The sequence below is a fragment of the Microcaecilia unicolor genome, chromosome 6 (genome assembly GCF_901765095.1).
Source record: "Microcaecilia unicolor chromosome 6, aMicUni1.1, whole genome shotgun sequence".
NCBI lineage: Eukaryota > Metazoa > Chordata > Amphibia > Gymnophiona > Siphonopidae > Microcaecilia > Microcaecilia unicolor.
The window spans coordinates 167,102,808-167,206,274 of NC_044036.1; the positions used below are offsets into that span (position 1 = coordinate 167,102,808).

Genomic DNA, 103,467 nt, shown 5'->3' on the forward strand with positions numbered 1-103,467 from the left:
CTACTAAGGGGTGTGTTTTTAGCTCACACTGAGACACTCATTATGGGTGCCTCAACATTTAGCGCCAGCCAGTGGCGTAGCCAAGGGTGTGCCAGGGTGGGCCCAGGCCCACCCACTTTAGGCTCAGGCCCACCCAGTAGCAGCACATCTATGATGTGGTTGGCAGGGATTGCCAAGCCCCACTAGCTGAAAACTCCCAACAACTGTTCCTCCTGCATACCTTGTAAATAGCAGCGACTGATACACCAGCCCCACCGCTAAAACGTTAGTGCATCTTAGTAAAAGACCACCTTAGTGGTGCTTAAATGGCAACTCCATTAATTGAGTAATAAGGCCAGTACCGGGTATACCTCTATGGTCTGTGCCCCGATCATAACTGGACAGATCTGGATGGGCTAGAGTGGGGCTTTGACAGCAACTCCAGTAGTCGGGGAATAAGGCCACACTGTCAGACAGACTTCTAGTCTGTTCCCCGAAAATGACAAAAAGAAAGATCAAGTATGCATGTGTGATATTGCATCATACCATATGCTATGAGTTTATTTTGTTTGGCAGACTGGACGAACCATCCAGGTTTGAATTAATAGACCACAACATATATTTATTTGAAGTCAAAGAACCTGAACCAAAAACATGCTGTCAACTGAAAATATGCAATACTATTGTAAGTTTTTATTTTGAAGTTGGAATCGGAGTTTGTACATTATTAATAAAAAAGGTATCATCTTATTTTCTTTTCCATGTTTTATTGTTTGATTTCTATTGATTACCTCTAAAAGTGGACTAACAAGGCTACCACACCTCTCTACATTATTACCGAGACTGACACAGAGTCCACAGCCCAGCCACGGGAGACCCCCCCCATGCCTGCCCCAAATTTAAAGAAGACAACAGTCTGCTGGGGGGGGGACACCTCTCTACATTATTACCAAGACTGACACAGAGTCCACAGCCCAGCCACAGGAGACCCCCCCCCCCCATGCCTGCCCCAAATTTAAAGAAGACAACAGTCTGCTGGGGGAGGGGTTGGAACCTCCTTCCAAAGTTCTGCCCTGGTCCTCGGCTTCTCTAACACAGCACTGGATTTAGAGACACTATTCACATTTTTCACATGCACCCTCTGAAGCTAATGCAGTTCCCCCCCCCCCCCCACAATATTCTTAGTTGTATTGGCCATCTGCATAATAGTCTCCACTCCCAAACCAAATCAAAAGTCTGCCAGTAAAATTCAAAACTCCTGTGTTTTTCTTCTTTCTTTCCAAATTTTATTACATCAGGGAAAAAAATAGTTTCTCCTGATATCATGTGACAGCAACAGCAGCGTGTGACAGTTTATGGCATGGACGTAACCGTGGGGGAGAGCAGGCTGCATACTGGCAGCTTAGTGACACAGAACCCCCCCCCCCCCTCCCATTTATTATCTGCTTGTTATTCATACCGTGTTTCCCCGAATATAAGACACTGCCTTATATTAATTTTTGCGCCCAAAAAGGCGCTAGGTCTTATTTTCAGGGGATGTCTTAATATTTCGGGGAAACACGGTTGGCCCGCCCACCTTCCCTCCGTCGCTCCTGCAACTACCGGTAACCCCCCACCCGAGGTCGCCCCCCCCCACCCGAGATGGCGACCCCACCCCCCTCCGTCGCTCAGAAACTAACCTGAACTTAAGCCTCCTTTCACTTTCCTTCCAGTTCGCAGGAGCAGCAGGGCAGGGCAGGCCTCTCCTTCCTTCCGAGCCCCACCCTCGCCTGACGTTACGTTACGTCAGGCGAGGGCGGGACACGGAAGGAAGGAGTGGCCTGCCCTCCTACTGCTGCTGCTTGCTGCGAACTGGAAGGAAAGTGAAAGGAGGCTTAAGTGCAGGTTAGTTTCGGAGTGACAGAGGGGGTTGGGGTCCGGCGACTTCGGGTGGGGGCGCCATCTCGGGTGGGGGGGGACGACCTCGGGTGGGGGGTTAGTTTCAGAACGACGGAGGGGGGCCCGGCGATCTCAGGGGGGGGGGGACCCTACTTACCGGGAAAAACAAAACTTTGCTAGGCCTTACTTTCGGGGGAGGCCTTATATTTTCTAAGGGCACCAAAAACCTCGGTAGGTCTTATTTTATGGGGATGCCCTATTTTCGGGGAAACACGGTAGTAACATAGTAGATGACGGCAGAAAAAGACCTGCACGGTCCATCCAGTCTGCCCAAGAAGATAAATTCATATGTGCTACTTTTTTATTTGTACTGTCCTCTTCAGGGCACAGACCGTATAAGTCTGGCCAGCCCTATCCCTGCCTCCCAACCACCAACCCTGCCTCCCACCACCAGCTCTGGCACAGACTGTATAAGTCTGCCCAGCACTATCCTCGCCTCCCAACTACCAGTCCCGCCTCCCACCACCAGCTCTGGTACAGACCGTATAAGTCTGCCCAGCACTATCCTTGCCTCCCACCACCGGCTCTGGCACAGACCGTATAAGTCTGCCCAGCACTATTCCCGCCGCCCAACCACCAGCCCCGGCACAGACCGTATAAGTCTGCCCAGCACTAGTCCCGCCTCCCAACCACCAGCCCCGGCACAGACCGCTTGTTATTCTACTATTATGTTTCATCATTATCATGCTGCCTAAGATCCTTCCGTTACACTAAATGTCTATTTTCTAATATATTTCCACCATCCATGTTGTACTGTAAGCCACATTGAGCCTGCAAAGAGGTGGGGAAATGTGGGATACAAATGCAATAAATAAATAAAAAATAAATTTGTGCCAGAGAGTCTGCTGTTGCTCAGTGCTCCTATAGCCCAGCTCCTACAGGTGACCGATTAGTTGCTCCCTCCAAGTCAAGGAAGTCCGGAAGAACTTGTTTTTGTTTGTTGTAGTTTTTGTTCGATGACAATGAGATTCTAACTCATAGGACCTTCTTTGTACACTGCCTTGGGCTTGGGAAGGCGATTTGTGTAAATAAATAAAACAAATATCTTGTGAAGCCTGAAAAGAATCCGGCACGCACAGGACTACAACGTGCTCCTACAGGTTTTCCCGCGTTTCTTTTGCTAACAGTTTGTGCAACCCCCCCAGACCTACATGCTCGATCCTCATGCTTCCCTGCTGAATAATTAAGGAAGGACATCACACAGCCCTTCTTCGTTCTCGCCGGGGTCCTACAGGCGCTCTGGAGACAGCTATGTGCGCGCGACACGCGCAGGCGCAGCGCAGGGCAGCTCAGACGGGCTCGGGCTGCCTGTAGACTTGTGTCTGCGATGTCGGTGGGCGCAGTTCCGCGTTGTCAGTTTTCGCAGGTGCGGAAACTCCACGTCAGTTTTAGCAGTGTCACTGTGAACTTCTCCCCACCTCCTTATCTCTTTGTCTGTGTTGCAAAATAACTCCCCCATCCCCCTCTTTGCTTTTGTATCGCGGTGGACGCGCTGATCCCTCCTCCGGAGCTGCCTATGCGCTGCTGCTGGAGCCGGGAGCGCGATCTACTACCGGCACAATGTCCTCCCTGTCTCCGGCTGCCCTGGACTCGGATGAGCTCTACGATTTCCTCTTCAAGATCGTTCTGATCGGAGATGCCGGCGTGGGCAAGACCTGCGTGGTGCAGCGCTTCAAGACGGGCATCTTCGTGGAGCGGCAGGGCAACACCATCGGGGTCGATTTTACCATGAAGACCCTGGAGATCCAGGGCAAACGAGTTAAGGTAAGCGCTTTGTGCCAAAAAGCAGGGGAAAAGTTTTTAAATTTTAAAGGGCTTTTGGTTGTGGACGATCTCCGCAAGCGAAACCTTGGGACTGAAAGTTGCCGGCAGTTTTGGAGCAAGCAAAGTGCTGACTGCTCTGACTCTTTAATTGCGGGAAGGTTGTTCTGGCTTGCGGTGACTGGCAGTTACAGTGTTACTGTTACAGCAGTTTGGACTGCAGCTGGCTTTCTACCGCAGCCTTGTGTTTTGCTCCCCTCCACCCCACTTTATGCAGTTTGGGATCATTGGATCTGATGGGGTGGGGGGGGGGAGGAGAAAGAAGGAGCAGAGAATAGCAAACAAAAACTGCCAACAAACTCTTTTTGGCACATACATCCCGGGGCAATAGGTGACGGCTGTTGGCAGAGTTCAGTTATCCGGCTGGAGTGTGTACTTAAAGCAGGAGGAGCGATTTAGCAAAAGGTGCGATTCCTCCCGGGCGCTGGGTTTTAATCTGTTACCAGACTGGGGTGGATAGACCAAGAAATACGTCGGAGTTGACTTTTGCTTTTCCGATGTGTGGGATTAGGAAAAATGAGTTTCGTGTCAATTTTTTTTTTAAGCAGCCCATGACTTCCCTGTTTTCATGATGGCAGTCAGATGAAGCAGTATAATTTGTGCAGGAAACGTGTAAAGGATATTCAAAAAAACCCCAGCTGATGTGAGGAGGGGCTGCACCTGTCAGGCGATTGTACGGCCACGTGATCCGAGTTTCCTGTTGCTCGGTTTCTGAGTCAATGGCTCAGTTCTGGAGTGTCTCTTTTAAAACAAGTTGCAGTGAATTGCTTCCCGGGAATAGGTTCAGTAGTGCTTATGCCCTGCCCCGGGTCTCGACGCAGGTGTTGCCACACGCTACTCTCTGGACTGCAGTGTGGTTGTTCCACGTGTCCTTGCAAGAGGAAGGAACTTTGTTTTGTTGTTTTTGTCTTAACAAGCAAACATTCATTAGGCTTTAAAATGGGTCTAAAACATTGATCTTTAAGTATCACATATTTATATGCTATTAGACCAGAAAGATGGAATATATCTACTAAATCAGACCATCTGCCCTTCCAAAACTTTTGAATACATATACAGTCGAATATAATACGCTTAGGAGTACCTTGTTGAGATTGACAAGACCAAGGTAAGTTGGAAATAGAAGCGTTAATCATATGTGACTTGAGAGGTGTCTATAAGGATCTATGAGTGAAGAAATACAGAGATTGTGTTATTGAGGAGGATCTGGAGCATTTAAATAAAGAACGCCATACCTGCTCCCAAGATTTGTTAGTGATAGATTAACCTCTTCCCAGCATTTGCGTAAGCCCACACATTTAGTAGGAAAGTTGTTTAAGATGAATTTGTATATATGGGATGCAAACATGTCCAGAGAATTGAAATTGCTTGGACATATTAATAATCTCAGGAGTATGGGACAACTTTTGTATTTGTAATTTACTCTTCCTCAACATTGTATTAAGCTGTAACCATTGATAAAAGTGAGTATCTTACAAAGAGAATTCAGCTTTCATAACTGAGAATGATTTCCAAGTGTGATTATTTACATCAATGAAATCATTGAGATCCCATATACCTATGCGTTGCCATTGTGATCAAGAGATTGCTTTTTATTAATTACAAATGTGGGATTATTCCATATAGGTATACATGTGGTGCTGTCCCGGGATACAATCGTGCTTATCAAAAGAGGATATTAATTTATGAGTAGTGTTAATGATGAGTGGAGGAGTGGCCTAGTGGTTAGGGTGGTGGACTTTGGTCCTGGGGAACTGAGGAACTGAGTTTGATTCCAGGCACAGGCAGCTCCTTGTGACTCTGGGCAAGTCACTTTAACCCTCCATTGCCCGCCGCATTGAGCCTGCCATGAGTGAGAGAGCGCGGGGTACAAATGTAGTAAAAATTAAAAAAAAAATTCAAGGCAATGCTTTTGGGAAGGTGCATGCCAATGAAATGAGAGTGTACCAGTGGATCTATAATAAATTGTTCAAAAATTAACCACCTAGGTAAAGAGGTAGTAGTGGAAGGAGAGATCCACTCAAAGCCCTGACGAATAATGAAGGCTTTATGATAAGAGATCAGGAAACCTTACCCCACCCTGCAATTTAGGATGCTTTACCTTACCTAAGGAGATTCTGGGTGTCCTAAGATCCCATAAAAAAATTAGCAGTTTTTCTAGCTTTTTATAAAAAGAGCTAGGAAAGATGAGAGGAATCATGCTTAAAATATATGTAATTTTATGTACTATCATCATCTTAATAGTGTCAAGCCTACCCCACTATGATAAACTGAGCAGAGACCAAGATGAGAGGGAACTTTCAACTTTAGCTATAATCTTATCAGAGTTAAGTTTAATAGTGGTAGGGAGGTCTGTATCAAAAAGAACGCCTAGATATTTGATAGAGGAGACTACTACCCACTTAAGGGGATAACCAGAAATGATAAAAGGAGTACAGGCATCATTTAGAGGCATTAGCTCAGTTTTATCCCAGTTGATTTTATATCCTGACAGCCTTGAAAATTGGGAGATTAGCTGAATAAGTGCCTCCATAGATGCCTGTAGTTTAGTGAGGTATAACATTATATTATCAGCATATGCTGAAAGCTTAACCTCATCCTGACCCATATGGACTCCAGTAATATCATTTGAGGTTCGAATAGCAGCCAAAAGAGGTTCTAAAGCCAGATTAAACAGTATAGGACGGTGATGGCGAACCTATGGCACGCGTGCCAGAGAGGGCACGCGCGCAGTCGCTGGTCCGCCCACTCTCCCAGCACCAGTTCGGCCTCCCTCCCGCCCTCCCTCCAACCAACCAAAGAAGCATCAGGCCGCCCGCCCGCCCAACTGTCCTCCCTCCCTCCTTCCCAGCACCAGGAACACCCCTCCTCCTCTGAAATTTAAAAAGTGTACCGTCCTACTCCTCGGGGTTAAGGCGGTGTGCGTCGGCAGCGGCAGCAAAACGCGTGTTCTGTGCGCGCCCTTTCTGTCTCTCAAGCTCTGGTCCCGCCTATGGGAACAAGGAAAGCAGAGCTTTGCCAAAATCATGACACTAACAGTATGGAAGGAATTATGACAGGTTAAGAACACTTGGTATGGCTCAGTCAGCATAGAGGCCAACTGAAACTGTTTTTTTTCCATTTTCAGCCAAAAGCTAAACTGTCTAAAAGCATGGCGGGAGGCGGAGCTAGTGTGGGAGAAGACACAGGAAGGGAGGAGGGCCGGGCTGGGGCTGCTAAAATTTGAGTTTTTTCGTGCCGGGGGGGGGGGGGGGGGGGGGGAAAGGCGACCTCTGGAGGGGGGGGGCCTTTGCCCCCTCCTGATTTTTTTTTTTTTTTTTTCCTTTTGGTGCTGAGGGAGAGGGGAGCAGCAGCGACCTGGGGCGTCAATAAAGGACGCCCCTGACGCGCGTTTTCGCCCCCCTAGTTATTTTTTTTAATGCATTTCACTTTTAAACTTGTAGCTGACAGCCCTAACCTTCTCCTGCTTTAGACTTAATCCTACCCACCCTACCCCTCTACCCACCCACCCCTAGAGTGACATGTCTTATATAACCTCCCTATCAACCCACTCATTACTTTACCTCACCCATTTCTATTCTTCTATCACCTTCTCCCACTACTCCAACCAGAGTTACACCTAATCACACTGACCACCCTTCAACATCTTCTGTCCTTCTGTGACTGTTCTCTTGTGCTTGACTGCTTAAATATTTTAAATTTAAATGCTTTACTTTTTGTCTATTAGATTGTAAGCTCTTTGAGCAGGGACTGTCTTTCTTCTGTGTTTGTACAGCGCTGCGTACACTTTGTAGCGCTCTAGAAATGTTAAATAGTAGTAGTAGTAGGTACAGACTTCTCGTTAGATTTCCTGCGTAAAGGCAAACGGAAAAAGTTAGTGCATCTCGTTTCAATGGGGTTTTTACACTAATTGCTCATCTCCATTCCGTTTTCATTAGCTGCTAGCTTCCTCGGTAAAAGCCCTTTGATGCATGCAACGGATCAAAATTTCCTCGTTGGAGGGTCATTAAGGGCTCATTAAGCTTTAGTGCATCTGCCTAGTTCTGTACCTTCTTTGCTTTTGGGAAAGGTTTGTTTGTTGATATCTTTTAAAGCGTTTTAATGTCTATCCTATCTTCCCTTGTGCCTTGCAAAAGTTTTCACACCCTTGTAGATTCTTCCCGCTCTATAAATACAATTCAGAGTACATTAAAGTAAAAGTTTGTTTCACTGATCTACACAACATACTCTATGCTTTCAAACTAAAAAAAACAAAAAAACAATTAGGGAAATATTCAAAAAGTACGCAATATGCATAATTATTTTTTTTGAATACTTCTGTAATTGTTCTTTCATATTGAAAGTGTAGAGTGTGTTGTTATCAACATCATTGCATCCCATAGTCCATATGGACTGTTAGAGACAGTGTGTTGTGTAGATCAGTGACAGAAACTATTGCATTTTGAATTTGTATTTTTTAGACTGCTGAATGTGGAAAATGTACAAAGGCATGAAGACTTTAGCAAGGCATTTTAGTTAACTGCCCTTAATGATACCTACCATTTATTATGAAAATGACTGGTCTTCAGCAGGGAATGTTGATGAGATACAACTGCAGTCCTGCGAAGTGAGGTCTTTTTCAGATGGGGACATTTTAAAATACATTGGCTTAGACAGTGAACTGGGATGAGCCATGGCCTGACCCAATATTTTGCCCAACACGGCTTCTGTAACTAACATAGTAACATAGTAGATGACGGCAGAAAAAGACCTGCACGGTCCATCCAGTCTACCCAACAAGATAAACTCACATGTGCTACTTTTTGTGTATACCTTACCTTGATTTGTACCTGTCCTTTTCCGGGCACAGACCGAATAAGTCTGCCCAGCACTATCCCCGCCTCCCAACCACCAGCCCTGCCTCCCACCACCGGTTCTGGCACAGACCGTATAAGTCTGCCCAGCACTATCCCCGCCTCCCAACCACCAGCCCTGCCTCCCACCACCAGCTCTGGCATAGACCGTATAAGTCTGCTCAGCACTATCCCCGCCTCCCAACCACCGGCTCTGGCACAGACCATATAAGTCTGCCCAGCACTATCCCCGCCTCCCAACCACCAGTCCCGCCTCCCACCACCGGCTCTGGCACAGACCGTATAAGTCTGCTCAGCACCATCCCCGCCTCCCGCCACCGGCTCTGCCACCCAATCTCGGCTAAGCTCCTTAGGATCCATTCCTTCTGAACAGGATTCCTTTATGTTTATCCCACGCATGTTTGAATTCCGTTAATGTTTTCGTTTCCAACTAGAGAGCTTGGGGGGAGGGCCAATTAGTTTGGCTCCTGATCAACATGGCAGTACAAAACCAAATGCATTTATGGCAGGGAGAATTAGTAGCAAAAGGGCAGCAGTTTGACACCATTTCAGCCTGTTGGATCATATGATCAGTGCTGTTCATTTGCACCTTCTGTTCACTTAATAGCTTGTGCCTGGTTCTCTTTGTTTTTTCCTTGTGTAACTAAAGTGGGGCTGACTGGAAGGACAAACCTGAGCAATTAAGCTACAGCTAGCTGACAAGACCATCTGCCCTTTGGTTCAGCAAAGTACACATGCAGAACATGACATTTTAATTTCGCCTCTTCCCCCCCCCCCCCCCCAATCTATTGCAAGGCCAGACACTAGCCTTGATTGTCCCTTGCCAGCTCTAGGAGGTACATAGAAGGCCAGATTTCAGCAGAGCAGAGGGAGCACCTTGGACAGGGAAGCGTACCTTACATGCCCAGTTTTTTCTTTGGCTGGCTTCTGAACAGGGATTAAGTTTAGCTCCAGTTGTGTGGCTTATGGACAAGGATTCTTGTTGAGGTCACTTGAAAATGATAAAGCTGTTGGAGGCAGCTGTTTTTTTCCAAACTATGATTTTTTTTTTTTTGGGGGGGGGGGGATTTTGCTCACACCTTTTTCAGTAGTAGCTCAAGGTGAGTTGCATTCAGGTACACTGGGTATTTCTCTGTCCCAGGAGGGCTCACAATCTAAGTTTGTACCTGAGGCAATGGAGGGTTAAGTGACTTGCCCAAGATCACAAGGAGCAGCAGTGGGATTTGAACCGGCCACTTCTGGGTTTCAAGACTGGTGCTCTAAGCACTAGGGCCACTCTTCTACTCCTATGATGAAACACAGAAAGCAAGAATCGTACATTTTGGTTTTATGCAGTGCATTTTTTCTAGCAAAAAAGGTTCTGGTACTCAAATGCCAGGCCACCCTTCAGGGTTGGGGTGATCACTGAGAGACCCACCCCACCATAAACAGGCCCCCTGCAATCAGTCACAAAGTCTATGACAAGACAGAATTGGTGTGTAGAACCTGAACCCTATCCTTATAACTTGGGTTGCTTGGGTCAATTTTAGCAGACAGCGGAAAAGGTGCCGGTACTCAGTACCTTCTCAAAAAAAGCCCTGGTTTTATGGTAAATTGTACAGGGCTTTCCCCAGTGTTTTGGTAAAACATAATGTGCCTTCCAACAGAGGGGTGCAGTTACTAACATGCTACTGTTAAAAGATGTGTTATTTTTACCACAGGCCCCATTTTATGCAGTGAAACCATTACTGATAACTGGGGTTAGTAGTAAAATAACGTATCTTAATGGTAGCCCTTGTTAGCAACTATGCCCCAGAGATGGTAGAGCTGTCTACACACACTGTGTGGTGTCACTCACCTGCATGTAAAGCTACTCTTAAACCAGTCTCCTACAGTGATATACATCTTACTGGTAAACCATCCTGCAGTATCACCTGTGGAGGGATGCATTTCATTTAACCAACCTGCTGTGCTAATGAATTTCTGGAGCTTGCCTTCCAGTGGAGAGGGTAGCTCTGTCCACACACTCTCATGTGCTTACTTGGTTTTGTTCATTCATTTATTTATTACTTAGGGGCCCTAATGCACAAGATATGATAAAAGCGTTTTGTGGTGAGTTCCACTTTTCCGCACGCTAACTGCATTATGGTGATGCTCTTCCATGCCCTGCCCGGTGCATGCTGGGATGCACTGGTGGGGGCTTAACTTCCATATAAGGGTTAAGCCCTGCCCAACGCATCCCATGATGCATCGGGCTTGGCAGAGCACCACCATTTTTAAGAGGCGCCCGAAGAGGAGAAAGGGAGTGTTAGTCCCTCCCTCCTCTGACTTAAAGGTTGGGGGGGGTGCTGAGAGCTAGCGGTCCCATTGGACCACCAGGTCTTTTTAGTGTTTGGGGGGGGGGAGGCTTAGGTTTCACAGGTCCAGGAGAAAATCCTGGACCTGTCAAACCTCTTCTGCTGTTTGGCTGGTCAGGGCTTTTTTTTTTTTTTGACTGCCTGGACATGTCAAAAAATCTTCTGCGGGAGGATTATGTCTTAGGCGCATGCCCAGGCACAATCCTCCCGCAGAAGTACCCCCTATGATCAGAGCTAATAGCGCACCTAAATTTGCGTGCTTTTAGCTCTGATCATAGGAGTGTTAATGCCCCAACCTGTTCCAACACTAATTTTAGATCGCTGTTTGGAGCAGCCCAGGGCTTCTGATCATCTGCACCTCAGTGAAGCTGCTCGCGTTATTAGCTGTAGATTATTAGAGAAATCTGCAGCCTCTCAACAATCTGTGTGTCATCCAAAGACAAAGAACATGACAGTACAATAGGCACAGATGAACTAAAGTAGAGCTGTTTACTGTAAGAGATGACGTAGGTTTAAAGAGAGCAAATCTGGGAGATAAGAGGTAGAAGCTGGAAGGCTGGGAATGGGATCATCTGCTAGAACATACAGCTGAGAGACATTTTACCTGCCCTGGCTGAAGTGAAGGATTTTCCTCAGCTTTTTCACACAACAGCCCCTATTCACTTCTCTCTCCCCCACCCCTTAAATACTCAGAACAGGAAGCGGACATTTCCAGAACCACATACACAAGCTTACTGAGACAGAACAGCTTATTCTCACAGTTGCAAATGAGGGCTGCTGTTTTAGAACTGTTTGAAGGTCAAAAGGTAGAATTCTTGATGTTTTCAAGGGCAGCGCTTCGTGTGCTGATGAAGGCTGTTTAGTGCCCTTGCTTACAAAGCATGGCTGGCTACCCATGTGCCATGAGATGGTCTGCATCAGTCATCATCCCTAATACCTTCAGTGGCAGCAAGGTCTATAGTAACAACCCAAAAATGCATTAAAGTTGGTCTGTGACCTGGCTGATGTGATAACAACATTTCCTCCTGAAAATCCCCCATCTCATTCATACCCATTTCGGCTCAATATTATCCTTTAGAGTGGAACTGTTAGCTGAAGGCTGCCCTCCCCCCTGCATTTTGAGACAGTCTATCTAGAGCGCAGCCGTTGCATTGGTAGGGGCACAAGAGGGTTTGACCACAACTTATATGTGATCCCTGGTGTATGTACACCCTGAGCTTGGTCTGTAGGTGTTACAATTGAGCAGTGACTGGGACTGCCTCATTCCTAGAAGCCATGATTAGGGCTGGTGTTAGGTATTTAGGGGCCCAGGGCACAAAGCAGGAAGGGAGCCCCTCAGCTCACCTGCAACCTATGCTTGGGGCATGGGAACCCTGGGCAGTTTCCTTGTTTGCCAACCCCCAACATAAGCCCTGGCTACAATCACCGCCTTCAGAGCACTTCCGGATCCTAACAATCTGAGGAGAAAATACCAGGACTGAAGTCAGATTTCCAGCAAAAGTGTGACAACTCCGATTGTACTTTGTAGGATTTGATGTCTGTACAGGAGCAGTTTACACTAATTTGTAACCAGTATAAAAACTCTTTGGCCTATCAAACATTGCTGAAGCTGACCTCATCTGCAGTTCTGTCACTTAATTTACGTCACGCTTGGTACCGAATGCTAACCAATGATTTTAGTTTGAAAACAGAGGTTGAAATTCTAGACAAATGTCTACCACAGTGACAAAACATCACCTTTAGAAAATCATAGTTCATCTTTAAACATGTTGCTCTGTGGGTAACCTTTAAATCAGTGAATGAGGCTGAGCACCTTGTGATGAGCAGGTACTTAAGACAGTCCTTAAGTACTGAGCAGGTCATATTTGCTCTGTGGGTAACCTTTAAATCAGAGAATGAGGCTGAGCACCTTGTGATGAGCAGGTACTTAAGACATTAAGTACTGAGCAGGTCATATTGTCCTTAAGTACTGCAGTAAAGAGGTGTCTGTACACACCATCAGGTTATGCAGGATTTTAATTACTGCTATCTTTCATAAGCCACAGTGCAGAGGTTATTTTTTATTTTATTTATTTAGATTTTGCTCATAATTTTTTCAGTAGTAGCTCAAGGTGAGTTACATTCAGGTACACTGGATCACAAGGAGCAGCAGTGGGATTTGAACCGGCCACCTCTGGATTGCAAGAGCGGTGCTCTAACCACTAGGCCACTCCTCCACTCAGCAACATTCCATGTAGAATCTTCAATATTTATTTAGATTTTGCTCATACCTTTTTCAGTAGCAGCTCAAGGTGAGTTACATTCAGGTAGTCTGGATATTTCTCTGTCCCAGGAGGGCTCACAATCTAAGTTTGTACCTGAGGCAATGGAGGGTTAAGTGACTTGCCCAAGATCACAAGGAGCAGCAGTGGGATTTGAACTGGCCACCTCTAGTTCTCTAACCACTAGGCCACTCCTCCACTCCAGAAGATTGGTTCTGTTTATAAGTACTCACAACTCTGAGCTGCATGTACTATTCTTCTCCATATGATCTTAACTCACCCATGTGCTGCTGACATTTGTCTTCTCTTAACTTTTTTTTTTTTTTTTTTATTTAACTGTAATTGTTTGCCTTTCCAAATTCCAGCATATTCCTCCTCCAAAGGGCTTAGAACTTAAGCTCATTTATTAACTTGTGTTACTGTTTTAATGTTTGGTGATACAAGAAGTGCATAATTACCGTAACAGGCCTCGCTGAGAAGAATGGCGCTTGCATTATTTAAGATGCATTAAATAGATTAGTAACTAAGGGGGTCTTTTACTAAGGCGCGCTGGCGTTTTTAGCATACGCTAAAAATAGGCGCATGCTAAAGATGCTAATGTATTCCTATAGACGTCTTTAGCGTTTAGCGCACACCTGTTTTTTTAAAAGCGCGCTAAAAACGCCAGTGCGCCAAAGTAAAAGACCCCTCTAAGGCTTCTAAGTTTCTACCTGGGATAGTGGAGAGTGAAGTGACTTCCCTAAGGTCACAAGGAGTGGCAATGGGATCTGAACTAGAGAGTTGCACGGGGACAGAAATCCAACCTGTCCCCACTGGAATCCAACCCGTCCCTGTAGGGAATCTAAATCATCCCCGCCCGTCCCCACAGGGAATCTTACCCATCCCCGCAAGAATTTAACCTGTCCTTGCCCACAAGAATTTAATGGTAGATTAAAAAAAAATCCTGTCAGCTCTCTCAGTCTCTGAGTTTGAGCCACAGCACTGTAGGCAAGGAAGGAACGGAAGTTGGAACACTCTGGTGCGCACATGTAAGACTTCTCTGATTCACTGGCACTGTGTGCTAAGAGATCACCACATGCATGCGCCAATAGGTCAGGTGACATCTGATGCTTGTGCCTATGTCAGAGCTGAGGTTTGCGCATCAGCCCAGGGAGCAGAGAGGATTAATAGTAATAGTAAATGACAGCAGATAAAAACCGGATAGGTCCATCCAGTCTGCCCAATAGTCACAATCTTTATCAATTCATGATTTAATCAACAATGAATGTGATATTATATACTTGATTATGGTCTTTCTATGGCATTTCTGGGACATAGACCATAGAAGTCCACCTGGCCCTATCCTTATGCTCCAATTGCTGGAGTTGCCCTCGAAGCCCACTCCAGCCTATTTATCTTCTACTACTACTATTTAGTATTTCTATAGCTCTACAAGGCGTATGCAGTGCTGCACAAACATAGAAGAAAGACAGTCCCTGCTCAAAGAGCTTACAATCTAATAGACAAAAAATAAAGTAAGCAAATCAAATCAATTCTCATTTGCTGGACACAGACCGTAAAAGTCTGTCCAGCACTGTCCTCATGTTCCAGCCACTAAAGTTACTGTCTAAGCCCTTTCCAGCCCATCCTAAACCAGATTGCCATATATGAGACACAGACCACACAGGACTCCCTATCGGCCCTAGTTCATCACAGCCAGAGTCACCATGTAAGTGTCACTCGACACATCCACACACATGCAGCCATTTAAGTTTAGGTTTTTTATAACTTCCATTTTCTAAATAGAGATCCTCTGTGTTCATCCCATGCCTTTTTGAATTTCGTCACCATTTGTATCTCTACCACCTCCTTAATGGAGGCTTTCCGCATCTGTGCTGTTAAAGCAAGGAGGAGGAGGAGACAGCACTCAAAGAACTTGGTACTCGGTAGGTGAGAGGCTGGCTCAAGTGCAGCATACACTTCCACGAGAACCCCACAGGAACTGCTTCCGTCCCCACGGGAACCTCACAGGAACTGCTTCCGTCCCTGCGGGTTCCTCGGGATTCCCGCGAACCCCGTTCCCGTGCAATTCTCTAATCTGAACCCTGGCCTCCCTAGTTCTTGGCCAGCCGCTCTAAAGACAGGGTTACTACTTAGCCTTTTGGTTAACCACGATGGCCTGTTACTTTAAAACAGAGTGGCCAATTCTGGCCTTCTGAGCCCACACCTAGCAGGTTTGCTGGATGTTGTTCAGTTAATTGCATAAAATGTATTTGCATACTATTGAGGTGATGAGCGTGGAACTCTGCCTCATGCATATTTATTAGATATTTAAAGCAATACATCAATTTATATTTCATAGCATCTAACATCCTGTGGTAGAAAACAAACAAATGTCCTGAAACCTGTTTGAGGCCTTTGAAGACCAGGGTTGCCCTGCTGTAAAATACTCAAACTTTAGTGCACTGAAGGGGTTCATGCAGTTCTGAGATCCTGAAGGCAGCTGTCAGTTTCACTTGGGCCATTTTATCAAACTTGCAGGTCATGCCTTGGAGTGTGCTATTGAATAGTGCTACAGCAGAGCCAGTGTAAAATGTCGCCTCACTCCCCCCCCTCCCGCTAAACTGGTGACGCTTTATTCATCTCTTCTACAAATGTACAAATGAGGTTTAAATGAAGGAGAGGGAGCTTACCTGTGGTTATGTGACTTACCGGGGTTGTGGATGTTTATTTTAGTTGCAGATCTGGGACACCGCAGGCCAGGAGAGATTCCGCACAATCACGCAGAGCTACTATCGGAGCGCCAACGGAGCCATCATAGCCTATGATATCAGTAAGAGAGAATCCTTCCAGTCCATTCCCCGCTGGATAGAAGATGTGAGGAAGTACGCCGGCTCCAGCATTGTCCAGCTGCTCATCGGTGAGTTCAGCAACTTACTTGTATGTTCTAGATTTTAGGCTGCCCTGCGTTTAAAAAAAAATCTAATTTTAAGCAGCTAAAAAAAAAAAAATTTGAAACGGTAGTGCAGTGAAAATTGGCAACTGCAGTAAATGCACATAAAAAAGAAGTCTTCATCTGTGCTGTGTCCAATCTTCCCAGCTTCCAGAATCTGCAGTAGGATAGACGCCTTGGAAAGTGTGGATAAAATGAGGTGAGAACAAGCAAAATTTGAATGGGCCAGAATTTGGCAGCTAAAATGTAATGATAAGAAAAGCTAGGCCATGCGTATTGGGCTGCAAAAACCCAAGAGAAGAGGTACAGTATAGGGGGTGAAGCACTTCTCTGGCAGATTCTCACCCTCCCCACTTCCTGCTTTTATTATGTAGACATTTAAAGAGGCAGGTGCCTGATTTGTTACACTTTTATGTGGTTAGTGTGTCTAAAACCTTGCCTGGTTGGTTTTCTTCACTAAGAAGGCTTTTTATCTTGCTTCTGTGCTGTTTTTGTATGCCCTGACTAGATTGTAAACTCCACAGTACAGGAGCTGTCTCTTACTCGTCTTTCGTTAGAGGTGGGCACAGGAAACTTTCTTATGCTCTGTTTATTGAATGTCTTCTTTTAAAAAAATTCATTTTGTTTAATTTCACTAAAATAGGGACCAAAACCCCCAATTTTAAAAACCACAACTCCCCCCCCCCCCCAAAAAAAAAGCCCCCCCTCCCCCCCCACACACACAATAACACAATAGAAACAGCTCTGTTGCTGCCACTAGAAATATTTTTAAAAAGCTCTTAAGCCCTTCCAATAATCCACATCCAAACCCTTTTCCTTTTGTTTACTCCCATCTGCTGTTGTTTTTGTGTGTGTGCACAAGCAATTGCCTGTCACACCTGCCCTACTGCACTTTCTCTAAATGGTGGTAGCAAGCCCTGAGGCTGGTGCCATTTCTACCTTGCAAGGAAGTAGCATGTGCTAAAAACTGGCTGCAGTGGGACAGGAACAACAGTGGATCTCAGCAGAAGGTGATAAGAGAGAATGTCTCAAAAGATTATCAGAGTGGGGAGAGGCTGCAGAGAGCTGCGAGATGGGAGAAAGCGGGCGATGATGAAAAGAATGGTGGATAAAAGTTTACCAAGCAAATCAAAACATGAATGACATTTGTTCATGTTTTTTTTTTCTTTTATTTCAGAAACAAACTGACAGCCCGTCCCTTGTAGGTGTACAGAACTATAGAAATGATTATTAGGAAATGGGACTTGATTTACCTCCTTTTTGTGGTTAGAATCAAAACGGTTTACATATTATTATATACAGGTACTTATTTTGTACCTGGGGCAATAGCGAGGTTAAGTGACTTGCCCAGAGATACAAGGAGCTGCAGCGGGAATGGAACACGGTTTTCCAGGTTCTCAGGCCGCTGCACTAACCATTAGGTTCTTCCGCTTGGTGGTTGGTAGTATGGAAGGTTAGAATATGACTAGCATTTGCTTTTATGAGACCCTGAGACAGGGCTGGCCCAGCCACTAGGTGGACCAAGCGAGTACCATTTTCTGTCCCCTTCCGCTCTGCTATTTTATGTGTATGTTTGTTTATTTGGCACTTGTTATAACACCTTTTAAGATAGAGATGATCAAAGCAGTTTACATGACCAAAATAAACAAATGAAAGGAACTGCAAATCTGAAACAGGAGAGAGGAAAAAGAATCAGATACACAGGAGTCATTCTGCTGCTGACACAGACCTGCAAGTCAAACTAACTTGGAAAGGCTTGAGTAAAAAAAAATGAGCCTTTAGTCCTGCTTTTAAATAAGTTCAGCGCGAAGGTGAAACAGGAGGAATTTCCAGAGAAAAGGGACTAAATAGAAAAAAGCAACTCTGTTGAGTCATGGCAAATTGTGCACAGATAGTCAGGCAGTGTTTGGGTCTGAGCAGCGACATATGCGGGGAAGTCAGTGATGCAAGCTAGAGGGGCTGGCCAGTGTGCTAAGATTAGAATCTTGAATTTAATCCAGTGTGCAAACAGGAAGCCAGTGGTGGTGATAGAAGAGACTGAGAGGACTAAGATGGTCAAAGCGTCCAGCATCGAGATATGAGTGTATGGATCCAGGCAGACATTGCAAACACTCAGAGTAGGACCTTTAGGCACAGGCCTGTACTCAAACTCTGCCGTGTCCCACTGTTCACACAACAGGAACTTCTGTATGGGGGAGAGGGCAGGAAACAGCAGTACTTGAGCACGGGCTTCTGTCTGAAAGAACCACGCCAGAGTTAAGTGTTTGTAATGTTGGGCCGGATCCAGTAATGGCGTAGAAGGCAGGAAAGAGGTTTTAGGGAGTGGACTAGGGACAGAAGGTGGGGAAAGAGAAAGTTTCTGAATGGGGTTAGGAAGTAGAAAAGGGAGATTCTAGCCACCTGGAGGGAGGGGGAGATGGGGAGTTGTTGGACCATGGGGGGAGGGGAGTGGGGAGGAGAAAGGGAGATGTTGGACTATGGGGGGAGGAGAAAGGGAGATGTTGGACTATGGGGGGAGGGGAGTGGGGAGGAGAAAGGAAGATGATGGACTATGGGGGGAGGGGAGTGGGGAGGAGAAAGGAAGATGATGGACTATGGGGGGGAGGGGAGTGGGGAGGAGAAAGGGAGATGTTGGACTTTCAGCAGCCCCAGGGGAGAGGAAAGGGCACATGGCTGAAGGTTTCCTTAAGGCATCAGATACCATTAGGCCAGCTCTTCCCGGAGGCCCATGCCTGTCTACAAGAAATGCTTGTTGGACCCTGAAGAGTAGGCTGCAATTTATTTTTTTGTTACATTTGTACCCCGCGCTTTCCCACTCATGGCAGGCTCAATGCGGCTTACATATTGTATACAGGTACTTATTTGCAATCCGTTAATAACTGGGTGAACCTTCAGATAAACCCTGACTTTCTTGCAGTGTTTTCAACCCTGAGTAACAAAAAGTCTATAGATCATTTCCATATGGATTTGTGTGAGGATTTAAGTAATAGTAGGGCTAGATTTACTAATATGTATTACAATGTTATTTACTGCTTAGGTCTCATTGTATGTAGTAGAACTTATTTACCAATAACACCCATTAATAGTTCCTGTTAGGAAAGCTGGCTGTCTTTTTTTTTTTTCTCTTAAGGTCAGCTTGCTTTATTGCCACTGTTCTCTTGGCAGCAAATCCTGACAAAAACAAAATTCTCTTTACAGCAGCGTTTCTCAGGCTTGTCCTGGAGTACTGCTTAGGCAGTCTGGTTTCCTGGAGATCCACAATTAATATGTGGGAGATTTGCAGGCACTGGGACCAGGCCCAACTTGTGAAACAGTCTTTGAACACAGGCTGCAGCTGACTGTTCAGATGGACATATTCTTAAGAACATAAGAATAGCCAGACTGGGTGATACCAGTGGTCCATCTAGCCCAGTATCCTGTTTCCAACAGTTGCCAATCCAGGTCACAAGTACCTGGCAAAAACCCAAATTCTTCTCTGTCTCTGCCCTTAGGGTAGTCAAAAGAAATTCCACTTGGAGTGGCAGCTCCACGAGGACCAGCAGTAATGACGCCAACAATCACCAGTACAGCAACCAGCACAAAATATATTAGCACATCAACCTAACGCAGCCGCGTTTCGGCATCTGCCTTCGTCACAAAGTATATGGCTATGATTCAACAGTCGTGCAGTGCACTGTGTTTTTGTGTAATAAGATTTATTACCCCTGATGCAAGCGGATGCCGAAATGTGGCCACGTAGGGTTGATGTGCTAATAAATTTTATCCTGGTTGCCTTATGGGGTGTTCGTTGGCATCTTTACTGCTGACTGTGTGGCCACTCCAGGTAGTATTTCTTTTGACCCTCTTTCACTGCCTCAGACATCTCTGCCATTAAGGCATCCAGCAATTCATAATCCACAATGCAATGTTCAGGGGATTGTTCTGGTTATGCAGGTACTCACCATCTGAACCATGCATGCTCTTCTTGGTATACTCTTAACTCCCCCACATTTATTTATTTATTTAGATTTTGCTCACACCTTTTTCAGTAGTAGCTCAAGGTGAGTTACATTCAGGTACACTGGATATTTCTCTGTCCCAGGAGGGCTGACAATCTAAGTTTGTACCTGAGGCAATGGAGGGGTTAAGTGACTTGCCCAAGATCACAAGGAGCAGCAGCGGGATTTGAACCAGCCACCTCTGGATTGCAAGACCGGTGCTCTAACCACTAGGCCAGAAGTTGTCTTCTGGAGGTATATCTTTTCTGCCACCACAGTCTCTCTCGCTCTCTCTTTCTCTCTCTCTCTTCCTTCCTTCCCTTTCAGTTCCCCTGTGAGACTGAAACTGAAAGAGTCACCTGCTAATAGACAAAACGACAGCAGACAAGGTCCTCAAGCCCCGGCTAGTTTGTTGTTCTTTATGCAGTGCCGATTCCCAAACCTGTCCACAGTTCAGTTTCAAGGATATCCGCAAGGAATTCGTATGTGAGTGATTTGCATATATTTAGCCTTTAGGGATTGCAAATATATCTCATGCACAGGGACTGAAAAATATGCTTGACAGCTGAACATCTGCAAGCAGCAGCAGTGTAGAGAATCCTCCCGCCCTCCCAGCCTAGAGGAGCTGAGCCATGGAGTACCACTGGGAGAGGAGAGCTTGAAAACTACCTGATCCAGGCATAGGGCCGTGTCAGGGTCAGAGCAATGGAAACAGGAGGAAGGTTGAAACAAGATCGAGAGATAGAAAAAGGGAGGGGAGAATGAGTAAAGGTTAGAGCTGGAAGACAATAGGAGTGGAGAAATACTGGAAGGAAAAAAAAAAAACATCTGAGGAAAGCAGTATACATAGGATGAATGGCAAAAGGGAAGCAATACAGAAAAAGAAAATAGAGGAGAGGAGACCGGTCTGTAAGTAAGGTGAAGAACTAAGAAAATGAGAAGGTAGAGAAGAAAGCATAGCATGAGGGTAATGGCATCCGTTGGAGGAGAGGAGAGAGGGAATCTGCAGGTGGACTGTTCCTGATAAACCAGATAGCAGGTGTCTCCTTCCCAGTGGCGTAGCCAAGGGTGGGCCTAGGCCCATCCACTTTGAGCTCAGATCCATCCAGTAGCAGCACACCTATGATGTGGCTGACAGGGATCCCCAAGCCCCACCAGCCGAAAACTCCCAACAACTGGCCCTCCAGCATATCTTTTAAATAGCAGATCTTCACCTGCAACAACTGATACTGCTTTCACCAGCCCACAGCTTTCCCTCTGATGTATTCCCGCCTATGCGGAAACAAGAATTTGTGTGTATTAGTTGCTGCTCACTGCCAGTGAAAATCTGCTATTTAAAAGATATGCGGGAGAGGGAGGGATATTTGAGAGACCCTATGGCATGCAGGTGAGAGAGGGAGAGACTAAATCACTTGTGGGCCCAGGCCCACCCAAAATTGGGTGTCTGGCTACAGTGGAGGAGTGGCCTAGTGGTTAGGGTGGTGGACTTTGGTCCTGGGGAACTGAGGAATTGAGTTTGATTCCCGGCACAGGCAGCTCCTTGTGACTCTGGCCAAGTCACTTAACCCTCCATTGTCCCATGTAAGCCGCATTGAGCCTGCCATGAGTGGGAAAGTGTGGGGTACAAATGTAATAACAACCCCTGCTCCTTCCACACACACTTCTCCATCGGCGCTATACCAATTGTTCCAGCCATGTTCTTACTTATTCCTCCCCAACAGTTTTGAGGCAGGTAGAGAGTGGAGTCTGAAGTCTCTGAAAAACAAACATCATAAGACAAGGGGTATCCAGGTTCAGTCCCCAATGGCAGCAAACATACCAGGCATTCAGGTCTAATGGATATACATGAGAGAGATTTACATTATAGCTGTTGTTCGGTAATGATTTAATTATGATTAATCAGGATGCTCTGGGTGGTGTAGGTGCTGCTCCAGGTTTAAAATGATGGCTGCAGCCTGTAGTGAGGTGGTTGGGGGGATGGTGTAGTGCAGGAGAGGTGAGACGCTGGTCATGGAAAGGGGAGTAGGGTGAGAAAGGGGAGGTGCTGATCACCCAGGGGGTGGGGACGGGGAAATGCTGGACTATGAGGGGGAAGTAGGGTGTTGAGCTGCCTGAGAAGGATGTAGATACACAGCTGAAGGTTTCCTTAGGGCATCAGCTACTCTTGGGCCTAGGGTGGAGTGAGGGCATTCTGTCCGACTATATGGGTAGATAGCGATATTCAGCCACTATCCAAAGTTGAGCACAGATCGTAATTAGCAAATGAACCATTAACTGAGGGTAATAACCAATTATTGGGATTAACTGTCAATAATTGGGATTTGCGTGTGCATCTGCCTGCGCATTATAACCCCAATAGCGTAGCGTGCAACTTGAAAGAGGGTGTGGCCAAGGGGGCAGGGGCGTTCTGAAAAGTTACACACAAGAGTTTTATAGAATAGTCCCATTTCTTGTCAGGAGTTGGGTGCCGTCATTTTCACCAGGTTTTCGGCACAGAAATTGGCTGTAAGCATTATTTATAGAATACTGTGCCACACTGATTATTTTCCGTGCCAATTTTTCTGCACCATTTATGGGATGCCTCCCTTTCCATATAGGTTATATTTAATTTAGGCGAGAAAAAAAAAAAGCTGCCCTAAATGAAACTGCTTAGCTGTACAGATTGTAGTGGAATGTCACCGCTATACGTTTAGCTCAGTGATCATATGGATTTTCAGTGCCACTGAACACACGTATAGCAGCGGTGAATATTTTATTTATTTGGATTTTGCCCACCGTGAAATATTTAAACCCCATGGTCAGTGAATTTATATTGCTCACCAGGCACACCTTCTCTCTCTGTGTACCTCTTCAGAAAGACAAACCTTCCCTATGAGACCCTCTGCTAAAAACATTGAACACAACTAGACCCAGGACTGAGCCACATCACTGCTAACCTCCCTTTCTTTGAAATAAACCATTTTTATGAGCTGGACTAACACTATATTGGGCCCTAGACAGATATACATTTGTGCCCCCTCCCCCCCTTACTGTAGAGCCCCACTTTTTTTTCTTGCATCCTCACTCACATTTGTTTTCCTTGTCGGGGGGATGGGGGGGATAAGGTCTTCATTCATTACCTCCTTCCCCTGCCCCCCCCCCACACATTTTCCCTCTCCAGAAGAAAAATGTAACAGGACAAAGCCTAGTTGTGGGTGTGGCAGGGTAAATGTCCTTGGCCTGAAAATCTCCCTTCACTTATGTGCATAAATACATTTGTGCAAATGAACTTCATTTCAGCCCACATTTTCAAAGGGAAGTTCCATTTATACGAGACAGTCCACAGCAGAGATGCTGAAATATATGCACACACATGTTCTTGAGTCACACACACATGCATCTGCATGCCCTCTCACTCTACACACACTCGCATGCACACACTGTCACGTTTCAGACAGACACACATTCTCTCTCCCCCTGGTGTTGGGACCGGAGTAAAGGGTCTGCAAGGTCTAATAATAACACCCCTACAACAGTGGCGTAGCCAGACTGCCAATTTTGGGTGGGCCTGAACCCAAAGTGGGTGGGCACAAAATTTTCTCTCAACCCCCCCCCCCCCCCCCCCAGCAAAATTTAGTCACACTCAGATGCATTTGTCACACAGGGTAAAGTGCTGCTTTTCAGTGCATCCGATTTCAGACAATTTATTTAATAGCCTAATCCTTTTCAGTGAGCTTTCAGAGGCCAAAACCTCCTGCCTCAGGTCAGTATAATGCTGTTATGGTATCCTCTCCTGACCTAAGGAAGGAAGTATTGGTCTCTGAAACTTTATTAACACAGGTACCATATTACTTTATCCTAAATTAAAAATAAAATTATTTTCTTTACCTTTGTTGTATGGCCATTTACTTTTTCTCATTGTGTTGCTCCCAGTCTCTAGATTCTGCTTTCCTTCGTTTTCCGCTTAACTCTTCTGCCAGGGTTTCCTGGCCATTTGTCATTTTTCTCTCCTTTTCTTTGCTTTCTTCAATATTTTTCTGCCTCTCTCTGTGTCCAGATTTAATTCATTCTTACTATCCATTCTTTAATTTCCTTCATCTACTTATGGCTTTTCATCTTTTTCTCACCCTTGTTCTCCCCATGCCCCTTCCTCTTATTCTCCAATCTTTCACTACTCCCCCTTTTCATGCAGCAGCTCTCCTCTTTCTCTCCCCATCCTTCCAGTGTCTCCCCTCTCTCTCCCCATCCTTCCAATAGTCTCCCCTCTTTCTTTCTGCATCCTTCCATCGTGTCACCTCTTTCTCCCTACCCTTCCATCCAGCGTCTTCCCTCTTTCTCTCCCCATCCTTCTACCCATCTACCCTCTCTCCTGATCCTTCCATCTAATGTCTCTCTCTCTCTCCTTCTAACCAGTGTCTATCTCTCTACCCTTTTCTGTTCAGTGTCCCTTCTCTCTCCACATCCTTCCAGTCTCTCCCCTTTTTCTCTGCATCCTTTCATCCATCTCCCCTCTTTCTCTCCCCATCCTTCCATCCAGTGTCTCTCTCCCCATTCATCTGTTTTCCCTCTTTCTCTGCCATCCTTCCATCTGTTTTCCCTCTTTCTCTGCCATCCTTCCCTCTTCTCTCTGCCATCCTTCCGTTTCCCTCTTTCTCTGCCATCCTCCCATCTGTTTTCCCTCTTTCTCTCCCCATCCTTCCGTTTTCCCTCTTTCTCTCCCATCCTTCCGTTTTCCCTCTTTCTCTGCCATCCTCCCATCTGTTTTCCCTCTTTCTCTCCCCAATCCTTCCGTTTTCCCTCTTTCTCTGCCATCCTCCCATCTGTTTTCCCTCTTTCTCTCCCCATCCTTCCGTTTTCCCTCTTTCTCTCCCCATCCTTCCGTTTTCCCTCTTTCTCTCCCCATCCTTCCGTTTTCCCTCTTTTCCTCTGCCATCCTCCCATCTGTTTCCCTCTTTCTCTCCCCATCCTTCCGTTTTCCCTCTTTTTCTGCCATCCTCCCATCTGTTTTCCCTCTTTCTCTCCCCATCCTTCCGTTTTCCCTCTTTTTCTGCCATCCTCCCATCTGTTTTCCCTCTTTCTCTCCCCATCCTTCCTTTTCCCTCTTTTTCTGCCATCCTCCCATCTGTTTTCCCTCTTTCTCTCCCCATCCTTCCATTTTCCCTCTTTCTCCCCATCCTGCCATCAATTTTCCCTTTCCCGATTCAGGCCCACCAACCCCAGCTCCCATTGCCGGCCACTGCTGCTTTTCCTGATGAGCAGCAGGGCCGGTGCTACAAAAAGAAGAAGCGCTCAGCTGACTGAGCTGAGCGCCAACGCTAACCCGACGAGAAAAAATGTTTTAAAAAAAACGCGGCACCGCAAGCAGCCTCGAAGCATTGGCTGCTGGCTCTGCAGGCTCCTCCTGTCTCTTACGTCACTGCCCCTGCTTCGCTCCAGGGTCAAGTGTTAATGATCATAGATGACCGAGTATATAAGTATTCAAGGAGAGAGAGTTAAGTGTTGTCCAGTTCTGGTAGTAGTTTTGATTGTGTTGGAGGGTTCAGGTGTTTAGGTTGGATCGTTCCGGTATGCCTTTGTGAACAGGTTGGTTTTTAGCAATTTCCAGAAGTTTGTTAGGTCGTGCGTTGTTTTCATGACATTTGGAAGTGCATTCCATATTTGTGTGCTTATGTAAGAGAAGCTGGATGCATATGTTGTTTTATATTTTAGTCCTTTGCAGCTGGGGTAGTGGAGATTTAGATATGTGCGTGCAGACCTTTTTGTGTTTCTGGTTGGTAGGTGTATAAGGTCTGCCATGTAGACTGGGGCTTCGCCGTGAGTGATTTTATGAACCAGGGTGCAGATTTTGAACGCAATTCGATCTTTGATTGGGAGCCAGTGTAGTTTTTCTCGCAAGGGCTTGACACTTTCGTATTTCGTTTTGCCAAATATGAGTCTGGCTGCGGTGTTTTGGGCAGTTTGGAGTTTCTTTATGATTTGCTCTTTGCATCCAGCATAAATTGCATTGCAGTAGTCTAGGTGACTCAGAACCATTGACTGTACCAGGCTACGGAATATTTCCCTCGGGAAGAAAGGTTTTACTCACTTAAGTTTCCACATTGAGTGAAACATTTTCTTTGTTGTATTTTTCGCTTGGCTCTCTGGCGTGAGATTTCGGTCAATTGTCACTCCAAGAATTTTCAGGCTGTCTGAAACAGGAAGGGTGTAATCTGGGGTGTTTATATGTGTGGGTTTTTTCGTGTTGTGTGGTGATGAGAGGATGAGGCAGTGTGTTTTTTCTGCGTTGAGTTTTAATTGAAATGTATCTGCCCATGAGTTCATGATTTGGAGGCTAAGTTTGATTTCTGTTAGGTCACGTTTAAAACGGGATGTATATCGTGACATCATCTGCGTAAATGTAGGGGTTGAGGCCTTGGTTGGATAAGGATTTGGCTAGTGGGGTCATCATTAGGTTGAAAAGGGTCGGTGATAGCGGTGAACCTTTAGTGGTCAGGGCACACCATCCCTCTTTTTGAGGGCCATAAATTTAGCCACTCTTAGCAAGCATTCTCACTGGCTTATTACCAAAAATATGAAACTAGAGTTTATGGTACACAAGCATGCGGGTAGCACGTTCATGGCCACCTGCTTAGAATAAAAGTTCTTGCGGGTGGCCAGGGTAGAGTTTTTAATATAAGCCAATTTGTCCCACTCCTCTTTTGTGCACAGAAGTACCTCACCCCTAAACTGTGCCACTCCCCCAGGTTTTTGTAGCCCAAATGTATGACCCCTGCATTTTGTAGCATTAAGTCTTAGCTGCCAAATTCCAGATAATTCTTCGAGCTAGGTCCCTCCTCATGTTATCCACACCATCGGGGATGTCTACCCTATTGTATACTTTGGTATCGTACACAAAGAAGCAAACCTTACCAGACAGCCCTTCTGCAATATCACTTAGCAAGTATGTTAAAATAACCAGTCCAAAAACCATACCACGCATACCAAGTTATGGAGCAGGAACTAGGCTGGTTATGGGTGAAGAATGGGCGTGTACCGCACACTGAGTCTGCTTCTCACTTTTGCATTTAGGACGAGATACTATATATCGCGCCGAAAAAAAAAATACACTAGGCATACTTTAAAATATAGTGAGAATACTTTAAAATATGCCTAAAATTCCACATGGTTTATAGAATAGGCCGAGCGCCTGTCCACATGACTAAATTTAAACTTTGTGTAAATGCTGACGCCTAAATTAGGCATGGACCGGGGTGTGTACTATCACAGCGCACATAGATTTGAGAAACGCCCACAACCTCATTCCACGCCCCCTTTTCAACTGTGCGACTTAGCATTTATGTGCATCACGTTGCAGAATACAAAAAGCAGTTGTGTGCGTAAATTCTAATTAATGCAAGTTGCTTGTTAATTGGCAATTATCAACGCTGATGGGCTTGTTAACTAATTAAGTTGCTTGTGCAAATCCAAAATATGACCTCGGATTTGCGCACACAATTTAAGTCGCGCTATTTAGAATGCAGGGGTTACCATCCCTTTAGTTGGAGGTGGTTAGTGCACACCCTGCCAAAATTGCAAATGTACATAATGCATAGAAAGAACTTTTCTGGGAGGTAACTGCTGGAGACAATCTGGGCCGGTCCTCAAAAGCTACCACACAGAGTTTTGTACTTGCCATCTACTATAATAAAACGCACCCTCAACATTCTGAGGACACTGACGTCACTGAAGTCACTCAGACTCCCAGAACGGTTCGTGGATTCATGGTGGTGAAGCCACCCCACAGACCCGTGCCCCGCCCTCGCGTCAAACGTCATGACGTTGAGGGCGGAAAAAAAAATTTCACTAAACAAACGGATCGCACCCACGCACGGGGAGGAGGAGTTGGGAAACACGCGGAGCGTGTTTCCCTACTCCTCCCCCTGCCGACCCACCCGCGGAAAGGGAAACCACCTCCAAAGCTCCGGAGTCCACAGTTCCGACATCCAACACCCCCCCCCCCGCACGCCAAACCTCAAAAACTAGAAGCCCCGCCCACATAATGGTAAATCCGCCCTGCCCCAACCCCCCCCCCCCCCCCCAAAGCTGCAGGTCAAAAGAAGGAGGTCCAACACCCCCCCGCAACAACCCCCTACTAAGCCACCCACCTTCGCGTTGCTTTGCCGGCGGGGGACCCGAAACCCCGCCAGCACAAGTCCTGTCTGCTGACTACGGCGTCATCTTTGGCGTTGCTAGCCTGTGCAGGCAGCCAGGGCTTCTGTGCGTCTGACGTCCTGCACGTGCAGGACGTCAGACGCACAGAACCCCGCCCTGCACAGGCTAGCAACGCCGAGGATCGCTGGAGGAGTCTGACTCACTCAGCACACACACAGGACTTCTGCTGGTGGGATTTTGGGTCCCCCGCCAGCAAACCTACGCGACGGTGAGTGCGATGGCCACGGTGGGTGGGATGGCGGCGGCCGAGTGCATCGCCGTGGGTGGGATGGCGGCGGGAGGGTGGGGGGCATCGCGCGGAGGAGGCACTTCATTACTACTTCTTCTTCTTCTTCTTCTTCTTCTTAAAAGCAGCAGCATCCATCCATCCATCCATCCATCCATCCATCCATCCTTCCTCCCTCCCTCCTTCCCCCCCCCCCCCCCAAAAAAAAAAAAAACTGAACCATACAACACACACACACACTCTCTCATCCTCATCTGGCACCGCTTCCTTACCCCCCCCCCCCCCCACACACTTACTCACTCTCATTTGGCCACACTTCCTCAAGGCCCCCCCCCCCCCCCCAACACACACACACTCTCATCTGCCAGCGCTTCCTGAAACCCCTGCCCCCCCCCCCCCCACACACTCACTCATCTGGCTGTGGTTCCTGACCCCCCCCCCCCCCACACACACACACACACACTCACTCTCATTTGGCCACACTTCCTCAACACCCCCCCCCCCCCCCAACACACACACACTCACTCTCTCTCTCATCTGGCAGCGCTTCCTGAAACCCCTGCCCCCCCCCCCACACACACTCACTCATCTGGCTGTGGTTCCTGACCCCCCCCCCCCCCACACACACACACACACACACTCACTCTCATTTGGCCACACTTCCTCAACGCCCCCCCCACCCCCCAACACACTCTCTCTCTCTCTCTCTCTCTCACATCTGGCAGCGCTTCCTGAAATCCCTGCCCCCCACATACACACTCACTCACTCATGTGGCAACCCCCTCCCCCACCACACACACACACACACTCAGTCTCTCATATCGCACCGCTTCCTGAACCCCCCCCCCCCCCCCCCACACACACCACATACTCTCGCCTCATCTGGCAGCGCTTCCTGAAGCCCCACCACCACACACACAAACACTCATGTGGAAACACTTGATAAACCGCCCCCCCCCCCCCCCCCCACACACACACCTCACTCACTCACTCATCATTCGCAGCACTTACAGACCCCCCCACATACCCCTCTTCTTCCAAGCTGAAACCCCCAACACACACCCCCCTCCAACACACACACACTCTTTCTCACTCTCATCTGCCAGCGCTTCCTGAACCCCCCTCCCCCCCACATACACTCTCTCTCATCTGCCAGCGCTTCCTGAAACCCCATACACACACACACAGACACTCACTCTCTCTCATCTGGCAGCGCTTCCTGAATCCCCCCCCCCCCCCCCCCCCCCCCCCCCCCCCCCCCCCCCCCCCCCCCCCCCCCCCCCCCCCCCCCCCCCCCCCCCCCCCCCCCCCCACACACACACACACACACACTCACTCATCTCGCAGCGCTTTTTGAAACCCCATACACACACACTCACTCTCTCTCTCATCTGCCAGCGCTTCTTGAACCCCCTGCCCTCCCCCCTTACACACACACTCAGTCATCTGGCATCGCTTCCTGAACCCCCCTCCCACACACACAATCTCTCACTCGCATCTGGTAGCGCTTCCTGAACCCCCCGCACCCCTCTTCTTCCAACCTGAACCCCCCCCCCCCCCAACACATCCCCCTCCAGCACACCAATTGCTTGGGTGCAGTGGCGGGAATCTCAGACACCACAGACAGAGGGGAGGGGGCCTGACACCAGAGAGATACAGGAAGGGAGGTATCTCTGTCACACACACACACTCTCTCTCACATACAATGTCTTTCTGACTCTCACTCTCACACACTCTGTCTCACACTGTATCACATTCACTCTCTATGTGTCACACAGTCACTCACACACTCGCTTGGTCTCATACACACTCTCACAGAGAATCTGTGTCTCACACACTCTCTCTCACACTGTGTCTCACATACGCACTTGCACACACTCTCATTGTCACACACACACTCACACCCAGACTCACTCTCTCTCACACACTCACACTCACACTTTCACTCTGTCTCTCACACAGTCACTCTCACATACACTCTCCCAAACATACGCACTCCAAGGAAAACCTTGCTAGCGCCCGTTTCATTTGTATCAGAAACGGGCCTTTTTTTACTAGTGTATCAATATTTGCAGTTAAGGCTCAGTAAGTGCAAAAATTTACCCCACTTGCTTAAACTGGCCCAGACTGTTCTTTAAAAAAAATGTTTTTCTACAAGCTTATTTGAAACACAGTTATGTGTATTGTACATTATACATAGTATTCTTAATTACTTGGAAAGTAGGACAGTGCCAGGCAGACTTCTACATTCTGTACCCCAAAATTGGTAGGGAGCAATAGAGATTTTAGAGTGCCAGAGTTTAATCATGAAGAGTGGAACTTGTACAGAATACCAGATAAACTCTGGCCTTGTTGGGCAGACTGGATGGACCATGCAGGTCTTTTCTTTATTTGCCGACATTTACTTTGTTATGTGATTATAACCATCCATCAATGAACTCTGGGCGCCATCTTATTCTTAGCTAAGGTGCAATGTAGCTGAATAATTCCATTCTCTTTCAATAGGAAACAAGTCAGACCTGTATGACTTGAGAGAGGTTCAATTGGAGGATGCACAGAAGATGGCTGAACACTACGATATCATGAACGCCATCGAGACCTCGGCAAAGGACTCCAGCAACGTGGAAGAAGCTTTTGTGAAGATGGCCACAGAACTCATGATGAGACACGGAGGCCCAGTTTTCAGTGAAAAATCCACAGATAATATAAAACTCAGCAGCAAAGACATTGTGACAGAAAACTGGGGGTGTGGGTGTTGATGGATGGATTTTATTCTGAGATTTTATTGGATTTTAGGAAGTACTAAAATTGTAGATCTCTCTTCTGATCTTAATTGCTAAATAGTACAATAGCAGTATGCTTACTTCCAGGGACGTTGAGCTAAACTTTGTAGTTCCCCCTCAAAAATAATTCTGAATTTATTTCTACACCATTCCAGTAATGTGAGACCAAGATGTCTCCGTGCACAACAGTTGGGACCCAAGCTCTGAGGGCGAGGTGCTTGAGATTTTTGAAACGGTGGAATTTAGCAATATCCACTCTTAATTTTTTTGTTGTTGTTGTTAAGATGTGAGCTTGGCAACTATTTCTACTGAATGTTATGTGTTCATTCAGCATCACCAGCATGAGCCAAAGCAAGAAGGTTTCAATGAGTTGGCCTTAAGCAACATGTTGAATAAACATGAGCTGCACCAGACATCTTCCTATGCTTGCCAGGTCAATCGATGTGCTGCCTTTCCAGTTAAGAAGGAGGAGCTCTAAACGCCCCCATTCTTTGAGTTCAATGTGTTTTTCTAGGTGGCCTTTGTACAAGAAATAACTTTTAGGTTTGTACTATGAATGACTTAAGTTCTGCTAGCTAAAATAAAATATTGCCTCATTACCAGTGAAAAGAGAAGCACAAGTCGATTTTACCAGACTGTACTAATTGGCCTGAATGATGGTTCTACGGACACCAAAGTAGAGTAGGTGAAATGTTCTCAAGCCCTAATAAGCATTTCATTTGCTTTCTGGTGCTCCCATAGCTGTCTGGCTCCGCTGTTTGCAACTTTTCAAAGGAGCTTTGTAACATTTTTGAGCACAACACCTTGGTTACTGAAGAGGGAGCTCCAACGCTGTGCAATCTGACTCTTGAATTCCTCAATAGCGTTGTACAGCGTGATGGGACATCTTCAGGGCTCGACATAGTTTATAGCTACATCTGGGGAGAAACATGGTATATTGTTAGTGCTTCTTGTAATTTTCCATCAGGTGTGTGTGGGAACACACATTACTATCATACATAAACATACCAATTTTGTAAGTTATGAATAACTAATATCTAGAGAATGCAAGAAGTTTGTAATTGAGGCCTGAATCAACAAAAAGATAATTCATGTTCCCAATCACAGAAAGATTATATATTTAAAAAAATATATGTACTCTGCATACTTCAAAACTATGTGCACCTTTAAAAAAAATTACATGAATGAATTTATGCTGTGTAAAATGTATGTATAGATTTGATACATAAATATTAATTTTTTTTAGTTTGTTTTAAAACAGTGATACATTAGCTTGAGTTGAAGCTGTGTGCCTCTGTTTGAACAGAAAGTCGTGGCAGCAGCAAATATTATACATACTGTATTACAGAAAGTGCCACAAGGCAAGAGCAAACATCAGATTTTTGCTTTAAAGGATTAAACGAACTTGAAAATAAAGGTATGGTCCCCTTTACACCTGGCACAAAAGAGACTACATTCCAGCATTGTGTCCGAGCTGTGAGAGGACCCATTCCTGTTTTTAAAAATGGGCATAAAATCTCTGTCTTGATATTTACTTACTGCACATTAAAAAAAAAAAAAAAAAAATCACACCTGGAATCCAAATTGCAATGTTTCAGTTTTAAAGCAAGGACTTGTAACAGAAGAGCTTGTGTTCCAAGCCTTGGATAGATGAAGTTCTAGTGTGTTCCACAGTTGCAAAAATTAGGAATTTAAAATTTGCTGCTGTTCATGTGCTTCCTTACTAACTGTGTCAAAAAGCAGGGTGAAGCTCTGGTGGCTGTACCTTGCTTGCTGGAGGTGCCTTATAACAAACTGGTCATTGGGAAGGATGAACAGAAGTGGAGACAAGGCAGGGAAGGCAAAGAGGGGCTTCTGTTTACTTGAACACAGCAGGTCTGTTGCTTTCTGTTTTAAAAGATAATATTTTTAATAAAGTGAACAAAGCTTTACAAATGGTTTGTGAAAATCAGGTTGTACTACAAGTTTTATGGTACATTTTTATTTGCTCTTTGCTTTTTTTATTCTTACGTCTGTGATGCAGATTAAAATGTATGTTTATGCATGTTATCGTATCATCAAGTCCTTTACTGTGGTATTTGCTTTCAAGCTAATCTTATATCTGAAGAGACTTGGCCTGAGAGCTAAGATTTTCTTCTTGGTGCAGGAGTCCTCTTCACTATAACAGCAGTGGGTTTTGTCAGTCACTGTTCAGGAAGCTAATTTGGTTTATCAAACTAGAAGTTGCAATAGGCCAGTGTAAGATAAGACATGAGCTGTTTTTTTTTTTCCATGCCTGTGTAATAGTATTTTGAAAAGTTGGGCATGAGCCACAATTTTTTGGAAACGTACAACAAATTGGCACAGCTTATCCACTAGAAACTAGGGAAACACAAACAGTGCTGTGCTAGAAAAAAAAATAGTAGAATCATAACACTGCCAGAATTGCAGAGGCTGCATATGACTAGTAGCGCTATAGAAAGGATAAGTATTGCCATACTGGGACAGACCAAAGGTCCATCAAGCCTAGCATCCTGTTTCCAACAGTGGCCAATCCAGGTCACAAATACCTGGCACGAGCCTAACAAAGTACAAAACATTCTATACTGCTTATCCCAGAAATAGTGTATTTTCCCCCAAGTCCGTTTAATGATGGTCTATGAACTTTTCCTTTAGGAAGCCGTCCAAACCTTTTTTAAACTCCGCTAAGCTAACCACCTTTACCAACTTGTAGCTTCATCGCATGCCCCCTAGTCCTAGTATTTTTGGAAAGCGTAAACAGACGATTCACATCTACCTGTTCAACTCCATTCATTTTATAGACCTCTATCATATCTCCCCTTAGCCGCCTTTTCTCCAAGCTGAAGAGCCCTAGCCGCTTTAGTCTTTCCTCATAGGGAAGTCGTCCCATCCCCTTTATCATTTTCATCGCCCTTCTCTATTATTCCACTCCTACAGTGATTTTCCATCCCACTCTCACAGTGATCTTCCAGCCCAACACAAAATTTGTGTTTTGCCCTGTAGGTGTCATCAGGAGCTGTCAGCCTGTGCATACAAAGTCATTACATTTAGTTATACAGTTATTAATTTACAATAGCACTATGTAGAAACCCAAGTGCACTCACCAGGTATCGAACAATTCACCACTCTTAGTGCGACATAGCTGAAAATCCCAACCCGTCTAACATTCCATTGCTTCACAGAGCACCTTTGCACATGCGTATTCACACAACAAACAATGTCCTGGTTTTATACAGATCCGAGCACCGGCATAGGCAATCACATTAACAACATTTTTGATGACCTTTTCCAGTTGCCTCTGCAAGAAGATTGTATCTAGTAGCAGACAAAAGTTCCCCCAAATTTCGAGCCCTCTTATACGCTATTTTAGGGGGGTCTTTAAATATAAGGTGTACAGATAGCGTCTTCCAATGCTTCATTAACGTTCTACGTAGAACCATTGATTGCTTAGAATATGGTAGAATACATGTCAAGCATTCGTCTTGTTCATCTGTCGAATCATATAATAGCCACTCCCTATGTGTATTCTTAGCCCGTTTTAAAGCTCTTTTTATAACTGATCTTGGGTATTTACATTGAGCAACCCACATGTCTCTAGATTCACCTGCTGTGACTAAAGGAAAGAAAATTATCAGGTAAGACATAATTTTTCATTACAGAAATTCAAACGTAACTGTTAGACTGCTTATGGACCCATGACATGAAAAATCTGCTGATGTCTACATTTTGGATCTGCTACTTTAGTCACAATTTCCCAGAGATGGTCACATTTATCTGAGTGTTGGGCTTGCATATTTCAGGATTACAGTGCATGGATCCTTCTCTCATTCTGCTGCTGTAATACTGTACTTTAAGCACCAGAGTGACAGTCTGAGCCTTAGATTTATCACCTGTTCCACTAGTTTTGTTATAATGACAGTACCTGATCCACAGTGGGGTGTGATAAATACTCTGGAAGGCCCAGTCCTCGTGAGGCTTCCAGATATGGAGTGCTAACTATGGTGCCCTTTTAGTAATGATGCAAGAAAGTAGGAAGGGACATAGGTCAACCAGGAATCAGTAGGACTCCAGATGTAGGTAAACAAAGAGTCTTTATTGCCAGAAGGTAGATACAATGGACTCACACAGTCCTGGGTTTTGGCAACAATATGCCTGCTTCAGGAGTCAAAGCATCTACATATTTAAAACTACATATCTAAAAAGCGTAGGGGATCCTTCCTTGTTGTTTGGGTGTTGGCCCTTTTAATGGAAGGCATTAAGTCCTACCGTGCACTTAGTGCATGAAAAAAAAAACAGGCAATTGCAAAACATGGTCAAGTATTTTGCCTAGAAGTATATGTTATGCTTGTACAAGAGATATGTTCATGAGCAGAGTCTGGGTGAAGGAATCATTTGCGTGCATTTACAGTTGCTTTCAAACAGGGACAATGTCTATGTCTTCAATCTAGGCACTAGTATTTTATAAAAGACACATATGTGCTTCTGTGTCTGTATGAAACAAGCACCTTCTTATAAAGTTACTCTCTTATTGTTGTGTATCATCAACCGTAGCTGACTCAATACCTATACCAGGGAGCCTCTGAATTGCATGCAAAAACTTAAGTACAAGCAATGAAAAGACAATCAGATGGGGCGCAAGAGGAGCGACCACTCCCCCAAACGGCCTTCAAATGGTACCGGTTCCTATTTTTCACATGGTCATGCCTATGCAGTCTATGAGCATGTGCGCACGCCTACACAGTCCACTGCTCCCCCCCTAATGTCACAACCTGGCTACACTTCTGATGGCAATGTGCTCAAACCATGTAACTGATGACTACATGCACTGCTCATTTACACTGGAGCAAGTGAGTCAAGTACTATCCTTATTGTCCAACAAGAGAGCTTAAAGAGGTGGCATTCATCCAGCAGTGGGCCTTAACTCATAGTAGGGGAATTAATGTGTGCTTAAATACTAAGCAGCCTATAGGTATAAAATGGGCTTCTTAGCATTTAGCACACGCTAAGGTCCAAACATGCTTGTGAAGGCCTTAACACTGCTTGATGAATTTCTCCTAAGTCACTACAGGCCAGATTCTATATCTGGTGCGGAAGAATAGTGCTAAACACGGATTTTTATAAATCTCACCTAAAGTTAGTAACGGTTTATAGAATACCCCCCCCCCCCCCCCCCAAAAAAAAAAAGTGATTAAAAATATTACTTGCCAGCCTCAGATGTTATACTCAGGTCTATTAGAATAGCACACGTCCTTGTAACCAAATTTTCGGAGTGACTATTTACACTAAAACCTGGTGAAAATGCCCACACCTAACTTAGGTACAGATCAGGCATCTTCTGTAACAGTTCACGTAATTTTTAGGAATGCTCACAACCCGCCTAGGCCCCTTTTGAAATCCGCACATTAGAATTTACACACACCACGTTACAGAATATGCTTAGAAAGTTGTTTATAAATTCTAATTAGTGCTGATAATTGCTTGTTATTGACCAATTAGCACCAATGGGCTTGTTAATCAATTAAGCTGTGCACACAATTTGGGCACAGTGCCAAATTTGTGCGTGCAAGTTTTGTCACAATATATAGCATCCAGGTGTGAAGAAACAGTGTTTTAAGCCTGTAAAATGTATTGGAGTGGAGGAGTAGCCTAGTGGTTAATGCAGTGGACTTTGATCCTGGGGAACTTAGTTTGATTCCCACTGCAGCTCCTTGTGACTCTTTCTACATGGAATGTTAATGTTGCTATTCCACTAGCAACATTCCATGTAGAAGCCTGCCCTTGCAGATCAGCAACGCGGCCGCGCAGGCTTCTGTTTGTGAGTCTGACATCCTACACGTATGTGCAGGATGTCAGACTCACAGAAACAGAAGCCTGTGCGGCTGCGTTGCTGATCTGCAAGGGCAGGCTTCTACATGGAATGTTGCTAGTGGAGGAGTAGCCTAGTGGTTAGTGCAGCGGACTTTGAACCTGGGGAACTGAGTTTGCTTCCCACTGCAACTCCTTGTGACTCTGGGCAACTCACAATCCTCCATTGCCCTGGTATCAAATAAGTACCTGAATCTATGTAAACCGCTTTGAATGTAGTTGCAAAAACCTCAGAAAGGCAGTATATCAAGTTCCATTTCCCTTTCCCTGCATTATGTTCTAAAGTGTATTTCTCCTATTTGGCCAGCAGGTGGTGGTTCTTTGCTGTAAAGCTGTTACAGAGAACCGAGTGGTTTTTTCTTTAGTTTAACACAAACAGTAAGCACAAAGCAGTATATATTTGAAATCTTGTTGACTAGGCTCTGATTGGCCTGACGTTTGAAATTACCCAGCAGTTGTTGCTGGCTGTTGCTTCAGTCTTAGGCCAAGAGGAAAAAGAGATAGATCTCTTTGCTGAGGCTTGGTGAAATATATGTCCTGACCTTCCCAGCACAGGCCCCCTTTTGCTGCAGTTTGGTAAATGGGGCCCTTAGAGCAGTATTGTTTTCCTAAATAAATAAAGGATGTGAAAAGCAGATGCCATTATCATGGCCGGTCCTAGGGTCTCTGGCGCCCCGCCCCCCCCCCCCCCCCCCGGCAGACTATGAGTTGGCACCCGCACGCCCCCCTCCTCCGGCACCCGCACGCTCCCACCCCCACATCATCTCCTTTCTCTCTTCTCCCACCCTGCCCCCATCCCCCACCATACTGTGCCGCCCTTGGTGCTTTAAATCTTTAATTTACCTCCGTTCCAGCAGCCGCATCATTTGAAAGCCTTGCCCCGTCTCTAGCCTTCCCTCCCTTCGTCAGTTCGTTCTGCAGTCCCGCCCTCAAGGAAATGATGTCAGAAGGCGGGACTGCGGAACGAACTCACGAAGGGAGGGAAGGCTAGAGACGGGGCAGGGCTTTCAAATGATGCAGCTGCTGGAACGGAGGTAATTTAAAGATTTAAAGCACCAAGGGCGACGCGGTATGGCGCCACAGCGGTGCCCTTGAAGGCAGGTGCCCCCCTACGGCGCTTACCGGGTTTGACTGGCCCTGGCCATTATAGTCTAAAATTTGAAGGATTTAACTTGATCCTGAAGAAATGCAGGAAGCTAAAAAAGGAAGCTGTGTTTGATCTACCTAAATTTTGTTTAAGAGAAAACAAAAAACATTAGTTGTTAAATGCAAGGGTTTGGACAATTAATTACCTTTTACACAAGGTCCATGGCAGTATGCCATGTTCCATTCACTTGTTTCTCTGTTATCAGATGGCCAAAAACTTATACCCTCACTTGAATTTTCACTGGTATTTTGGTTTTCCTACAATAAATTTTTGTGTCCAAAAATAACTGAGGAGACTATGAAGCTCATTTTGAAAGCACTTAAGACTTACAAAGTTCCATACTAACCTATGGAACTTTGTAAGTCTAAGTGTTTTGAAAATACACTTCCACGGGGCTCATTTTCCAAGCACATAGTCTTACAAAGTTCCATATGTTACTATCAGGCTCATTTTCTAAAAAGCTAGATGTCCAAAAAGTGACATGTCAGCATTTGGACATTTATCTCACAGAAATGTCCACATCAGTATTATCGAAACCTCTTTTTGGATGTCTTTCTCTGAAGTCCATTAGAAGGATGTCCAAATCTCAAGGAGACGTGTTCAAGGCAGGACTTGGGCATGCCTAACACATGGACGTCTTTCAGCAATAATGGAACAAAACAAAGATGTTCAAGCCTAAAACTTAGACCTTTTGAGCTAGACCTGTTTTTATATAGCAAATAGCTGCAGTGGGAATTGAACCCACTTCCCCAGGATCAAAGTCTGCTGCACTAACCACTCCACACAAGAGGTGTCCCAGTTGACCACTGGCGAGACTCAGGGATCACCTCCCCTTACTCCCCCAGTGGTCACTATCCCCCTCCCACCCCCCCCCCCCAAAAAAAAAAGTGATTAAAAATATTACTTGCCAGCCTCAGATGTTATACTCAGGTCTATTAGAATAGCATGCAGGTCCCTGGAGTAGTCTAGTAGTGGTGCAGTGCACTGCAGACAGGTGGGCCCAGGCTTCTACCTCCCCCTAATTGTTACACTTGTGGAGGAAACTGTGAGCCCTCCAAAACCCACTGTACCCACATATTGGTGCTCCCTTCACCTGTAAGGGCTACAGTAGTGCTGTACAGTTGGGGTGGGTTTTTTTTTGTGTGGGGGTGGGGGGGGGGGGGTGGGAGCTCAGCAGACAAGGTAAGGGAGCAATGGTGAGATGTGTACTTGGGAGCATTTTATAAAGTCCACTGCAGTACCCCCAAGGGTGCCCACAATTCTACCTGATGCCAAGCTTTCTATTTTTTGTTTAATAACATCTGAGCCTTGTGTCTATTGTTTATCATTAGATTTGGGCTTTGAATTCAGATCTATAGATGAAAAGGAGGTCTCATTACACATATCTAAATACCAAAGTGCTATTTTTCCATACTTCATAGCAAGAGTGTACATTCCCTAATTACCTATGCCAATGCAACTGAAGCTTTTACCTCCTCAGTGCATGTAAATGGTTTCATCCCTGTGTAGATTCTCTGATGCCATGTGAGGCTTTCTTTCCAACCAAAGCTTTTACCACACTCAGGTAAATGGTTTCAACCCTGTGTGTATGCTCTAGTGCATTGTGAGGTTTACCTTCCGACCAAAGCTTTTACCAGACTCTATACATGCAAATGGTTTCTCTCCCATGTGGACTTTCTGATGCACTTTGAGATTTACATTACAACCAAAGCTTTTACCACACTTAGAACATGTGAATGGTTTCACTTTATTGTGGATTTTCTTGTATTTTGTACGTTTTGCATTTGGAAGTATTTGTTTGAAAATGGACCAAAAACTAAAACATCCAAATCACAAAACATTTTCCCAAACAGCATTTTCAAATGGAAAAGAGACTTTTTCCCTGTTCTGATTTTGGACATTTTACAAAAAACATCCAAATTCAGACTTAGATGTCATATCCAAAAATGCCCCTTGTGCATTTGATTTGCCCAAGGTCACAAGGTGCAGCAATGGGAATTGAACCCATGTAGCCAGGATCAAAGCCCTTCACTAACCATTAAGCCACTTCTCTGTTTTGGACATCTTGCATTTGGATGTCTTTTATTAAAAAATGGACCAAAAAAAAAAAAGGACGTCCATAGTATTCTCGAACACAAAAGATAGACGTCCATCTTTTTTGAAAATGACCTCCTTTCCTGTTTGGAATGTGGACGTCTTTGTAAAATGTCCAAATTCTGATTTAGACGTTTCTTCCAAAAATGTCCATGTAACTTTGTATGTCTATGTGCTTTGAAAATGCACCTCTATGTAGATTACAATCAAACTCAAAAGCAAATATATATCAGGAAATGAAACCACCACACGACTGTATGAAAGAACTACTGCAGCAGCTCTGTGATGACAGCTCTTCCTGTTTGCTTCAATATACAATTCTGAAGGTATTAAACCTATTTCACAGTATGGAACATATCCAAATAAGCTTGTGGGTAAAATACATTTTAAATGTGTGGCATTGAAAATTGCTGAATAAATAAAAGCAATCATCCTTGCTTGTTCAATTGGTAATACCTATGTCTTCATATATTTGCATGAAGCCTATAGATTGATGAAAAAAAAGTCTATGGACTTTTCAGTTTCCAAGGAAAGGTGCAGGTATACATTCACTTTTTTTTCCTTTCAAAATAATTTTGCATTTTCAGAACTATGTGCATTGCTGCCTGTCCTCCTCAACCTAACCCACCTTTTAAACCTGCCTATATTTTCCAACAGGCACATATTTGTACCTAGGGAGAGTGGTTAATTTTACTTGGTAAACAGCTTTTGAAGGTTATTCTTTATATATGCAAGAATAAGTTAAATAGGAAAATAAATTTAAAAAGGCTTGTTTTACATGTGCAGATTATTTGTCTGGAGATCTTTATAATACCAGCCTTAAAAGGCACCAACAGAATTTTTATGGACAATCTTTCTAACCCTTGATGCTTAGATATAAAATCAAAACACTGGTGTTTTCAGGACTGTAACAAACCAAAAATCATACCCTGTGCAACACCCCTGTTTCGTAGCCAAGGAGAGGAGACAATGAGATGAAGAACAATTTTTGCACTAAGCCTTGTGTGGGCACATAACTCACACTGCCCTTGGTATGGCCTGGGGTGTTTTAAATTGTTTACAAAATATACAGAGGTAAATATCTTAAATATACACTTCTTCAAAACCTATCAGTGCATATCTACACATACAAGAGAGCACCTAAATCTTTTCTAGGTAACTACTTTGCTAGATACAGCGTAAACATCTTAGCTGAGCCAGAACTGGCCAAATTTTCATGTGATGCAGGGCCTTTAGGTGCTCTGTCCTGCAACATGTATATGATTTCTGGTTAAGGACTGCATCCAAGGATATAGTCATATCCACAGTAAACACTCAGAAACCTTGCACTTCATGTGCTATTGTATTGCTGGCATATTTTTTCTTTCACCAGCTAGACTTAATGAAAATGCTACAACATATTTTAAAATAAAGACAATGTTTAGTCATGTTTGTTAAATACAATAAAAACATTTTTAGGATAAAAATGTAACAGACTAAAATTATGTCACTGCTTAAATGAAAGGACATAAAAATAGAAACAGTGTACCCCAGAAAAACAAGTGTTACACTAAAAGATACATCATTTACATATCAACTCATGAGAAATGTAGTTGTTATACTGGATATCAACTTCAAGTCTAAACTGGACATTCCTTACCCTTTGTATATCATCTGTATTCTAAGGTACTTCTTGATCTGACGGATTTGTAACAACCTATGCTTTTTTTTTTTTAAAGAAACTTGTGCCCTCTGCAATATTTAAAAAATACATGACAGGTAAAGTATTTTAACATCCTTATTTGACAGTCTGACCTCTAATGGTAGAACCAAGAGACGACCACTAGGACATCAAGCAGCACTTGAAGAAGCAGCTGCCAGGGCAGGAGGGATTAAAGATTGCTCCTGCCACCTTGTACTCATGTGCCAATTTACTGTAAAATCATCTCTACAATTCTTTAAGCAGCTCCTAAGATTTGTCACTCTTAGTGTGCTGTCCCAAGGAGCTGCTTGAAAACACTGCCAATGTATTGCTTAGACCAGTAGTTCTCAAACCTGGTCCTGGAGGCACCCCAGCCAGTCAGCTTTTCAGGATATCAACAATGAATATTGTGTTCAATTCTGGTCGCCGCATCTCAGAAAAAGATATAGTGGAATTAGAAAAGGTGCAGAGAAGGGTGACGAAAATGATAAAGGAGATGGGACGACTTCCCTATGAGGAAAGGCTAAAGTGGCTAGGGCTCTTCAGCTTGGAGAAAAGGCGGCTGAGGGGAGATATGATAGAGGTCTATAAAATAATGAGTAGAGTTGAACGGGTAGATGTGAAGGATCTGTTCACGCTTTCCAGCAATGCTAGGAACTAGGGGGCATGCGATGAAGCTACAAGGTAGTAAATTTAAAACGAATTGAAGAAAATGTTTCTTCACTCAACGTGTAGTTAAACTCTGGAATTCGTTGCCATAGAATGTGGTAAAGGCAGATAGCTTAAAAGAGTTTAAAAAAAAGGTTTGGACGGCTTCCTAAAGGAAAAGTCCATAGACCATTATTAAATTGGACTTGGGGAAAATCCACTATTTCTGGGATAAGCAGTTTTGTACTGTTTGGGGATCTTGCCAGGTATTTGTGACCTGGATTGGCTACTGTTGGAAACGGGATGCTGGGCTTGATGGACCTTTGGTCTGTCCCAGTATGGCAATATTTTGTACTTATGAGAGAAATTTACATGCAATGGACGCAGTGCATTCAAATTTCTTTCATGAATATTCATTATGGATATCCTGAAAACCTGACTGGCTGGGGTGCCTCCAGGATCAGGTTTGGGAACCACTGGCTTAGACTGTAAAACTGGTATCAAAATAATTCTAACTGGTGTGTAGATGTTAGAAATTTTCACACTGCCAAGAAGTACAGTTTTTAACCTCTCTCTACCCTCCACCCTCAGCTTTAAACAGTCCCGTTTGCCAGAAAAAGCAGTATAGCAAATATAAATAAAGAAATATTTTGTTCGTTAATGCCCGTTACATTGTAGTTAGACCAACTAATTAGCTGCAGACCGATTTCTGTTTTCCAAAACATGTTAATCAGATTACTACTGGATTAGTTCACTGTACTGGAAAGGGGAGAATTTTCAATGTTTCTTGATTTTTGTTTGAAATTTTGGAAAGAGAGCCTGATCTCTGTGCTTATGCACAGCAGCTTCACATCCCTTCCCCAATTATGACATCTTCTTAAGGACAGCTCCCCCCACCGCTGCAGTCCGTGGTCTCACCTGCCTGCCTCCACGGCTCCGGGCCCCCTTCATTCAAAGCGGCAGTCGTAGATTGTCTCTCTTCTGGCCTTCCCTACCTGTGTCCCGCCCTCGTCTGATGTAACTTCCGGTTTCCGCGAGGGTGGGACACAGGGAGAGAAGGCCAGAAGAGACGCGATCTGCAGCTGCCACTTTGAATGAAGGGGGCCTGGAGCTGAGGAGGCAGGCAGGTGAGACCGGGGACTGCAGCCCGGCGCCAGGCCCCCCTTGCAGGCCTGGGCCCAGGGAATTTTGCCCCCCCCCCCCCCCACCTCTCGGCAGCCCTGGCTCACTGCAGCATTTGATATTGTTAGACCAGTACTCTACTGTCCAGGAAACCCAGGTACCAACTTAGAATACATAAGCCCTCAGAGATATCTATTCATTCAAGTCAACAGCAGACTTAGAAAGCACCAGAACATTTTTCTATTTCAGTTCAAGGCAAGAATGTTACTTCTAATTTTGGCCCCACAATAAAATGTTTCGTAGTAACATGGCAGGGGAGAAGCTATATTTTTGCTACAGTAGGAACATTATGAATAATGCACCATATTCAAAGACTGAGCACCAGTTTGCTATCGTTTCTAAATTAAGACTGTACTAAGAACACCAGAATAATGCCATTACAACCACTAATACAGAGACTAAAATTAAATTACAGGGATGGTTTAAAACTAACAGTGTCATGCAAGGGTTAGAACTAAATGGTAGTAAAGTGCTGTTATATGTTTAACCATTCCACGTGAGGTCTGCAAAAACTTAAAATATGCTCAAAAGTTAACCGTTTCTGGAAAGTCAGCTGTAAGTTTGGAACATAAAAAGAGGTACCAGCACCCTATCAAGTCCTTTTATTCTCTTTAGCTGAAAAGTTTTCCAGCTGGAAGACTAGGTCTACTGCAGCGTCAACATCTTTCACAATGTGGCCTGGTTCTACCAAGGCAGGATCAAACTTGAAATCCCTGTGTCCATGAAATACTGTCTCAGTGATACACTCACTAGGATTGGAAGGCACCTCTAAGCAAGGGTTGTACACCCCAGTGCAGACGAGAATAGACCTACAGCTGGTGGCACTTGCTGCTGACAACTCCCCTTGCCAAGTGTTGAGCAATTCGTCTTCTTGAGAGACGGCGGTGGCTCGTGTTCCGGCAGCGGCTTGCATGCGAGCCTTTGAGCCTTTCCTTGAGCTCTCCTCTTTGAGGTAGTGATTATAAAGGTTAGCACCATAGATATCTGTCATTAGGTTATCACTGTAATAAAAAAAAAATAAAAAAAAATGAAAACTCTTAACTCGATACAAAATGTCCTACTAGTTTGAGGGGAATGGGGTAAAATGTCAATTTTATTTTCTTCCAAAAACATTTAAAGAAAATTAGCCTATTTACTATTAATTCAGAATAAGGGGTAAAAGCAGAGAATACCAACCAGCTAGCTCACTGGTTTCAGATGAACCATCTCAGTAATGCAGGATGGGAAATTAAAACTCTAAGGGCCCTGTTTAATAAGGTGCGCTAGCGTTTTTAGCACATGCTAACCGCGTACACGCCCACAGGAATATTATGGGCATCTACACGGTTAGGGTGCGCTTAAAACGCTAATGCCCCTCTAGTGCGATTTAGCAAACAGGGCCCTATATGATAAAAGATGGCAGACAGTTTATAATATTTACATGTCACTGTTCATTTCAATGCAGACTTGACAAGAGGCAAAATCATCAGCTAAATTTCTGACATATCATCTGGTTCCAAGATGCGCTCTCATGTCAACCAGGCATTTTGTTGAAGGTGACCTACTCAGCAACTCTTTCTTTGTATTGATAAGTACCCTGAAATCACCACAGCACACAAAGAAAATAGACATTGGGCAAAAATGCTACAAACCTTTAAATAAATACATACATACACACATGGATGTATAGGAATCATATCTAACGCAAAGGCAGGGAAATGCTCCTATGGAAGGTGGAGCAACGTAATCTTCCATTCAGTATTTAAGAAAAATCTACACTCTCATGCATGGCAGAGCTACTGAGCAGAAATCAATCAAACATATAAATGGCAAGAGGCGTACTCACTCGCAAATGCGCAGTAGAGACCCTCTCTGTCCTGCCCCTGCGTCAATACTTGATGACAGGTGCGTGACAGAGAGGGAACCTGCGAGTGAGGGAACCGCCATCGCCACCGCTCCCCCCCAGGTTTGCCGCTACCGCTCCCCCCACCCACCCGGAGTCGTCGCCGTCAGCCACCCTCCACCCGGCCCGGGTACCTGGCTTCACTATTCAAACCGCCGGAACGCAGCACACAGCTCATCTGAGCTGCCGTTGGCCTTCCTTACCTGCCTGTGTCCCGCCCTCGCCGACGTTACATCACACGAGGGTGGAACACACACAGAGAAGAAGGAAGGCCGACGACAGCTCAGATGAGCTGTGTGCTGCGTTCCGGCGGTTTGAATAGTGAAGCCAGGTACCCGGCCCGGGTGGAGGGGTGGCGGAAGGGACTCCGGGGGGGGGGGGGGGGGTGGCGGTGACCTATCTGGGGGGGGGGGGGCTTTCAACCCCCCCCCCTTCCTTTATTAGCCCGTTTTTATGGGCTCAACGGCTAGTATATATATAAAGCACTACACTGTCAAGTGGAATTGCTTCAGCCGTGGTATCAGGCTACTCTGTGTTCTTCACTAAACCCAAGTCAAGGAGCAGGGGGTCCACCACCAACAGTCAGAGGGTCAACTTCTTGTTTCCTTACAGCTTCAGAGTTAGACACAATGAGACATTAGAACAGGATAAAACGTGTGTGACAGGGCTGCTGCCTTCAACCTTGCTCCCTCTCTCCCCTGTTAGCTTTCAGGACCCCTAGAACTCTGCTGAGATTTGGTGAACAATCATGATCATCCCAACAGCATCCTCCACAGCAGTGATTTTCAACCCAGTCCAGTTTTTAGGATATCCACAATGCATATGCAGGAGAGATTTGCATAGCAAGAAAGCAGTGCGTGAAAATCTATTTCATGCATATTCAGTGTAGATATCCTGAAAACCCCACTAGCTAGTTATGTCCTGAAGACTGGGTTGAGAAGCACTGCTTTACAGAACAATCGTGTACAAACACATCATTGGACACTAAATATTAACCTTGCTTTATAAATAAATACCTAAGGCCCTGTCTGAAATCTGCCCACCTCCTTTGCAGGTAGGAGGAAGCACTGGCAGTTCTTTTGCATTTATGCAGCTGTCAGGACTAGAGAGTTGCAAGGGGACAGAAATCCAACCCGTCCCCACGAGAATCTAACCCGTCCCTGTCCATCCCCGTGGGGAATCTAGCTCGTCCCCGCAAGAATTTAATGGTACATTAAAAAAAAAAAATTCCTGTCTGCTCTCTGGGTTTGAGCCGCAGCACTGCAGGCAAGGAAGGAAAAGAAGTTGGAAGTTGTAACACTCTGGTGCGCACATGTAAGACTTCTCTGATTCACTGGCACTATGTGCTAAGAGATCACCAAATGCACATGCCAGTAGGTCAGGTGACATCTGATGCTCGTGCCTATATCAGAGCTGAGGTCTGCACATCATCCCGGGAGCAGAGAGGATTAATAGTAACATAGTAAATGACAGCAGATAAAAACCGGAACGGTCTATCCAGTCTGCCCAATAGACAATCATCATCAATTCATGATTAAATCAACAATGAACGTGATATTATATACTTGATTATGGTCTTTCTGGGACATAGACCATAGAAGTCTGCCCAGCCCTATCCTTATGTTCCAACTGCTGGAGTTGCCCTCAAAGCCCACTCCAGCCTATTTATCTTCTCATTTGCTGAACACAGACTGTAAAAGTCTGTCCAGCAATGTCCTCATGTTCTAGCCACAAAAGTTGCTGTCTAAGCCCTTTCCAGCCCATCTTAAACCAGATTGCCATATATGAACTAGGGCCGATACAGGTCTCCCGGTATCGGCTCTAGTTCATCACAGCCAGAGTCGCCATCTAAGTGTCACGCAACACATCCACACACATGAAGCCATTTAAGTTTAGGTTTTTTTTAAAGCTTTCATTTTCTAATTAGAGATCCTCTGTGTTCATCCCAGCCTTTTTGAATTTCATCACCATTTCTATCTCTACCACCTCCTTAATGGAGACTTTCTGCATCTGTGCTGTTAAAGCAAGGAGGAGGAGGAGGAGACAGAACTCAAAGAACTTGGCACTCGGTAGGTGAGAGGCTGGAGCAAGTGCAGCATACACTTCCATGGGAACCCCGCAGGAACTGCTTCCCGCGAACCCCATTCCCGTGCAAGTCTCTAGTCAGGACCTAATACTTTGCCTTCACTGCAGTTGCTCTTTGCCAGCTGCCCCCTCCCTTCACCCCTGCAGAAGCTGCTATCCTAAGTCTGCCTAATAGTTAAAGCGAGGCCTACAGTGTGGGGGTGGATATAACAGAGTGCACGTTCAACCTTCATGCTGTACACAGAGAGGGAAACAAAACTCAGAATCTGTTTAAGCCTGAAATAAATAAAATCAATTAATAAAAGAAGGGGGTCAATATTCAAAATGATTTAACTGGCCAGAAATGGCCACTGACTGGTTAAATCACTTGCTTGGGGCTATCTGTTAATTTTCACCAGAGCTTAACAGTTATCGCTACTGAAAATGAGAAGTTAGTACATAAGTGAAAGCCTGGCTATTTTGGGGGAATTCCGGGGGCAGAATCAGCACTTGGCCGGTTAAGTGCTGATATTCGGCACATAACAGGCCAGGATAATCGCATAAATGGAACCGCATAAAACACAGTCCTATCTTTATGCGGTAACCCATAGCCAGTTAAGTACTGAATATCGGATTTAACCGCTATGTGTTAGCCAGCGCTGCAAAAACGGGATATTTCAATGCTGAAGCCTAGAGATGGTCCAGCATTGAATATCTGGGAATAAGGCCAGCGGCAGTCAGCAAAACGCTCACCACTGCTGAATATTTACGCCAAGTTTTTGGTCAAACAGTTCAGACTTCCTTAGATAGAAATACAAAGCATTCAGAAACATTCATGCATTCTTCTGCAGTCTCCTTACCCAACAGCATAGAGTGTTTGAATTGGTTTCTTCCAGTCTCTTGCTGCGGCTTGGGTTCGGATCAGGTACTCTGCATAGTGGTAGGTAACTTCACTAGGTTTGCCCATCAAAGCCTCATATTTCAGGTCTTTGCCTGTGATCTTTTTGTAAATATTTTCGAGACACACCATGAAAATTCCATGACCAAACCTAAACAACAACAAAAAAAATGCCAGTCTGTAAATATCTAAAGCACTTGCACATGGAAGACTAAAATACATAGCTACATAGTAAATGAAATTGAAAAGAGATTAAATGGAACAGTCTGCCCCTTTCTCCTATCACACAACTAAGGATATGCCCCAGCCACAGACTGATCCAGTCCAGGACAGTTTTTGTCTTCCTCCTCTGTATTTTACCATTCTGGTAAGAAGAACACATAAAGATCCTCAATTACCTCCAACACCCAACTTTCCCATGTCTAACCATAAGACTAATTAAATAGCAGTACCAGCACAGCCACTCTTCAAACACTGGCCTTCCAGGACTCTGTGGAGCCTGCCAAACAGACCCTGTGCCCGCCTTTCCACTAGAACAGTGCTTCCCAACTCTTATCCCATTTTAACAGTTAAAAATTCACATTACGCACTCCCCTTCCCTCCTCTCCCACATCCAAATTTCCTCTTATCCAAAGCATGAAAGTGGCAGCAGTTAGCACAGACCCTAGTAATCTGCATGGTCCTTGAATATTAAATGATTCAGAGACCTCATGCAAAGCGCTAATACTGGGGTATAGGCTACAATGCAGGCTGAGGGGGAGGGATCAGCCCTGTTTCTTTGACCACATCCACTAATGTGAATCCATTTGGAGTCCTGACACCATTAGAAATCACTGCACTTGGAATTCTAGTTAATTACAGAGCCTGCAGCCTGGCAGAAACACTAAACTAGAACCCGGATCTTTCTTAATAATAGCCTAGTAAGATTAAGTTCTAATTCAGACAGCTTTCATTTTCATCGGAACACAAATGCACTGCTATAGGCCAAGCATTAAGATAGACGTATAAAATAACAAGCCAAGATATGGACGTCATTCTGGGAATTGTTTTGGCAAAAATCAAACAGTTGTGAGGCATACAATTATTAGGGGCGTGCATTCAGTTTGTTGGGCACCTAAACCGCTTGTATGCACATATCCCTACAAATTAGAGGCATGCATTCAGTTTGTTGGGCACCTAAACCGCTTGTATGCACATATCCCTACAAATTAGAGGCATGCATTCAGTTTGTTGGGCACCTAAACCGCTTGTATGCACATATCCCTACAAATTAACATGCATGCAATCCATTTGTGCATTTTAAAGTTCTAGTGTCCACATAATGCATATGCAAAGAACTGAAAAATCAGGACAAATTCATGTAAAGAGCACAAACCAAACTTATTTTTGGCCCTGCACACTCCAAATCTCTGCAGGTGTTTACTTGTCTAGATAGCCAGGGAACGCCGCCAACTAACCCCTGATTACAGCGACCTGTCATCAAATCCAACAACTGCATTTAAATAATTGAGAATCAGAGCTGCAAACTGTATGTGTTGGTTCTTGTCAGAACTTCAGCAGATATAACTTTGGTTAAACATGAAACATAGAGCTTAGTAAGAATTTCTAGGAAATTATACTCCAGTACTAAAACGATCTCATTTTTAATCTTAACTAAACCATGAATACAACTTTTTTTAATCACCCTTGAAGGCTCTCCTATTTCACATACTCATGACTTTAGTCACTCTGATTACAGCTAATACTGCGATTTAACCAGTTTGTTCTATTTTGAGCTACTGTCGACATACATGGGAGGACTGGCCTAGTGGTTAGAGCACAGGTCTTGCAATCCAGAGGTGGCCAGGTCAAATCCCACTGCTGCTCCTTGTGATCTTGGGCAAGTCACTTAACCCTCCATTGCCTCAGGTACAGACTTAGATTGTGAGCCCTCCTGGGACAGAGAAATATCCAGAGTACCTGAATGTAACTCACCTTGACCTACTAATGAAAAAGGTGTGAGCAAAATCTAAATAAATATTGAAGATTCTACATGGAATGTTGCTAGTGGAGGAGTGGTCTAGTGGTTAGAGCACCGGTCTTGTAATCCAGAGGTGGCCAGTTCAAATCCCACTGCTGCTCCTTGTGATCTTGGGCAAGTCACTTAACCCTCTATTACCCCAGGTACAAACTTAGATTGTGAGCCCTCCTGGGACAGAGAAATATCCAGAGTACCTGAATGTAACTCACGTTGAGCTACTACTGAAAAAGGTACTACTACTACTTATCACTTCTATAGTGCTAAAAGGCATACGCAGCGCTGTACACCATACATGAAAAGACAGTCCCTGCTCAGACAGCTCACAATCTAAATAGGACAGACAGACAAAACAACTAAGAGGTAAGGGAATTAAAGAGGTGGGGATAAAAGGGTACAGGGCAAGTGAGTAGTGGTTAGGAATCAAAAGCAGGTGCGAGCAAAATCTAAATAATTAAATAAATAAATGGGAGACATCTGGATGCAGCTCTACCTCTGGATATCCATTTTCAGAAATAAAGTAATAAAATTTAACTTCAATATAAAATCAATTTAAGACTCAACTATTCCCCTCAGAGTGCTCTCACTAGGAAAATCAGCTCATCATTCGCCTGTCCTACGTGTGGGCAGCTGAATGCACTTTGAGCCACATGTTGTGGAAATGTCCTCAGATACAATACCTCTGGCAGCGAACACTGGCTTTTTTCTGAATTTGGTCTTTATCGGTGCCCCATCTGTGGCCCTTCGCCGGCAAGGTGCTTCCAGATTTCTCAGCTGGCCAGCTTTGATGGCGCTGAAGGTGCTACTTGCCTCCTGGCTTTCAGAGGACATTCCTTCTGTACAATAGTGGTGGACAGCTATGATACATGTTTTCACTATGGACCGGAGAAGCGTCCAGGATTTCACTTTGCTAGGGGGGCACCAGTTGCATGCTACTTGGGAGCCTTTTTTGGTCTACAGTGACTCCTGCTGCCAGGAGTAGGATTTTGAAGTACTGATCTTGGACTTACCACCACACAGAGGTTTCATTGAGCAGCTTTCTGCACCAGCTTGCATTAGGTTGGGGATATTTTACCCCCAAATTAAGTGTGTTACCCTGTACTGTTTCTCCAACTGTTTGGCAGTTAGATCTGCTGTGGTTGATTTCTATTTTCTTTTATTATGGTTATACACTTAATAAAAAGATTTAAAAACATAAAGTAACAAAATGTGTTCATTCGGAGGTTAATTTTTAAAAAGTTAAATATCAAGCCCAATTCCAGTGCTTATCAGTTCTCACCAAGTGTTTGCACTTAAACCACATTCTATACTGCAGGTACTTTTTATCCTTCTAGCAAATTTTTGCCGGTAGTCCTTTCTACCTTCTCGCCCCTCTCTATAGGTCTACTGAACTGTCGTTCGCTTTGTTCAAAAACCACTCAAATCTGAGACGTTAATCAATCGTCTCAGTTTGACATTCTGTGTTGCAATGAGACCTGGGTGAAGAGTCTTAACTTTATGAATCTCTTCCTCCAAGCTCTGACGTACTTTCTCTGGCCAGATCTTCGAAGGCTAGTGGTAGATTGGCCATTTTTTTCTCCACAAATCTTAAGGTTATAGAGCTCCCCTCAGCCCTACCCTATGCGGAGGCCATCACAGTCTGTGTCTCCGCTCTGTCCCCGTTTACACTGTCTTGTCTTTTATCACCCTTCTTCCCTAACCCAAGCTCAGATGGGGCTGATGCACCCATCCTCTATCCCAACATTCTTATACTTGGCGACTTCAATACACACATTGACATAACTGATAAACCACGAGTTAAAGCCTTTCTTTCTACTCTTTCAGATCTCGATCTTTCCCAATGGGTTTCATTCCCCACCCATCAGGGTGGACACACCTTAGATCTGGTGATGTCATCATCTGGTTCCTCTATTTCCCCCCCTCCTTGTTTTCTTCCTTTCCGGTTCCATGGTCTGATCACTTTGTTGGTCATTTCTTCCTTGTCCATTAAGTCCCCCTCCCCTCTAACCACCCACGGCAATCTGGCTTCTGTCCCCACTTCAGTACTGAAACTGTTCTTACAGCTCTCCACAGTGAAATTCATTCTTACCTGGATAAACATCTCATTGTTCTATCTGTTTCTCTGGATCTCTCTGCTGCTTTTGGCATTGTAAACCACGCTTCTCTCCTCCTGCACCTTTCTTCTTTAGGTATGACCGATTCCGTCTTGGCCTGGTTCTTTTCCTTCTTCTCTAGTCACACTTTCAAAGTAATTACCCCACCTTTTCTTCTATTGTTCCCTAGGGTTCTATTCTGTCACCTCTTTTATTTATTTCTGAGCCCTCTTGCCACGGTCATCCAATCTTTTGATATCTCTTGCTATCTCTATGCTGATGATATTCTACTAATCTGGCCAACAAGCCTCTGTCCCCCTCTACTGCCCCCCTTCAACACTGCCTAAATTGAGTTTCTGACTGGCTTACAACCCATAAACTAATTCTAAACAAACAGAAGATGGTGGCGTGTTGATTCTCAGGTGGTCTCTCCACTTCTAATTTCCCTCTGAATCTTTTGGAACTGATATTTACCCTGTAGATTCTTTTTTTGCTACTTGGGGGTGCTATTGGATTTCCAACTTTCATTCTCTGCTCAGATTTCCCAGCATTGCAAATCCGGTTTCTTTGTTCTCAGACAAGTTACATTCTATTTGGCAGTTCCTGGGTCGTAACGCTCTACACGCCCTTATCTCATTGTTTACTACCAAGTCAGATTATTGTAATATTGTCTACCTTGGTTGAACCACTCTCTGCAAATCCTTCAAAACTCTGCTATGAGACTCCTCTGTAATACCCATCACACTGATCATGTCTCTCCTCTTCTCAAATCTCATCACTGGCTTCCTATAGAAGGACGCATTATTTTCAAAGTGCTCATGCTCACCTTTATGTTACATTATATTACAATATACTTCCATACTGTTGATATCTTCAGGTTCTTAGCAGTTTACAATAATTTTAAAAAAACAAGACAGTCTCTCAGGAAGTAAAAAACAGAGAATCTTATTCAAGAACTAATTTTAACAAACTTCTTAAAAAGATTTTTCTTGAATAAGAAAAAACATAACGAAGCAGCAAAACAAATATTAAAATCACTTCAGGACCTCAATGCTTGAACTGCAAGAAGTCTATCAAACATTTTAATCCCTTTACTCTCTTAATAGATGGAAGGACGAAAAGTGAATTATGAAATGATCTCTCTCAATTACTGGAAATAAATTCCATATGATCCATTCTATAAATTGGGCATTCACCATTTACGATCTTATACAGAAAGCAAATGAATCTGAACATAATCCTCACCTCTATAGGCAACCAATGAAATTCAACAAAATAAGAAAAAATGTATCCTGCTTCTGTAGTGAAAAAAATTAATTGGATTGCAGTGTTCTGGATTGTTTACAATGGCCAGATAACTTGTATAGGCACACGCAAATAGTCCAACTTGGACAAAAGCCTGTACCAATAATCTGAACTGCTCAAATTCAAAATGCTTTCTTATGTGTCTAATTCCTCAAAAGAAAGAACGAGCTCTTAGAGCAGTGAGTTGAGAGTCAAGGGATAAATTCTGGTCAACATAAACTCCCAGTATCTTTATAACAGAAGAAAGTGAATACGTAATTTGATCCACCATAATATGGTCCACTAAAGGGTCAGATTTGTTATCAAAAAGTAAAATTTTAGGACTGGTCACCCACTTTATCTGTCCTCCCTTACTATTCTTTACTCTCCTGCCTGTACTCTCTGCTCCCTAAATGACCATCGACTTGTTCTCCCCAGCCCTAAACAGTCCACTCTTGAGTCAACTAGGCACCATGCTTTCTATTTTGTTGCTCCTCCAGCCTATCCAAATCCATCTTGTCAATTGTGAGACAGAGACCGTAAAAGTCTGCCCGGCACTGTCCTCATGTCGAAGCCCTCTCCATTCCATCCTAAACTGGATTGCCATATACGGGACTCAGATCGTACAAACCTGCCCATAATTGGCCTTAGTTCTTCACAGCCATAGTCGCCATCTAAAAGTGCCACTTGATATGCAAACACACATGCGACCATTTAAGTTTTGTTATATCATTCATTTTCTAATTAGAGATTCTCTGTGTTCATCCCATGCCTTTTTGAATTGTCACATTTTTTTTTTCTCCACCACCTTCCTCGGGAGGGCATTCCAGGCATCAACCACCCTTCTCCGTGAAAAAGAATTTCCTGACCTTATTCCTAAGTGTACCACCCCGCAACCTCAACTCATGTCCTCTAGCTTTACCATTTTCACTTCTCTGGAAAATATTTGTTTCTATATTAATACCTTTCAAGTATTTAAACATTTGTATCATATCTCCCCTGTTCCTCCTCCTCTTTACAGTATACATACTGGAAAAGTTATGGAAGCGATGCTGAAGGAAAGGATAGTGAAGAAATTCACTATCCTTTCCTTCAGCATCGCTTCCATTACTTTTCCCATAACCTAAGTGAGGCTTAGAAGCCTGTAGTTTCCAACTTCTTCTCCGTCACCAGTTTCGTGAATAGTAAGAAAAGAAATGGGTAGGATAGATTGAATAGAAAAAGGAAAGTCCCCCAGAAGGGCTGAAATGTTTGCATTATGCTTTTGGAGATGGCCTGTTTTATAATAGTATTATGTATCTGAATGACACACTGCTCCAGCTAAATCTAAGGCTAGCACACTATATTATGGATAGCTGCCTCTCAGCTCTGATGGAACTGCTTTGATTCATTGCTGTCTCATACAAATTGCACCATGCAATTTTATAACATCATACCAGAGGTCCAAGTAAAACTGGATTTCTAAGAGCAAACGATGATGGGTGGAGAATATGTATACACCAACACATTTATATGGCAGAGAAGAGTTCACTGCAGCCTGGTTCCTAAATCATCATTCACTGTGATAAAAGTGTCAACGTTCAGTGAGACATGCCAGGGCAGCACTAATTGTAATCAGACAAATGTGGGATCATAAGAACATAAGAGTTGCCATACTGGAGCAGACTGAAGGTCCCTGAAGCCCAGAATCCTGTTTCCAACAGTAGCCCATCCAGGTCACAAGTACCTGGCAAGATCCCAGAACAGCAAAACAGATTTTATACTGCTTATCTTAGAAATAAGCAGTGGATTCTCCCAAATCCATCTTAATAATGGCTTAAGGAATTTTCTTTTAGGACATTATCCAAACCTTTTTTAAACCCTGCTGAGCTAACTGCTTGTACCACATTCTCTGGCAACGAATTCAAGAGTTTAATTACATGCTGAAAGAATAAATATCTTCTCCAGTTTGTTTTAAATTTACTACTAAATAGCTTCATTATGAGCCCTCTAGTCCTAGTATTTTTGGAAACAGTAAACAAGCGATTTACCTGTACCCATTCCACTCCACTCAGTATTTTATAGATCTCTGTCATAGCTCAGCTGTCCCTTCTCCAAGCTGAAGAACCCTAGCCACTTTAGACTTTACTCATAGGAAAGTCGTCCCATCCCCTTTATCATTTTCATTGCCCTTCTTCTCTGTACCTTTTCTAATTCTGCTATATTTTTTTTCTGATGCAGTGACCAGAATAGCACACAGTATTTGAAGCGCAGTTGCACCATGGAGTGATACAAAGGCATTATAACATTCTCAGTTTTGTTTTCCATTCCTTTCCTAATAATTTCTAAAGTTCCATTTGCTTAAGGCCATTCTGCCTTCTGCTAACGTGAGTGCAGTGCACTTTACTACTGCTAATCATTTCTATAGCACTACTATATGTATGCAGAACTGTACACATTATATGCAGGTACTTTGTCTGTCCCTAGGGGGCTCACAATGGTCAGTGGAGGGTTAAGTGACTTGCCCAAGGTCACAAGGAGCTGCAGTGGGAATTGAACCCAGGTTGCCAGGATCAAAGCCTGCTGCACTAACCATTAGGCTACCTTTTATCATCAGAAACACACACACTATGAAGGTGTATAATCAGAACAAGTAAAAGCTAACAGATACTAAAGATCCTCAGTTCCAAGTCTTGCTGTTTACTCTCCCCCCATACATACACACTTCTTTGTAATATACTAACCTCCCTAATTATGTCCCAAGTATCTAAAATACAAAGGCCACATCCCTGTTTCAGTTCCACAAGTTAAGGGACACACAAAAACTTCCCAAACTGCAGCACACACAGAGATTGGTACAATCTATTAAGCCTCTCTTCAGCTTTGGTAAAGGGGTAATTTAACCTCTGTTCTAATGCATTAAAAAGAAAAAAAGTTTACAGTAAGAACCCCCCACCCAAAAAAAAAAAAAAACCATTTGTTCCTGCACAGCTATGAAATTATACTCAAAAATTTCCACCAACAATTATCTTAAAATGTCTAGTCTTGTTTTCTCTAAGAATATAGATATGACTCAGAGGTTAGAACAGTCATCCCATATCATTATGTGGAAACTAAAGGTTGATCCTTGACTCCTTGAGCTAGTTAGCACTAAAATACTGCGTATCAGGGGATCCAGGGCTGAAACAGCATAGGAAGGCCATTTTGGTGGTAATATATCTGCAGATCTAGATACCAACTGCACATTACTGGATATAATGATGAGAGACATTTGGAAATAAAATAGGTGTGGCAAAATTGGACACCATCCCTTTAAAGCAAAGCTCATGAAGATGCCATATTCTTAAAAAAAAAAAAGCAGGAACATGAGGGCATCCATGGAAAATCCTTTCAGTTTCTAGATCTAAACTAAACATTGGGTGTGAGCTTAAACATTATTCCTTCCAAAATGTCAAATGACTACCTTGCTTACCAGGGGCGTAGCCAGAGAATAGATTTTGGGTGGGCCTGGGCAAGAAGTGGGTGGGCACCAAGTGTTCTCCCCCCCCCCCCCCCCCTACCACCACCACAAAAATATGTCAGCTGGCAGGAAAATGCTTCTTTCTACTTTGGGAGTCTGAAGCAAGCATGCACTGAAAACTGAGCATGTGCAGGTGCCAGTAGCATTTTCATTGCCATCAAGGGGAATTCTTCAGGTGGCGGAGCTTGGGATCCCCACCAGCTACCACTAAACGTGTGCTACTGTTGGGTGGGCCTGAACCCTAAGTGGGTGGGCCCTGGCCCACCCAGGCCCACCTGTGGCTACGCCACTGTTGCTTACATCCTGCTGGCAAGAATGACATGCAAGTGTCAGCCCTACCTCATCATGGGATGACTCACATGGGAGAATTGAAACTTTGTTTCAAAATTATACTGAACAGCAAAAATACTGTGTGGGATCCTTTTTCTTTTATTGAATAAGCAAGAGGTAGACTAACACCACCACTGCCGAAGTTGCTGGATCCTAGAGCATCCCCTATCATATGAATTGAATCTGCTGAAATGATTGCCTTTAGGTTATCTTGCATTACCTACCTGGGGGAGTGAGCTTCAGCCATCCACATGAGGTCCATGTTACAGGCCAGAAGGGGTATATGTGGATAACTGATCTGTTGATGTGCATTTCCAGGATAGCCACCTGTCAGCAGCACATCAACTATCAGCTGCAGATTCGTTTCCCACCTAACTGGTTCACCAAACAGGACAACAGCTGAAAAAAAGAAAATAGAATATTTACAGATTAAAAAGGCAAAGCTACATCATCAAAATGTAAATGCCTAAAACTGTGCGATTCATACACCTTTAACTTCTAAGCATCATTACATATACTTTAAAAATATCTTAAACAAAATTTCATACTCAGCCAACCAAAATCAGATAGGGCAGTGGAAAAGCATGTCAGCAGATTATGCTAAACTTCATTCACTCTCACCTTAAGAGAAAACTACTTTTAAGCTACACAATTTTTTTGAAGGTGACTAATACTGGGTATTAAGCTCCCAGCTGCTTTGTATCATCCTTACCTAGCCCAGCAAAGGTGGGACTAGCACAGAGTTTCTAGTATTCACTAATCCTCACTTTAGAAAAGCTACTAAAAACACCAACTATAACTACAATTTAATTACACGCAAATACTATATTTCAATCTGACAACTTGGTTAACTGAACTGAATGTTGCTCAGATTAGAGATGTATTATCTTATAGGTTTATTAATTTATGGTTATAATTTTAGTCTATCAGATCCAAACAATTATTTTAAGCAGTAAGGATTACTGTACTAGGTTTGTTTGGTTTTTCTAAACCAGTAAGAGTCATTTTAACACAGATAAAAGTGTTCATGCAATCACAGCTAATACTTGCAAGACAAAGAGATGCACAAACATCACTAACCCTCAATCTTGGGAAAATCCACTGCTGGGGAGGGCTGCAATGAGAGAGTTGGTAGTTATCTACCCTTAAAAAGCATCTTGTCTGGGAACAAAAGTCAAATGATCCCTCACACATGCATTCAACACGTGAGAAAGAAAGGCAGCTTTTTTTTTTTACTAATGTTACAACGGCACAGTGCAACACACACTGAAGTATTAGTATACATGAAATACAGTGGAGCTGCTCACCAAGCCCCATTATAAAAGCTCCCCCCCCCCCCCCCCCCCCCCCCCCCATTTAAGTGTTCTTTCATTCCCTGAAAATGAAATGAAGCTATGGAATATCCTTAAGGTGAAAAACGACATTCAGTTTTGTTACAGACCATACCACTAGGAACAAATGTCTTGAATTTTGCATGGAAATCATTAATAAGTGTTAACTGATAATTCATTTTTTTTATAGGTCTTTGTAGAAAATTCTTCATTTCCTCAGGGTGCATGGCATTATATTACTATGCTGTGCACAGATGAGCATCTCAATATAGCTAGCTTTCAAGACCTGATACCTTGCCACTTCCTTTATTGCAACATGAAGTCTAATGGAGGAGGGGCAAAGTATCAGGTCTTGGTCTAATCTCTTGACAAGGTATTCATCCAGAAAAAAATAAATAAAAACACATTATAAAGCATAAATATGATAAAATGTTCAAAGAAAATCAACTTAATGGTTTTTTTGTTTGTTTGTTTGTTTGTTTGTTTGGGGGGGGGAATAGCCAAACTAGAGGCCTCTTTTACTAAGGCACGCTAGTGATTCCCAGCACAGTAAATGAGGACGCCCATACAATTTCTATGGGCTTCCACTCATTTGCCACGTGGGAATCACTAGTGAGGCTTAGTAAAAGAAGCCCTAGATGAATTACCGAGTTGAATTCTGAAAGCACAAGTGCACTAGAGTATGCACAAGGATCATGACCGCCCTGGCCACTAGCACCTCGGAGATTCTGCTGAATCTAACCAGGCACATCCATCAGTTATACTGCCTCAGCACTGCACTCAGCTCTAAGCACCATTCTACTGAATCCACCTATCTACCGTCACTCATGGAATAGAATTCCATGATTCACTGCACAGTCAGACTTATTTAAAGGCAGGATGGTATTATCAAGTGTTGTACAAATATGAACAGTCAAAGAGTCAATGTTTAAAGAGCAATACAAGTCACTGAAATAAGCTATACACTTACCAGAATTGTTGGTCTTCTGCTATGGTCCACCATATCCAATAAAGGGAACTGCTCCCGCAGAACATCAATAGTGACAGGGTGTGAAAAACCCAGACTGAGAAACAGCTAGTTAAGGAAGCAGAAATATTCCGCATGGTAATGCAGGGCAGTTAGGTTAACATTCAAAGGATCAAGTCTATTTCTTTTGGTTTTATTGTCAGGTCTTCTTAGTCCTAGTCTAATTTCTGTACCCTTTTTTTTTTTTTGCAACAAAATTACTGCCTTAATATGTTTCTTTGTTTTAGTGTTCTATATCTTAAAAAAATAATAATTTTTTAAAAATCTGCTGCATGAGGGTTTCCTGCTGGGAAAGGCAACAGATCACAATAGCATAACAACTGCACACAGACGCCCATAAGGCTAGGCCTGAAATTTCAAAGGACCATTTCATTGCTGATTCCAGCCGTCGGTCCTGCATGTCCTTCAGGGCTACCCCTCCCTCTACTGGGAGGGTAGTCTTCTTCGTCACAGCCGTGACTAGGGCATCTACTTTAGCGGGGGGTTTTTTTTAACGCTGTGAGGAAAGTTAGAGGCAACAGCTACAGAGGCACTCCGGAGGTCCAGAAGAGTGGGAAAGGCAGGGAAAGGACAAACCAATGTGCCTGCATCCACATAGCAGAGAGTGGGAAAGGCAGAGACAGGGCAAACCTATATGCCTGCATCCACATAGGGGGAAGGGTAAAGCAGGGAAAGGGCTAACCTATGTGCCTTTAAAGTGAAGCTGCAATAGCCACAACACCCCTGCTACAACTGGCAAAAGCACAGGAGCCACCCCAGGCAGATTCTTGAAAGAGCTGAATAAGCTGCATCCAACCCTGCTGGGAGATAGAGAATACTGAGAGGCAGATGGAGCTAGCCGTCCAGGAGGCACTATGGTTTTCAGTGTTCTCTATCTCCCCCTGCTGGTAGGTGGACACAACCCATTCGTAATGGATTCATCTGCTGCTGATGACAAGGAACGGAAGTTCTCCTCTTTTTCTTTTGACAGCCCTGATATTTCAGACCCTGAAGCAGCAGCAGAGTGGGATGGAGCTAAGCGAAAAGCTGGCCATCGTTGGTCTGTGAGGACAGTGAAATAAAATGAGTGACTTGTGGAGTATTTTACAGTTCTCAAATTGAGATATCAATGCACAGTCCCTGCTATGAGAAAATAGTGTCTAATACACAAAACATGCTCATGCCCATTTATAAAATATGCATGTGCATCGCAACTCCACTTCCATTCAAAACCAGGTTTCCAGATGCATCTACTTTTCACCCATACATGGCTACACAAAATTTTATACAAGCCCTTTTCCACATGTAAAGCAGGTTTACACAAATTACCTCTTATCAGCTGGCTGTAAGATGCACTTAAGTTACAGATTTTTTTAATTTATTTTTAAAATCTTTATAGCCTTTCCAAGTTCTAGATACAGCACAGCCTAAAACTCTCATCAAGCCACGCTAGTTGCTCACGATGTGGTAATGCCGACAAAACTTATTCACCATGAATGGGCTCCATCAGCATTGCCGTGCAGGAACCGCTAGTGTGGCTTGATAAGAGTATCCTGAAGTCAGTTGCCCCACAAGTCTGAAACTCAGGATGGAGATCCTGCAGTGACATAAGCCAGAACTCATCTTGTCAGATGTGCTCTATGCCCCTGGGAAAAGCAAGTGGATCCCCTGGCTCATCCTTATCAAATGGTCCAGAATCAGAACACTTGTCTGTTTTGGCTTCTTACACAGAATAAGATACTGAGCAAAGCATATGTGGGGGACGTGGGGGACTTCAGCAGAGACAGTCTCCAAGTGCTACTGTCAACTGCAGAAATACCCTGCTTAAGTCACTTGTTGCTTTTTTTTCAAGTGATGTATGCTGATTGCTGTATCACCTAGAACAAATTTATACAGAAGTATTTAAAGGACAAATTTGCTCTCATACATAAAAAAATGTCAAGTTGGAATTTGATTTCCCAGAATAGTAATCTATACACTATAAAGGATACTGCTTGGCAATATCGAGAACTGGGCCTTGCCCGGAGACCAGAACTCGTTTGTCGTGGTATTGTTTAAACATCCGCAGGGGACTGTGAGACATCATAATCTGCTCTTGGGATATCTGTTTGGGAAGAGTCAGATTTTACTTCCTGCATGCACATTATATTCAGCTATATTCATATTAAAAAGAAAATGGTAAATTTAAAGTATTCTGCAGCCTGGTTTCACAGTGATGCTAACTTTTCCTAAGAACAGAAACAGAGATAGCTAAATTTAACATGTTTAGCTTCCAAAACCAATAATGAACCGTATCTGAGGAGGACAGCCCACAAAAGGTACTGAAGCAAATCAACAGGAAAGCTGAACAGAGTGGGGCATTCCTACAAGTTGTACAACCTGGATGAAAGCTGATAAAGGGAAAGAATTTTATTTCAATGGTTGAGGGAAGCACACATTGCCTTCTCAGTACAGGAGGATGGATATCAAACAAACCAAAAGCAGGGCCAGGTTTCAGTTGCAAGCACTCATAGGCAATGGGACAGGTGGGAGTGGCTCCCCTCCTGAAATCATCTGTGAGGGGGGGGGGGGAGTCATCTTCCCATCCTCTTGCTGCCTTTACATTGGTCCTCCCTTCCTGGACCTGGGCTGAAATTCCATGGCTGAAGCTGCAATCAGACTCAGCCCCAACATGGGGCCCATAGCTGGCCAGACTCACACCAGGGACTCCAATTTAGGATGTGTGTATAGGTCCCTTTTGACTAAGGAGAGGGTTAAAAGAATATAGACCATTCCTCATTTCCGGGACTAGGGACTGCACCTCCTTCCAGGTAACTGAATGTTTTTGTTTTTTTTAGTAGTTCAATTCTAAGTTGGGGTTATAGGGATAGTGGGAGGTTGGGGATGGGGGGGGGGGGGGGACTGAGGATTGGGGTATTTTTGTATATCTCTCAAGGGTCTTGTTCAATGTTCAATTCTTTATTTGTTACATAGTGCCTTTTCACTGTTTTCCATGTGACCATTAAGATCAAGGGGAAGGGGAGGGTGGCTGTACAAGTGGGATTGGTTGAGTTTAAAATCAAAATTGCAAATTTGGATTGTTCTGTTTCTGTCACAAACACCAATCTGGGCTGTTCGAGTTCCAACCAGTCCCTCACTACTACGGCCTTGTTGACAAAGGATCTTGCATTGAAGTAGTAGCAGGGGCCTGGCAAGACCTCACCATTCTATTTGTATGTATTTCAGTGCATTTTTCTGTTTATTTTTTTCCCTCATGTCCTTTTTTTTTATTGTTGGTCCTCTTCTATCTTTATTTGATATCTTAATCTCTATTGGACTATTGTATTTCTTCAAGTTGGGTGAAGTAAAGTATAGACTTCTAACATCCTCTCTCGCAATTCTGTCGTAATAATTTGGGAGCCATTTCTCTAACCTGTTCTGCCCTCCCATGGTTGTATTAGCTATGCTGGCTATTAACAACATATACCACCACAATCCGTCCATTTTGTAGCATAGATTAGATTCTATCAGGGAGTTCTTGTATCCTAGTGGGACTTACTTTTCTTGTGATGCTGGTTGTTGTTCATCTCTGTGCCAGTTGTTGTCACAGGCGTATGCGTCTTTGGCGGCACGGCAGCTGTATCCCCACTGCATCTGATGTCAGTTCCGGTGTGGGCGGAGTTTGCTCCCATGCTTTCCCTCCGTGTTGTGGAATATCCGGTTAACTTGGAAAAACAGGCTATCTGGAATAGCCTGTTCAGTTGGATAACCTGCTGTCTTTGGAAGTGCTTGTGCAGGTAGTTGACCGTAGAATTTCTCTTCTCCCTCTCCATTTGCTGTGGACAGTTTCCTCTGTGTCCCGTGTGATTCCAAGCTTGCACACACTGCAAAGTCCCGATGTCAGCCGGCAGGTCCCACAGTGGAAACTCCTCTTAACTACCTCTGCGGAAGTTGCCATTCTCTCCTACTTTAACTGCCTCCGTGGAAGTTGCCATTCTTCTCTACTGTCACAACGTGTCCCAAGTGGTGAGTCAGGATCCCTCCCTTGCACCAAGCAGAACTTCTTGCAGCCCTCCAAGTGGTTCTGAGTTGGATTTACCATTGCTGGCTACACCCCCCCTCCCCCCAAGCTCACAGTCTTAAGTCTTACACAGATGAGAGAGACTCAGGACAGATACTCTATATTTGAGTGCTTTGCTCCTGGTCCAGTTGGTTAACTGGTCCCCAATTGAGCTTTACAGGTAGCTTGAGTCTGCAGAGTCCTATCTGGAAGTCTTCAGATCCCCATCTCTGTTGTCCCGTGAATTTACTTCCCTCCCTTCACCTCTGCCCTGTTTCCTGTGGAGCTCTCTTAAAAAAAAAAGAGAGAGAGAGAGAGAGAGAGAAGGAAAGAGGTTTGCTGGAGAGTGTAGAACAGAGTATCTGTCCTGAACCTTTCTCATCTGTGGGAAGATTTGAGACTGTGAGCTTGGGGAGATCAGCCAGCAGTGGTTGAAGAGCTGAAAGTTCTGCTTGGTGCAGGGGAGGGATCTTGACTCACCCGTTGGCTGGCGTCGGGACTTTGCAGCATGTGCAAGCTGGGAATCCTGTAGGACAAAGAGGAAGCTGTCAGCCTTGGCACATCTTGGGTGTGCGGCTTGCTCATGGCAAGAGCATGCCTAAAGTAGCATTAGCAATCGACAACACAAAGTGGATGCTATTTATGACATGTTATGGGTTAAGGCCCACAGTATGTCTTTGACTGTCACAGCATGTCAGCAACTCTGGTTGAAGCATTGGGCAGCAGATGCAGTGTCAAAGCCACATCTAGTTAAACTGCCGTTTTGGGGCAAATGGCTATTTGGAGAAGATCTCAGTAACTTGGTTGAAAGAACTTGGGGGAAGCTTAGCAGAGCGGTTGCTGGAGGACAAGCTGAAAGCCTTTGGTCATCTGCGGTCATTGGGTTGAGTGGTCCTTGAATGTGGAGGTGGACTTTCTCAGCAAGCACTCCTTGGACCTGGGAGAATGGGAACTATCTAACCAGGGGTTTCAGCTGATAGTGGATGGATGGGGTTCTCCTCTTCTGGACTGGCAATGAAAGGAATGCCAAGTGCCCAAGTCAGTGGGGATCAATGTCCTACTGTAGCCCTGGATGTCTTTCATCCTTGAAGGCAATCTTAAACTTAGGGTAAGTGGATTCTAGGTGGAGTTGGAGAGGAAGAGTGGTTTCAAAGCTTGAAACCAGCGTAGCTAATGGCAGAGGCACAGATGATGTCCAGGAACATCAGGGAGTGCGAGTTGACCAGAATTAGTGGAGCAGAGGGTTCTTTCTGGGAGGAGCATAAGGAATAAGCAAGATGGTTAATATAGGCAGGGGCTGATGGGTAACATCCCTTGAAAACTAGAATTAGGATTTTGAAGTTGATGCATGATAGATGCATTTTAGGATCTGTCAGATACTTGCGATATGGACTAGCTACCATCAGGGATGTGAAGCCTGGCTCAGTGGACCATGGTCTGACAGCATGGCTTTTTATGTGCTTATCACATCCACTCACCCAAGACAACATTCCCTGCAAGATAACATTCCCATAAGACTTGTACAACACCTGCCAGAGATCCCAACATAGCCTTGGGCCAGCCCTGTGATACCCTGTAGTCCAGCATCTCCTTTTCCCTTTCCTAATTTCCCGCCCCCCCCCTTGTCCAGTATATTCCTTTCTACTCCCTACCTCCCATTCAGCATCTCCCCTTTTTCTGCCTCTGCCACCGCTGCCGTACTTTGATCTGGGCTCAAGTTGGAATTGGATTTGGCCCAGGCCCACTAAACACCGGATCCTGCCCATGCGTGTGGCATCCTGCCGTCCCCCAGCATAGGAGTTTTCTGTCACAGGAAGAGTGGGATGTCACAGTACTTGAGCACAGGCCTGTGTTTATGTAATGCATTTTTTTTTATTATTGAAATGTCAATAAACATGGTTACAATCAAGAGAGGATCCAGTCAAATGAGACCTCGTACCAGGAGGATATAAAATCACACATGTATACTGTGCATCCAAAAGAGGTGGCGGGGTGGCAATAATATATAAAACCTTTTTTAACGTTCAGATTGAAGTGATTTATCAGTCATCTTGCTTAGAATTATTATCATGCAAGATCAGAGACGCTTCACTACTAGGTAGTTACAATGTACAGTGTGTTACTGCCCTCCAGGGAAGTGGAAAGAAGCCAAGGGAGAATTCCACGAACTTATGATGACTCAGTCTAAAACCCAGAGCACAATTAATTGTAGGTGACATAAATCTTTATTTAGATGATGAGAATTTGTCAGGACTTTAAAATGTTTATAGAAAATAAACATGAAGATAATCCCAGCCCAAGGAACACATCAACTAGGCCACCAACTAGACTTTGTAGCCTGTAATACAGATTCTGAGACCCAAGTGAGGATAGAGGCTGGCTGCCCCTAATTTGGTCTGACCACTACCAATCACATGTAGCAATATATTGGCAAGAAGACCCCTTAGGAAAAAAAAAAAATAACCAAGCAGGAATTAAGAGAAGTACGCAAAACAATTGATAACGAAGTCTCCTGGTCCAAAGTGAAAGAAAATCTGAAAGAATCAAATTATCAAGTAACCATCACCCAGTGGAACAGCTTTATAAAGTCAACACTAAATGAAATAGCCCCTAAAAAAACTGAAAAAGGTCACAAAAAGGAGTAAGGAACGTTGGTTTAATGAAATCTTACTAAAACCGAAACAATCCTGTAGGAAACTGGAGAGAATATGGCATCTGTATCTTAAACTGAATTGTGACAAAACAAAGATTTTAATAATCACAGCACCTACCATGGATGTGTCAAACATACAACTACAGTTCAATAGAATACCACTGAAAATTAAAAAGAACTGAAAATACTAGAGATAACGATTGACAGATACCTGACCTTCAATAAACAATGTCAGCAAATGGTTAAAAAAGGCCAACACAAGTTTAGACTATTAGTACAATCTCTCATTCTTGCACAAATTGATTATTGCAACATATTATATATAGGCTGTGCAACATCAATTAGAAAAAAAGATATAGACAGTACAGAATGTTACAGCTAGACTGATCTTTTCTAAATCAAAATACGAGAGAGTAATTCTTTTGTACATCACATTACACTGGCTATTATTTGAAGCAAGAGGGATTTTAAAACTCTGCACCATGATACGCTCATTTCTAAATGGCAAAATGACAGAATATCTAAACCGTTGGATAATATCACCTGAAAAGAGACTGAAAAGAATTAAATGAAATGTTCTGGACTTGGTATTTCCATCAACAAAAGGTGTGAGATTAAGACAGTACACTCAACAACCTTATCCTATTGACAAAATGGTGGAACGATATACCAGTGACAACAAGATCAATATCAGAGTATGGAATTTTCTGTAAACAGTTGAAGACTCATCTATTCTGTGTTAGGGAATGAGAGATAATGAGTACAGCACCCCAATACCCTCCAACTACAACCCTTATGACCCAAAAAATGTAATAATGTTTTTCTTCTTCAAATGTGTAGAGTCTAAAATGTAAAAATGTACTTAATCTCAAGTCATGCTGAACTCAGTCTGGGGATGCTTGTGAGTAATAAGAAATAAAGTAAAGTAAAGAAGAAACTGAAAACTGCTGGGGACAGAAAATACTTAGGAGCTGGACTGGATGACAAGAGAGGTATGTCTCAGCTCAGTTTTCAGTTCTCTATCTACACCTGCTGGCTGATGGACACAACTATCCTACAGGTTCTGGAATAGAAGGAAGGAAGCTATGTAATGGAAATTACAATTACCAACTGTTATCACTACAGTTGACATGGTGCTTTCAGTCTCTGCAGCACTGGTTACATACTAAAGCAACACAGGACTTCTCAGTCAGGAGTAAATAGGAAAAAAAAGTCTGGGGGTTGGCAAGATATCCCTTAATGTACAACTCTTCAACTGGAGCTCTGAAGGTGGGATCCTCAGTCCCTTGTAGAGACAATAGTCATTAACGTGGCCCAGTATAAATAAGTTTGCCCACCCTTGCCCCAAACTACAAAAAGTTAGGTTCTACCAACATAACTAAGAGAGAGATACAATTGCCAATTTCTTTAAAACGAATACCAGAATAGGACAAAAAGGGTTTCAGGCTCTATCATCATGGAAATCTCTGTAATACATAACAGATAAAGCCTGTAGATTTTGTTCATATTTGTTAACATTTGACGAAGATACCACTGCTGTTAGGAAGAAAGTAGCAGTTACTTCTAGCTCCATTTTACTTAGCCATTAGAACTAGGTGTACTGCAATGTGCAATGTCAAAGTCCAAGAGAAAACTATGCCAAGGGTTTACAAAAACCATGATATACATTGTGGCCACACATACAAAACACACTTTTGGTAATAACAAAAAAGAGGCTACTCACAGGCACACCCAGAATTTGAGTTAACTGATCTGCTTTCTTCTGGCGAAGACAGTTCCCTGCATTGGTGACAAACACTACTGGCACCAGGAACTGTCCCAGAGGGCTCACCAATTTTTGAAAAGCTTTTCTTGCAGCAGGTATTGGTGTCTTTCCTCGTACCAAGACTCCATCAATATCAAACAGAAGGCCGAAGGCAGGTTGAGTGCTGTGCTGTGAAGACACAAATAAATACAATGAAACTAAGACTAGCCACCTTTGGCAATCATCTTTTCCAGTTAAAAGGAAGTGGGAAGTGGACCAATGACTCCAGGGAGACGGGATACTGATGTATAAAGTACCACGTTATTCACAGACTCGACACAGTACTGTGTTTCGGCCACAGGCCTGCCTCAGGAGTCTAAACAATAGGTCAGAAAATAATGATTAAAAAATTAATAATAATAAAATACTACTACTACTTAACATTTCTAGAGTGCTACTAGGGTTACGCAGCGCTGTACAAATTAATAACTAAGGACGGTCCCTGCTCAGAAGAGCTTACAATCTAAAGGACGAAATGTCAAGTTGGGGTAGTCTAGTTGGAGTAGAGGTGTTGTGATTAGGTGCCGAAAGCGACATTGAAGAGGTGGGCTTTGAGCAATGATTTGAAGATGGGTAGGGAGGGGGGCTGGCGTATGGGCTCAGGGAGTTTGTTCCAAGCATGGGGTGAGGCGAGGCAGAAAGGGCGGAGCCTAGATTTGGCAGTGGTGGAGAAGGGTACTGAAAGGAGGGATTTGTCTTGAGAGCGGAGGTTACGGGTAGGGACGTAAGGGGAGATGAGGGTAGAGAGGTAAGGAGGGGCTGCAGATCGAGTGCATTTGTAGGTTAGTAGGAGAAGCTTGAACTGTATGCGGTATCTGATCGGAAGCCAGTGAACTGACTTGAGGAGAGGGGCGATATGAGTATATCGGTCAAGGTGGAAGATAAGACGTGCGGCAGAGTTCTGGATGGACTGAAGGGGGGATAGGTGGCTAAGTGGGAGGCCGGTGAGGAGTAGGTTGCAGTAGTCAAGGCGAGAGGTAATGAGAGAGTGGATGAGAGTTCAGGTGGTGTACTCAGAGAGGAAGGGGCGAATTTTGCTAATGTTGTAGAGGAAGAAGCGACAGGTCTTGGCTATCTGCTGGATATGCGCAGAAAAGGAGAGGGAGTCGTCGAAGATGACACCGAGGTTGCGGGCAGATGAGACGGGGATGATGAGGGTGTTATCAACTGAGATAGAGAGTGAAGGGAGAGAAGTGGGTTTGGGTGGGAAAACAATAAGTTCAGTCTTGGCCATGTTCAGTTTCAGGTGGCGGTTGGACATCCAGGCAGCAATGTCGGATAAGCAGGCCGATACTTTGGCCTGGGTTTCCGCAGTGATGTCTGGTGTGCAGAGATACAGCTGGGTGTCGTCAGCATAAAGATGATAGTGGAAACCATGAGATGAGATCAGAGAGCCTAAAGAAGAGGTGTAGATTGAAAAAAGGAGGGGCCCAAGGACAGATCCCTGAGGAACTCCAACAGAGAGCGGGATAGGGGAGGAGGACGAACCAAGAGAGTGTACTCTAAAGGTACGATGGGAAAGATAAGAGGAGAACCAGGAGAGGACAGAGCCCTGGAACCCAAAGGAGGACAGTGTATCAAGAAGTAGGTTGTGATTGACAGTGTCAAAAGCGGCGGATAGGTCGAGGAGGATGAGGATGGAGTAGTGACCTTTGGATTTGGCGAGGAACAGGTCATTGAAGACTTTAGATAGTGCCGTTTCTGTCGAGTGTAGGGGGCGAAAGCCGGATTGAAGCGGATCGAGGATGGCATGAGAGGAGAAAAAAAATCAATGCAGCGGCTGTGAACGGCGCGTTCAAGTATCTTGGAGAGGAAGGGTAGGAGGGAAATGGGGCGGTAGTTGGAGGGACAGGTAGGGTCAAGAGATGTTTTTTTTGAGGAGTGGTGTGACCACAGCATGCTTGAAGGTGTCCGGGACAGTTGCAGTGGAGAGAGAGAGGTTGAGGATATGACAGATGGTGGGGGTGATAGTAGGAGCGATGGTGCTAAGTAGGTTGGTGGGGATGGGGTCTGAGGAACAGGTGGTGGATTTCGAGGAGGAGGGGAGATAGGCGGTTTCCTCTTCGGTGATATCAGGAAAAGAGGAGGAGGAGGCCTGGGTTGGTTGGTTGAGAGAGTGGGTTATAGGATGAAGAGGAGGAGAAGGTTTGGTGGTGAATTCGAGGTTGATTTTCTGGACCTTGTCACTGAAGTAGTCGGCCAGAGATTGAGGAGAGAGTGAGGGGGGGGGTGGGAGCAGAGGGCACTTTGAGGAGGGAGTTGAGGGTGGCAAAGAGACGACGAGGATTAGAGCTGAGGGAATTAGTCAATTGGGTGTAATAGTCCTGTTTGGCGAGGAATAGGGAGGATAGCATGAATTTGAAGTGAATGAAATCAGTATGGGTGCGAGATTTCCTCCAGAGGCGTTCAGCCGAACGGGCACAGGAGCGAAGGTATCGGGTTCAAGGGGTCAGCCAGGGCTGGGGATTGGTACGCCTTGTGGGATGGGAGATGGACGGTGCAAGGGTGTCTAGAGCAGAGGAGAGAGTGGCATTGTAAGTGGAGACAGCTTTGTCAACAGATTCGGAGGACATGAAGGAAGGGAGGAGATCAGAGATACTAGAGGATAAAGTGAGGGGGTCAACAGCCTGGAGATTTCTGGAAGTAGTATTTAGTGTTGGGCGAGAATGAGGGGGAGGGTGCTGAAGTGTGAATGTGATTAGGTGATGGTCAGAGAGAGGAAGAGCAGATGCGCGGAAATTGGAGGGTGAGCAAGTAGAAGAGAGGACGAGATCAAGACAGTGGCCAGATTTGTAAGTAGGGGCGGAGGAGCTCAGTTAAGAGGTTGAAGGAGGAGGTAAGAGTGAGGAACTGAGAAACATACGAGTCGGATGGGTTAACAATGTGTATGTTGAAGTCACCAAGAATGAGGGATGGGGATGAGGGCTCAAGAAAAACGGAGAGCCAGGCATCGAAGTCGGTAAGGAAGGAAGGGAGGGACTTATTAGGGGGGCGGTAAATGACTGCAACTCTGAGTGGCAGCAGGTGGAATAGACGGATGGAGTGAACTTAAAATGGAGTGAAAATAAAATATACACATATACACTAATATAAAACAGGCAAAGAGATATCTCAGAAAAACATACACAGAAAACCTCTAAAGAAAAATATATATATATTATATATATAAATGTACAAACATATGTTTGTACATTAATATATATATATTCTATACATTGCTTATGATCTGTTTTATTTATTTTTTTAATATAATCTATATGTATCTTGACATTTTGAGTTTGTGTCAAGTCTGTGAATAAAGTGGTACTTTATACATCAGTATCCCGTCTCCCTGGAGTCATTGGTCCACTTCCCACTTCCTTTTAACTGTTTTCTCGTGGGAGTTAGTGTTCATCCACCTTGGTGGATCACCTCCTCCTCAATCATCTTTTCCTGCATAAAAGCCGCTTCCAGTTTTTGCATGGACTCTGCTACATAAGAAAAAATTAGGGAGGTGGATTTGGTTGTTTTACTCATGTCTTCAACAGTGTGCAGCATTAATAACACAAACCCAAAACAAATGTCAAAACCTTGAAATGACACAGGAGAACTTTTACCTTAGAGCAGCGATTCCCAAACTGGGTTCCGCAAACTCTCTTCAGGGATTCTACGTCAGTTGGAGCAGCAATTACTCCTGCCCATGCCAGCTCCACTGACAAAATGACTGCTGGGACTTCCCACAGCAGTCTTGCGAGTCTGCCGCTGAAGGTCCCAGCGGTCATTTTGAGACTGGGGCCCAACATAGGTAGAAGCACTGGGATCACTCCTACCCTTGTAAGCTCCAATCTCAAAATGGCTGCCAGGATCTCCAGCAGTAGTCTCACAAGACTGTCACAAGATGTCCCCACCTGTAAGAGGTAGTTTTGGGATTAAGTCACCAGCACAAAGAGAACACAAAAAAATGGCCTGCAATTCTGATCTGCTCATTACTTGAGGATGACTCCTCAAGGTGCAACATCTTCTTGAGGCCAACTCATGTAAATGAAATACACTCAACAGTGAAAAGCAATGGGACTTTGGTGGATAGATGCAAAAAGATGATCAACAATTGCTTTCTCAGCACTCAAGAAAAAGATCTAGGTGTCATTGTAGACAATACGCTGAAATCTTCTGTCTACTGTGCGCAGCAGCCAAAAAAGCAAACAGGATACTAGGAATTATTAGGAAAGGCATCCCTTATAAAACCATTATAATGCTTCTATATCGCTCCTTGGTGCAACCTCACTTTGAATACTGGATTCAATTCTGGTAGCTGTATCAGAAGCGGAGCCAGGATGAGGCAGGTTGACGGCGTGGGGGGAGCAAGAGCGGACTTCCACCGGCGCACATTTTCAGTGCAACAGAACAAAAAAAATAGGCGTTGGCAGAACTCTGTTTGGGGGAGCTGCCGCTCCCCTGGCGCCTCACCTAGCTACGCCACTGAGCTGTATCTCAAAAAAGATATAGCGGAATTAGAAAAGATTTAAAGAAAAGTGTCCAAAATGATAAAGGGGACAGAACTCCTCCCATATGAGGAAAGGCTAAAGGGACACTCAATGAAATTATATGGAAATACTTTTAAAACAAATAGGAGGAATTTTTTTTCACTCAAAGAATAGTTAAGCTCTGGAGCTTGTTGTCCGAGGATGTGATAACGGCGGTTAGCGTATCTGGGTTTAAAAAAGGTTTGGACAAGTTCCTGGAGGAAAAGTCCATAGTCCGTTATTGAGATGAGATTGGTAGCATGAAATACTGCTACTAATTGGGTGTCTGCCAGGTACCTGTGACCTGGATTGGCCACTGTTGGAAACAGGATACTGGGCTAGATGGACCATTGGTCTGACCCAGTATGGCTATTCTTATGTCACATTTTCTGGTTTCTCTCATCCCTTTGCATTTTTTAAATACTCAAAAATCAACAAAATACTGAAGAGCGAAAACAATATGAAACCAATACTACTCAGTTTGCCCTAAAACATAACAATAACCCTGGAGATCATCTATAAAGAATACATTTATAAAGGGAAACCTCAATAGCCAGGGGGCGCCTACAGAGATGGTCTTCTCTTTAAATGGCTCTTATCACAGGTTTCAATTATCCTTGTAAACAAACTGCAGTGGAAAACAACTCCAACTCGGAGAAAAAAAACACTACAGCCAAAAAACAGAGGAGAATATACAAACAACAATAATCTACAGGGTTATGTCATGTTTTTTTCCACGAGAATTTATTGAAGTTTAAAAGTTATAACAAAGGAAAAAACCAAACATGAACAGTATTGGAAAAAACAATATAAGTACAGATATGGCATGTGTTGTAAGAACATATAGAAATTATAATAGAGTAGCGCTCTAGAAATGTTTAGTAGTAGTAGTAGAAAGCAAAATTAGCATTAATATTAATAATAATTTTAAAGCTATTTCAGTTGTTGAAAGGGTTAATGTCATATATATCACACTGAAAAATATACAAAATACTACTTGTGCACAGGAAAAATTCCACTTAGCTTATACCACCCGGGTGGCTACCGCGACAGTCTGACAGAGTGGGAGCATACCCCCACCCTCCCACTCTGTCAGACTGTCAAAGTCTTCTATAACTACCCTAATCACTCTCTTCCTTCTTCTTTTTTCCCTTCCTAATCGCCGGCCTGGTTGAAAAGTGAGGTGAAGGAAGCTATTAGGGCTAAAAGAAACGCCTTCAGAAAATGGAAGAAGGAACCGTCTGAAAATAACAAGAAGCAGCATAAGGAGTGTCAATGCAAATGCAAGGCGCAGATAAAGAAGGCCAAGAGGGATTACGAAAAAAAGATAGCATTAGAGGCAAAAAAGACATAGTAAAAAAATTTTTTCGGTATATTAAAAGCAGGAAGCTGGCAAAAGAATCGGTTGGGCCGCTGGATGACCGAGGGGTAAAAGGGGCGATCAAGGAAGACAAAGACGTAGCGGAGAGACTGAATGAATTCTTTGCTTCGGTCTTCACCGAGGAAGATTTGAGTGGGATACCGGTGTCGGAAATGGTATTTCAAGTGGACGAGTCGGAGAAACTTACTGACTTCACGGTAAACCTGGAGGACGTAATGGGGCAGTTCAGCAAACTGAAGAGTAGCAAATCTCCTGGACCGGATGGTATTCATCCTAGAGTACTGATAGAACTGAAAAATGAGCTTGCGGACCTACTGCTAGTGATATGCAACTTATCCTTAAAATCGAGCATGGTACCGGAAGATTGGAGGGTGGCCAATGTAACACCAATTTTTAAAAAAGGCTCCAGGGGAGATCCGGGAAATTATAGACCGGTGAGTTTGACGTCAGTGCCGGGGAAAATGGTAGAGGCTATTATTAAAAACAAAATTACAGAGCACATCCGAGGACATGAATTACTGAGACCGAGTCAGCACGGCTTTTGTGTGGGGAAATCTTGCCTGACCAATTTACTTCAATTCTTTGAAGGAGTAAACAAACATGTGGACAAAGGGGAACTGGTTGATATTGTGTATCTGGATTTCCAAAAGGCGTTTGACAAGGTACCTCATGAAAGGCTACAGAGGAAATTGGAGGGTCATGGGATAGGAGGAAATGTTCTATTGTGGATTAAAAACTGGTTGAAGGATAGGAAACAGAGAGTGGGGTTAAATGGGCAGTATTCACAATGGAGAAGACTGTGCTAGGACCGCTGCTTTTTAATATATTTATAAATGATTTAGAGATGGGAGTAACTAGCAAAGTAATTAAATTTGCTGATGACACAAAGTTGTTAAATCACGACAGGATTGTGAAAAATTACAAGAGGACCTTACGAGACTGGGCGGCTAAATGGCAGATGACGTTTAATGTGAGCAAGTGCAAGGTGATGCATGTGGGAAAAAAGAACCCGAATTATAGCTACGTCATGCAAGGTTCCACGTTAGGAGTTACGGACCAAGAAAGGGATCTGGGTGTCGTCGTCGATAATACACTGAAACCTTCTGCTCAGTGTGCTGCTGCGGCTAGGAAAGCGAATAGAATGTTGGGTATTATTAGGAAAGGTATGGAAAACAGGTGTGAGGATGTTATAATGCCGTTGTATCGCTCCATGGTGCGACCGCACCTTGAGTATTGTGTTCAATTCTGGTCGCCGCATCTCAAGAAAGATATAGTAGAATTGGAAAAGGTGCAGAGAAGGGCGACTAAAATGATAGCGGGGATGGGACGACTTCCCTATGAAGAAAGATTAAGGAGGCTAGGGCTATTCAGCTTGGAGAAGAGACGGCTGAGGGGAGACATGATAGAGGTATATAAAATAATGAGTGGAGTGGAAGAGGTGGATGTGACGCGTCTGTTCACACTTTCCAAAAATACTAGGACTAGGGGGCATGCGATGAAACTACAGTGTAGTAAATTTAAAACAAATCGGAGAAAATTTTTCTTCACCCAACGTGTAATTAAACTCTGGAATTCATTGCCGGAGAACGTGGTGAAGGCGGTTAGCTTAGCAGAGTTTAAAAAGGGGTTGGACGGTTTCCTAAAGGACAAGTCCATAAACCGCTACTAAATGAACTTGGGAAAAATCCACAATTCCAGGAATAACATGTACAGAATGTTTGTACGTTTGGGAAGCTTGTCAGGTGCCCTTGGCCTGGATTGGCCGCTGTCGTGGACAGGATGCTGGGCTCGATGGCCCCTTGTCTTTTCCCAGTATGGCATTACTTATGTACACATTACTAACTGTATCTGATCTGTTATCCTGAAATGACAATGTTAACAAATCTATGTAAGCCACATTGAGCCTGCAAATAGGTGGGGGATTGTGGGATACAAATGCAATAAATAAATAAATAATCAGTATTTTTGAAACCTATTTGTTCATCTGCAGTACGTCCAAATCTCAAGGGGGTATTAAGGGCAGGATTTGGGTGTTCCTGAGACGTTTTTCAGCCATAATGGAACAAAACTAAGACGTTTGAGGGAATCAGGGAGGACCCCCCCCCCCCAATAACCCCTCAGTGGTCACTGACCACCTCCCAACCCCCAAAAATGTGAACAAAAATATGACTTACCAGCTTCTAAGTCAGCCTGAAGATATTACAGCCAAGTCTATTGAAGCAGAAAGCAAGCCCCCTGGAGTAATGTAGTGGTCAGTGCAGTGCACTGTGGAGTAAGGGACTTGGGTACCTATCTCCCTCTACCTGTCACACATATAGGTGCCTCCTTCACCAACAAGGGCTATTGTAGTAGGGGGACAGTGTGTTTTGGAGGACTCAGGGGACAAGATAAGGGAGCAAAAGTGAGATGTGTACCTGCCAGAATTTTTATGAAGAAGTGCACAGAAGTGCCCCATTGCTCTCCTGTGATGTCTGGGGGACCAGTCTGCTAAAAATGCTGGCTCCTCCTACATCCAATGGCTAGATTTTCTACTTTTTGCACATATTCGTTTTTTTTTTCGAAAATGGACCAAAAAAACAAAATATCCACAGCACAAAACTTTGTTCAAAACAGTATTTAAAAAAAAAAAAGACATTTTTCTTTTTAAAAAATGAACAGACCTCACGAACCACGTAAATCACAGGCTTCAAAATGGGCTCTTTCCCAATGATAAAGGAAACATCCTACTTACTCCGCTACCGAAAGATGCTAAGAAAAACACAATGGACTTAACCAACTATCGCCCAGTAGCATCTATTCCACTTATAACCAAACTCATGGAGGGCATAGTGACGAAACAACTCACTGAATACCTAAATAAACACTCAATTCTGCACGAATCTCAATCAGGATTTCGGTCAAATCATAGCACCGAAACTGTTCTAGTGTCCGCAATGAACTCATTCAAACAAGTAATTGCAACTGGTAACAACATATTCCTCCTACAATTCGACATGTCCAGTGCCTTTGACATGGTTAATCATTAAATACTATTACATATACTAGAATACTTCGCAGTAGGAGGCACAGTTCTCAAATGGTTCAAAGGATTCCTGACCACAAGATCATACCAAGTAACAATGAACGCGGACAGATCACCCCCATGGACACCTGAATGTGGAGTCCCCCAAGGATCCCCCCTCTCACCAACCTTATTCAACCTTGTGATGATACCTTTAGCCAAACTTCTAGCCAACCAAAACCTCAACCCCTACATATATGCAGATGACGCCACAATCTACATCCCGTTCAAACATGATCTAAATGAAATCACCAACGAGATCAACCAAAGCCTCCAAACAATGCACACATGGGCAGATGCATTCCAACTAAAACTTAACGCAGAAAAAAACACAATGAATTGTGCTCACCTCACAATATAACACAAAAAATTTCTCCACCATAATCACACCATACTGTTCTCTTCCTGTCTCACAAAACTTGAAAATTCTTGGAGTCACCATTGATCAAAACCTCACTCTTGATGCCCACGTGAAAAACACGATGAAAAAGATGTTCTACTCCATGTGGAAACTCAAAAGAGTAAAACCGTTCTTCCCGAGATACATCTTCTGTACCCTGGTACAGTCAATGGTAATAAGTCATCTGGACACTCAAAAGAGTAAAACCGTTCTTCCCGAGATACATCTTCTGTACCCTGGTACAGTCAATGGTAATAAGTCATCTGGACTACTGCAACACACTGTACACTGGCTGTAAGGAACAGACTATCAAAAAACTCCAAACTGCCCAGAATACTGCCGCCAGACTCATATTTGGAAAAACCAAATATGAAAATGCAAAACCCTTAAGAGAGAAACTTCACTGGCTCCCACTTAAGGAACGAATTGCATTCAAGATCTGCACGATTGTACACAAAATCATTCACACAGATGCCCCAATATACATGCTAAACCTCATGGACCTACCTCTCAGAAACGCCACAAGATCATCCCGCAAATTTCTCAACCTGCACTTCCCCAGCTGTAAAGGACTAAAATACAAGCTGATGCATGCCACTACCATCTCTTACATGAGCACGCAGTTATGGAAAGCACTACCTACAGACCTGAAAACAATCAATGAAATAACCATCTTTCGCAAATCTCTGAAGACAAACTTCTTCAACAAAGCCTACAATAAGAACCGATAACCTCACCAATCCACCTCACCAACCTACTCAGTTACGAAAGCCCACCTTCTATAACTACCCTAATCACTCCCTTCCTTCTTCTGTCTTCCCTACTTAAACTCTGCACAATACTAACTGTATCTGATATCCTGGAATTACAATGTTAATAAAACTATGTATGCCACATTGAGCCTGCAAATAGGTGGGAAAATGTGGGATACAAATGCAATAAATAAATAAATAAATAAAAATATTTGGATTTTGGATGTTTTGTGCGAAACGTCCAAAGTCAGACTTGGATGTCATATCGAAAATGCCCCTCCAGGTAAACAGAGGCAAACAGATGACAACATTTAAAAGAATTTTATAATTCATAAACTGCATTTTGACACTTTTTGACAATTTGTAAATATGAAATTAAATCACTGGTGAAAAATGTAGTTGTGCAATATGAATAATAAAGATTAGCCAAAGCTCATCACTGGCATCACAAAACTTCAAACAAACCTAGGCAAGGTTTCGTTTCTGGTTTACGGTAAAATATAGCAAATCCTTCAGAGCAGGGATGGACCAATGGAATTCCACAAGGTGCAGGACTAGAGATGGCACATCAAAAAATCTTTATTACAAAGGTCAATCATTCAGGCTTTTGATAAAACCACAGAAACAAGGAGTCACAACTGAGCCCAATGACCCTGCCAAAACTAAGCCCAATGACCCAGAACCCGTGTTTCAGCATGAATGCCTGCTTCAGGGGTCACATCATCTGATGGATACAATGTTGCACTGGATGATCAAACACAATACCTCAATGGTTGCAGCAGGCAGTTAGGCGTGTCGGGTCATTGGGCTCAGTTGTGGCATCCTCTATTCAACATTGTTAACTCCTTGTTTCTTTGGTTTTATCAAGATCCTAGATGACTGACTTTTGTGAATTTAATATTTTTTTTGATATGCCGCATCTAGTCCCTTGCCTTTGCGGAATTCCATTAGTCCATCCCTACTCTGAAGGATTTGCTGTGATTTTCAACGTGGGCTGGGATTTGATCTCCTGTCTGTACTTTTTTCGTGAGATGTTTTACCGTAAAAATAATTTCCTTTCGCTTTCCTTTGTACAAAGGGCCGCCAATGAGCCGGAGGTTCTACGATTTGGGTTGGGAAGAGGGGCAGCACAGAATAACTAGGGAGGTCCAAGCTAAGGTTGAGATCATATCCAACACACACTGTCTTAAGAGTAAGATTCGTCTCTTCATGATATGCGAAAAACTGGTCTGTCCTGGACATTATTTTGAGCTAAAACATCCAATGTTACAATTTCCCTATCTGTTATTTCACCTCAAATCCAGCCCCAGGTCTGTTGTTACAACAATTGCAAGAATGAAGAGGCGAGCCAGCAGAAAAGGCTTTATTTACTGTAGTGTATGTGCACAATTATGTTACACCCCCACCCCGACAGAAACAAACGCAGACACGTCAGTATCTGCGGCAGAATAAGGATGAGTTCAAAAGCCTGCGGCATCCTCAGCGCAAGTAGCCCGTGTCCCCTCCTCATAGCTCCGGAGAGATGGTGAAGAGGCAGACGACTCCCTAAGCTGTCCCCCGCCCGGGGCCTTACCTGACTGTCCCCAGCAGCCCCGCAGCAGCCACGTCCCGCTACCACCCACGCCTTTCTCCACAGTGGCCGAAAACCCCTCATGGCCCCACCAGTCTCGCTTGAAAACAACAAAAGCCTCCCAGGCTGAAGCTCAGGTATAACCAACAAATCCGTCCGCTGAGCTCGCGGCAGCTGAGTTGCCGACGACTCACTTCCGCCTGTATATCTGCAGCGCGAGATGGGCTCGGCCGGCGGTGCATAATTCAGCCAATCAGCAGAGGCGTACCCCGCCCCCTCCGCTCTGACGCGTGGCTGTCGATATTACAACAACAAGGTGGAAATGAATTGATCAGTTGTGTGAGGTATCCCTCCGCCGGGCTGGTACCTCCATACGAAACCTAAACACAGAATGCACAGCACAAAGTCGGGCACTGCCAGCCATATTTCAGCCAGCATGCAGGATAACAATTATAACTTTTCAACCAGCAATCGCTCAGAAGTCCACAGTACTGCACGGGGTGGGGGGGATGGCATCAACACCACCAATGAATGCAATACAGGGGACAACTGTTTTCTCTATTGCTGGCAGACTCTTACATTAGACTACATACCTAAGGAAATCCTAGTCAAAATTAATTTTCCCAGAATAGGTGGTTGCACTTTAATATCGATCCTGACCTGAGAAAGAAGGTCCTAACCTTAGAAAGCTTGTCAAAGATAGATTAAGCTAGTCCAGTTAGACACAAAAAAAAATGATACTTTATGTAAGAACATAAGTATTGCCATACTGGGACAGACCGAAGGTCCATTAAGCCGAGCATCCTATGTTTCCAACAGTGGCCAATCCAGGTTACAAGTACCTGGCAAGATCCCAAAACAGTACAATACATTTTATGCTGCTTATCCTACAAATAAGCAGTGGTTTTTCCCTCAAGTCCATTTTAATAATTGCTTATGGACTTTCATTTTAGGATGCTATCCAAACCTTTATTTTTTTTTAAACCCCACTAAGCTTAACTGCTTCTAAGACAGTCTCTGGCAATGAATTCCAGAGTTTAAATACATGTTGAGTGAATAAATATTTTCTCCAGTTTGTTTTAAATTTACTACTTTCTAGCTTCATTGCATGCCCCCTAGTCTTAGTATTTTTGGAAAGAGTAAACAAGCGATTCACTTCTACCCATTCCACTCCACTCATTATTTCACAGACCTCTATCATCTCTCCCCTCAGCCTTCTTTTCTCCAGGCTGAAGAGCCCTAGCCGCTTTAGCCTTTCCTCATAGGGAAGTCATCCCATCCTCTATCATTTTTGTCACCTTTCTCTGTACCTTTTTCTAATGCCACTGTAACTATTGTGTTAAAATTAAAAAAAATAATAATGACCCTAGAGAAGGCAAACAGGGGCTAGTTACAGGACCAGTACAATCCAGTAAATGCAGTAGGTGTGGCAGGAAGACACTGACCTTTGGAGAACACCAAAAAGCTGCAACAAGCTGAGCGGCACCATGGGGCAGATGCAGAAGATGGCAGAGCCACACTAGGCTGTAACTGAGAATAATACCACATTTTATTCACATTTTATGCACAGAAAAGTTGACACTAATGGGGGTGGGAGGGAAGCACACTGGACATAAGCCCACAACAGTTTTGTGCTAATCACAGCTTCTTTGTGCATATATTAAAGGGGGTCTGGATAGATTCCTGAAGGAAAAGTCCATTGATCGTTATTAAATTCTGGGTTTTTGCCAGGTTCTTGGGGCCTGGATTGGCCGCTGTCAGAGAAAGAGTGCTGGGCTTGATGGACCTTTGGTCTTTTCCCAGCGTGGCAGTGCTTATGTACTTATGCCAGAACACATCAGCACCGGTTCTTTTTCAACTAAAAAGTGAGCCTCACAAAACATATTGCACATAAACATTTTGGAAAGCTCACATTTAGGCACAGAAGGCAGAACAGGCACTAGTGTGCTTTCACTTCTTTTGGACATGCATACATTTTGTTACTGGCAGGCACTTCCTTCTGCACTAGAAGGAATATTTAAATAAGCTTATTACCATACATTTTAATAAAGCATGCAGTCATGTCTTTCAAGCAAGTTGACTCAGTGCTTAACTCTGTTACTTATTGCACTGATCTAGGGTTACCTTATTTTGTCCCCCAAAAAGGAGAACACATGCCCCGCCCCACCACATACCCTACCATGCCCCCTTTCATGCCCTCGCTCCACTGCGTCACATTTTCCCCTCCCCCTTGTCACAAACCCCGTCACTCCCCCTCCCCTTATCTTACTACTGCCCTGGTGGTCTAGTGACCTCTTCAGGGCAGGAAAGAGCCCCCGCTTTCCTGCCCGGAGTGCTACCCTGCATGCATCCTTCCTGTTCCTGATCTCAGCGCCAATTCAAAATGGCCACCGAGAGTTGAAGTCTCGTGAGGTCACTTCAACTCTCGGCAGCCATTTTGAATCAGCGCCGAGATCAGGAACAGGAAGGATGCATGCAGAGCAGCGCTCCGGGCAGGAAAGAGGGGGCTCTTTCCTGCCCCGAAGGCAAAACCTGCCCGGTTGCCTGGACATGTCCGGGTAAATCTGGACATATGGTAACCCTACACTGATCCTGCCACATCAGGACCTGGGCTGAAGTGCTCGCTTGCTACTACTGTTGAAGTTGCCACCACTGCCATATCTCCACTCCTGGCCCACTGGGTGCAGCCCACAGCAACAATCAAATGGATGCAGAGAAGAGCATTGTAGCCCACATGCTCATGGTGGCCCTGCTAATCAGGTGCCCTGACAACAGGAAGTAGGTATTGGAGGGGGCAGGATCAGCAGTACCATCATCAACTATAAGCACATGGGCTGGAAGGCTCTTCTGTGCATATTGATGCTGTGAACTGGTGGGCCCAGAGGTGCAGCAGCAACAGCAAAGCGGGGAGCAAGGAGGTTGGAAGGGAAATACTAGATTGGTGGAGGGAAGGGACAATGCTGGACTGGAGGGAATAGGAGTGTGGAAGGAAGGAGCAACACTAGAGTGGGAGGATAGGGAAGAGAAAAGGAAGATGTGGGATGGAGGGGAGGAGACAGGAAATAATGGGAGATGCTAGATTGGGATGGGAGAGAAATAAAAGGGAGTGTGACTATTTATAGGTTTCAGGGGGCAGAAATTCTAGCACACACCCTGGCTAGTTGTGGCAATACTTGTGACTATTAGCTGTGCTCTACACTATGGAAATGTTACCCTCTAAAACTGCAACAGCAACTTTAAATGCTAACAAAATTATTCCCTAAACCGCCTTGCTAAATAAACAGAGTAACTTAAAATAAAGACACTGAGATTACCTATTTAACTCTGTCTACCTTTCCCCAATTTTAAAAACAATTACCAGAAAATACTTACCAGTGAAGTCCTCTCACAGCACCTCTTTTGGACTCTGAACAACTGCAGCAAAGCTCAGGGAGGCAGTCTCCTGCTGTCAGATTCCCTTCCCCCCAATTCCTTTCAGTCCCTTTTTTTTCTATATCTTATCCCCTTTTATTTCCACCCTCTTTCAACTCCAAAGGTCTTCCCCATTCCACTTTGTCTCTCTTTATAGCCCTCTGCTTTGTCCACCTTTCCCAAGCATCCATTGCCCCCACCTCTTCTCACATATTTGCTTCTCTCCTTCCACAGTATCCTCCCACCTACATCCTCCTCCAGTATTTACTCTGCCCTTCCTCCTTATCCCCAGCATTCATCCTTTTACTCTTCCATCTCTAGCTTCCATTACATTCTCCTCACTGTCCTCCTTTTCCTTCTCACTCCCAAAAATCAGCCCCTCCTTCTCCACCCCCATTGCCAGCATGTGCTCTCAACCAGCAGACTCATCTTCCAACATGTCACTTCCTTCCACCCCCACCCCCAATATCTGCCAAGATCAGTCTCTCCATGCCTCATAAGTCCAGCGTTCACCCCACAGAATCTTCCTCCTTCCTTTCTGTTGCCACTGCCTCAGCCTGTTGGATCGATGGTAATAATAATAAAGGAAACACTAGCACAGGGATTCCAAAGCTTTTTATGAGTGTAACCCCATGATTGCAGCTAAATAAAATGATGTGATAGATGTAGAATAATGATGCACCTATGGAAAGCCCATCTAGCTCTTGACCCCAAAGGCAGGTCTTATGTTCCCATTTGGAGTCCCAACCCACTGTTTGGGAAGCTCTACTAGCACACACCTCAGAAAGTTTCCAAATTGATTAAGGCTTTTCTACCCCACTCTACAGGAGCTCTTCAGCGCAGCTGACAATCGAACATTAAAAAAGAAAGGGACAAAAAGACATGTGGAAACTCAAACATGTAAAACCTTTCTTCCCGAGGGAAACATTCCGTAACCTAATACAATCAATGGTACTAAGCCATACAGATTACTACAATGGAATCTATGCGGGATGCAAAGAACAACTCATAAAGAAACTCCAAACAGCCCAAAACACAGCAGCCAGGTTGATATTCGGTAAAACACGATTCGAAAGGGCCACTCCCATCCGAGAAAAACTGCACTGGCTCCCAATCAAAGAATGTATCACCTTAAAAATCTGCACCCTGGGCCACAAGATCATCTACGACATAGTTCCAGGTTATATGTCAGACCTTATAGATCTACCAACCAGAAATAGAACCAGATCATCACGATCACACATGAACCTCCACTATCCAAATTACAAAGGTCTCAAATACAAAGCAACCTATGTATCCAACTTCTCCTACATAAGTACACAACTATGGAACGGACTACCAAAAGCCGTGAAAACAAACCACGATCACCTAAATGTCAGGAAATCACTAAAAACCTATCTGTTCAAAAAGGCGTACTCTATCAACCCAACTTAAATGCCTCAACTCAGCAACACAGCAAAACCAAAGATCGTACTGAACATTATATAACCCCCCTTTCTCTGACCCTATTGTGCCTGAAACATACCTACCTTATCTGACCTTGACATTACACTGTATTTATCTACCTTATTCGACCTCAACATTACACTGTATTTGTTCCTCTACTGGACTAGGTGAACGCCTTACGTAAGCCACATTGAGCCTGCAAATAGGTGGAAAAATGTGGGATACAAATGCAACAAATAAATAAATAACTGACATGAATAATGGGGGTGGAACTACAATATCAGATAGGACAGAGGGTAAAGAAAAACAACATGAGTGCAGCAAATGCCTCCAGGACTCGTACCTGAGGGAGCATTGGTAAAAGTACAAGGGATTTTAATAAAAAGCAATTGTGAACAAGTGAGCTTTAAGATCAGTCAATATAAACTTATCCAAAGATATCTGCATGTGAAAGGAAACAGAGAGGGAGTTCCACAATTGAGGGCCCCCAAACAGAAACGGTTGCATGTCTGATCTGTTTGTAGATTAATTTATTTCACAGTAAAATTTGAGCCCATGCACTCTTAACACCTGCCATGACTCACAGGTCCTGTTTGCAGGGAAGGGCAACAAGTTCATTTAAAAATAAATAAATACTTGCAGAAGGCATTTACATCCCACGTAATAATGGCCCAACTCCAACCTGAAATGCTAACTATGATTCTACAAGATGAATAGGTTTATCCACATTAAACACAAATATTCCTGTGGGCACATATGTTTCAATTTCAAATGCATGATTGCAAGCATGCCATGTGCTACCTACTCTCTCCCTCCCTCCTTCCACCACCACCCACACAAATAAAAACACTTTACAGGCATGCTCTCTGTTTGCTTATTTTCAAAGAGAAACAAACAATGTGGGTAGCTTGTTTGCAAATGTATCTAAAATATACATGTTAAAAGTACCCAAGTAGTTTGCAGTTACAAATACTGAAAATATGGTTATCCATTGATGTTTTAGAGCAACTCTCCAGCACCCCTGGTTCAATACATGTTTTGATCATGATTAACACCATCCACAAGGCAGCCTCATTATTCCCACCAAACACTTGAAGTGGTCTGAGTGCTAAAAGCAACAGAGGGTAAAGAATTTTACACCTTTCAACTCTCATAAAATTAAGTATGGTGAAATTTTACACTTACCTGTTAATTTCTTTTCCTTGAATCCTGCTAGACCAAGTCCAGATGGATAGGTTTATGTCATCCTACCAGCAGATGACAGAAACAGAATGCAGCTCTGCCATAACACCATCACTGCCCATAAGAGGCTGTGCTCTCAGATCACTATTTAATAAATGTCTATACTGCACAATCTACTATTTTTGGTGATGTACAATAAAACATATAAAAGCATTTTATACCAAAGCCATATAAAATCACATATAAAACAAACAACACTCCCTTCTTATTATAGATCCAAGTATCACAACATCGACGTAGCTTTTAATAGGACACCACTATCTACACCCTAATTAACTACTCAGATAATCTGAGAAAGCACACTGAAAAAGATATGTCATCTATGGCATCTGTTTAAACTAATTCAAAGATATGACCATTCGCATCGATGAAGGTAACTTGCCAGTATGTTATCAAAGCCACATAAACAATTACATAAAAAAAAAATTCTGAAAAAGAAAACCTATAAGCAGAATCAAACTTTTACCATATTGCAACTAAGCAATTGAGTCAGCTTCCACCAGCAAAGGAACAGAAGGTAACACAAGGGAGAAAACACACACAAAGGAATTTTCTGATGTGATGGATAAACTGTGAAGACAGACACAATATCCCACACTCAATTCTGACCTACCAGGTGGGTCCTGGTCTGGTTTAGCAGGATTCAAGGAGAGAAAATTAACAGATAAGTGTAAAATTTAACCTCTCTCATCATGCTGCTAGACCAGTCCAGATGGATGGAAAGTATCTAAGCTTCTTTTCTGGGTAGGAGGAAGCCAAAACTGCCTTGAGAATCTCAGCACTAAAAACTGCCTCCTGTTTGGCCCAAACAGCCAATCTAATGTAATAATTTGCTCCTTCAACGTTCTGACGTCACTGGCCCACACTAGAACCCTGCTTGCCTGACGTCAGGAGATGTTACTACAGAGACGTTGCTGTCGAGGAGCCGCTTCAGATGTTTAATACCAGTGACAGGGTCCCCCCTCCCCTCCCTCCCTCCTACCCAGTTCCAGGGTCCCCCCTCCCTCCCTCCCTTCCCTCCCAGTTCCACGGTCGTTGTCCCTCCCTTCCAGTTCCAGGCCCCCTCCCTCTGATTTTTAAAACTCATCTTCACTCACAACGTCGGGGTAATGGCAGCCGGCAGCAGCGGTACAACGCAGGCAGGCTCGGCCCGTCTCTCTGTCTTAGCTCTGGTCCCGCCCTCATTTCATGTTCCCGCAAGGGCGGGACCAGAGCTAAGACAGAGAGACGGGCCGAGCCTGCGTGTGTTGTACCGCTGCTGCCAGCTGCCGTAATGCCGACGTGGTGAGTGAAGATGAGTTTTAAAAATCGAAGAGAGGGAGGGGGCCTGGAACTGGAAGGGAGGGACCCTAGAACTGGGAGGGAGGGAGGGACGACGACCCTGGAACTGGAAGGGAGGGACCCTAGAACTGGGAGGGAGGGAGGGAGGGACGACGACCCTGAAACTGGGAGGAAGGGAGGGAGGGATGACGACCCTGGAACTGGGAGGGAGAGAGGGGGGTCTGGAACTCGGAGGGGGGAGGGAAAGGATAGAGAGAGAGAGAGAGGAGGGAGGGAGGGAGGGAGGAGGGCCATGAACTCAAAGGGAGGGAGGGGGGCCTGGAACTTGGAGGGGGGAGGTGTGATGCACATGTAGGGGGGAGGGCAAGGGACAGAGGAGAATTGCTGCACCACGATGGATGGAGGGGGCAGGGGAGAAATCCTGCATATGGATGAATGCAGGGGAGAGAGCATAATTGGTGCACATGGGACACACACTACACTCTCTCACTCACACAGACAAGACAGACACACATATTCTGTCTCTCAGTCACACACTGTCTCTCTGACACACACTCTTTCTCTCTCACACATACTCACTCACTCTCTCTCACACATACTCTCTCCTAACAGTTCCCTTAAAAACATAATTGCCATTAGAGGACAACATTGCTAGTGCCCGTTTCATTTCTTTCAGAAACGGGCCTTTTTTACTACTCTATTATGTTGTTTAATTAAACAATACAATATCTTATATTCCACAACTTCTGGCCAAAAAATGTGAAAGAATGTAGAGAAAACCAGGATGCTGCCCTACAGCTGTCCTCTGGAAAGAGTACTTCGAGCCTTCAAAACCTCAGCTATGCCTCCTTTTAGCAAATAGACTGTGAAGCAATTTTTTTCTTTTCACCAATTACCATCTTTAGAGAAAGGTCATCAAGTTAGGCTTCAAAAACTCAGGATGGCTACTACCTGCACCTTAAGAGAATTGAGGGCCAATCCCTTGACAAAACCATTCTGAAGAAAGCATGGGCGTAGTTTGACTGTTTCATTTGGGGTGGGGGGCAAAGGATGGGGCAGGGCATATTAACATATATATATATATATATATACACACACACACACACACACACATGCAAATGAATATGGTAATATGGAGGAAGGAAGGGAGAAAGAGCTGGCTTTTTTGGGAATAACCATAATGAATATGTGTGATCTCATACATATTCATTATGGTTATTCCCAAAAAAGCCAGCTCTTTCTCCCTTCCTTCCTCCTTACCCAGCATTCCCTCTTCCTCTCCAGTAGTATTTCCCCACCCCCTTTCCCATACCATGCCAGTGTAGACCTTAGAAATGCATAAGCTCTATATATAGATCCTCCAAGAAGTAATGTGTCATGATTTAGGCTCTAAAACCCTTTCTGATGTTTTGGTGCTACCTCACTAAGGCCAACACACAATCTCTCCACTGCAAAACACTATACACAAACTTGTGCAAAAACACACACATAACCTTGGCAAACATAACAGCACTAATTCCAAGGACAGGATACACTACAACCTTATGCGTGGAAAGGCAGCACTGTAATTACACCGGGTTCTAAAACACTACAGTACCTAGTGAAAAAAAAACACCAAAACAAAAAGGGCTGCAAATACTACACACTAGTAGAATACTGCACCTTGATCACACATGAAAAACACATGACACAACAGACATGACACAAGGAACTAGAAATTTAAAAATATGAAGGCAAAATACTGAACTGGAAAGTTAACTCAAGAAGTCACACTCAGCATGCAGCAATACCAGAAAAATTGAAACTTACATGCAAAATATCACAGATGCACATTTCCAAAAGCTGACATATTCCAATTAATACATTCTGAATAAAATACTTTTTTCTACCTTTGTTGTCTGATCATTTAGTTTTTCTATTCGCTTTGGTCCCAGTGTCTTCTTTCCATTTGATATTTGTTCACTCACCATGTCCACCATCCTCAGGTGTCCTTATGCGTCCTGTCTACCATCTGTAGCCCTGTCCCTATCCTTCCTCTAGTTTCAATATCTGCCCTCAAAGTATTCCGATCCAGCCCTTAAATTCGTCAGTTTCCCCTCCATCCATGTTCAGCATTTCTTCTCTCTTCCCTCCCCTCCATCCATGTGCATCTCCTTCCTGACTTCCCTCTCCTCCATCCATCCATGTCCAGCAACTCTCCATGCTCCCCTGCCCTCTCCTCCATCCACCCATATCCAGCAAATTTCCTCTCTCCCCTGCCCCTCCATTCATTCATGTCCAGCAATTCTCCTCTCTCCCCTGCCTTCCCCACCATCCATCCATCTATGTCCAGCAACTCTCCATTCTCCCCTGCCCTCTCCTCCATCCATCCATATTCAGCAAATTTCCTCTCTCCCCTGCCCTCCATTCCATCCATGTCCAGCAATTCTCCTCTCCCCTGCCCTCCCCTCCATGTCCAGCGATCTCTTCTCTCCCCCTGCCCTCCCCTCCTCTCCATGTCCAGCAATCTCTTCTCTCCCCTTGCCCTCCCCTCCATGTCCAGCGATATCTTCTCTCCCCCTCCCATCCCATCCCAGTCCAGCGATTCTCCCTGCCCTCCCTCAGCTCCCCAGCAGACTTCCTCTCCATTCCTTCCTGCCCCCCCCGCGCGTGTTTAAACCTTTTATTTTCCTCGCAGCGACAGCAGTGAAGCACACAACACAGTGGGCTCGCCTCCAGCTTTTCCCTTCCCTCACACAGTGTCCTGCCCTCACAGAAACAGGAAATAAAAGCTTTAAACGCACGCGAAGGGGGGCAGGAAGGAACAAAGAGGACGCTGGTCCAGGAGCTGAAGGCGGGAAGAGCTGTCTGCAGCATTGCACTAGCCCTGCATTTGGGGGGGGGGGGGCAATGCCCCCTCACCCCTCCCCCCAACTACGCCCATGGAAGAAAGGCTAGTATAACAAAGACATCCACTTTCAATGGAAAGGCTAAACCCCTGACAAGAAACCTCATACATAGGGTAAGGAGCGCAAGGATTTTTGGGCACTTCTAGTCTCCACCAGTGAATAGCTCTTCTTGACTAACCACGTCCTTTCAAGAGCTAGTCCTTAACAGAAAACCAAGAAGATCTTCCCATCTGCAGTGGGGCTTGGAATCTACCACTATCAGTCTCTTCAACTCTGCATACTGTGGTCTCATTGCCAGTCTGAAGCCGCCATGACTACTGTTGATGCACAATCTGCTGTCCTCCTGAGGGTCCTGCCTATAGAACACTAAGGTGAAACATATACCAGGCTGTCCTTTGACTATGGTTAGAGGAGGACATCAAGTTCCAGAGAGCTGGGCTCCTTTCGTCTGCTGAAAAGCCTGTTGCACTTGACATTCTGAGCCATTGCTATCAAGGTCATGTGAACTCCTAGCAGTCCACTAACTGCTGAAAGGCTGCAGTTCTCAGTTCTCACTCTCCAGGATCCAGCAATTTAAGTCAGCTTCAACATTGTCCACACCTAAAATATACGCCATGGAAAGCCAACATGTTCATCTGTGCCCAACAAAGTAGAAGAGTTGATTCTTGAGCCACTGCAGCACCACAGGTTCCACCCTACTTGTTGACATGCACCACTGAAGTGGCATTGTTGGAGAGGAATTGTAGCACACTGCCTTTCGGGAGGGAGAAACCAAACCAGTGTCAACCTGATGGATCTGGTCTCAAGCCTGTTTATAAAACACTCTGATTCACTGGGAGACCACAGACCCTGAGCCATCTGACCCAGACAATGGGCCCCTCAAGCTGTACACACTTGCTTTGTAAGTTTGCACCAGTGGTTTGGGTGGCTTCAGCTCCATCCCCACCTAGAGATTTCTGGCAGTAAGTCCCCACAACAGCCAAAGTACTGAGTCCATGGAGAGCTCCTTGTCAGTACAGCATATGCCCAAAGAACTAAATCTAGAGTGGCTGCCATCAACCTTAGTAGCTGAAAGTAATGTCATACCAGAGTTGCTTTCTGTGCAAGACCACCAATGGTTTGAGACTGCAACTGCGCATCCTCTCGTCTCATGAACACCCAAGACCCACAACCTTAAATGGGCTCATAAGTACTTGAGAGACTGGGTTGTGCCAAGACTGTTCCTACTAATTCACCATCCAGCCCAGCTCCTCTCGTTGAGTTGTGACTCTGGATGTGACCAACTCACCTTCCTGCTCTGACTTGGCCTGAATCAGCCAATCATCAAGATAAGGATGGACCAGGATGATCTTATGTCATGATGCAGCAGCCATTGTCACCATTACTTTGTAGAACATCCTGGGACCCGTGGCCAATCCAAAAAGCCCAGAATACAGAACGCCAAGAACCTTTGGTGCTCCAGCCATATTGGAATGTGAAGATAGGCCTTTGATAGATCTAGCAAAGACAGACATTCGATTGACTCAAAGTTCAGGATAGGCCAAAATTCCATGTTTTTTTTCTTTGAATTACAAAATAAATATAATACCCACAAGCACCTCTCGTTGCTGCAAGAGATGGGAACCATAGTATGGCGTCTAGAGCCCAAAGTCATAACAGAGTATCGTCCACTGCTGCCCTTTTTTCTACAGACAAGCAAGGAGACATCATAAAGCTGTCAGGCAAATCGAGGGAATAGCTGAAGTGAATAATATCCAGGACCCACTGGTCAATGGTGACATGTATCCAACTCCTGGTAAAATCGCTAGAGCCAACCTCCCACTGAAACCACAGATCCTCACTGGGAGGACTGGGCAGCTCCTGATGCTCTAGCCTAACTGCTTTTTGGTTTCTGGGTTTATTGAAACAGCTGTCCCCTAACTCCCATTCCCACTCAATGGAACACAGAATTAATGTTTAATGTTTATGAAGGATTTACTATACTGCCTTTATAGTTGCCCCAGCAAAGTGGTTTACAGACTAAACAATAGAAATGAGGAATGTATGCTATATCAAAATAGGATAGAGAAATAAATACAAAGAAAGGCCTGGAAAGGCCTGGGTAAACAAATGGGCCTTTAGACCAGTTTTAAATTTAAGATAGAAAAGCTCTGCACATATGTTGAAAGGTAATGAATTCCATAGTGCTGGTGCTAGATAGACAAATGCTGTAGAGCGTGTGGAGTGCAAGTGAACATGAGACTAGAGTGGCAGAGACAAACGAACTTCAGTAGAACACAAATAACAAGCAGGAGGTATAGCATTATGAGGGAGGTCAAATATAAAGCAGTACCAGCTTGAAGAGCTTTGTGTATCAGAATGATGATTTTATATTGAAAACAAAAATGAATGGGGAGCCAATGATGTCTATAAAGAAGCGGGGGAACATGATTATATTTACAGGCGTAGCACACAAGTCTATCTACAATATTTTGAACTGTCTGAAGATGTTTAAGGGAAGACCTGCTAGTGCCATGTTGTAGTAGACCAAACAAGATATTACAATGGCATGAAAAATAATTTCCAAGTCAGGGGAATCAGAAACTACAAATAGACCAAAGCTGATTTAATGCATCAAAGTAACGTTCTGTAACAGGAGAGATATAAGCAGTGCGTTTATTCTACCAAAAAAGGTGCCGGTACTCAAATGCTAGGCCACTCTTCAGGAGTGGGGCGATCACTGAGGGACCCACCCCACAATAGCCAGGTCCCCTGCAACCAGTCACAAAATCTATGACAAGGCAGAATTGGTGTGTATAGCCTGAGCTCTTTCATTAAAACTTTGGGTCCATGGGTCAATTTTAACAGACAATGGAAAAGGTGCCGGTACTCAGTACTCCCAAGTACCCCCTCAAAAAAAGCCCTGGATATAAGAATCAAACGATAAGCTGGTGGTCAAATGTAACACCAAGATACTTAAAGGAATTGATTAATTAAACTGAAGAACTAAGAATCTTTAGGGACTAAGAAGGGACAAAATGGTCAGCCTGTCAACCATGAACAATAGTCATAGATGGGTTAAGTAAAAGTCTCCCTAATCCAATCAGAAACTCGAGTCAAGCAGTGTTCAAGTGGAGCTAGATCTAGATGTAGAGTGTCACAAAGTTGTAGGATATCATCTGCAAAGTAACATACATTTTTCCAACAGTCCTGGACAATTGTCATCAAAGGGCTCAGATAGATATTGAAGAGTAGCAGACATAATACCAAACCCCTGAGGACCCCACAGGGCTAGGTGTGAATGGAAGAAGATGACAGAAAGGTAATCTGAAAGATTTTTTTTAGGTATATTAAAAGCAGAAAGACGGCCAAAGAATCGGTTGGACCGCTCGATGACCAAGGAGTAAAAGGGGCGATCAGGGAAGACAAAGCTGTAGTGGACAGATTAATGAATTCTTTGCTTTGGTCTTCACCGAGGAAGATTTGGGTGGGATACAGGTGCCGGAAATGGTATTCGAAACTGACAAGTCGGAGAAACATAATGAATTCTCTGTAAACCTGGAGGATGTAATGGGGCAGTTCTACAAACTGAAGAGTAGCAAATCTACTGGACCGGATGGTATTCATCCCAGAGTAATGATAGAACTGAAAAATGAACTTGCAGAGCTATTGTTAGAAATATGTAATTTATCCTTAAAATCGAGCGTGGTACCGGAAGATTGGAGGGTGGCCAATGTAACACAGATTTTTTAAAAAGGTTCCAGAGGAGATCCGGGAAATTATAGACCGGGCAAAATTGTAGAGACTATTATTAAGAACAAAATTACAGAGCATATTCAAAAGCATGGATTGAGACAAAGTCAACATGGATTTAGTGAAGGGAAATCTTGCCTCACCAATCTATTCCATTTCTTTGAAGGGGTGAACAAACATGTGGATAAAGGTGAGCCAGTTGATACTGTGTATCTGGATTTTCAGAAGGCGTTTGACAACGTACTTCATGAAAGACTCCAGAGGAAATTGGAGAGTCATGGGATAGGAGGTAGTGTTCTATTGTGGATTAAAAACTGGTTAAAAGATAGAAAACAGAGAGTAGGGTTAAATGGTCAGTATTCTCAATGGAGAAGGGTAGTTAGTGGGGTTCCCCAGGGGTCTGTGCTGGGACCGCTGCTTTTTAACATATTTATGAATGATCTAGAGATGGGAGTAATTAGTGAGGTAATTAAATTTGCCGATGACACAAAGTTATTCAAAGTTGTTAAATCGCGGGAGGATTGTGAAAAATTATAAGAGGACCTTATGAGAATGGGAGACTGGGCGTCTAAATGGCAAATGACGTTTAATGTGAGCAAGTGCAAAGTGATGCATGTGGGAAAGAGAAACCCGAATTATAGCTACGTCATGCAAGGTTCCATGTTAGGAGTCACGGACCAAGAAAGAGATCTAGGTGTCGTTGTTGATGATACATTGAAACCTTCTGCTCAGTGTGCTGCTGCGGCTAAGAAAGCAAATAGAATGTTAGGTATTATTAGGAAAGGAATGGAAAACAAAAAGGAGGATGTTATAATGTTTTTGTATCACTCCATGGTGCGATCGCACCTCGAATATTGTGTTCAATTCTGGTCGCTGCATCTCAAAAAAGATATAGTGGAATTAGAAAAGGAGCAGAGAAGGGCGATGAAAATGATAAAGGGGGATGGGATGGCTTCCCTATGAGGAAAGGCTAAAGCGGCTAGGGCTCTTCAGCTTGGAGAAAAGGTGGCTGAGGTAAGAAATGATAGAGGTCTATAAAATAATGAGTGGAGTTGAACGGGTAGATGTGAAGAGTCTGTTTACGCTTTCCAAAAATACTAGGACTAGGGGGCATGCGATAAAGCTACAATGTAGTAAATTTAAAACAAATTGGAGAAAAGTTTTCTTCACTCAACGTGTAATTAAACTCTGGAATTCGTTGCTAGAGCATGTGGTAAAGGCAGTTAGCTTAGCGGAGTTTAAAAAACATTTGGATGGCTTCCTAAAGGAAAAGTCCATAGACTGTTATTGTGAATGGACTTGGGGAAAATCCACTATTTCTGGGATAAGCAGTATAAAATGTTTTGTACTTTTTTTGAGATCTTGCCAGGTATATTGTGATCTGGATTGGCCACTGTTGGAAACAGGATGCTGGGCTTGATGGACCTTTGATCTTTCCCAGTATGGCAATACTTATGTACTTATGCAAGGAACAATCAAGAAGATAAGAGGAAAACTATTGTAGAAGAGTACTGGATACACCTATAAAGGAAAGTCTATCTAAAAGACAATGAAGATCCTTCAGATCTAAAGCAGCGGTTAGGTCGAAAGGCACAGTGAGGGCCATTTTCCCAGAATCAAAGGCACTGTGAAGATCACTCAGTGCTATACCCCCATCTAAACTCAGACTAATGTGGATGGAGGACAAGAATCTTCTCAATAACATGGGACAGCTGCTGAAAAAAACAATTTATTTTGAATCTTTGATGCATGTGCAAGATTAGACATTGGGCGATAATTGTTACAAATGGAAGTGTCTAATGTTTCTTAAGACTGCTTCTTAACAAACAGTCTAACAAAGGCATGCTTTCATAAGTAAAACTATTGTTCATTATCTGTAAGAGAGATGGGAGAAGACTTAAATGCAGGAGACTGAGCCAGGAAGAAGGAAATGGATCCAAGGAGCACATTGTTTTTCCCTGAAGAAGAAATAAGCTTAGAATTGCTGACTAAGGTTAACCAGGTTAAGAGATATCCAAGAAGACTGTTTGGAAGCAGACATAGCTGGTAGATCCTCAGACCCTCCAGGCACAGCAGTAGTGAAGGAATCGAGAGAGGTTAAGGGGATGGTAGGAAGTAGACCTGATCTAAGCAAAAGTATCTTAGATTGGTTTCTGGGGCGATAATATCTAGAATCTCAAAAGCAACCACAACTCCTGAAGTTGCTTGCAGCTGACTGGGCTTTATCGAGCTGTATCAGCTGCCCAATACCACCACCATAGGAGTCTCCTTGTGATCAAAGAGGCAGCTGCTAAAGAGGTGACTCAGATGAGATCCTATAGGGCAACTACCACAAAAGCCGCTTCCGATTCCAGCCACACCACATCCAAACTCTCCAGAAGTTGCCAAAGCCAGCGCAACAAAGCTTGCAATACATAGCCACCACAGACCACTGCTTGGACTGTTCACATGGCAGATAAAAAGGATTGCTTCCAATGTTCTCTCTAATTTTTGCTGGCCCATGTGAACATGAAAAACATTTTGAGCACCAATGTTCAGCCTTGACTCAATATGTGACCTATAGCTTATGTTTACAATAAAGAAAGACAGCATAAATTTTGTGTGTGCAGTTGCTGGGCACGTGCGCTCCCCCATTCTCCGGCAAGTCTGATGCCTCATTGTAGTCCAGGCAGTCCTCCCACAGCACCAGACGCCTATGCTGAGAGCTGCCCAACATTTTCCTGTCCATCTAGCATACTCACTACTAATGACTCAAGTTCACACGAGCAAAAAAGGTTTGATAAGAAAATCAGTGCCAAAACCTAATAATCCACAAGTGCAATAACTCTGAAAAGGGAACCACTCAATCTGCACATACCAATAAAGTGGAGAAAAAAAAAGACCTCAATGTCATCACTCAAACCAACCAAGTTTTAAGGCATGGAGCACAGAACACCATAGGTCAGAAAAAAAACTCCACTTAATATAGTGAACAAAAATATCTCTTCAATTCCCAGAGTAAAAACTACACGTATGTCCACAGGTAAGAAAATTAATCACAGTCACTGTAATCCCAAACAGGTAAATAATTATAATCCACTTATTTTACACTGTCTTCATACTGCATTTCTTCATATCTGCAATCAGTGGGTCTCCAATACCTGACAGGAAATCCCCATTTCGCTAAAGCTGCACCAGGAGTAAACGTCCTGTGTCATGACTACTGCTTGCTAAGATCCAGCAGATTTTAACTGGCAAAAAACACCAGTACTATTTAAACTACAGAGCTCCACCTACTTTGTTAGAGGATAGCCAATCACATTACATACCCATTCAACTCTCACATTCAGTCCAAAACATTCAACAGAATTAAAGAAAAAAATCCAGCACTGCTCATAACAGATGCCCAAAATCTCCCCTGCGAACAGACCGCTGCAATTGTTCTAATACAATACATTGTAACATATCAAACTGATGACCTTTTTGCTCACAATGTGCTACCAATGGGGCTTCACATTTGCACAGTTTCAAAAACGACTGGTGCTCCATCAATCTAGTTTTTAGACTCCTCAAAGTCTGTCTGTCCAATATATAAAGAGTGACACGGGTTTTGTATCAAATAAACCACCCCCACTAACTGGTAGTTTATTTATTGCTTGCATTTGTATCCCACATTTCCCACATATTTGCAGGCTCAATGTGGCTTACAGAGTTTGGTTATGACATAATCATTCCATGATATCAGATACAATTAGTAATGTTCAGAGATTAGGTAAGGGAAGAAAGAAGGAAGGTGTTAGGCAGGAGAGAAGGTGGACTGTACTAACTGTGTGGATTGGTAAGGAAGTTTTGTAAGGCTATGGTTTAGTATGTAAGGCTATGGGTTCTTCCAGTTTTTAAATGTATAAATTCTGTTGCCTCCAGCATAATATGGCACACTGAGCAATGACCAAATTTGGTGTGTTTACCTTGTCTTGACTGAATAGCTCGTCATCATTTGAATGTAGCAAGTCACAACACTGGTAGGAAAACAGAGTTCTCCCATGCTCAAATATTTCATGTACGTTAAGCAGATCAAAATACTTAACTGCTTTACTCAATACTTTAGTAGTGGCATTACATTTTATAACAAACTGTATAATATCATCCTTCTATGGGACTGCTTTATATTGTAACAAAGCATCACGTGGATTGTACAACACCCTGTTGGCCGCCCTCCTTATTAGCTCTTTAGGGTTTTATTTTTAAATTTTCCTTTCACTTCTGAAGAACAAATCCGCCTATATCTTACTAATTGGGCAAATGGAATATTCTTCTTCATATGAGGAGGATGCATGCTAGAAAAATGCAACATAGAATGCCTATCTGTTGGGTTTGAAATAACTGTAGTTGAAAAGCCACCAAAATGTTTCTCCACATGAACATTATCGCTTGAGGCTTCAAACTTAATTATTGGACGACAACCATTTAGTTGCCCAACAAATAGTTGCAATTCATCCAGATACAGAAAATCTCATCAATAAAGCATACCCAACAACATATATATGGGGTATAATCTGAAGTATATACCCAATGCTCTTCATGCTGCCACAAATAAGTTCACCACAATAGGATCAAAAGACACCTCCATTGCTATTCCAGATATCTGTTGATAATAGAGATTATCAAAAATGAAAAAATTTGATTTCATGGCTCTCTCACTCAGGTGCAATAAAAATTCTGAAGGAATTAAATGTGGCCAGGGACGCTGTTCTATTGAAAATTTTTTTATTTTTGTTACATTTGTACCCCGCGCTTTCCCACTCATGGCAGGCTCAATGCGGCGGGCAATGGAGGATTAAAGTGACTTGCCCAGAGTCACAAGGAGCTGCCTGTGCCGGGAATCGAACTCAGTTCCCCAGGACCAAAGTCCACCACCCTAACCACTAGGCCACTCCTCCACTCCATAACGGCCAGCACTTCATCTTCTTCATCCATGGTGACCAAAAAGCAATCTGGCAAAGATCTAATATCCAGAGTCTGTACTATCTGTAAAAAATGTGTCGTATCCTTAAGATAAGATTTAAGGCTGTAAATGTTCAGCTATAAATTTACACGAACGCTCTAATAAAGAGTCTCTTGCCGAAACAATAGGACGTTCGGGGGGGGGGGGGGGGAGGGGAGGGTTTTCCAATTTGTAATGGATTTTTGGAAGTAAACACCGGAATTTGATGTTTTTCAAAATTCATAAATTTAAACTCCCGAGCAGTTAAAAAAAATCTTGAGAATGTCCATCTTTTGATATTTCCAATATTTTAGCTGCTATTTTATCCGACAGATCCGATAACTCCATATAGTTCTTCACATTGGTCAATTGCAAATTCGCTTCCAACATATAATCTTCCTTTCCCCATACCACGACAGCATCACCTTTATGCACACGGTGAATCACAATGCTGGGGTCCTCACGTAGACTTCTTACTGCTTCTCTTTCTTTCTTTGTAGTGTTTGTATACTCACCACTAATATCAATAACAATAAACCAACCACTCTAACAACCCTAGATGCACCTCTGGAAGGCTGCTTTCAGCTGTGGCCAATGCTCTTCAGCACTCTGCTCACACTGTGCCACTGAAACTCATTTAAGTGGTTTTTTTTTTTTTTTTTTTTTTTTAACTTTAAGCTGTTGAAAGAAGCCAAGAGAGAGATACGTCCGGCGAAAGCGCAAGCAGAAGAAAAAATGGCTAGAAATGTAAGGAGGGGTGACAAAAATTTCTTCAGGTATATTAGTGAAAGGAGGAAGACAAATAAGGGAATTGAGAGACTGAAAGACACTGCGAACCGCTATGTAGATAAAGATGAAGAAAAAGCAAATTTGCTAAATAGATACTTTTGTTCTGTTTTCACAGAAGAAAATCCTGGAGAAGGACCGAGATGGACTGGCAAAAGTACAAATGAAAATGGAGTAGATATAGCACCGTTCACGGAAGAGAGTGTGTATAAACAACTTGAAAAGCTAAAGGTGGACAAAGCCGTGGGACCGGACGGGATCCACCCCAGGATATTAAAGGAGCTCAGAGAGGTTCTGGCGGGTCCTTTTAAAGATTTGTTTAATAAATCATGGAAACGGGAGAGGTTCCGTGGGATTGGAGAACAGCGGATGTGGTCCCTCTTCACAAAAGTGGTGATAGGGAAGAAGCTGGAAACTACAGGCCGGTTAGCCTCACTTCAATTATTGGAAAAGTAATGGAAGCGACGCTGAAGGAAAGGATAGTGAATTTCCTGGAAGCCAATAAGTTGCAAGATCCGAGACAACATGGTTTTACCAAAGGGAAATCGTGCCAAACGAATCTCATTGAATTCTTTGACTGGGTGACTGGAGAATTAAATCAGGGATGTGCTATAGACGTAATCTACCTAGATTTCAGCAAAGCTTTTGACACGGTTCCCCACAGGAGGCTCTTGAACAAACTGGACGGGCTGAAGATAGGACCCATAGGAACTGGTTGACTGACAGACGCCAGAGGGTGGTGGTAAATGGAATTCGCTCTGAGGGAAAGGTGAGTAGTGGAGTGCCTCAGGGATCGGTGCTGGGACTGATTCTGTGCAATATATTTGTGAGTGACATTGCTGAAGGGTTAGAAGGTAAAGCTTGCCTTTTTGCGGATGATACTAAGATTTGTAACAGAGTGGACACCCGGGGAGTGGAAAACATAAAAAAGGATCTGAGGAAGCTAGAAGAATGGTCTAAGGTTTGGCAATTAAAATTCAATGCGAAGAAATGCAAAGTGATGCACTTAGGGAGTAGAAATCCACGGGAGACGTTATGTGTTAGGCGGTGAGAGTTTGATAGGTACCGACGGGGAGAGGGATCTTGGGGTGATAGTATCTGAGGATCTGAAGGCGACGAAAGTGTGACAAGGTTGCTAGGCTGTATAGAGAGAGGAGTGACCAGCAGAAGAGGTTTTAATGCCCCTGTATAAGTCATTGGTGAGGCCCCACCTGGAGTATTGTGTTCAGTTCTGGAGGCCGTATCTTGCTAAGGATGTAAAAAGAATTGAAGTGGTGCAAAGAAAAGCTACGAGAATGGTTTAGGATTTGCGTTACAAGACGTATGAGGAGAGACTTGCTGACCTGAACATGTATACCCTGGAGGAAAGGAGAAACAGGGGTGATATGATACAGACGTTCAAATATCTGAAAGGTATGAATCCACAAACAAACCTTTTCCGGAGATGGGAAGGCGGTAGAACTAGAGGGCATGATATGAGATTGAAGGGGGGCAGACTCAAGAAAAATGTCAGGAAGTATTTTTCACAGAGAGAGTGGTGGATGCTTGGAATGCTGTCCCACGGGAGGTGGTGGAGAGGAAAACAGTAACGGAATTCAAACATGCGTGGGATAAACATAAAGGAATCCTGTTCCGAGGGAATGGATCCTCAGAAGCTTAACTGAGATTGGGTGGCAGAGCCGGGGGTGGGAGGGGGGGCTGGTTGGGAGGCGGGGATAGTGCTGGGCAGACTTATACGGTCTGTGCTCTGAAAATGACAGACACAAATCAAGGTAAGGTATACACAAAAAGTAGCACATATGAGTTTATCTTGTTGGCCAGACTGGATGGACCGTGCAGGTCTTTTTCTGCCGTCATCTACTATGTTACTACATGTTACATAGGCTCAAGTCAAACAAAGCATTGGCCTCAAAAAGGAAATTCTATCCTGGGTGGAACACAGTGTTGATGTTACTGCAGAGTTGTGTTCTCTGTCTTCATGATGTGCTGGCAGGGTGATAAACATATCCATCCAGACTGGTTTAGCAAGATGAGGAAGAATAGGCATTTACAGTAATCCAAGAACCATTACAAGAAAAGGCATGGTTTGCTGAACGTGTGGGTGTAGTGCTTCTATGCAACTGCATGTTCAGCAAGTAACTGTGGGTGGGTGAGTTGTGTGCAAGTGCTGAAAGCAGGAGGAAGAGTGCTAGATAGTTACGTCATGCCTCTATTCCCCTTTCTCATCTCCAATTCCCTTTCTTTCCTCCTCACCAGCACATCCAGGGCTCCAGGTTCATTTCAGCCTCTTTTGCCAGCATATCACTGCCAAAATCTGCTTCAGCCTTGTACTGATGAGGATGGGAACCTTGCTTTTGTGTTGTCGTGTCCCTTCTGCCAGCATGCTGCACTGCTGTCACACATGTATAACAAACAGAGATACACACATACAAACAGATCACATAGATGAAAAGACAGCCTTGACAACATATGCTATCAAAGTTTGTGTAAAACACCTACAAATGGATAAAATTACATTCAAATCTCTCATATTTCTCTTAAAGAGTGTATTTATATGGTAGAAAATGCTAAACTGGACAACTAGAATAATTTGAGTGCCTATATGTTTAAAATAGTGTGTGTTAAAGACATATTTTGGCAGAAAAGTTAACTGGGATGAACCCACAGTGAACAACCCAGGAAATAATGAATAAAATATGCTGATTTTAAGGTATTTATTTTAGACATGGACTGAAACTGCTTTTTCAGTTTCGGCCAAAACCGAAAGAGTGGCCAAAACTCATCATCTGGTTTTGGCCAAAGCTGCAACCGAAAACTCAAACTTGGTTGTGTGAATGTGAACCGTTGAGGGCCACTGGGGGTTGTCAGAGCTTGCAGTCTGCGTTCTTCTTCTAAATCCACAGTATCCAAGCCAGAATATAATAATTTAAATAATGAAAGGCTGTATTTTACCTCCAAATAGTTTCCACACACATGGACTGCAACTAAAGAAAATTGAAACTAAAAGCCACAGTGGTTTTACAGTGGCTGACTTTGTGCCACATTCAGAGTGACAGCTGACATCACTTAACTCAACAGAGAGGCTAATTCCTAAGAAGCATATCATCCCAAATTTACAGACTTAAATTCTTGCTAAAATTTTGTATCAAAAGCATTTATTTGGAGCTTTATTTACCATATAAACTATCAGGGAAGATCATGATTGCATTACTTGCAATCACAGTACAAAAAAAGAAAAG

At 43.9% G+C, this 103,467-nt stretch overlaps 2 protein-coding genes across 2 annotated transcripts; one reads left to right on the plus strand and one right to left on the minus strand.

The window, feature by feature from the left end:
- Positions 1 to 3,211: 3,211 nt before the first annotated feature.
- Positions 3,212 to 33,244, plus strand: RAB43 (RAB43, member RAS oncogene family). The gene is made up of 3 exons (XM_030206081.1): positions 3,212 to 3,681; positions 15,904 to 16,087; positions 31,019 to 33,244. The coding sequence occupies exons 1-3, from the start codon at positions 3,478 to 3,480 to the stop codon at positions 31,270 to 31,272; spliced, it is 642 nt and encodes a 213-aa protein (XP_030061941.1). The 5' UTR covers positions 3,212 to 3,477; the 3' UTR covers positions 31,273 to 33,244.
- Positions 33,245 to 44,484: 11,240 nt separating this feature from the next.
- Positions 44,485 to 80,628, minus strand: LOC115472075 (haloacid dehalogenase-like hydrolase domain-containing 5). Its single transcript, XM_030206147.1, has 8 exons — positions 80,483 to 80,628; positions 68,733 to 68,942; positions 62,309 to 62,421; positions 60,282 to 60,375; positions 59,061 to 59,094; positions 58,205 to 58,379; positions 48,720 to 48,908; positions 44,485 to 44,914 (listed from the first exon to the last, which is right to left on the minus strand). Exons 1-8 carry the CDS (start codon positions 80,561 to 80,563, stop codon positions 44,506 to 44,508), a joined length of 1,305 nt encoding a protein of 434 aa, XP_030062007.1. The 5' UTR covers positions 80,564 to 80,628; the 3' UTR covers positions 44,485 to 44,505.
- Between the last annotated feature and the right edge of the window lie 22,839 nt (positions 80,629 to 103,467).

Bases quoted from the DNA above. Each gene is read 5' to 3' on its own strand.
- RAB43 (XM_030206081.1), top strand. From the start codon at position 3,478: ATGTCCTCCCTGTCTCCGGCTGCCCTGGACTCGGATGAGCTCTACGAT. The intron at 3,682-15,903 runs GTAAGCGCTTTG...TGTTTATTTTAG, and splicing joins TCCAGGGCAAACGAGTTAAG to TTGCAGATCTGGGACACCGC. The intron at 16,088-31,018 runs GTGAGTTCAGCA...CTCTTTCAATAG, and splicing joins CATTGTCCAGCTGCTCATCG to GAAACAAGTCAGACCTGTAT.
- LOC115472075 (XM_030206147.1), bottom strand. From the start codon at position 80,563: ATGAGGGGTTTTCGGCCACTGTGGAGAAAGGCGTGGGTGGTAGCGGGA. The intron at 62,422-68,732 runs GTGAGTAGCCTC...CTTCCCAAACAG, and splicing joins CTCAAATTCTGGGTGTGCCT to ATATCCCAAGAGCAGATTAT. The intron at 60,376-62,308 runs GTATCCTTTATA...GCTGTTTCTCAG, and splicing joins GTTCTCGATATTGCCAAGCA to TCTGGGTTTTTCACACCCTG.